The sequence below is a fragment of the Mobula hypostoma genome, chromosome 19, assembly GCF_963921235.1.
Source record: "Mobula hypostoma chromosome 19, sMobHyp1.1, whole genome shotgun sequence".
NCBI classification, from domain to species: domain Eukaryota; kingdom Metazoa; phylum Chordata; class Chondrichthyes; order Myliobatiformes; family Myliobatidae; genus Mobula; species Mobula hypostoma.
In genome coordinates, this window is record NC_086115.1 from 15,264,408 (window position 1) to 15,392,949 (window position 128,542).

The 128,542-nt window shown below is 46.7% G+C and overlaps 2 protein-coding genes and 1 long non-coding RNA gene across 7 annotated transcripts in view; 1 reads left to right on the top strand and 2 right to left on the bottom strand.

Moving 5' to 3' along the window:
- The window catches only part of LOC134358846 (lysyl oxidase homolog 4-like), a 116,979-nt gene extending 96,440 nt beyond the window's left edge, over positions 1-20,539 (bottom strand). For both annotated transcript variants that reach the window (XM_063071405.1, XM_063071406.1), the window contains exons 1-3: positions 20,425-20,539; positions 13,299-13,619; positions 6,717-6,895 (exon numbers count right to left, since the gene is read on the bottom strand). In XM_063071405.1, the coding sequence (XP_062927475.1) occupies positions 6,717-6,895; positions 13,299-13,599 (480 nt within the window). In that variant the 5' untranslated portion in view covers positions 13,600-13,619; positions 20,425-20,539. The remainder of the gene's footprint in view (positions 1-6,716; positions 6,896-13,298; positions 13,620-20,424) is intronic.
- A 25,982-nt stretch (positions 20,540-46,521) lies between these two features.
- On the bottom strand, positions 46,522-115,415 carry pyroxd2 (pyridine nucleotide-disulphide oxidoreductase domain 2). Of its 3 annotated transcripts, none has more exons than XM_063071407.1 (16): positions 115,055-115,415; positions 111,095-111,114; positions 100,721-100,814; positions 94,197-94,270; positions 91,811-91,966; positions 89,245-89,398; positions 87,437-87,498; positions 86,132-86,229; positions 75,714-75,855; positions 72,949-73,083; positions 62,575-62,674; positions 58,063-58,219; positions 55,200-55,354; positions 54,335-54,441; positions 51,445-51,565; positions 46,522-47,922 (listed from the first exon to the last, which is right to left on the bottom strand). In XM_063071407.1, exons 1-16 carry the CDS (start codon positions 115,170-115,172, stop codon positions 47,840-47,842), a joined length of 1,776 nt encoding a protein of 591 aa, XP_062927477.1. In that variant the 5' UTR covers positions 115,173-115,415; the 3' UTR covers positions 46,522-47,839. The 3 variants fall into 3 exon arrangements, with proteins under 3 accessions (XP_062927477.1, XP_062927478.1, XP_062927479.1); XM_063071408.1 differs by having other exon boundaries at positions 62,602-62,674; positions 115,055-115,410; XM_063071409.1 differs by having other exon boundaries at positions 111,060-111,114; positions 115,055-115,113.
- On the top strand, positions 94,181-111,048 carry LOC134358848 (uncharacterized). Of its 2 annotated transcripts, none has more exons than XR_010020966.1 (4): positions 94,181-94,301; positions 95,018-95,977; positions 102,766-102,910; positions 107,650-111,048. It is a non-coding gene; the product is annotated as an uncharacterized LOC134358848 (long non-coding RNA). The 2 variants fall into 2 exon arrangements; XR_010020965.1 differs by having other exon boundaries at positions 94,198-94,301; positions 95,070-95,977.
- Positions 115,416-128,542: the final 13,127 nt, after the last annotated feature.

Consider the following 128,542-nt stretch of genomic DNA (forward strand, 5'->3'; position numbering starts at 1 on the left):
GGAGCAACACACAAAATGCTGGAGGAGCTCAGCGGATCAAACAGCATCTACGGATTGCTGAAGGGGATCAGTCTGAAACCCCCATTGTTCAATTCCCTCCGCAGGTGCTGTCTGGCCTGCTGAGTTCCTCCAGCATTTTGTGCGTTGCGCCCATTCGCCTGTGTTTGCTCCCTATACCCTTTAAAATTTTCTTATCCATGGACCTGTCCAAGTGTCTTTCACATGTTGTTAAATGTGGCAGCTCATTCCACATACACACCACCCTCTACCTGTCCCTCTGCTCCTCTTTAAACCTTGTCTCTCAAACCCATGCCTTCTGGTTTTTGATTCCCTTTCTCTTGGCCTACCCTTATCTTATTTAGAGATACAGCACAGAACGGGCCCTTCTGGCCCAAAGTGCCTGCGCCACCTAGCAACTCACCTAATGACAGGACAATTTACAATCTTACTAACTATTTTAAGAGAGCAGGATTTCCTCAGCTTTACATTGACACCACAAGACAGCTGTCTGATAGAGTGGCAACCCTTCTGTAGCACATTGGGGCAGTGCTCCAGACCAGTGGTCCCCAACCTCCGGGCCGCGGACCAATACCGGGCCACGAAGCATGCAGGGGTGCTGCGGTAGCCGGGACGCACCCAATACATCTTTAAGAAAAAAAGCCGAAATAATTAATTAGGTGCCACCCGGATGAGGATGAGGGAGTTCAGGGACCAGGTGAGATCCTCGGAAATGTGGACACCAAGGAATTTGAAGCTTGATACATGCTCCACTACAGCTCCGTTGATGTAGATGGGGACGTGAGTGTGGCTCCTAGCATGCCTGAAGTCCACAATGATCTCCTTGGTCTTCTGGGTGTTAAGGGCCAGGTTGTTGTCGGCTCACCACGCAGCCAGGTCCCGGACCTCATCCCTGTAGGCTGAATCGTCATCCCCTCTGATCAGGCCAACCACCGTGGTGTCATCTGTGAACTTGAACCCTTTCCAAAGCCTCCATACCCTTCCTGTAACGTGGTGACCAGGACTACCTGAAATACTCCAGTGCAGCCTAACCAAAGCTTTTTCACATTTGCAGTATGACTTCCTGACCCTTATACTCAACATCCCGACTAGTGAGAGGGAACATGCCTCCTTTAGTATCCTATGTGTGTGGCCACCCTCAGGGAGCAAAAAGAGTTAGAGACCAGGCTGGAGTCCTGGCTGTGTTGATTAATGCAGAAGATGCACTTCACTGAATATTTCAATGTACACGTGATAAATAAACTTAAAACTTTATTTCCTGCGGAGCATCAAGAAAGCTCACCTCTGTCCCAGGATACTGATGAACTTTTACCGCTGTACCATTGAGAGCATACTCACCAACTGCATCTCAGTGTGGTATGGCAATTGTCCCGTATCGGACCGCAAAGCACTCCAGTATGTGGTGAAAACTGCCCAGCGGATTATCGACACCCAATTGCCCACCATTGAGAACATCTACCATAAACGCTGCCTGGGCAGGGCGAAAAGCATTATCAAGGATGCATCTTACCCTAACCATGGACTTTTTACTCTCCTCCCATCCGGTAGGCGCTACACTCCCGCACCAGCAGGCACAGGAAGAGCTTCTTCCCTGAGGCTGTGACCCTGCTGAACCTCACATCACGGTGCTAAGCAGTATTGCACCCGTATTGTACTGTCTCAGTACTTTTATATTTGTGTGCTGTAGCACTTACTTCTTATTCGCAGTTATTTTGTAAATAACATTATTCTTTGCATTTCTGGTTAGATGCTAACTGCATTTCATTGGCTTTGTATCTGTACTCGGCACAATGACAATAAAGTTGAATCTAATCTAATCTAATCTAAGAAGACATTTACCAAGGTGCTGGCTGGATTAGAGGATATAAGCTGTAAGGAAAGGCTGGATAAACGTGGGCTGTTTCTTTTTTTCTAGAATACTAGAAGCTAAGGGGAGACCTGATAGAAGTTTAGAAAATTATGAGAGGCAGTGATAGGGTAGACAGGGGGCTTTACCCATGTTAGAATTTTCAGATACTGGACTACATGCATTTGAGGTGAGAGGGTAAGTATAAAGGATGTGTGGGGCAAGATTTTTTTTACACCGAGAGCACTGGGTGCCTCGAGCAAGTTGCCAGGGATGGTGGTGGAGGCAGATATCAAAGTAGTGTTTAAAAGGCTGTTAGATAGGCACATATTTATATATGCAGGGAATAGTAGGATATGGACCATGTGCAGGCAGAAGGAATTTAGTTTCATTTAAAGATTTGCTTTATTTGTCTTATGGACATTGAAACATGCAATGAAATCTGTCTTGTGCATCAAATCAAATCATCAAGGATTGTACAGGGCTTCCGGCGCCAATGTAGCACACCCATAACTCAGCAACCTTCACTCGAACATCTTTAGAGTGCGGGGGGAAACCGGAGAACCCAAAGGGTCACAGGGAGATTGTACAAACTCCTTACAGACAGCAGCGGGAATCGAACACTGACCTTAAAACTGATGCTAACCGCTACACTAGCGTGGCACTGTGTTTGGCATGGACATTGTAGGCCAAAGGGCCGGTTTCTGTTCAACATCCCAAATTCCATCACACTGCTGTTTGTGGGAGCCTGATGCCACAAGATGGCTGCCAGATCTCCTAGCAACCACACACCAGGCTCCAAGTATCCTGAGGTTGTGAGAGGCGCTACAGAAACACAAGACTTTCTAAGGCAAAGCTCAGATTCCTTCCTCCCTCAGTGGCGTGAGTTTGACACTGCTTACTGAGGTCTCTGTGGATATGCGAAGTGCAGGAATGTGCAGACGTCAGAGAGAGCTGGGAGTTCCTGCTGCCCTTATCTGAGGGTAATATCACCACTCAGACGTCAGTTTTTCCAGCTGCCCTGCGTGCATTCCAGCCCCCTTCCCCTCATTATCCTGAATGAATGGGGCTGCTGTTCCTCGAGTTCAGCCCCGATTAGTCACACAGTGTGGACAAATTCCCTGCCACTCATGTCCATCCTCGGTTTATCCCAGCATTTCACAAGGTCACTTGCCAGTCTGTGTTCCCAAATGATCACTAGGAGGCCTGTCTCAACAAGCACTTGCGTTTGCTTGAACACAAGGCGTTTGCCAGGACATTTGACATTGAAACACTTAAGGAGATGTTACATCTGGAATTGTTACTGCACAGCAGGAGTTCATCTGGTCACAGACTCGTACAGTGAAGAACCAGGACCTTCAGCCCATCATGTACCGTGCTGACCTTTTGTCATAAACACCAATCGCAGTTTCCTGCATTAAGATAACTTCCTTATAGGCATCCGTTAGTCTTGTGAGATCATGGATTTGCACCTTGGAAGGTTTCCAGGGAGCAAGCCTGAGCATGATTGTATGGAAGACCGGCAGTTACCCATGCTGCAAGTCTCCCCTCTCCACGCCACCGATGTTGTGCAAGGGCAGGGCACTAGGGCCAATACAGCTTGGCACCAGCGTCGTCGCAGAGCAATGTGTGGTTAAGGGCCTTGCTCAAGCTGAAGCTCGAACCAGCGACCTTCATATCACTAGACCGACACCTTAACCATTTGGCCACGCGCCAACACCTTTCTAACTTCCTTCAATGCCTTGTCTGTTTAAGTGTCTACATTTGGCATCATGTTTAGCACAGACACTGTGGGCTGAAGGGCCTGATCCTGTGCTGTACTATGTTCTACAGTAACTGGAGTCAAAGAGCACAGAAGCAGGCCCTTGGCCCATCTACAAACGTGTAGTTCATGCCAACCTGATCTTCTGCCAAGTCCCATCTACCGACACCTGGACCATGTCCCTCCAAACCCGTCCATGTATTTATCCAAACTTCTCTTAGATGCTAAAATTGAACCTGAATCCAGCACCTCCACACCTGCACCACCCTCTGAGTGAAGAACTGATTGTATCTGAATCCAATATTTCCTCTGACAGTGATTTCCTAATTTCCCAATGATTTTAACCATTATCTGCTAACAAAAACTTACCTCTCAGGTCTTTTTTTTTACCCCCTTTTCTCTCACCTTAAATGTCTTCCCTCTTGTTTTTGATTTTTTGGGATCAGTGGGATAAAGATTCCGACTATCTGTCATATGCTTCTTATCATTTTATTTACCCGCCATCTTCACTCCAGGAAAATCAATCCAAATTGGTTCCTGTTCCTGACAATGTCCTAATGAACCTCCTTGGCACTTTCTCCATCACAACCACATCTTTCTATCTGCAGTTCATGGAGACAGATAGCTGAGGGCTTTGCACAGGCTGACTACCTGCCAATCTTCCAGGGGTATATTCATGCCCAGGTATCCCTGGAGAAAAACCATGCAGTGTCCATGGACACCATAGACATGAGGGCACCGCCTGGGGCAAATGTCATCTAGATAGGGTGGGAAACGTTCTAGTTAGATCATAAGACGAGGATCAAAATTAACTCATTCAACCCTTTGAGCCTGCTCCACCGTTCGATTATTTCTGATATTTTTTACCTCTCAGTCAAGAACCGATCAATCTTCACTTTAAATGCACCAAATAACTTGGCATCCATAACCATCTGTGGCAATGAATTGTACAGATTCACCACCCTCTGATCTAAAAGGATTGTATTCTGAAGTTGTGCCCTCTAGTCCTATTTGACTCTGTCATTATTGGAAATATCCTCTCCACGTAATCTCCGTGTTAGCTTTCCAATATTCAGGATGTTTCAATGAGATTCCCACCCCCCCCCTTATTCTTCTAAACTCCATTGAGTACAAGTCCAGAGCCATCAAACGGTCCTCATAAGTTAACCCCTTCATTCCCAAGATTATTTTTGTCAACGACTTCTGGAGCCTCTCCAATGCCAGCACATTCTTTCTTTCATACAGGGCCCAAAACTACTCACAATACTCCAAGTGCGGGTCTGACCAATGCCATAAGACCACAAGATATAGGAGCAGAATTAGGCCATTTGGCCCGTTGAGTCTATTCTGCTATTTCATCATGGCTAATCCAATTTTCCTCTCAGCCCAAATTCCTGCCTTCTCCCTGTATCCCTTCATGTGCTGACCAATCAAACATGCCTTATAAAGCCTCAGCATCACATCCTTGTTTTTACATTCTAGTCCTCTCAGAATGAAAACTAACATTGGTACAATGTCATATGATTGATTTTGTAGTATTTATGGATAATATTGCAGAATTACCATGTTCAGTTCTGGTCACCTCACTACAGGAAGGATGTGGATACTACAGAGAGGGTGCAGAGGAGATTTACAAGGATGTTGCCTGGTTTGGAGAGCATGCCTTATGAGAATAGGTTGAGTGAACTTGGCCTTTTATCCTTGGAGTTACGGAGGATCAGATCTGATAGAGGTGTATAAGATGATGAGAAGCACTGATCGTGTGGATAGCCAGAGGCTTTTTCCCAGGGCTGAACTGGCTATCATGAGGGGACATAGTTTTAAGGTGCTTGGAAGTAGGTACAAGGGGGATGTCAGAGGACAGTTTTTCACACAGAGAGTGGTTGATGTGTGGAACGCACTGCCAGCAAAGGCGGTAGAGGTGGATACAATAGGGTCTTTTAAGAGACTCTTAGATGGGTACATGGAGCTTAGAAAAATAGAGGGTTATGTGGTAGGGTAATTCTAGGCAGCTTCTAGAGTAGGTTACATGGTCGGCACAACACTGTGGGCTGAAGGGCTTCTAATGTGCTGTAGATTTTCTATGTTTCTAATTGTAAGGCTGTAATACACATACGGAACGGAAAGTAAAAAGGCTGAGTGCCTGGCAACCTTCGTGGAGTTCAACACTTGTGCCCAGGTATCCCTGGTAAAAGAAAACAGGGTTATCATGGAGGCTCCAGGATCATTAGGAACCACAGGCAATAAACTGCAGCTTAGATGAGGATGGGGTCACTTTGATTAAGTTTCTGTTATTTATTGTTTGTCTCTGGTGTTTTTGTTGTATGTTGTCGTAATATAGAAGTTGAAGTAAGTGTACTTCTGTGAGGAAAGGATACATTGCACCCTAGATGAGGATGGAAATATTCCAATTTTGTTGGTGTCAGATACTGAGATGTTTATGATGACTTGTTGTGGTATTGTAATGAAATGGACAATGCGGTAGCCTAGTGGTAGCGTAATGTTATTACAGCGCTAGCAACCCAGCATGTTCCCGATGCTGTCTGTAAGGAGCTTGTACGTTCTCCCCGTGACCGGGTGGGTTTCCTCTGGGTGCCCTGCTTTCCCCACATTCCAGAGACGTACGGGTTAGTAGGTCACATGGGTGTAATTGGGCAGTACGGACTTGCCGGGCTGGAAGCCACTGTTATCGTGACAGATTTCTAAATAAAATGATTTTTGTTTAAGAAGAGGCCACGCCGTGCTAAATCACATGGCATTGGTCAGGCTGGATTTGGAGACCGTGTGCAACTTTGACCCCATATTTAAAAAAGGGTGTTCTGGTATTAGAGAGGTTCCAGAGGAGGTTCACAAGAATTATCCTGGGAAGTGAAGGGTTAATGTATGAGGGGCGTTTGATGACTCTGGATCTGTACTCGCAGGATTTCATAAGACTGAGGGGGATCTCATTGAAGCAGCAAGCAATCACAACATCCATGGAACGCTGGGTCGACCAGTCACCGCTGGACCAGCCTCTGAGGGCGAGAAGTCGGCCTGGAGCGACCCAACAAGGCAGGGAAAAGGACAGGGCTGGAGTGGTTTGTAACTTACCTGCAGGTTGGGATCCTGAAAGGTCTCCCTGTTCTCGAAGCCAGCCCGCCTCTTCTCTGTGCAGACCACCCCCACGTCCTCAGAGTGCTTACAGTCATGGACACCCCAGCCGTTGGAGCTACAGGCAGCGACTGTTGTCTCCTCACCTCGGCAGCTGACGTTATCGAGCCAGATGGGGCCTGTGGACAGACGGGACGTCACTGGTGATCAAACCATCGGGGGGGGGGCACAAATGAACCTCACCCCACTACCTCACAGTCCCTCACACAAAGACAGTGGTGGGATAGACCAGGGAGTGCTGTGGATCAGGTTCAGGGCACCTCGCTGTGCAGCAGTGATGGTCACCAGGGAAGGGCAGTGCCTCCTGTGCCAGTAGGTAAAATGTCCTGTACACCTGAGGCCATGCAAAACAATACATGGTACTGTGTTATTCAAAGTACTGTGTTATTTAGCGTGCTGTTTTGCACGGAGCACTGTAACAGAAGATAGAAGAACTAGTGGAGAACTTTGTTCTTACCCCAGTCCTTCTCCAGCAATACTGAGCAACAGGAGAATCAGCTGTGCTGCCGTCCCAGTCAACCCCATCAACGGTGTGGCTGAGCAGGACCGAGCCCCACGGTCCAGCCCCAGCTCCACCACGGCTCGCCAGGGCTGGAGAGACAGTGGCTGGGGGGTGGGAGGTGGGATCTGAATGGAGAGGAAGGTGGCGCATGGAACCAGGTGAGAGAGGTGGGGAGGGTAGTGGGGGTGCAGGTGACGGGAGTGGAGGGGGTTGAGTGAGGGAAAGAAACAGGGTGATGGGGTTGGCTTGGAAAGAGGGGCAGAAAGCCGGGCTCGAAGAGGCAGATGCTAAATGGTTTTCACCAGGGGCTACGTGTTGATATAAAGTCTTTTATTCCACAAAATGAGACAGAGCAGGCATCATACTGTCCCTTTCAGAGGAAGAGCCCTGCTCGACCCAACATCACATGACATTTTATACACTAAAGATCAAAGGACAATTCTACAGTTACAATGCATCTACAATGCTTCCTGTGAATTACATATAACTTTCACACCTCCTTCGTTGCACTCACACTCCAGGCAAAGTTAATCACAATGGCTGGTCCTTCAATCAACTGCTCTAGGAACCCTTCAAGATGCTCTACCTGGCAATAGCTCACCATGGCTGACCTATTTTCCCGCTCAACCCCAATCTTCTGCCTTCTCCCCATAGCCTATCAATCTCTGATTTTATTATACCCAATGACTTGGCCTCCACCGCCATCTGTAGCAACAGAGTCCACAGATTCGCCATCCTCTGGCTAAAGAAATTCACCCTCTTCTCCGTCTAAAGGGATGTCCTTGTACTCTGAGGACTCCCCTACTATAGCAAACATTCCCTCTCCATCCTCTCTATCTACACCTTTCAATATTCAATAGGTTTCAATTAAATCTCTCCCTTCTTCTAAATTCCAGGCCCACAACCATCAAATGCTGCTCATATCTTAACTCTTTAATTCCCAAGATCATTCTCATAAACCTCCTCTGGACCCTCTCCAATGCCAGCACATCTTTTCTTAGGTAAAGGACCAATGCTGCTCAGGATACTCCAGTCGCATTCTGTCCAATGTCTTACAGAGCCTCAGAATGAAGCCTTTGTTATCTGGATCAACTTTCATCTTCAACATCTTAATTGCCTTTTTTTAATTTTCTCCGTTGATCGGAGGCTGTGAATTGGTTGGTTTTAACTTTTCTGTGCCCTATTTGGGCAGAAAAGTTTACTTTCGATTTCTTAATATGGCTGCTAAACTTTCTTTTTAACTGCGTCATTTCTTTCTTTTCCCAGGGGATTCTGGGTGGTTACTTCCCTTTTGTCATCTTACGTATTTCCTGTGCGGCCTTAAATTTTGTAGTTTTTTTTTAAATTTTATTCTGTTTTGCTTTTTATAATCATTTTATGTTAATAATCCTATTATTTTTGTTGCTGTGTCTATTCATGAGTTTGAGGTTTATTGTGGTTTTTTTTTAATATATACTTTCCGGCTTTTGTTCTGTTCTGTGTGTATTTTAATTGAGTTAACTTTTTTTTACTTATTTTTTTACTGTTTTACAATTAGCTGATCCTTTTCATATTTATACCTTTTTTTTTAGGGAGCGTATACCGGAAGTCATGGGGGTAGTTTTAGCGCTTGCTTCTTTCTGGCGGGTCTGCTTTAGATTTCGCCTTGGGGTCTTGGGGTGGGGGGTGGTGGGAGGGGCTTCACGTTTTAGTTTGTTTCTCTTTGGGCTATATACATTATTGAAGTATTGGTTGCGTCCTTTTCCCCGGTATCTTTTGTATGTTCTGTTTCCTCTCCGGGTTTGTGGGTCGCGCCTATTGTCAATCCTCCTTGTTATGGGTTGACTTTAGGATTTATGGAGTCTATTATTAATTTTGTCTCCTGGAATACTAATGGTCTTAATCATCCTATTAAAAGGAAAAAAGTTTTTAAAGTGTTCCGGAGACTTAAAGCACAAATTTTATTTTTACAAGAGACCCATGTACGGAGGGGGGACAGACTACGTTTTTTCAAATTCTGGAAGGGACAACAATTTCATTCGAACTCCAATGCTAAGATTCGAGGCGTCTCTATTTTTATAGACTCCTCAGTTACTTTTATACAACAGGATATTATCTCTGATCCGAATGGTAGATTTTTATTGGTTAGTGGTTTACTATTTAATAAAAAAGTAGTTTTGGTTAATGTTTATGCTCCTAATATGGATTGTCCGGAATTTTATAAATCATTGTTTGATCAGTTTCCGAATTTGAACGAGTTTTCATTGATTTGGGGCGGAGATCTTAATACCTGTTTATCTCCAGCTTTGGACCGTTCGGCTCCTTTACGGACTTTACCTAATAAATCTGCAAATTTGATTAATTTTTTCCTTTCTGATTCTGGGTCGACGGACATTTGGCGTTTTCGGCATCCTCAGGAAAAAGATTTTTCCTTCTTTTCACATGTTCATCATTCCTATTCAAGAATTGATTATTTTTTCATTGATTCTCGTCTCATTCCTTCAGTGATTAAATGTGATTATGATTCTATAACCATTTCGGATCATGCTCCACTTAAGCTTTCTATTAAAATTATGGCCAATATACCAAACAATAGACAATGGCGTTTTAATTCGCTGTTGCTTCAGGACTCGGACTTTGTTAATTTTATGAATGAACAGATTGAGCTTTTTTTTTACAATTAACCATACAGAAGATATTTCGGTTAACACTCTTTGGGACACTTTTAAAGCCTATATTCGGGGTCAGATTATTTCGTATTCCGTTGCTTTGAGGAAGAAACAGAAGCAGGAGGAGATGGCAATTGTGGACAAGATTAAAGAAATTGATAAGAAATATGTTATGGCTCCTTCTGAGGAGCTATACAAACAAAGAACTGAACTTCAAATGGAACACAGTTTACTACTCTCGTCCTCGATTGTAAACCAATTAAAGAAAACAAGAAGTGATTTTTATGTTCACAGTGATAAAATTGGCAAGCTGCTGGCTAATCAATTGAAATCTAATTATGTTAAATCTCAAATCAATCAGATTTATAACCAAATGATCGATTGATATTGGATCATGTGGGGATTAATCAAACCTTTTGTGATTTTTATTCTTCTTTATATCAATCAGAGTCTCCTCGAGATTCTAAATATATGAATGATTTTTTAGATAAGTTAGACTTCCCTCAGATTTCACAGGATATGTCTTCTTTATTAGATACTTCCATTACAATGGATGAGATTAAGAATGTTATTTTTTCTATGAATCTGGGGAAAGCTCCTGGCCCTGATGGGTTTACCGTTGAATTTTATAAATGTTTTGCTTCTTTATTGATTCCTTGGCTCTATAAGGTTTTTGAGGCTTCTTTGAAACTTGGTAAACTTCCGGAATCTTTTAATAGAGCATCAATTTCTTTAATACTAAAGAAGGATAAAGACCCTGCTCAATGTGCATCTTATAGACCAATATCTTTATTAAATGTTGATTCTAAAGTTTTTTCTAAGTTATTAGCAAATAGACTAGAAAAAGTACTTCCTTCTATTATTTCGGAAGACCAAACGGGTTTTATTAAAGGTCGTTACTCTTTTTATAATATTCGTACATTGTTAAATATCGTTTATACTCCCTCACAAAATGTTCCTGAGTGTGTTATTTCTTTAGATGCCGAGAAAGCTTTTGATAGAGTAGAATGGCCTTATTTATTTAAGGTGCTTGAAATGTTTAATTTTAGCTTGAAATTTATATCCTGGATTAAACTGTTATATCACTCCCCTGTAGCCTCGGTTCGTACTAACTCCTTAAACTCACCTTTTTTTCCTCTCTTTCGTGGTACTCGACAAGGCTGTCCTCTTAGTCCCCTATTATTTGATATTGCATTAGAACCTCTTGCAATTGCTATTCGAGAATCTTCAAATATTACTGGGATAACTCGGGGATTAAAGTCCCATAAATTATCACTCTATGCTGATGATTTACTTTTATATATTTCTAATCCTGAGAGATCCATTCCTGCTGTTTTAGAGTTATTAGCACAATTTGGTCTTTTCTCAGGTTATAAATTAAATCTTAGTAAGAGTGAACTTTTTCCGATTAATAAACATCTTCCCTTATATTATAAATTTCCATTTAAATTGATTAATAATTACTTTTCATATCTTGGGATTAAAATTACTTGTAAACATAAAGATTTATTTAAGACTAACTTTTTACCATTAATAGACCATATTACTCAACTTTCATCTAAATGGTTTCCCTTATATTTAACTTTGATTGGTCGTATTAATGCAGTTAAGATGTTTTTTTTGCCAAAATTTTTATATGTGTTTCAGGCATTACCAATTTTCGTTCCTAAATCTTTTTTTGATAAAGTTGACTCTAAAATTTCTTCATTTATTTGGCAGAATAAGAATCCGAGACTGGGTAAAATACATTTACAGAAAGCTAAGAGAGATGGAGGTTTAGCATTACCTAACTTTAGATTTTATTATTGGGCTATTAATATTCGACATATGAAATTTTGGTTACTTGACCGGGACATACTATCTATTCCTAAATGGGTAGCATTGGAATTACAATCTGTTCAGGGTTATACACTTGGTTCTATTTTAGGTTCCTCTCTTCCTTTTGATTCGAAACGCCTTAAGCAGGTCTCTAACCCGATAGTTAAATATGCTTTGCGCATTTGGTTTCAATTCAGAAAATTTTTTGATCTTAATCAATTCGGGTTAGCGATTCCTATTTTAGGTAACATATTTTTTCCTCCCTCTTTTACGGATCGCGCTTTTCAAACTTGGAAGACTAAGGGTATTTTACGGTTTTTGGATTTATTTTTAGATGGTTCCCTTATGTCTTTTGAACAATTATCTAATAAATATAACTTATCAAGAATACATTTTTTTTAGATATTTACAAGTTAGAAATTTCCTAAGTACTATACTTTCTTCCTTTCCAATGCTTCCTTCTATATATATTTTAGATTCGATAATTAACCTTAATCCATGTCAGAAAGGTGCATCGGCTATGATTTATAATATTATTATGAAACTTAGGAAAGCTCCATTTGATAAGATTAGGGTAGATTGGGAACAGGAATTGGGGCTTACCATTTCTGTGGATGATTGGGGGCAGATTTTACAATTAGTTAATACTTCCTCTATTTGTGCTAAACATTCCCTAATTCAATTTAAAGTGGTTCATAGAGCACATATGTCCAAAGATAAGTTAGCGCGTTTTTACTCGCATATTAATCCTTTCTGTGATAGATGTTCGGGGCAGATAGCCTCTTTAACTCATATGTTTTGGTCTTGCCCTACTTTGGAAACTTTTTGGAGAGATATTTTCAATATTATTTCTAAGGTATTAAATATAGATATCTCTCCTCACCCTATTACTGCTATCTTTGGACTACCTAAAATTTCTAGTAATCTTTCCCCTTCAGCCCGTAGAATGATTGCATTTCTTACTTTAATGGCGAAAAGATGTATTTTACAACATTGGAAAGAGCTTAATGCTCCAACTACCTTTTTTTGGTTTTCTCAGACGATTTTATGTTTGAATCTGGAGAAAATTAGAAGTAACCTTTATGATTCTTCATTTAAATTTGAACAGATTTGGGGACCTTTTATTCGATATTTTCATTTAATGTAATATTTACCCTTCTTGTTTTTTTTTCACTGTTTTAATGGAGGTCGGGATTGAGGACGTGATTTTAAGTTTAACTCTGTTTGGTTTCAAGTTAGCCCATTGCTTTGCTTTGCTTTTAGTTAGTTGCACGGTGGGTTTTTTTTTGGGGTTTTTTTTTTCTTTTTTTTCCATTGATATATATAAAATCTAGTATACTATTATGTTATCTTGGTTTCTTATGCTTAAATTACATTGTTTGTAGTATTTTCTTTTTGGTATTGTTATCTTTTGGAATTTTATTATACTTTAACATTGTATTAATGTTTATATGGCTTACCTTTTTTGTATACTTACTCAATAAAAAGATTTAAAAAGAAAGAAAGAATGAAGCCTTTGTTTTAATGGTGGTGATGGAGGTGGGAGGGTTTTACCTGTCCCTTGTCCGTACTTGGCACTGTGAGCCCAGTTCAGCGCTCCTTCGTAACCCAGCTGCCTGCAAACCACGGTGGCGGAGTGTATGTTGAAGTCGTCGTCGCACACCGTGCCCCACTGCCCCTGGTAGAAGACCTCCAGACGGCCCTCGTGGTGCGTGCGCTTCTCCCCGGCCAGCCGGAGTTGCACCGGCACCGATCCCACCGCTTCTCCTGAGGGAGCCACGCCGCTGCAGGGGACGGGCGAGCTGCACAGGAGCAGTAACGCAGCCAGGAGCAGGCTCTGAGGAGCACCCTCCATCGCAGCAAAGCACTTCTAACCTGGAAGAGCAAAACAGGGAAATGACAGCCAGTTGCACCGGACCATCGACTGAAGCCAATGCTATCTGCATCCAGATTGTAAACGCACAAACTTCTGTAAAAACTCAGCAAGTCAGGCAGCATCTATGGAGGGACATAAGCAGTCGGCATTTCAGACCTCCTCAGCATCAAGGTCATCTCCAAGAGGTAACAACACACATAAAACTTGCTGGTGAACGCAGCAGGCCAGGCAGCACCTCTAGGAAGAGGTACAGTCAACGTTTCCGGTTGAGACCCTTCGTCAGGACCTGGCCTGAAACGTCGACTGTACCTCTTCCTAGAGGTGCTGCCTGGCCTGCTGCGTTCACCAGTAATTTTTATGTGTGTTGCTTGAAATTCCAGCATCTGCAGATTTCCTCGTGTTTGCATCTTCAAGAGGTGACGGCTCAAGAAGGTAGCATCCAACGTGAAGAACCCTCATTATCCAGGACATCCCCTCTTCTCAATACTACCATCCTCAAGCAAGTACAGGAGCCTGAAGACACACACTCACAACTTAATAACAGTTTCTTCCCCTCTCCCACCAGATTTCTGAACAGTCTATGAACTTGTGAAAACTCTTTTGTACCCTACTTATATATTTATATTTTTATTGTAACTTATAGTAATTTGTTATTGTCATAGAAAAGAATAGCACAGAAACAGGCCTGTTGGCCCATCTAGTTTGTGCTGAGCCCTTTAACCTGCCTACTCCCATCAACCTGCATCCGGTCCACAGCCCTCCATATCCCGACCATCCTTGTAACTATCCAAACTTCTCAGTAAACATTGAAATCGAGCTTGCACGCACCACTTGCACTGGCAGCTCATTCCGCACTCTCACCACCCTTCGAAGAATTTTCCCTTCGTGCTCCCCTTAAACTTTTCACCTTTCACCCTTAGAAATGAGTCAGTCCCAAGCGTGCAGGACATGGATTGAGGGGCGGAGGATGTTTGAGTGATTGTGGTCTGTTGGACAGGAAGTCAAGGATCCAGTTGCAGAGGGAGATGTTGATTCCCAGGGTCCAGAGTTCGGTGATGAATAACAGTATTGAAAGCAGAGTTGTAGTGAATAAACAACAGACTGGGGTAGGTGCCTTTACTGTCCAAATGCCCCAGAGATGAGTATAGGGCCAGGCAGACGGAGCTAGACAACAATTAGGTTTATTTGTCATATGTGCTTCAGAACATACAGCAAAATGCATCATTTTGCATCAAATCAAACCGGTGTGAATTGTGTTAGGCAGCCCACAGTGCTGTCACGCTTCTGGTGACAACACAGCGTGCATACTACTCACTAACCCCAACCACATGTCTTTGGAATGTAGGAGGAAACCGGAGCACGAGGAGGAAATCCACATGGTCACGGGAAAATGTTCAAGCTCTTTGCAGACAGCAGCAGGAACTGACCCCCGATCGTACAGCTGGAGCTGGAAAGAGTTAGAGGTCTGGCACCAGACTCCCACAGCTGGCCACCCAAGAGACCCAATAAAGGGAGGAACAAGGATTCCAGATTGTTCAGTATCATTTCCAATACTCGAGTATAAAGGAGAACGCACTATTTTTAGTCCTGGGTCCAGTGCAGCCCAGAAAAAAGGACAGTGAGATTCGAGAGGCCACCCGCTGGTCAGAGTTGACCACGAAGGGTGCTTCTGAGCTGTCTATGTTTAGATGCAGGCCAGGGCAGTACAACATGGAGAGCAAGTCGTTACCCACGCAGCAGGGTCTCCCTCTCCACGGGCCTGAGGAATACTAAAGAACGGCTGAGACCGATACAGCTCGACACCAGAAGAATCACAGGAGTTACCAGTCAGACTGACTTAGGGACTTCATCTTCGTATTTTTCCTCGGGGGTTTATGCCTGAAGCCTTCCCCATGAATGGGTATGGCCACAAGGAGGTGGAGGTTGAGATCAGAGTTTTTCTTCTCCAATAATAGTAAAAAAGCACGATAAATATTAATACATAAGAGACTGATTGTACGTCCATAAAGTGACGCAAGGCACAGAGTGTCTGTATGTGCCTCTGACAGGAAATGATAAAGCAGAGGTGGTGGGAATTGTGGAGGGGTGGGTCAGTGGGTGGAGGTGTTGATCAGCCTTACTGTTTGGGGAAGGTAACTGTTTTTGAGTCTGGTGGTCCTGGCGTGGATGCTACGTAGCCTCCTCCCCGGTGGGAGTGGGACAAACAGTCCATGAGCATGGTGGGTGGGATCCTTCATGATGTTGCTGGCCCTATTCCCCACACCTTTCTGTGTAGAGGCCCTTGATGGCAGGCAGGCTGGTACTGGTGCTGCGCGCGGCAGTTTTGATTACCCGTTGCAGAGCATTCCAGTACCAGGCAGTGAAGCAGCGTGTTAGGATACTCCCTACTGCAGATATGTAGGCGTGGTCAAACTGAGTGACAATGCACATTACAGGTGAATAACCATCAAACAACAATAATTCACAGGTTCTGGGGAAAGACCAGGGTGAATGTGACTGACAGATTCAGTACAGTGAGCTGGCAGAGGCTCAATGGGCTGAATGGCCTCCCACTGCACTATCTGGATGAAGTATATGATTTCTCCTCGTGTGCAGTGTTGGGAGTCACAGTATCAACCCAGACCCCTGCTGATGTGGGGGAGACCAGCAATGGAAGGGCTGGGTGCTGTTGAAGGAGTCGGTTGTGCCCATGGTGACAGAACTCACAACAGGAGGGGTATGGCTGCACAGGAGGGGGTGAAGTGCGGTTTCTCTGATGCCGGTTTAATCCTGACCTACAGCGCTGTCTGTGTGGAGTTTGCATGTCCTCCATTTAGTATCCACCGGGTGCTCCAGTTTCTCCCCGCCCCAAGTATGTGCAAGTCAGTGTGTTAGCTGATAAACACCAAGAGTTTCCACAGATGCTGGAACCCTTGAGCACCACACACACAAAATGCTGGAAAAACTCAGCAGGTCAGGCAGCACCTGTGGAGGGGAATAAGCAGTCAACTTTTTGGGCCGAGACCCTTAATCGGGACTGGAAAGAAAGGGGGCAGAGGCCGGAATAAGAAGATGGGGGGAGGGGAGGAGTACAAGCTGGCAGGTGACAGGTGAGACCAGGTGGTTGGCAGGGAGAGGGAGGACAAAGTAAGAGGCCGGCAGGTGATAGGTGAGCCCAGAGAAAGACCAGGAAACAGCTCATATCAAAGTTATTTATTCAAATATTTAGCAGCTTGAATGTGCAACCATCTCGCCACCAATGGGATCCTACCGTATCCTAGATTTACTATATTCCCTGGGGCATCGACCTTTAGAAGAACATAAAAGAGACCATTCGGTCCCTCAATCCTGTCCCTCATTAACCAGCTGGCCATCCACAGGCAGATCATCCCATACACAAGTCCATCGCGGTAGTAAACAGAAAGCAGAATGCGGAGTATTCCGCTCCTCCACATTCAGATTGGAGCAGCAGCAGCTCATATTCCATCTGGGGAGCTCGTACTCCCCTTTCCCCCAAGAAATTTACCAATGACTGGTTGAATCAGACCCTCACCGCCACCGAGGACATCATTAAAGACCCTCACCAGGCAGGACATTTCTTCTCATCATTATCATCAGGGAGGAGGCACAGGAACCCGAAGACCCACACTCAACATTTTAAAGACAGCTTCTGCATACAGACATCTGAATGGTCTGTGAACCCATGAACAGTATCTCATAATCCCTCTTGTGCACTATATATTTATTTCTGTAACTATATGCTATAATTTTTTTTGATGTATTTCACTGTACTGCTGCTGCAAAACAACAAATTTCATGACATATGTCGGTGATAATAAGCCTGGCTCTGAATTAGGCCGAAGAGTCTCATTCCATGCTGTATGACTCTACGACTCTGAATATCAATTCAAAAGGCAGCGGTGTCTTCCAGCACAGTGGAGTGTGGGTGCAGCAGTGGATCAGTCAAGATCAGACAACAGACAAAATTATGAGGGGTATACACAGTGTAAATGCAAGCAGACTTTATCCACTGATGTTGGGTGAGACTGGAACCAGAGATCATAGGTTAAGAGTGAAAGATGAAATATTTAAGGGGAACCTGAGGGAGAATTTCTTCGCTCAGAGGGTGTTGAGAATGTGGAACAAGCTGCCAGTAGAAGTGGCGGGCAGTTCAATGGAACTAGGCAGAATGATAGTTCAGCACAGACTAGATGGGCTGAAGGGCCTTTTTCAGTGCTGCAGTGCTCTATGACTCTATATAGTTCCCGAGGCTTTTAATTCATTTCCCCACAAAAGATTCTTTTAGGAATACCACCAGCAAATGCTTAGGTGCTCAATCCTTGTCGCAGTCTGACTGGCACCTTGCCAACACTTGCAGGAAGTTCTTCAAAGGCATAGCAATGAGCTGGGCTCTGGTGCCCGACCACATGGCACCAGGCTGTGTCTGAGCATTCCTACAGCTCAGCCTAGCCGCTTGCCTCTGCCTGGTGTAATGGCTCACTTGTTTAGTCTGAGGCCAGTGAGTGGATGAGACCAGCCAATCACTGGCATTCAAGATCAACTCCCATCCTAACTTCATGGGAAGTTATGTTCAAGTTGCAAAAGACAATGGCGAGGCCAAATTTGAAGTATTGTGTGCAACTATGCTCACCTGCCTACAGGAAAGGGAACACAGAACATTTACAAAGCTGTTGTCGGAACTTGAGGACCTGAGTTATAGGGAAAGATTGAATAGGTTAGGACTTTATTCCTTGGAGCGTAGGAGAAAGAGGGGAGATTTGATAGAGGTTTAGGAGGGGTATAGATAGGGTAACTGAGGTCGGGTGAGACTAAAACTAGAGGCATTGATTAAGGGTGAAGTGTGAAATGTTTAAGGGGAACCTGAGGGGAACTTCTTCACTCAGAGGGTGGAATGAGTTGCCAGTTGAAGTGGTGGATGCGGGTTCAGTTGCAACATTGAAGTTTGGACAGGTACGTGGGTGGGAGGGCTACGGAGAGCAGTGGTCCTGGTGCAGCTCGATGGGACGAGGCAGAATAATAGTTTGGCGTGGACTAGATGGGCCAAAAGGCCTGTTTCTGTGCCTCTAGGACTCTACATAGTTAAACCCTCCATTCCAGACTCCCTAGTCACATAAAACCGAGCCCCTCCTAGGATTCACTCCTGTGTCTCCACCATAGGACCCTGCCTCTGACCATGGACCTGCACCGGGGGGTCAGACTGGAGCTTCTGCCCAAACATCGGGCACTTGCAAATGGCCCAGCACAGAGGAACACAGCGAGCAGGAGGTTCAGTACTCTCGGGGAGAGAGGGCAGCAACAGTTCACCAGACAAGCTTCCGCGACGTCGGGGCTGCCACTCAGGACTCGGCAGGCGAGGGTTGCATTCTCCCGAGTTTAAAAGAATGAGAGATGATCTCACTGAAGCAAGCAAATCCCTCCAGGGCTCGGCTGGCTGGGAGCAGGGGAGGATGTTTCCCGCTGGGTGGTGACTGTAGGACCAGGGGTCACGGTCTTAGTGTAAACGGGACAAATCTGCTCGTGGGTTAGGGGCAAGAGTGGTGAACGTTTGAAACTCTCTACCCAAGAGAGAGTTCAGAATACGTGTTGATAGATTTCCCGATATTAGGAGAATCAAAAAACCCACTAATTTTACAGGTGTAACAGCAAGCATTCTATCCACAGGCATCACGCTCTGTGTGGCAACTGCTTTGCCCGTGACCGCAGGGACCTCCAGAGAGTCGTGGATACAGCACAACTTCACGGCCCCAGGAAAGCATCCAGCATAACCAAAGACCCCATCCGACCTGGTCCTCACCTCTCCCCCTCCCACTGGGCTACGAAAGCCACCGCGCTCAAGGGCAGCTTCTACCCCGTTGTCATAAGGCTCTTAGACGGACCCCGCATACCTAAAAAGGATCATCGTGGCCCTGGCACCGTCTGCACTGCACCTCCTCAATAACTAACACCTTATTCTGCATTCTGCCTTCTCGCTACAGTCTTATGCATGGAAAGGTCTGTCTTGAGGGTGACCATCTTATTGAATGGAGGAGTAGGATGGAGGGGCCGAATGGCATCTTTCATACCCTTCTGAAGATCGACGCCTCAAGGGATGGTGGCACATTTCGGGCACAGAAGGACCCCGTTTAGCCCAGCAGTTGGATTATGTAAAATCAAGCTGATAAACTCGGGAATCCCCTCCCCAGATCCGCACTGTTCTCTTCTAATCTTACTTTGCCCAGCCTACTTCACCTGATCCGTGAGGCAGGAGGGGTCGGTAACCGAGGAATAGTGGCTGGGAGATCTGCGGGGGGGGGGAGGGGGGTCCTCGACTGCCTCCTGCCCAGAGGAAGCGAAAGGAGTGAACGTGAAAAGGGAAGGGGTGAGAGTGAGACAGGGGATAAATGATTGTGGAGCGGGAGGGGACAAAGGGGACGAGAGAATGAGGAAGATAGAGTTAGGCAAAGTTGGAGAAACAAAGGGGAGCGGCGGGACGTGAGAGAGGAGAGAGTATATTAAAAAGGGTCATCGAGGTGGGGATAATTCGGAGAGGGGCGGGGGACATTTAAGGACTAAAGGGCTTCCAGGATGCAGCGGTCACCGGCTGACACAGTACGCTCGGGGGCTAGTTTCCGGGCTGGGTAGCCGAGGTTCACTGGAATCAAACTGCCGGAGAAGTTTCAATAACCAAATGACTGAGTTTAAAACTTCTCCCGGGAGTACGGGTACCAGACCAGAGATAAACCTGGGACAAACACACACACACACAAATTTCACAGTGTACGGGTATGAAAAGGGATATTAGTTTGAAAGCGAACTGGTACTTACTCAAAGATGACCCGAGTGAATTTGAGTTCAGAATCCGAACAGTAGCTTCAGTGGACGCGGGTATCCGTGACAGATCGGGACTCTCCCTGCGCGATTCACACGCTGAGCGCATCCGCGAACGCTTTGACTTTATATTCCTACCACGTGATGTTACATCCTGCCCCCCCCCCCCGCACACCCCCTCCCCACCTTCCCTACCCTAATGACTGAGCAGAGAGAAAGATATTCACGCGCGCGTTTGGGAGTGCGTGTCAGACGTGTGAATGGCACTATTCAGTAGGAGAATGTGTGAGTGAGTGTGTAAACATTCCGATAGTGAATGAGTGTGTGAATATTCACTGGGGAAAAGTGTGGATAGTCAGTGTGTGTGAGAGAGCATTATATAAGGGGAGAAAAGTGTGCGTGTGGATGGATGTGTGTGTGTGTGTGTGTGTGTGTGTGTGTGTGTGTGTTGGGATAGATGGGTGTGTGTGTGTGAGTGTGTATGTTGGGATAGATGGGTGTGTGTGTGTTGAGGTAGATGGGTGTGTGTGTGTGAGTGTGTATGTTGGGATAGATGGGTGTATGTGTGTGGATTTATGTATGTATGTATGTTTGTGTGTGTGTATGTGTGTGTGTGTGTGTGTGTGTGTGGATGTGTGTGTGTGTGTGTGTGTGTGTGTGTGTTGGGATAGATGGGTGTGTGTGTGTTGAGGTAGATGGGTGTGTGTGTGTGAGTGTGTATGTTGGGATAGATGGGTGTATGTGTGTGGATGTATGTATGTATGTATGTTTGTGTGTGTGTGTGTGTGCGTGTGTGCATTGGGATAGATGGGTGGGTGTGTGTTGGGGTAGATTGGTGAGTGTGTGAGTGTGTGTTGGGGTAGATGGGCGGGTGAGTGTGTGTGTGTCTGTCTGTTGGGGTAGATTGGTGAGTGTGTGAGTGTGTGTTGGGATAGATGGGTGGGTCTGTGTGTGTGTGTGTGTGTGTGTGTGTGTGTGTGTGTGTGAGTGTGTGTGCATGGGCGTGTGTTGGGGTAGATGGGTGTGTGTGTGTGTGTGTGCGCGCATGGGAGTGTGTTGGGGTAGATGGGTGGGTCTGTGTGTGTGTGTGTGTGTTGGGATAGATGGGTGGGTGAGTGTGAGTGTGTGTTGGGATAGATGGGTGTGTGTGTGCATGGGTGTGTGTTGGGGTAGATGGGTGTGTGTCTGTGTGTGTGTGTGTGTGTGTGCATAGGTGTGTGTTGGGATAGATGGGTGGGTGAGTGTGAGTGTGAGTTGGGGTAGATGGGTGGGTGTGTGTGTGTGAGTGTGTGTGTGTGTGTGAGCGTGTGCATGGGTGTGAGTTGGGGTAGATGGGTGGGTCTGTGTGTGTGTGTGTGTGTGTGTGTGTGAGTGTGTGCATGGGTGTGTGTTGGGATAGATGGGTGGGTGAGTGTGAGTGTGTGTTGGGATAGATGGGTGGGTCTGTGTGTGCATGGGTGTGTGTTGGGGTAGATGGGTGGGTCTGTGTGTGTGTGTGTGTGTGTGTGTGTGTGTGTGTGTATGGGTGGATGGTTGTCTGAGTCATTTGTGTGAGAGAAGGAAAGTGGAAAAAGATAGGGAGAGAGGGAGAAAGTGGGAGATAGAAGGAGAGGGAAAGAGATAAAGAGAAAATGCTGGAGAGAGAGTGACAGAGAGAGAGAGGGGGGAGAGAGAGAGAGAGAGGGGAGAGAGAGAGAGAGGGGAGAGAGAGAGAGGGGGGGGAGAGAGAGAGAGAGAGAGAGAGAGGGGGGGGGAGAGAGAGAGGGGGGGGGAGAGAGAGAGAGAGAGAGAGAGAGAGAGAGAGAGAGAGAGAGAGAGAGAGAGAGAGAGAGAGAGAGAGAGAGAGAGAGAGAGAGAGAGAGAGAGAGAGTGTTAACATCCAATGATGAGTGAACCACCATAGCTTCCACATCTGCTCTGGGAACCTGCGAGGGAGGTTTCCCATTCACCTGCAGCCCTTGCCCAACTTGGTAAGGGAGGTGCCAGGTTTGGGGTGGGTGTAGCCTGCGTCTGTAACTGTCGTGCATTTTGTGCTGATGGTGGTGACAGGAAGTGTGAAGGCTGTTGGATAGGGCACCGATCGAGTGAGCTGTCTTGTCTGGGTAGTGTCCAGGACAAAGCATTATGGCTGCACCATTACAAGAAGCTGTTGGAGGTTTGGAGAAGAAGGTGCAGACACAGTTTAGGAAAACGCTGCCTGGATTAGAGGGCAGGAGCTATAAGGAGAGGCTGAACAAACTTGGGTCATTTTCTCTGGAGCAGTAGAGGCTCAGGGGAGATGTGATGAGAGGTTTACGAGAGTATAAGGTGTATGGGTAGCAAGCTCTGCTCCAGCATCAAAATATTTAATATCAATGGTCATGAATTTTAGTGAGAGGGGGTAAATTAGAAGGATATTTGAGGCACACCTACAGGCACAGAGTGGTGGGTGACTGGAATGTGCTGCCAGGGTTGGACACAGAAGCAATAGACGTGTTTCAGAGACAGTCACATGAATATGCAGAGAATAAGGGATATGGACATTGCATAGGCAGAGGAGATTAGTTTAGTGGGCAAAATATCGTTGCAGAGAAAGTGCTGTGTAGACAAGGTGCAAGAGTATTGCCGAGGTAGACTGGGAGATCAGAAGTTCATAGTTAGTGTTTGAAAGATCCATAAAAGAGTTTGATAACAGTGGGATTAAAGTTGTCCTTGAGGTTGGTGGTGCATCTTCTCAAGATCTTGTCCCTTTGGCCCGGCGGGAGAGGGGAGAAGGAAGAGTGGCCGGGGTGGGAGAGGTCCTTGGTTACGTTGGCTGCTTTACCAAGCCAGCAGGAAATGTAGACAGAGTCAGTGAAGGGAAGCCGGTGCTCATATCTCTCTGCTGTTTCTTCCAGTTTTGGGCAGAGCAGTTTCCATACCAAGCTGCGATACATCTGTAAAAGCCAGCAGAGTTATCAAGGACATAACAAATTTCCTTAGCCTACTGAGGAAGCAGAGATAATGGTGCCTCAGCTTTCTCAGTAGGCTAGGCTAAGGAAATTTTGTGGCTGTAGCATCCACTTGGCTGGACCAGGAGCAGCTAACATTGATACTTACACCTTGAATCTTGAAGCACTCAACCATCTCCAGCTCAGCACCATTATGTGTACTCCACTCCACCTTCTCAGGGTCCATAACCTACACCTTTGAGATGTCAGAGAATGTCCAGATGAATCACTCCATTGGGGCATCTGTACTTCGTGATGTCAGAGAATGCCCAGGTGGATCACTCCGTTGGGGTATCTGGTTTAAGTTCACATTAATTGCCACTCAACCATATACCACCAGACGAAACAATGTTCCTCTGGACCGAAGCGTACAACACAGTGCATATTCCTCACACACAACACTCAAAGTAATATTACTACAAATAAATTAACAAGTAATAAGGTGCATTTATGTCACACATTAATAAGTGAAGAGTATAAAGCAACTGGTGCTTCATACGTGATGAGGCCTGGGTGATCAGGGAGTTCGATAGTCTCATGGCCTGGGGGAAGAAACTGTTTCCCGTCCTGACAGTCCTTGCCCTAATGCGACGACAGTACTGATGGCACGGAGTCAAAGAGATTGTGGGATGGATGGGGGGGATCCCTGAAAATGCCAAGGGCCTTGCATAAGTAGCGCTGCTGATAAATGTCTCTAATGGGTGGAAGAGGGACCAAGATGATGACCCTCTCAGTAGTCCTCGTAATCCATGTAGGGTCATGCGGTCAGATGCCTTTCAATTCCCATACCAGACGGCAATGCAGCTGGTCAGGGCACCTCAAAGGGGCTCCTGTAAAAATAGGTTAGAATGGGAGCCTCTTTCACCTCAGTCTGCTCAGGAAGTGGAGATACTGCTTTACTTTCTTGACTCGAGAGGTGGTGTGGATGACAATCTGGCTCTTATCTTGTAAAGCAGCCTCATGTGCAGTACCTTGTCAAAGCCCTTATGAAAATCCAAGTACACAACATCCACTGACTCTCCTTTGTCCATCCTGCTGGTTATTTCCTCAAAGAGTTCTAACAGATTTGTCAGGCAAGGTTTCCCCTTAAGGAAACCATGCTGACTTTGGCCTATTTTATCATGTGGCTCATGTACTCCAAAATTTCATCCTTAAGAATGACTCCAACATCTTCCAAACCACTGAAGTTATCCTATAATTTCCTTTCTTTTGGCTCCCTCCCTTCTTAGTGTGGAGTAATATTTGCAATTTTCCAGTCTTACAGAATTAGTGATTCATGAAAGACCATTACTAATGCCTCCACCATCACTTTCAGAATCCAAGGGTGTGGTCCATCTGGTCCAGAAGACTTAACTATCTTTCAGCTTCCCAAGCACCTTCTCCATAGTAATAGCAACTACACTCACTTCTGACCCCTGACACACTTGAATTTCTGGCATACTGCTGGTGTCTTCCACAGTGAAGACTGATACAAGATACTTATTAAGTTCATCTTCCATTTCTTTGTCCCCCTTCATTGCCACATCTTCAGTGTCATCTTCCAGCAGCCTGAGTCACCAAAGGAGGAGGGTGCTTGAAGAACGGAGTGCTGAGTGCGAAGCCGTGCAAGATTCTGATCGGGAACCTTTGGTTATGGTGGTTTGAAATATCTGCACGTTATGTGGAGTTCCTCTGGTCCCACAGGCAGTTTCCCTGATTCAGAAACAGCATACAGCCAGGCTTCAGGAGCACAGAGGCTGAATGCTGTCTCTATAGTAATTTCCACAATGTCCTTGGTTTTGTCTCAATCACCCAAACGTCAACCATCCAATTCATGGGAAGCCCCTCAATAGGCAGACTGACTGTTACCCCCAAACACAGCAGGAAGAGTGGCTGTAACCTCCCAACCCCAACAGGTAGAGATCCCACACACCCCCATTTCCTCACTCACTCCAATTTCAGGAGTTCAGACAGACACCTGTCTGTTAGATCTGGAGATGATGCTGTCTAGAAAGTTCTTGGGAAGTCACAAATGAGGCAAAATCTTATGGTTACAGCTGTTTTATCAGCTGTTCATCACGGTACAGGTCAGTCTGCACCATCAAACAAGCCCGAGTACATGGTCTCCCTTTATCCTGAAAACCAGTTTAGAAAAGAAACTTGGGATCAGGTGCTGACTGAGTCTGCAGACAAAGAAAGAACAGAAATATACAACCAACTATGCTATAAATTGTTAAAAGTTTACAAACAGGTGCTTATGCAAACACTTAATTATAAAGAAGGCTAAAACTACAAAGATAAACACAACAAAAGCAACAGTCTGGACCTAGCCCAACAGTCCAATGTCCAGGGATCTGTGCACCGTTCCCAGCAGCCTCATGTGGCAGCTGCAGCAGGGAGCAGGAGTGCGCTCGCTCCTGGGTTATCGCCAGCCGGATCACTGTCACCCACCAAGGCAGAGTTCGAGTCCTGTTCCCCCAGACCCATAACAATAAAGTTTAACACACATCACTCAACTTAATTCATATCCAGAGTTATTTGTTTCTTTTACTGAGAGATACGACAAGGAATAGGTCCCGTTGGCCCTTTGAGCCATGCTGTCTAATGACGACTGACAACCCCAATTTAACCCTAACCTAATCACTGGGCAATTTACAATGACCAGTTAACCTACCCGGTTCACCTTTGGACCGCAGAGAAACCCACGCAATCCACAAGGACGTACAGACCCTCCTTATCACAGGTACGGTACATCCAATCATCCTTAGGTTGTGTTTCTCATTAACACAAACAGTGCATTTCATTGTAAATTTTGATGTATGCATGATAAGTAAATCTGACTACGAATCTGAATTTAAATTCAGGCAGTTCAATAAATCAGGAATTAATGATTTTTCTCAGAAACAACGAGCAGGAAGCTACAGACTGTTGTGAAACCCCACTGAGATGACAGACGTTCTTTAGAGGAGGCAATCTCCCGGTTTTTGCCCAGTCAGTGTGTGACTCCAGGCCATCCTGTAGTGACCCTGGCTTTGACGCTGTCAGACTCCCTCAGCATCTCAATGTCAGCTGTAATTCCCAGGAATAACACGGAGCCCACAGACCTATGACTCAACTCAGGCTGAGTAACACTGACACTACAGTGTAATACAAATGGAATCTAAGCAGGATTCCTGAGATTTCATTAGGTGGATTTAAACATCTCAAGCAACGCCTGAGTTTAGTGGCTATATTTGGAGTATTGTGTGAAGTTGCTGCATTGCAGGAAGGTTGTGGAGGCTCTGGAGTGGGAACAGAAGAGATTCACATGGATGCTGCCTGGATTAGAGAGTATTAGCTACAAGAAGAGGTTGGGCAAAATTGGGTTGTTCTCTCTGGAGTGTCAGAGGATGAGAAGAGACCTGGTAGAAGTTCATAAGATTGTGAGAGGGTAGACAATCAGAGTCAGGGTCTTGGAAATTTCTAGAGGTGAACGGTGGAGAGTGTTCCGACTACATCGCAGCCTGGTAAAGAGGCTCCGATGCTGAGCGTCACAAGAGGCTACAGAGGGTTGCAGATTTAGCCAGCTGCATCACCACTGAGGACATCTCCAAAAGGGGGTGTTTCAATGGGCAGCATCCATCGTTATAGACCCTCACCGTCTGGAACATCTCTTCTCATTTCCACCACCAGGGAAGAGCCCGAAAGCCCACACTCAACAATTCAGAAACAGCTTCTTCCTCTCTGCCATCAGATCTCAGAACAGTCCGTGGACCCATCAACACCCTCATTGTTCCTCTTTTTCTCTATTTATATATTTCTGTGACTTATAGTAATTTTCACGTATTGCACTGTATCACTGCTGCAAACCGACAAAGCTCACAGCATACGCATGTCAGAGATACAAAATCTAATTCTGATATAAAGATATGTATTTAAATCAAGGGGAAAAGTTTCAAGGAGATGTGTGGGGCAAGTATTTTACCTAGAGAGTGGAATGTTTAAGAGGCTTTTAGACAGACATGTGAATAGTCAGGGAACGGAAGGATATCGTCCATGCGAAGGCAGATTGGTTTAGTTTAAATTGGCATCATGTTCAGCACCGACATAATGGGCTGAATGGCCTGTTCCTGTGCTGTACTGTTCTAAGTTCAATGCTTATCGTCCATGCCTCCGAAACCAAAGGGTGGTGAAGTGTCACCCACATTGTCGAGTCTGGAATCACATATTGAGCGGGCTGGATACAGACAATTCCCTCACCTCTGTGAACCAAGTAGGTTTTGTCCAAATGCTGCCCGGCCTGCTGGGTTCCTCTCGCATTTTGTGTGTGTTGCTTTCCGACAGTAGTTTCATAGTCTTGGGAGCATGCATTCTTAGCAGCGTGGAGGAACAGGGGGATATTGGGGTCGAACATCCATGGATCTTTCAAAGTCACTGCACAAGTTGATATGATGGTTAAGAGAGCATGTGATGAGTTGGCCTTCAATAGTCAGGAGATTGAGTTCAAGAGCCATGAGATAACATTGCATCTCAATTAATAAAATTAATAAAAAGATTGAAAAAGAAAGAGATAACATTACACCTCGATAAAACTCTGGTCGGACCACACTTGGAGTATTGTGTTCAGTTCTGGTCGCCTCATTATAGGAAGGATGTGGAAGCTTTAGAGAGGGTGCAGAGGAGGTTTACCAGGATGCTGCCTGGAATAGAGAGCATGTCTTATGATAAACGTTTGAGCGAACTAGGGCTTCTCTCCTTGAAGGCAAGGAGGGTGAGGTGTGACTTGATAGAATCAAATTTAGGATTATCGTCATTTGTCATATGTCATGGCATTTCTAATTTTGTGACAATGCATAAATAATATTATGTTACAATAAAAATATAAAATAAGTGCAAAAGAAGAGCTAAATAGTGAAGTAGTGTTTGTGGAAATTCAGAAATCTGATGGCGGAGTGGATGAAGCTGTTTCTAAGGTGTTGAGGGTGGGTCATCAGACCCCTGTACCTCCTCCCTGGTGGTAGTAATGGGGGGGGGTACAATAAGATTCATAGATTGAGTGGGCAGCCAGAGACATTTTCCCAAGGGTGGAATTGGCTAATACGAGGGTGCATCGTTTTAAGGTGTTTTGGGGAAAGTATGTTGGGGGGGGGCGCGGAATGCCAGAGATAAGTTTTTTTACACAGAGTGGTGGGTGTGTGGAATGTCCTACCAGCATTGGTTATAGGGGCAGATACACTAGGGACTTGTAAAAGGCTGTTAGGTCAGGAGATGGATGGTAGAAAAATGGAGGGCTGTGTAGAAGGGAAGGGTTAGATAGATCTTAAGTAGGTTAAAAGGACGTCTTATATGTTCTTTGTTCTATGTTCTATGCTGGGGCGGCGGGGTAGCACAGTGATTAACACAAAACTTTACAGTACGGGTGTCCCTGGTTCGATTCCCGCCACTGCCTGCAAAGAGTTTGTACCTTTTCCCCATGACTGCGTGGGTTTCCTCCAGGTGCTCTGGTTTCCTCCCACAGTCCAAATACATACCGGTTGGTGGGTTGAATGGTCATTGTAAATTGCCCTGAGATTAGGCTGGGGTAAAATTTCCTTTTCTGTGTTGTATCTGAGTAAACAATAAATGTCCTTCGTTCAATAGTCACTGTTTCCCAGCTGACTTCTCTTTAAATGTAGAATTGATTTAATTACTTTGAATTCAACGGTAAATTGGATTTGAACTCTTGATCACTGATACTGAACCCTGGGTGATTTTTGTGTGCAATGAGCACCACATGACCAAGGGAACTGGACAGAAAGCTGATGTTTCTTTTCTGTTTAGGGCATCCTAGTGACCGAAGATGCATCTGAAGCTGCTCTGTGTGGCCGTTGGAGGGCCTGGAGCAGCTGAGACGACAGAATGAGTGGGAGTCCTGTGCCCGGAGTGGGTGAGGTGGTCGCCTCACGGAGGGGTGGGCACTGGATCCGGTGGGGAGGGGTGAGTGCTGGTCAAAGGGGAGAATGTGTGGGGGGTCACTGCCAGCTCGCTGAAGTAGCAGATAGGCCATCGGGCGAGAGATTGAGGGAGGCCAGTGAGGACTGACCCACACAGAGCTGGTTTTTGTAACGTGCTGAGGGGCGTCTGTAGCCCCCCGTAGTTTTTCTGTGGTCGAGGGCACGGCAGCCAGGCTGTGATGTACCCAGGCAGGATGCTGCTGGGGAGGGGCCAGTCTGTGTGCAAAGCAGACTTCCACCATCGGGGTGTGGGAAGGGGAAGGCAGGACCAGTAGCTGAGGGGGTAAGTCGCCATGCAGGAGGTTCCGTCTTCTTCCCTCCGAGATGGGATACACCCGGGAGAACAGACGTCTGATCGACGTCTCTTCGGAAAGTTCTGCCTCCGTCCATCGTCAGGCCAGATACCCGTGCCGTGGTCTGAGGTTAATCCGTGGGTGATTGCTCCCATCTGACAGCTGGGAAATGTGGCGACTCACGGCAGGCTCGACTGTTCCAGCTCTGATTGTCCCTGTTCGGACAGGGAGGGAGAAGGGCAGCCAGAGAGAGGGCTTGGCGAAACTCAGGGAGTCTCTGAGACAGTCTGCATGGAAACAGGCCCTTCAGCCCGACCGGTCCATTCTGGCCAAGACGGCTGTCTACACTGGTCCCGTTAGCAACGTCAGCGCAGGAAATAGAGAGAGGGGAAGGTAAAGGTGAAAGAGAGAACGGAGGAAAATGAGACAAACAGATAGACAGATAGACAGATGGATGGACGGACAGATGGATAGACAGATGGACATACAGACAGACAGACAGATGGAGAGGCAGACAGACAAACGGGCCGACAGACAGACAGACAGACAGACGAACGGACAGATGGACGGACGGACAGATGGACAGACGGACAGACGGACGGACATATGGATGGACAGACAGACAGATAGACAGATGGACAGCTGGATGGACGGACAGACAGACGGATAGACAGAGAGACAAATGATAGAGGGAGAGCAAGAAAGTAAAAACAAGGTAAAGATTAGCTTTATTTATTACAAGTATCTTAATTAACATCACACGTTAGTCACTCTTTTTCCGGTAAACGACCATCACAAACAGTAGCCAGTAACTTCCCTTTGGACATGGAGGCAATTCGATGCGGCAGAACCAAGGCGAGGTGAGGCAGTGGGCCCGTCAAAAAGAGCAAGGAAGACCGGAAGTTTGATCAATTTAAACGCTGGGCCGAATCAGAAAGGTCGGGTACAGGCCAAAACGAGGTGGCTGGGTCCAGGCCCCAGAGCATATCGAAGCTACAATGACGATATAGGCGCCAGGCCAGATTGAAAAGGTCAGGGTGTAGGGGTCAGAGGCAAGGGGCAGGTCAGTTCAGCTCGCTGCTCTTCTCTGAACTGAACCAAGAGTCTGTGGACTTCAGTTCAGAACACTATTTGCTTGCGTTTATTCTTTGCATGATTTATTTTTTTACTCTGCACATTGAGTGTTTGACAGTGTTATTTCTAATGGGTTCTATTGGGTTCCTTGGTTTTAAGGCTGACTGTAAGGAGCTGAATCTTAAGGTTGTATAATGTATACATTTTTTGATAATAAATGTACTTTGAACTTTGAAACATACAGTGAAATGCATCATTTGTGTCATCGACCGACACAATCCGAGGATGTACTGGGGGCAGCCTGCAAGTGTTGTCACACTTCTGGCGCCAACATCGCATGCCCGCAACTCACCAACCCGAACCGGTACATCTTTGGAATGTGGGAGAAAACTGAGGCAGGCAGAGGAAACCCTCGCAGTCACAGGGAGAACGTGCAAACTCCTCACAGACAGAGGCGGGAGCTGAGTTCCAGTCACTGGTACTGTAAATCATTGCGTTCACCACTGCACAAGGCAGACTGCAGATGCTGGAAGCTGGAGAAACACACAGATCGCTGGAGGATCTCAGAAGGTCAGGCAGATGTGGAGGGAGATGGACAGTTAATGTTTCAGGTCGGGACACCCGCGTCAGTGCTGATGATAATGACATCCGTCTGTCTCAAAGGACAATGGAGTGTGGCACTGCAGTACAAAGGTAGATCACTCCATCTTTCTGCTCCAGAGTGCAAGCCTGGGCTGAGGGTACGGAGATCCTGGGATGCCCAATCATCGATACCACCACCCCATCCTTGCCGCAGTCAAAAGGAAAGGGGAGGATCTATAGGGAGGATGTCGAGGTAAGATTTTTACACGCAGATTGGTGGATGTGTGGAACACCCTGCCAGGGGTGGTTGTAGAGGCAGATCCATTAGGGACATTTAAGAAACTCTTAGATAGGCTCATGGACAATAGAAAAATGGGGGGGCTATGTAGGAGGGAGGTGTGAGATTGATCTTAGAGTAGGTTTAAAGGTCGGCACAATATGGTGGGTGGCAGGGCCCATACCATTCTGTAGTGATCTAGGCCCTCTCAAATTAGCAGTTCTGCCCTGGGAAAAAGTCTCTGGCTGTCCATTCTCTTTGTGCCTCTTATCACTTTGTACACCTCTATCAAGTCACCTTTCATCCTCATTCACTCCCTGGCTCACTCTACCCTCCAGCATCAGATGTGCTCTCTGATCTGATCTGATTCTCAGCGCCTGACCCCTCCCCATCGTCACCAGGTCACTGGGACAGAGTATCCCCAGGTCGAGCAAAGTGAGCGGCAGATGGTTGGGCTCGTGTCTCACCCATGATGAAAACCGTGGGCAGCACGTAGAGTAAAGCTTCGTAGCGCCAGTGATCACCGATCCGGGTCCAATTCCCAGTGCCGCCTGCGCGGAGTTTCTACGTTCCCCTGCATGGGCTTCCTCCCACATTCCGAAGGTGTGTGATTTAGGATTAGGGAGTTGTGGGCACGTTATGTTGGCACCGGAAGTTTGGCGATACTTGCGGGCTGCCCCCAGCACGTCCTCGGACTGCGTTGGTTGCTGCTGCAAATGTTGCATTTCACTGTGTGTTTCAATGTACAAGTGAAGCTGATCTTTAGTCTTTGAAAAAACACTAGGAAACTTGGAGCATCTTTCCTCATGCCCAAGAGTCAAATTCCCATTGCAACAGGGACATGCAGAGTTTCACAGGGCACTGTACAATATCAAAAGACATTAGCTAATCACTGTGTTATGTTGATATCACTAATCTTATTGAAAGGTAGTGTTGTGGTTAGGACAACACTTTACAATACAAGTGAGCCAGGTTCTATTCCTGCCGGTGTTTGTGAAGTGCGTACATATTCTCCCTGTGACCGGGTTTCCTCTGGGTGTTTCAGGTGCCTCCTACAGTCCAAAAATGTGGTCATTGTAAATTGTCCCAGGATTAGCCTAGGGTTAAATAGGTGGGTTGTTGGTCAGCGCCGAAAGAGTCTGTTCTTCACTGTGTGTCAATAACTAAAATAAATATCTCTTCAAGTCTGATCAGTAGCAAGTGGCCACGGTGGATTTCTGACCCATTGGCTCCCTCTGCTGCATGCTGCCAGCATTGCAGCCCGCCCAAACAGAATCAGATCAGATCAGGTTTAAAACCCCAAACACGAGGAAATAATTTCTGCAGATGCTGGAAATTCAAGCAACACACCCAAAATGCTGGTGAACGCAGCAGGCCAGGCAGCATCTGTTGGAAGAGGTACAGTCGACGTTTCGGGCCGAGACCCTTCGTCAGGTTTAGTTTCGTCGACTTAACGCAAAATTTGTTGTTTTGTGACCACAGTACTGTTCAGAAACATAAAATTACTATAAATTACAAATATATAAATGGTGAAAAGAACAATGTGGCATAGAGTAAATGGGCTGAAGGGCCTGTATCTGTGCTGTAATGTCTATGATTTAAGTGGAATAACGAGGTAGTGTTTACAGGTTCATGAACTGTTCAGAAATCTGATGGCAGAATGGAAGCTGTTCTTATATCACTGCGTGTGGCTCCTGTACCTCCTCCCAGATGGTAGTAATAAGAAGTGGCCATGTCTCAGGTCTCAAATACACTCAAAAACTTCTATAGTTGTATCGTGGAGAGCATTCTGACATTCTGCATCACTGTCTGGTATGGGGGTGGGTGGAGGCTACTGCACAGGACCAAAAGAAGCTGCAGAGGGTTGTAAATCTAGTCAGCTCCATCTTGGGTACTAGCCTACAAAGTACCCAGGACATCTTCAGGGAGCAGTGTCTCAGAAAGGCAGCGTCCATTATTAAGGCCCTCCAGCACCCAGGGCATGCCCTTTTCTCACTGTTACCATCAGGTGGGAGGTACAGAAGCCTGAAGGCACACACTCAGCGATTCAGGAACAGCTTCTTCCCCTCTGCCATCCATTCCTAAATGGACATTGAATCAATGGACACTACCTCAGTTTTTAAATATATATTATCTCTGTTTTTGCACTAGTTTTAATCTATTCAATATACCAATACCATAATTGATTTACTTACTTACTTATTTACTTATTTGTTTCTTTGTTTGTTTATTTATTTATTTTCCTTCAATATTATGTGTTGCATTGAACTGCTGCTGCTAAGTTAACAAACTTCACGACACGTGCCAGTGATAATAAACCTGATTCTGATCCTGACTTTACAGAAGCAAGGAGAATTCATGCTCTACACAGACCTTCTTCCCCTTATCTTCATTTTTAAAACACTAATGGAGGCTATTTGGCCCATCCAGTGCCCAGGGGAACAATCCTATCAGTCCCTTTAAACCTTATTATTTCCCTGGTTGTCGATTGTCCATCATATCTGACATTGACAGGAAATCTGTGCGGACGAGTTTCTAAAGTGGAGGAGTAATTCCGCTGTCTCGACCTCAGAAGCCCAGGACCAGTGGTCCAAGTAGTCGTTACAACTGGGGTCTTCCTTGGTTGCAGTGGATGACCATGATGTCTTCTGTGCTTCTGCATGGAGTGTTACAGAGCTGCCTTCCTGGCCGTTGGACCTCACTGTAAATCTGATCTGTCTGGTCCACCCGGAGCTGACTTCACGTGCTAGGATGGGCGTGTCCCCATCTCACCGGGAAACAAGGCCTTCGGCTACCCTCACCTGATTTAGCCACCTGTCAAAGCGGTGTATCAGGGTGTGGCTGCAGTCACATGCAGACAGCTACTTGGAGCCGCAGGTGAGAGCTGGGGACCAAAGGTGAGTGAGCTGCCCCAGAATGGACATGACAAACCCCTTCACCAGAGCTGCTACCCCCTCCCTGGACACCCCATACACCCCAATCCCCTGAAATGCTGTAAAGTTCCCTCTCACACACGCATCCATCAATTTTCCTTTGATTCTTTTTGCTACTTAATTATTCAAAGGAGCAATTTACAGAGGCCAATCAAGTTAGCTTTTTTAAAAATTTATTTTACAAAAGAATATTTACCAGCATAAACATTATACAATAATCAGGGCTTCAGGAACTATCCACAGTTTCAAGTTATAATACAGCCAGTGGCCACTGTATAAGTAACTCTGTTCCTAATAAAGTGGCCACTGAGTTTATGTTCATGGTCCTCAGCTGCTGCCGCCCATCCAGTTCAAGGTTCGAGGTGTTGTCTGTTCATAGGTGCTCCTCTGTTGTAACACGTGTTTACTTGAGTTACTGATGTTTGAACCAGTCTGGCCATTCTCCTCTGACCTCTCTCATTAATAGGGCATTTTCACCAATAGAACTGCTGCTCACAGGATGTTTTTGCTTCTCACGCCACTCTCTGTAAACTCCAGAGACCGTCATGCGTAAAAATCCCAGATCAGCAGTTTCTGAGATACTCACATCACATCTGGCACCAGCAATCATTCCACGGTCAAAGTCACTTAGATCACATTTCTCCCCCATTCTGATGTTTGGTCTGAACGACAACTGAACCTCTTGACCATATCTGCATTGAGTTGCTGCCTCGTGGTTGACTGATTAGATGTTTGTACTAATGACTGGTGGACAGGTGTACCCAATAAAGTGGCCACAAAGTGTATGACTATCAATAGCGATGACACTTTCGAGCCCTGAGTAGCCCACCATTCCCAGAAATCCCCTACTGTCCCTGAGAACACTGTGCACTCCTTCTCCAGGAACACCTGGGCATGGACTTAACCGCAGAAGAGGGACAGGCAGTCAACTTGGGCACAGCCCTCAACATCCCATTGCCTGGAGCCATGAATGTGCAGACCCAGGAGATTTCCCAGTAGTCCTCCCACCTCCAAACCAGCTGACCGTAGATCAGGAGCATGGGGCTGAAGCGTAACCCAGCACATCTTTACGATATGGGAGGAAAGCAATGTGATCGCAGGGAGAACATGCAAACTCCACACAGACAGCACACATAGTGAGGATCGAACTCGAGTAGTTTGGGTAGCCCAGTCTCCAGTGGAGCTTCGCAGCTGGTTTGAACACAACAGCAACATGACAAAGACCACATAAACCTCTCTTTCGTAAAGTCCTAATGAATGGCCTTTGACCTGACATGCACCAGATGGGCTGAAGGGCCTGTTTCTATACTATTATGCTCTATGATTCTATGACTTAGAAACCCAACCTGCCGGGAAAACCTGAGTTACTGGGAAAAGTTGAACTAAAACTAAAACTATTAACATTATTAAATCTAAACTAAAAAATGAATTAGATCTTCAGTAACAGAAATCACTGCGAACACTCGGGTCAGGCAGCTGGGGTGGAGGCAGAAATAATGTTAATACTTCAGGTCAAAGACCTTTTATCAGCACCACTCCCAGAAATAAAACTTCAACTGTTCCTCTCTCCGCAGACACTGCCCGATCTGCTGAGTGTTTCTGGATCAGAGTCAGGTTTGATGTCACTGGAAATCTGCTGCTTTGTGGCAGCAATACAGAGTGATACATGAAAAATTGCTATAAGAAATATAAAATGTAAGTAGGTGGTACAAGTAGAGAGGTAATGTTCATGGATACTCAGTCCATTCAGAAATCTGATGATGGAGCAGAAGGAACTGCTCCTAAAATGTTGAGTGTGTGCCTTTTGTCTCCTGTACCCCCTCCCTGAGGCCATGAAGAGGCCATGTGTGTGTGTGTGTGTGAAAGAGGGAGAGGAAGAGGGCAGAGACGGACTCATACTCATACCTTATTGATCCCAGGGCAAATTGGTTTTCATTACAGTTGCACCATAAATAATTAAATAGTAATAAAACCATAAATAGTTAAATAGTAATATGTAAATTATGCCAGGAAATAAGTCCAGGACCAGCCTATTGTCTCAGGGTGTCTGACCCTCCAAGGGAGGAGTTGTATAGTTTGATGGCCACAGGCAGGAATGACTTCCTATGACGCTCTGTGCTGCATCTCGGTGGAATGAGTCTCTGGCTGAATGTACTCCTGTGCCCACCCAGTACATTATGTAGTGGATGGGAGACATTGTCCAAGATGGCATGCAACTTGGACAGCATCCTCTTTTCAGACACCACTGTCAGAGAGTCCAGTTCCATCCCCACAACATCACTGGCCTTACGAATGAGTTTGTTGATTCTGTTGGTGTCTGCTACCCTCAGCCTGCTGCCCCAGCACACAACAACAAACATGATCGCACTGGCCACCACAGACTCGTAGAACATCCTCAGCATCGTCCGGCAGATGTTAAAGGACCTTAGTCTTCTCAGGAAATAGAGATGGCTCTGACCCTTCTTGTAGACAGCCTCAGTGTTCTTTGACCCAACCCATCAGAACAGCACATTCTCATATGTTAAAGAACAAAGGTAACATGACAATTTCTATTGTTACAATGCTGTCCTATAAAGGATACCAGAAGTTTCTTTTTTTCCCAGTTATATAAAGAGTAAAAGGGAGGTGAGAGTTGACATTGGACCACTGGAAAATGATGCTGGTGAGGTAGTAATGGGGGACAAAAAAATGGCAGATGAAGTCAGTGAGTATTTTACATCTGTCTTCACTGTGGAAGACACTAGCAGTGTGCCAGAGGTCCATGCGTGTCAGGGAGCAGGAGTGAGTGCCATTGCTATTACCAAGGAAAAAGTGCTAGGCAAACTGAAAGGTCTTAAGGTGGATAATTCACCTGGGTCAAATGGACTACATTCCAGAATTCTGAGAGAAGTTATTGAAGAGATAACAGGTGCATTGGTCATGATCTTTCAAGGATCACTTGATTCTGGCATGGTTCAGAGGACTGGAAAATTGCAGATGTCACTCCACTCTTTAAGAAGGGAGGAAGGCAAAAGAAAGGAAATTATAGGCCATTTAGACTAACCTCAGTGGTTGGGGAAGTGCTGGAGTCTATTATTAAGGATGAGGTTTTGAGGTACTGTACTTGGAGACTAATGATAACATAAGTCAAAGTCAGCATGGTTTATGTAAAGGGAAATCTTGCCTGACGAATCTGTTAGAGGCTGGATGGACAAAGGAGAGGCAGTGGGTGTCATTTACTTGGATTTTCAGAAGGCAATTGATAAGGTGCAACACATGAGGCTGCTTAACAAGATAAAATCCTATAGCGTTACAGGAAAGTTACCGGCATGGATAGAGGAATGGCTGACAGGCAGGAGGCAGCAAGTGGGAATAAAAGGGGCCTTTTCTGGTTGGCTGCTGATGACTAGAGGTGTTCCTCAGGGGTCATTACTGGGACTGCTACTTTTCACATTGTTTGTCAATGATTTAGGTAATAGAATTGATGGCTTTGTGGCAAAGTTTGTGAATGATACGAACATAGGTGGAGAGGTAGGTAGTGCTGAGGAAGCAATGTGATTGCAGCAGGACTTAGACAAATTGGAAGAATGGGCAAAAAAGTGGCAGATGGAATAGTGTTGGGAAATGTACGATAATGCATTTTGATAAAAGGAACAATAGTGTAGACTATTATCTAAATGGGGAGAAGGTTCAAACATCAGAGGTGCAGAGGGATTTAGGAGTCCTCGTGCAAGACTACCAGAAGGTTAATTTACAGGTCGAGTCTGTGGTAAAGGCAAATGCAATGTTGCCTTTTATTTCAAGGGGAATAGAATATAAAAGCAAGGAGATAATGCTGAGGCGTTATCAGTCCCCATATCCTAGAAAGGAAGTGTTGTCATTGGAGATAGTCCGGAGGAGGTTTACAAGGATAATTCCGGGAATGAAGGGATTAACATAAGAGGAACATTTGGCAGTTTTGGGCCTGTACTCACTGGAATTTAGAAGAATGCAGGAGGATTTCATTGAAACCTACCGAATGTTTAAAGGACTAGATAGAGTGGATGTGGAGAAGATGTTTCCTGTGGTGGGTGTATCCAGGACTAGTGAGCATGGCCCCAAAATTTATAGGAGGAATTTATTTTTAGCCAAAGAGTAGTGAATCTGTGGAATGCTCTGCCACAGACTGCAGTGGAGGCCAAGTCCATGGGTATATTTGAGGTGGAAGTTGATCACTTCCTGATCGGTCAGGGCATTAAAGGATATGATGGAAGGGGTGTGGGATCCGGGATAAACCACGATGGAATGGCGAGGCAGACTCGATGGGCTGAATGGCCTAATTCTGCTCCTATGTTTTACGGATCTAATTGAGTTACATGTAGTTTTCAAATTCCAGGGTCTTCCCACCAAAGCACCCAAAATGACTGTTAATTACTGTGGAATTTGAGTCCTACTCATGCAATGGGGTGTTGATGGCATTCATGCATATGCAGACTTCTATCAGTCATTGGGTGTTTCCTGGTCTGCAATTTACTGTTCAAAGCTGCATTTTAAATTCAATCTACAATCCATATTCAGCATCTGAAGGCTGGTTGCATTCGAACTGATATTTGCTCCATTGCATCCGCAACATACTTGTTACTGTAATAGTTTTTATTATCGCGTACTGCATTGTACTGCCACTGCAGAACAACAAATTTCATGACATTTGCCAGTGATATTAAACCTGATTCTGATTCTAATTCAAGTGAATCAGCTCAAAACTTAATTAATTAATAGCATTTGCCACATTTTGATCATAAAAACGGCAAGGCTATTGATTCTCTCCATCTGTTTCTGTTAATTAGTTACGTTGGGATGTAATTAATTTCTCATATTTCACACTTACAAACACTGGGATAGTACATAGAAATGTGTGTGTTGTCATAGCAACGGCAGCCTGATAGCGCGTCCATTTGCAGAGTCTGAGAAGATCCTCTGATAAACCAGGTACAACTTTGGGAGTTCTCTGAGTTTAATGCACTTCGCTCTTATTTGTGTTACCCTGCACTACCTGCGTATGATCCCCGGGCAGTAACTGTCACCACCAAACAAATTCACCAAAGGGGCTCTGAGTATTTGCTTGGATCACAATGGGTAACATATATTCACGCAGCGGGCATAGGGACCCCGGAGAGCAGCAGCCAAGTTTCAACGCCGCTCACTCCCCGTATTCATTCATCCTCGGAAGGATCGCCGCTTTATAGGGGCGGAGCTACAGCTTGACACCGCCCCCTGCCCTAGCCAAGGTAGATAGGGCCTTTTCTAAGCCGCGTGGTGACCTGGGAATCTGCATCCGCCATTGCTACTTCCAATACATATCATCATGATCAACCCGGAACGTCGACAATTTCTGTAACTTACGGTAATTTTTCCTTCTCTCCTTCTCTCTGTTCTCATTCCCCATTCTGGCTCCCATCTTATCCCTTCTCCTTATATTCCTTGTTCGCTTCCATGCTCCACTCTCCTCTCCTATCAGATTCCTTCTTCTTTAGTCCTTTACCATTTCCATCTGTCCCCCTCCCAGCTTCCTACTTCAGCCTCCCACCCACTTCCAAATACCTTCCTCCTCATCTGATTTCACCGGTCACTGGCCAGCTTGTTCTCCTCTCCCTTCCCCCGCCTTCTTATTCTGGCTTCTGTCCCTTTCGTTTCAGTCCTGATGAAAGGTCGACTATTTATTCCTCTCCATAGATGCTGCCTGACATGTTGAGTTCCTCTAGTGTGTGTTGATAATTCCTTCCCCCCCCCCCTTCTTTAAGGTAAGTCTGGGTAAGTACATGAAGTATGGAGGGTTATAAGACTATAAGATGTAGGAGCAGAAGTAGGCCATTTGGCCTATCGAGTCTGCTCTGCCATTCAATCATGGGCTGATCCAATCCTCCCAGTCATCCTCACTCCCCCGCTTTCACCCCATACCCTTTGATGCCCAGGCTAATCAAGAACCTATCTATCTCTGCCTTAAATACACCCAATGACCCGGCCTCCACAGCCGCTCGTATCAACAGATTCCACAGATTTACCACCCTCTGACTAAAGTAATTTCTCCGCATCTCAGTTCTAAAAGGATGTCCTTCAACCCTGAAGTTGTGCCCTCTTGTCCTACAAACATGGGAAATAACTTTGCCATATCTAATCTGTTCAGACCTTTTGACATTGGGAATGTTTCTATGACTTCCACCCCCCCCCCCCATTCTCCTGAACTCCAGGGAATACAACCCAATAGCTGCCAGACATTCCTCATATGGTAAACTTTTCATTCCGGGAATCATTCTTGTGAATCTTCTCTGAACCCTCTCCAATGTCAGTTTATCCTTTCTAAATTAAGGAGCCCAAAACTGCACACAATACTCTAAGTATGATCTCACCAGTGCCTTATAGAGCCTCAACATCACATCCCTGCTCTTGTATTCTATACCTGTAGAAATGAATGCCAACATTGCATTTGCCTTCTTCACAACCGACTCAACCTGGAGGTTAACCTTTTGGCTATCTTGCACAAGGACTCCCAAGTCCCTCTTTTGCATCTCTGCATTTTGAATTCTCTTCCCATCTACATAATATTCTGCCTGTTTATTTCTTCCAACAAAGTGCATGACCATACCCTTTCCAACATTGTATTTCATTTGCCACTTCTTTGCCCATTCCCTAAACTACCTAATTCTCTGCAGGCTCTCTGCTTCCTCAACACTACCCGCTCCTCCACCTATATTTGTGTTATCGGCAAATTTAGCCACAAAGCCATTAATACCATAGTCCAAATCATTGACATGCATCATAAAAAGTAGCGGTCCCAACACTGACCCCTGTGGAACTCCACTGGTAACCAGCAGCCAGCCAGAATAGGATCCCTTTATTCCCACTCTGTTTTCTGCCAACCAGCCAATGTTCCACCCATGCTAGTAACTCCCCTGTAATTCGGTGGGCTCTTATCTTACTAAGCAGCCTCATGTGCGGAACCTTGTCAAAGGCTTTCTGAAAATCCAAGTACACCACATCTACTGCATTTCCTTTGTCTACCCTGCTTGTAATTTCCTCAAAGAATTGCAGTAGGTTAGTCAGACAGGATTTTCCTTTCAGGAAACCATGCTGGCTTTGGCTTATCTTGTCATGTGCCTCCAGGTACTCCATAATCTCATTCCTAACAATCTATTTCAACAACTTCCCAACCACTGATGTCAGACTATCAGGTCTATAGTTTCCTCTCTGCTGCCTTCCACCCTTCTTAAATAGCAGAGTAACATTTGTAATTTTCCAGTCATCCTGTACAATGCCAGAATCTATCGATTCTTGAAAGATCATCGTTAATGCCTCCACAATCTCTCCAGCTACTTCCTTCAGAACCCGAGGGTGTATTCCATCAGGTCCAGGAGATTTATCCACCCTCAGACCATTAAACTTCCTGAGCACCTTCTCAGTCGTAATTTTCACTGCACGTTCTTCACTTCCCTGATACTCTTGAATGCCCGGTATATTGTAGACATCTTCCACTGTGAAGACTGATGCAAAATGTGCATTCATTTCCTCTGCCATGTCTGCATCTCTCATTACAATATCTCCAGTGTCATTTTGTATTGGCCCTATATCTACCATTGACTCTCTTTTACCCTTTATATACTTAAAGAAGCTTTTAGTATCTTCTTTGATATTAGGCACTAGCTTCCTTTCATAATTCATCTTTTCCTTCCTAATGCCCTTCTCAGTTTCCCTCTGCAAGTTTTTAAATGCTCCCCAATCCTCTATCTTCCCACTAGCTCTGGCTTCCTTGTATCCCTCTCTTTTGCTTTGACTTTGGCTCTGACTTCACTTGTCAGCCACGTTAGTGTCCTTCTTTCCTTTGAAAATTTCTTCTTATTTGGAATATATCTGTCTTGCGCTTCCCTCATTTTTCTCGGAAACTCCAGCCATTGCTGCTCTGCTGTTCTTCCTGCAAAGGCCCTTTCCAGTCAACTTCGGCCAGTTCCCCTCTCATGCCATTGTAATTTCTTTTATTCCACTGAAATACCAACACACTGGATTCTATTTTTTCCCTCTCAAATTTCAATGTGAACTCGATCATATTGTGATTAGGGAATCACTGTTCCCTAAGGGTTTCTTAACTTTAAGCTCTCTTATCACCTCCAGATCATTACAGGAGCAGGGAGGTACTACTGCAGTTGTACAAGGCCTTGGTGAGACCACACCTGGAGTATTGTGTGCAGTTTTGGTCCCCTAATCTGAGGAAAGACATTCTTGCCATAGAGGGAGTACAAAGAAGGTTCACCAGATTGATTCCTGGGATGGCAGGACTTTCATATGATGAAAGACTGGATGAACTAGGCTTGTACTGGTTGGAATTTAGAAGATTGAGGGGGGATCTGATTGAAATGTATAAAATCCTAAAGGGATTGGACAGGCTAGATGCAGGAAGATTGTTCCCGATGTTGGGGAAGTCCAGAACGAGGGGTCACAGTTTGAGGATAGAGGGGAAGCCTTTTAGGACTGAGATTAGGAAAAACTTCTTCACACAGAGAGTGGTGAATCTGTGGAATTCTCTGCCACAGGAAACAGTTGAGGCCAGTTCATTGGCTATATTTAAGAGGGAGTTAGATATGGCCCTTGTAGCTATGGGGATCAGGGGGTATGGAGGGAAGACTGGTGCAGGGTTCTGAGTTGGATGATCAGCCATGATCATAATAAATGGCGGTGCAGGCTCGAAGGGCCGAATGGCCTACTCCTGCACCTATTTTCTATGTTTCTATGTTTCTATTGCACAACACCCAATCCAGCACAGCCGATCCCCTAGTGGGCTCAACAACAAGCTGTTCTAAAAATCCATCCCTTAGACGTTCTACAAATTCTTTCTCTTGAGGTCCAGTACTGGCCTGGTTTTCCCAATCCACTTTCATATTAAAATCCCCAATGATTATCATGACATTGCCTTTCTGATACGCCTTTTCTATCTCCTGCTGTAATTTGTAATCCACATCCCGGCTGCTGTTTGGAGGCCTATATACAACTGTCATTAGGGTCCTTTTACCTTTGCCATTTCTTAACTCAATCCATAGAGACTCTACACCTTCCAATCCTATGTCATCTATTTCTAATAATTTAATATTATTTCTTATACACAGGGCCACACCACCTCCTCTGCCTGCTAACCTATCTTTCCGATACACCATATATCCTTGGGCGTTCAGCTCCCAATGGCAGCCATCCTTTAGCCAAGTTTCAGAGATGGCCACAATGTTATATTTGCCAGTCTGTAGCTGAATTTCAAGATCATATCCACTTTATTCTTTATGCTGCGTGCATTCAAATGTAACACTTTCAGTCCAGTATTTGTTGCTTTCTGTTTTAACTGCAGCATTCCTCTATTGCCCTGTAACTCATCCCACTGGCTGTGATTATGCCTCATCTCCAGTCTGTTCTTTCTATAACCTCTGTTGCACGCTATCTTTGATTTACCTCTGTTTTCGCAGCCCTATCACTCCGGTTCCCATTCCCCTGCCAAGTTAGCTTAAACCTACCCTAACAGCTCTATTAAACCTGCCTGCTAGGATGTTGGACCCCTTTGGGTCCAGGTGCATCCCATCCTTTTTGTACAGGTGGTACCTTGCCCAGAAGAGGTCCCAATGAACCAGGAATCTGAAGCCCTGCCCCCTACACCAGTCTCTCAGCCACACATTAATACGTCTGATCATGGTATTCTTGCACTCGCTGGCACACGGCACGGGCAGCAATCCTGAGATTATGGTCCGGGTGCGGGTCAGCATAGTCTAAATGGGCCGAATGGTTTGTTTCCGTGCCGTATGACTTAAATGTTGCAAAATCCGCTGAGCTCCTCCAGCAGACTGTTCGTTGTTCAGAATTTATTACAATTCTTTCCTCGTTCGGACGGAATGAGGAATGAAGTTTCCTCTCTGTAGATCAGAGTGTGAGTGAGAGAATCATGACGGCCAGCATCGTAACAATAATCAACAACCTGTATTCAGGTTCCATTATCCACCCCGTCCAGTTTTACAAGCCGCTGAAGGAACTCCACGGGTGAGGGAAACGGACAGTCGATATCTGGGGTCCTCTGAGCTCTAATTATATGCTGGTTTGATCTAATTCTGATGTACCAGTGAATCTGGTCTTATTGTAGAAACATAGAAACATAGAAAATAGGTGCAGGAGTAGGCAATTCGGCCCTTCGAGCCTGCACCGCCATTTATTATGATCATGGCTGATCACCCAACTCAGAACCCTGCACCAGCCTTCCCTCCATACCCCCTGATCCCCGTAGCCACAAGGGCCATATCTAACTCCCTCTTAAATATAGCCAATGAACTGGCCTCAACTGTTTCCTGTGGCAGAGAATTCCATAGATTCACCACTCTCTGTGTGAAGAAGTTTTTCCTAATCTCAGTCCTAAAAGGCTTCCCCTTTATCCTCAAACTGTGACCCCTCGTTCTGGACTTCCCCAACATCGGGAACAATCTTCCTGTATCTAGCCTGTCCAATCCCTTTAGGGGTTTATACGTTTCAATCAGATCCCCCCTCAATCTTCTAAATTCCAACGAGTACAAGCCCAGTTCATCCAGTCTTTCATCATATGAAAGTCCTGCCATCCCAGGAATCAATCTGGTGAACCTTCTTTGTACTCCCTCTATGGCAAGGATGTCTTTCCTCAGATTAGGGGACCAAAACTGCACACAATACTCCAGGTGTGGTCTCACCAAGGCCTTGTACAACTGCAGTAGTACCTCCCTGCTCCTGTACTCGAATCCTCTCGCTATAAATGCCAGCATACCATTCACCTTTTTCACCGCCTGCTGTACCTGCATGCCCACTTTCAATGACCGGTGTATAATGACACCCAGGTCTCGTTGCACCTCCCCTTTTCCTAATCGGCCACCATTCAGATAATAATCTGTTTTCCTATTTTTGCCACCAAAGTGGATAACTTCACATTTATCCACATTAAATTGTCTGCCATGAATTTGCCCACTCAGCCAACCTATCCAAGTCACCCTGCATCCTCTTAGCATCCTCCTCACAACTAACACTGCCACCCAGCTTTGTGTCATCCACAAACTTGGAGATGCTGCATTTAATTCCCTCATCCAAGTCATTAATATATATTGTAAACAACTGGGGTCCCAGCACTGAGCCTTGCGGTACCCCACTAGTCACTGCCTGCCATTCTGAAAAGGTCCCGTTTATTCCCACTCTTTGCTTCCTGTCTGCCAACTAATTCTCCATCCACATCAATACCTTACCGCTTTCTGCCCAGTTTCAGCCCCCAGTGGGCAGTTCCACTCGCCCTGTCCATTGACATCATGAACAGGCTAGGGCCTGGCTAAGATAACTATCAGTGGGCCCTGGAGACGGGCAGCGGAGAGTTCCAGCCTGGGCCAATTGCTGGGCGATGTTCAGGGTGTATGTCCGTGCCCGGGTCCCGCGTAGCCGTGAATAAAGAACTGCGGTGACCGTGGATAACATAGAGTTGTTTTGAGATGGTTGGACACCGAGCGGATAAATACCATCCTCAATGAAGACAGAAATGTGTTAGTAATAATTTATCTGCTCTTTGTATGTTTGTATGATCGTATTACTGTGGTTTGAATTTATAATAAATGTGTTTTCATAAAAGAAAAAGGGAGTTTGTGATTCCAACACTCAGCACTTTAAATCCATAAGACATAGGAGAACAATTTGGTCATTCAGCCCATCGAGTCTGCTCCACCATTCCATCATGGCTGATTTATTATCCCCCTCAACCCCATTCTCCTGCCTTCTCCCTTTAGCCTTTGACACCCTTACTAATCAAGAACCTATCAATCTCCGCTTTAAATATACCCACTAACTTGGCCTCCACAATGAATTCCACAGATTCACCACCCTCTGGCTAAAGAAATTCCTCCTCATCTCTGTTTTAAGTGGACATCACCTGAGGCTGTGCCCTCTGGTCCTAGACTGGCCCACTATAGAGAACATCCTCTCCACATCCACTCTATCTGGGCCTTTCAATGATCAATAATTTTCAATGAGATCTTCCTCATTCTTCTAAACTCTAGCAGGTACAGGCCCAGAGCAATCAAACACTCTTCAAACATTAATCCATGAATCCTTCTCGTGAACCTCTTCTAGACCCTCTCTAACACCAACACATCTTTTCTTAGATGAGCGGCTCAAATTACTCAAAATGCTCCAAGTATGGTCTGGCCAATGACTCATCAGGGCCTCAGCACCACATCCTTGCTCTTATATTCTAGTCCTCTCGAAATGAATGCTAACATTGCATTTACCTTCCTTCCCAGCAACTCAGTCTGCAAGGTAACCTCGAGGAAATCCTGTACAAGGACTCCCACGTCTCTCTGCATTTTCACTCCCTTTAGAAAATCGTTTGCACATTTATTCCTTCTACTGAAGTGCATGACCATACCTACACTTCCTTACACTATATTACGCAGGTCACTTTTTTTGCACTTTCCCCAGATCTCAGTCGATCAGCAGACTCCCTGATTCCTCAACCCTACCTACCCCTCCACCTATCTTTGCCCGCAAAGCCAAGTCGTCATCCAAATCGTTGGCATGTAATGTGAAGGAAGCAATCCCAACACCGCTCGGCACCGGCAGCCAAACAGAATAGGCCACTCTGCTTCCAGCCAGTCAGCCAGTCTTGTATCCAAGCTACAAACGGACACAACTCCAACACGGACGGTCCCAAGCCCGGCTGCGAAAGGAGGAGGGGCGGGCACGGGGGCAGCAACCCTGTCCCATACATAACAGAGCTACAGAAATCCCAACACAAGCCCGAAAGACCTCACCCCCGGGAGAGGAAAGCACTTCGAAGATGGGTTATGCCTGGGGACTATTTGAAAACTGGTGAGTGGCCGATACCTCCGTTGGAGGTGATGTTCCAAGAAGATAAACAGACACAAGCGCCACAATCAGGGATTTCCCAGTTTTATTGGGAATTCTAATTATACTACCAAATGTTTAATTTTAATTTGGAGCTTTTATCAATTAAGGCAGCGTAACAGGATGTGTTTATCCACCGACGGTCCTGTTCAAAGGCACACATGAGCTTTGTGCAGGTCTCGGGCGGAAATGCGGTCCATGGCAGGAAGGCGAGGGCGGGTTAAAAATTGGCCACAGGAAGAAGCCCTCAAGGGAGGAATAAACTCGTGGGATTGGTTTGAAAGAGCTGGCACAGACTCGATGGCTCGAATGGACTCCCCCCGGTGCGATCATATTCCGTGAGCAGCCTGTTAAATTACATAAAGTGCTTCCCGATTCAACAGTGATTCCTGTGCATGTGAGAGCCCGTGAGTCCGGGAGGGGAGCTGCGAGCCAGCGTTCCTGGGAGTCAGCGGGACCACCGTGATCTCCTCAGGTCGGACAGAACGACGTGGGCTGCGTTACGACCAGCCGATCCCATGACACCACCACCTGGCACAGAGAGAGAGAGAGAGAGAGGGGGGTGTCAGTTGCCAATCATGGAACAGGAGGCCTTGACCTTCACTGGGCATACAGCGGGTGGGGATTGGAGACCCTCACACAGGAAAGGCGGTCAGACCTCCTAAAGAGACAGTAAGCATTCTGAATGCAACCGAATCAGAAATAGAAGGGATTCTGCAGACGTTTTAACACACACAAAACGCTGGAGGAACTCAGCAGGTCAGGCGGCATCTATGGAGGAGAATAAACAGTCGGTGTTCTGGGCTGAGATCCTTCCTCAGGACTGAATCAGAATCTGGTTTATCACCACTGTCACACACAATGCTGGAGGAACTCAACACGTCAGGCAGCATCTATAGAGGGAAATGTCAACGTCTCAACCCGAATCATTGATTGTCCATTTCCCCCCACAGATGCTGCCCGACCTGCTGAGTTCCTCCAGCATTTTGTGCATGTGGCTCTGATTTTCCAACATCTGCAACACCTCTTGTGTCTCTGTTATCACTGACATGTTGTGACCTGCCAGCAGTTCAGTGCAAAGCACAAAAGTTACAATAAGTTACAAAGCATAAATAAAATAATAGTTCAAAAGAGGAATAATGAGTTAGTGTTCATGGGCTCAGAAATCTGATGTCAGACAGGAAGAGACTATTGTTAGAGCGTGTGTGTCTTCAGGCTCCGCGATGGTAGTAACGAGAAGAGGGCAGGTCCCAGATGTGAGGGTCCTTGATGATGGACACTGCCTTCTTGAGGCTCTGTCTCCTTGGGTATCCTCAAAGACGGGGAGGGTGGAGAGAGAACGATCCGCAGGGCTCTGGGGACTGAGTGGGGCATGGAACCAACTGGGGCCATATTAAGAGCTGGCACCAACTAGATGGGCCTTGTGGCTGTCTTGTAACAAGTCCTCTGCAGATGCTGGAAATCCGGCAGAAGGTCGTGGACCTACATCACCACATCCCACGTCCACAAACCACCCCCCCGCCACATCTCCTCTTCCCACCTCCCCCCACCCTAGTTCAATACTGATCACCAGCACTGTCTGTGTGGAGTTTGCACGCTCTCCCTGTGGCCGCTTGGATTCGCCCCAGATGCTCTGCTTTCCTCCCACATCCCAAAGACGCCAGGTGTTTCTGGGTTAATCGGCTGCTATTAATTTCACTCGCCCTTCCCCCAGACCCGTGTGTGTGTGCGGGTCAGGGACAGAAGCTGGGAGTTGAGGAGGGAAAACTGGAATTAGTGTGGGTGGGTGGCTGATGGTCAGCATGGAGAGGACTGCCCGAAGGGCCTGGTTTCATGCCCGAAGACCCACCATCATTCTCATCACCGATCCTCCCTCACCCTCCCCTCACCTCTCCATCAAAACACCCGATATCAACTCCATCACTTCCTCTTCCCCTCCACCTCCACTCTCTCTCCGTGGACCCTCTACCCCTCCCCCCTGCCCTCACTGACCCTCCCTCCACCAACCCAGGTGGGGGGGGGTGTAACACGGTAGCATGGCGGTCAGCATAACGCTTTACGGTGCCGGCTATTTGGGTTTAATTGCCACTGCTGCCTGTAAGGAGTTTGCACGTTCTCCCTATGCTGCACGGGTTTCTTCCGGGTGCTCCGGTTTCCTCCCACATTCCGGTTTGGCTTAGTAAGTTGTGCTGGTGTCAGAAGCGCGGCGACTCTTGTGCACTGCTCCCAGAACATCCGCAGACTGTCACGGATCCGACCATTAATTCCCCATTTTCTCCTAATTCCCTTTGATGGCAGCATACCTGGTTCTCATCAAGACCTGCAGCATAAAAACCCCAGCTTTGCATCCACTCGTTGCCAGATCGTTGTTTAGCCAGTGTGGTGATTAACGTACCCGGCCACTTAGGATTGTTTATTCTAAGTTTTACTTCAGTACCGAGATTTACTTGTGTAACTCTGTATCTCCGTGTCAAGAAAAGTACTGTCTACCGCTTGCCTTTCTACGCTCCGTGTCAAGATAAGTTCTGCCTGCCTCCTGTTTTCCTGTTCACCCTCCTGTTTGCCGTTCAGCTCCAGCCTCGCCCACACCCTCATCTGCATCCTAGCTCGATCTCCGTGCCGGTGTCCTGCGTTTGGGTTCGCACGTTCCTTGCAACCCAGATTGTGTTAGTCGTTGACACAAGATGATGCATTTCACTGTGTGTTTCAGTGTTTCTGTGTGACAAATAACACTAATCTTACCTTATCTCAAATTCCAAATTTCAGGTTCCTGGAGGTCAATATCTCTGCGGATCTAACCTGGACCCAACATATCGATGCAGCTACAAAGAAGACACGGCAGCGGCTGTATTTCATTAGAAGATATAGTTTGTCTCCAAAACCACTCGCAAACTTCTACAGATGTACTGTGGAGAGCATTCTAACTGGCTGCGTCACTGTCTGGTATGGGGGGTGGTGGGAACTACTGCACAGGATCGAAGTAAGCTGCAGAGAGTTGTAAACTTAGCTCCATCATGGGCACTGGCCTCCACAGTATCCAGGACATTTTCAAGGAGCGATGCCTCAAAAAGGTGGCATTCATCAATTAAGAACCTCCATCACCCAGATCATGTATTGTTCTCACTGCTACCATCAGGAAGGAGGTACAGAAGCCTGAAGGCGCACAATCAATGATTCAAGAATTGCTTCTTCCCCTCTGCCATCTGATTTCTGAATGGACGTTGAACCCATGAACACTACCTCATTATTTTTTAACATTTCTATTGTTTGCATTACCTACTTAATTTAACTATGATATATATCTTTATAGATGTACTGTAGAAAGCATTCTTCTAGGGTGCATCACAACCTGGTATGGAAGTTGTCCTGTCCAAGACCGGAAGAAGCTGCAGAAGATTGTGAACACGGCGCAGCACATCACACAAACCAATCTTCCATCCTTGGACTCACTTTACACCGCAGGCTGTCGGAGCAGTGCTGCCAGGATAATCAAGGACACGACCCACCCAGCCAACACACTTTTCATCCCTCCTCCCTCCAGGAGAAGGCTCAGGAGCTTGAAGACTCATATGGCCAGACTTGGGAACAGCTTCTTTCCAACTGTGATAAGACTGCTGAACGGATCCTGACCCGGATCTGGGCCGTACCCTCCAAATATCCGGACCTGCCTCTCGGTTTTTTTGCACTACCTTACTTTCCATTTTTCTATTTTCTATTTATGATTTATAATTTAAATTTTTAATATTTACTATCGATTTGTAATCCAGGGAGCGGGAAGCACAGAATCAAATATCGCTGTGATGATTGTACGTTCTAGTATCAATTGTTTGGCGACAATAAAGTATAAAGTATTTACTGTAATTCATGTTTTTTCACTATTACCATGTATTGCAGTGTACTGCTGTCACAAAGATAACAAATTTCACAACATATGCAGGTGATATTAAACCTGATTCCCATTCTAACTTGCCGTCCCTCCATCCCTGTCTAACACTTCTGGCTGTTGCCTCACTCCGGGAACCCCAGGGTGCATACTTCCCAAGCGGCTCTTACCTGGGTGAGCTCCGCTCCCGCACAGGTACAGGCCCTTGACGGGCGACCTGTATCCCGAATACAGGGCCGAGGGCCGTGCCAGGTATAGGCGGTCGAGCGACATCGCCCCGTGGAAGATGTTCTGCAAAGACCAACGCACAATTTGCCTGCGGTTACTCCTCGTGATGCCAAACCAGGTGAGAAAGTGCAACGAAGATGTGGTAAACGCAGCAGGAATATAAGAAATGCACAGGTAACCCTGCCCCAGATATTTGTCCTTGTGTCTGCTCAATATTCAACCAAGCCCGACCTCAAAAGTCAAATATACCCACAAACTGCTGGGGAAACTCAGGGGGTCAGGCAGCTTCTGTGAAGGCAAAGCCATGGTGAATATTTTAATCCTGACCATTGACCATCTCTTTGACTCCACAGATGCTGCCTGACCCACTGAGTTTCCCAGCTCTTTGTTGTTTTGTATCAGTTGGGCAGAAGGTAGACAAGACTGAACACATGTATCGTCATGCTTAAGGACAGCTTCCAACCCATGCTCTTCCTATAAGACCATAAGACACAGGAATAGAATTCGACCAGTTAGCCTATTGATTCTGCTTTGTGCCTGTATCAAGGCTGATTTATTTTCCCTTCCAACCCTGCCTTCTTCACATAACCTTTGATGCCCTTCCTAATTAAGAACCTATTAATCACCGCTTTAAATACACCCAATGACTTGGCCTCCACAGTCGTCTGTGGCAATGAATTCTACAGATTCTCCACCCAATGGCTAAAGAACTTCTTCCTCCTCTCTGCTCATTTCTGATCTAAGACACACCGATGCACCCCTGGCAGCAAACAAAACTACCAACTACTCCATTAATCACACTTTTTCTGTCACTGTAATCAATAGCCTGTAACTTCCCTTTCGAAGCTGTGCTTTTGAACCATCTGTACGACTGGCATTTTGGGGGATTCTGTGAACTGGAGTGTCGAAGGTGCGGTGAGGTGGCGGGGCGGGTACGGGTCAAATCGAGGTGGCAGGGCCAGGGTCCGAGAGCGAGGAACCGGCTGATATTTGGCCATTGTGGAAGTGGACTCGGGGCCAAATCGAAGCAGCAAGGCCCAGGCCCGGGAGTGAGAAAGGAGCCGACGTTTGGTTGATTTAAGCACCGGGCAAGATTGAAAAGTTTGGGTACAGGCTGAATGGAGGGAGCGGAGCCCGTGCCCGAGAGTGTCGGGATGCCCCAGGGATTTAGCAGGCGTACAGAAACCCAGGTCTATTAAAAAAAAGAACATTTTCATGCTCCCAGGCCAGACTGAAAAGGTTGCGGTGTCAGGGTTGGAGGCGCGGGAGGGGCTGATGTTCAGTTAGCTGCTCTGCGAGGTTTACTTGTGTCTGCATTGAACTGAGGCTGCGGCCTGCAACTGACAGACTCCTAGGCCCGATGCAGCTTCGTGGCTGTCAACTCACTTTCACGAACTTCAGTTCCGAGTGTTACTTGTTTACTTTCTATTGCTCGCACGGCTTGTTCTTTTCTTCGCACATTTGGTGCCGGACGGTCATTGTTCCTGAATTCTATTGGGTTTCTTTATTTTTGTGGGGGACTGTGAGAACACAAATTTCAAGGTTGCACGAGGTACTTTGGTAATAAATGTACTTTGGACTTTAATGGACACGTTTATGTCCACTTGAGAGGATAAACATTTCACCTGTAAGAAGGTATTCCTTGCCTGACAGCACTTCCCCTGTATTTCTGCACTGAGGTCAGTGCAGCTGGATCTGAACCCTCACCAGAAGGGGAGCTGCTTGGTGAATATCTTCTCACCTCCTGCTACACCTATCCCAGCTGGAATGAATGGAAAGAGCATCCCTGTATAATTATTCCCAGTCTGAAGCCCAGGAGCTTGAAAACGTTCTTTATTTAATAGACCTGGCTTTCTGTATGGCTGTTAAATCCCTGGGACATCCCGAAACACTTCTCAACCAATGGTGCTCACCAGGAAACACTGCTATGGGTGTGGATAGGAAAATGACCCCTCAGCACATAGGAAGATCCCACAGTCTGAGACACGCGCTGTTAACACAAGCGCCAAGAAGGAGGAGAGGCTGGAGAGATCTGGACCCCTCCAAACTTTTTAACCCTGTCAATGAGGTCGAGAGGGTTGGGAGGTTCAGGAGGTTGAGAGCTTCAGGCTCCTAGGAGTTAGCATCACCAATACACTCTGCTGGTCCAACCGAGTAGATGCACAGCCAAGAAAGCTCCCCATACCTCCACTTCCTCAGGAGGCTAAGGAAATTTGGCACGTCCCCTGTCGACCCTCGCCAATTTTTATCGATGCCCCAAGTGGTGAATGCGCCACCACTGGTTACAGCAACTGCTCTGCCCTTGACTGCAAGAACCCGCACAGAGTCGTGGACTCTGTCTATATTTCTCACTGCCATTAGTAACACAGCCAACATAACCAAAGACCCAACCCACCCCAGACATCTCCCTTCTCCCATCAGGCAGAAGATACAAAAGCCTAAAGGCATGTACCACCAGGTTCAAGGACAGCTTCTATCCCACTCTTAGAAGACAACTGAATGGTTCCCCAGTATGATAAGGTGCACTCTTGACCTGACAATCTAGTTTATCATGGCCTTGCAGCTTATTGTCTACCTGCACTGCACTTTCTCTGTAACACACCATTCTGCATTCTGTTATAGTCTTATCTTCTCTTGCCTGCATGCACTGATGAGATTAAATGATCCATATGGATGGCCTGCATGACAAAGTTTTTCACTGACAACCACAAACCAATTTACCAATGCCCCCAGAAGAAATATAAACCCTCCAAAGTGTTAGCATCCACTTTATTTTCAGCATTGGACTCGTAATTTCAGGTGAGCTTGGTCACAGAACTAGTTAATACTTACCCCACCTGTCAAACCAAACACCTTCTCCAGATCTGGAGGCGTCAGGATGTCACGTCCAACCACTGAACTCTTAAACCCTGGAGCGTACTGCTCGATGCCGTCAAACACTGGGGAGAGAGAGGAGCGGAAGTCGCTTACTTCTCTAAGGAGGGCAGGTCGGATTTACCATGAACTGCCATTGTCCTTGTGCCTTGCCCACTGTCTGGAAGGTGTCCCCTCTTTGGCTTGACCACCCAGCGATACTCAAGTGGATGCGATTTGGAATTCAGTTGTGGAAGAACTAGGTCACTCCCAATGAAGTACATCACAGGCCCTTTGGCCCAAGAGGTTCATGCCAACCAAGACATCCTGGCCCATCTCCCTCTAAACCAGGGGTTCCGAATCTTTCTTTATGCCATGGACCAATACCATTAAGCAAGGGACCTGTGGACACCGGGTTGGGAACCCCTGATCTAAACCTTTCCCATCCACGTCTTTACAATGTTGTCAATGTACCTGCCTCAACTCCTCCTCTGGCAGCTCATTCCATATAGAAAGAAATTTCTCCTCATGCAAGTCAATGATAGTAATCTGACTCTGATTCTAACAGCAAGACGACCAGATTGCCTTTGGGAGAAAACTGGAGCACCCAGCAGAGACTGGGGCACCGGGAGAACATGCGAACTCCACACAGACAGGGATTGAACCTGGGTCTCTGGTGCTGTGAGACGGCAGCTCTATCCACTGTGGCACTCCGGTCCGGCATGCAGTTTGGTTCGATTGAAGTCAAGAGCACTAAGCTTTGGAAGCGACGGTAGGCGCATGCCCTTTGCCGCGTCACCTCTTTGGGGACTTCCCCTCCTTTGATTTGGGGTGTGTGGTTTACCTCGGTCAGCGTAGAGGTTCCTCTGCTCCTCGTCCCACTCCTTTCCCCCTTGGAGACGGTAGGGAGTGTACTGGGTGAAGATGGAGAGCACGTGGCAGCCTGGTGGGGCAAGGGTTGAATCCAGAACTGAGGGGATACATAACTCAATCATCGGCCTGGTGGGCAGAAAGCAAACAAGAAATTCATCGGTAAATGGAAAGCCAAAGCTGCAAACACTAGATACCTGAAATAAAAGCTGCTGGAGTCATAAGGCACAGGAGCAGAATTGGGCCATTCAGCCAATCGGGCCTTCTCCGCCATTCCATCATGGCTGATTTATTCTCCCTTCCGTTTTCCCATTCTCCCACCTTCTCCCCGTAACCTCTGACGCCCTTACTAGTCAAGAACCTATCAACCGCCACTTTTAATACACCCAGGGGTTTGGCCTCCACAGTCATCTGTGGCAATGATTCACCACCCACTGGCCATGAGGATGAATGCACACAGTTTCTTCCCCAGGGAAGGGGAGTCACAAACTAAAGGGCACGGGTTTAACGTGAGAGGGGCGGGATTTTAAAGGGACCCCCGGGGGGCAACGTCTTCATACAGAGGGTGATCGCTTTATGGAATAGGCTGCCATTGGAAGTGGTGGAGGCAGCTCCAGACTTCTGAATGAATTTCTTGTCTGATAAGATAGACTCTTGGCCTCACAATCTACCTCGTTATGATTTTGTACCTTATTGCTACCTCCACCGCACTTTTTTCCTGTAGTTCTTACACTTTATTCTCCATTGTTGCTGCTTTAGCTTACCCTAGCTCAATGCACTGTGTAACTACTTGGTCTGTGTAAACAGTGTGTAAGACAGTCTCAGTACATGTGATAACAATAAGCTGATTAATTAACAGCATTTCAAAGACACTTGGAGAAGTCCATGAATAGGAAAGGCTGCAAGGGTTCCTAACCTGGACTCCATGGACCCTTCGGTTAAAGGTGGGGTCCATGGCATTAAAAAGGTTGGGAACCCCTGGTTTATGGGTGAAACTCAGGCTAATGGGACTAGATTAGATGGACAGATGGTCAGCATGGACCCTTTTGGCTGAAGGGCCTGTTCCTGACCTGTATCACTCTATAATTTTAACACCCAGTAGGTCAAACGCCATCTCTGTTTCTCTCCCCACCAGCCAAATGCCTCTAGCATTGTCTGTTTCGGAACTCCAACGTGCACAGTTCTCCTTGAACAGTGGGTCAGTAATGTCTTCGGGGAAATGCCGAGGCCAGTTTCTGCGCCGCAAGAAGGTGCAGCGTTACCCTCATTTGCCCCCTCCACTGCTTCTGAACCATCTGTCTGTGTGTCCTGGAAAGCTTTGGCCCAGTTATCGAGTAACACGGTGGTGTAACCCAGGCTACAACACCAGCGACTGGGGTTCAATTCCGCCGCTACCGGTAAGGAGATTGTACGTCCTCCCTGTGGCATCAGGCGTTTCCTTTGGGTGCCCTGGTTTCCTCCCACATTCCAAAGTCATACGGGTTAGGGTTAATAAGTTGTGGGCATGCAATGCTGGTGCAGGATAGGTGGCGACATTTACGGGACATCCTTGGACTGTGTGGTCCGTTGACGTGAACAACATATTTTACTGCATGTTTCAATATTTTGACAAGTAAAGCTCATCCTATTTTCTAACACAAGGAATAATATTTGACTCGGTCTCCCCCGCTCATCATCCCCGGTACCACGTATCACCCGCCAGCCCATCTGCACAGCGTCACCTCCAGGACAAGGGTGTCAGAGGCCAAAACCACTTCCCGACCTCAGATTCTTCACCTTCCTGTAAACGTGACCCATGATCTCACTCCTCGCAGGGTCTGTGACCTCCTCCAGCCCTCCAAGACTCTGTGATCTCTAATCAAGTCTAGCCTCTATCCCTCTGACTGCCATGTCTTAGCTCGGCAGTTTCCACTTTCCACCCTTGCAGGCCATCCAACATCTGCCGGCCCTCTCTTCGTTTAAAAAAACTTTATTAAAACCCATTGGCCAGGGCATTTGCCATGAAAGCTCTCATAAATTTTCATTTTATAATGTCATAGAGCCATACAGCATGAAAAAGTCCCTTCAGCCCAATTCATCTGTGCTATCCAACCTAGCTGGTCCCAGCTGCCCAAGTTTGCTCCATATCCCACTATCTATGTATCTCTAACTCAGCTTCATCTGTATTGGCATACTGGCCATTCAGCCCATCAGCACTGTCCCAACATTCCACCATGATTTATTATCTCTCTCAACCCCATTCTCCTGCCTTCCCGAAACACACAGCGAAATGCATCATTTGCGTCAAAAGCCAACACACTAAAGGTCGTGCTGGGGGCAGCCCACACATGTCGCCACACATTCCGGCACCAACAGAGTATGCCCATCATGTTCAACACAGCAACAGCAGAGCAAACAGGACAACAGCAGCTAAACAGGTCATTTACCGACCCTCCCACACACAACAGACCACCTGCTCCAGCACAAGCCACCTCTGAGCCTCCAGTCCTTGGCCACGGACTCTCAAACTCATCGACCTGCAGCAGCTGTACACGTGTCTTTTCGAAGTTGCTGGCGTACCCACCTCAACCACATCCTCTGGCGACTTGTTCCATATATGGATTACCTTCTGGGTTTAAAAAAAAAAGGTCCCCTTCACATTCCTATCAGGACTTGCCCCTCTCTCCTCATGCCCTCGAGCCCTGGGAAACAGAGACGTGGAAAATATGCAGGTATCTCGTCGTGTTGAAGGTGCTACTTAGATGCAAGTTGTTGTGGGGAGTCTGATCTCCTGGGCCCCGTCGATGGAGGAAGTTGTGGGGAGTGGCGGATCTAAAACAAAGCCCTTTGGGACGTACCTCGTGGAAGGAAGCCCTCGGTAAGCCTCGTCATACGCCTCTGTGATGTAGGCCATGTCCTCGCAGTTCAGGTGGATGGTGCCAGCCAAGCAGCGGGCAGGGGGCATCCCGTCAGCCTTGGGCACTGCCAGGAATCCTGGCAACTGATCCACGGCAACTGGTGACGGAGAGAGACAATGTTTTAGTGCTTCTCCTCTGCACCATTCTGATCAGAGTCCTGTTTATTAACGACAGCCTGTGTTGTGAAACTTGTTGTTTTGTGGCAAGTGCAAGACATAAAAAAAACTACTATAAATTACAATTTAAAAATACACATACCTACAGCATTATTTATAATAAATGAGGAGTGCAAAAAGTGAGGTAATGTTGCCAGGTTTCTAGGGCGTAAAAAGTTACTGTAAATCACAATAATAACATAATGTACAAAAATAAATAAATAATGCGAAATGGTGAGGTGGTTTTCATGGACCATTCAAAAATCTAATGATGGAAGAAAGGAAGCTGGTCCTAAAATGCTGAGAGTGGGTCTTTGGGCTCTTGTCCTTCCACCCTGACAGTAGAGATGAGAGGAGGGTATGCCACGGATGGTGATGCCTCCCTCCTGAGAAACTACCTCTTGCAGATGTCCAGCCAGAGTGTGGCACTCAGCTCCTCCCTCTTTGAGGTGCCTCCAAGTGGTTTGGACCTACACGGAGGACCTAGCGAAGAGTGGCCCCTTGGTTGACGGTGAGGAGGGAAGCTTTAGGCTTCAGGAAGACACAAGCGGGCTATTCCGAGTTGACAATAAACTGGACTGGTCAAAGAACACTGAGGCTGTCTACAAGAAGGGTCAGAGCCATCTCTATTTCCTGAGGAGACTGAGGTCCTTTAACATCTGCCAGACGATGCTGAGGATGTTCTACGAGTCTGTGGTGGCCAGTGTTATCATGTTTGCTGTTGTGTGCTGGGGCAGCAGGCTGAGGGTAGCAGACACCAACAGAATCAACAAACTCATTTGTAAGGCCAGTGATGTTGTGGGGATGGAACTGGACTCTCTCACGGGGGTGTCTGAAAAAAAGATGCTGTCCAAGTTGCATGCCATCTTGGACAATGTCTCCCATCGACTACATAATGTACTGGTTGGGCACAGGAGTACATTCAGCCAGAGACTCATTCCACCGAGATGCAGCACAGAGCGTCATAGGAAGTCATTCCTGCCTGTGGCCATCAAACTTTACAACTCCTCCCTTGGAGGGTCAGACAGCCCGAGCCAATAGGCTGGTCCTGGACTTATTTCATAATTTACTGGCCTAATTTACATATTACTATTTAACTATTTATGGTTTGATTACTACTTATTATTTATGGTGCAACTGTAACGAAAACCAATTTCCCCCGGGATCAATAAAGTATGACTATGACTATTCGTTTGGGCAGCTGTGTGACAAATGGTGTGTGATACAGAGAAGTGCGGGGTTGTGCAGCTGGGGAAGTGGAACAAAGCACGAGTCAGGATGGATAATGATCCCAGAAACGAAAGGGTTAACTTATGAGGGGCACCTGATGGCTCTGGGCCTGTACTGAGGAGGGATCCCATTAAAATCTATCGAATATTGGAAGGCCCAGACAGATTGGGCATGGAGAGGGTGTTTCTATAGTGCGAAGGTCTAGGACCAGAGGGCCCAGCCTCAGAATCAGGTTCAATATCACTGGCATATGTCAGGAAATTTGTTGTTATGCAGCTGCAGTACATTGTAATACACAGTAATAAAAACTGTAAATTACAGATTATATATATATATAAATTAAATAAGTGGTGCAAAAGGAGTTGTGAGGTAGTGTTCATGGGTTTGATACCCATTCAGAAATCCGATGGTGCAGGGGAAGAAGCTGTTCCTGAATCATTGAGTGTGGGTCTTCAGGCTCCTGTACCTCCACCCTGATGGCAGCAATGAGAAGAGGGCACGTCCTGGGTGATGGGGGTCCGTTAGGATGGACACTGCCATTTTGAGGCGCCGCTCCTTAAAGATGTCCTGGACACTACGGAGGCTGGCACCCATGATGGAGCCTGCTGAGGTCCCAACTTTTAGCAGCTTGTTATGATCCTGTGCAGTGGACCCCCCACCCCACACCCCGCCACACCGGACAGTGTTTCAGCCAGTTAGATCACTCTAAATGATACATCTGTATAAACTGATGTGAGTTTTTGGTGACATACCAAATCTCCTCAAACTCCGAATGAAATATAGCCACTGGTGTGTCCTTTTTGTATCTGCATCAGTATGTTGGGTCTAGGATCCAATATACAGATCCTCAGGGATGTTTACACCCTGTAACTCGAATCCCTTCCACTTCTGATCCCTCTACGAGGACAGGCGTGTGTGTGCCCCCGTCTCGCCCTTCCTGAAGTCCACAATCAATCAATACGAGGACATCCCTTTAGAACAGAGATGAGGAGGAATTTCTATAGCCAGAGGGTGGTGAATTTGTGGAATTCATTGCCGCAGACTGACATGGAGGCCAAATCACTGGGAATATTTAAAGTGGAGGTTGATAGTTTTTTTTTGATTAGTAAGAGTATCAAATGATAGGGGTGAAGGCAGGGAGATAGGGTTGAAAGGGAGAACAAACCAGCCATGATAGAATGGCAGAGAAGACCCGATGGGCTGAATGGCTAATTCTGACCCTATGTCTTACGGACGTGGTGGAATGAAGAACCCATATCTGTCCTGTTTGACTCCAACACTCTGGTGTACAATAAACGGGAGGGTATTGAGTGGAGGAACAGAAAGTCCTGGGGTACGCATCTACGCAACCTCAAAGGTGAGCGGATAAGAGAATGTGGTGATTGGAAAGGTAACTGGGTGCTTTATTGGCCAAGGCGAGGAATGGAGGTGTAGGGAGGTTACAGACCGTATAACATAAACACAAGAGATTCTACAGGTGCTAGAAATCCAGAGCAACACACACAAAATGCTGGAGGAACTCAGCAGGCCAGGCAGCAGCTATGGAGGGGAATAAACAGTCCTCACTTTGGGCCGAGACACTTCTCGTCTTCCCTCAAAGCTTCCCTCCTCACTGCAGACCACAGGGCCACTCTTTGCTAAATCTTGCCACCTCTCTGTAGGCCCCGATGAACAGATGGCTGAGGAAGCCAAGTCATTGGGTATATTCAAAGCGGAGGTTAATAGGTTTTTGACCAGTAAGGGCATTACAGGGAGAAGGCAGGAGAATAGGACTGAGTGGGAAAATAAACCATCCATGATGAAATGATGGAACAGACTTGATGGGCCAAATGGCCTAATTCTGCTCCTATGTCTTGTGATCTAACCAGAATCATCAACTGAGCCTTTCTCTCTATGATGTTGCCTGACTCGTCTTGAAAGTTTGTCGTCTTTGGAACACAGGAGAGTTTGCGGAGGTGCCTAAAAGGAAATAGAAAGGACCTAATTCCCTTAGCAACCAGGTCAAAGAACAGGGCATAGATTCAAAGGAGCTGATAAAGGATTTAGAGGGAAGATGAAGAATAGGGTTTTCACCCAGAGTCTGATGGAGTCCACAACTCACTGACGAGAGAAACATGAAGAGCTCGGGGCTGCAGGGTTACAGACCCAGTGTGGGAAGGAGGGGTTCTTAATTTCTAACATGGAGAGGCAGATATGAACAGAATGGCCCTCCCTCGGCATCAGAAACTATTGCCATTTTGTCATTCAGTTTTGAGTGTGGTGGCAGGGCAGAGGTGGCCATTATTTATGCTCTGGCCACCTGCTCGTTAATGCAAGTATCTAATCAGCCAATCATGTGGCAGCAACTCAATGCTAAAAGCATGTAGACATGGTCAAGAGGTTCAGTTGTTGTTTAGAACAAATACCAGAATGGGGGAAGAAATGTGATCTAAGTGACTTTGACCATGGAATGTTTGAGTGTCTCAGAAGCTGCCAATCTCCTGGGATTTTCACACACGACATTCTCTAGAGTTTACAGAGAACGGCGTGAAAATCAAAAAATATCCGGTGGGCAGCAGTTCTGTGGGCAAAAACATTGTGTTAATGACAGAGGTCAGAGGAGAATGCCCAGACTTGTTCAAGCTGACAGGAAGGTGACAGTAACTCAAATAACCACACGTTACAACGGTGGTGTGCAGAAGAGCATCTCTGAATGCACAGCACATCGAAACTTGAAGTGGACGGGCTACAGCAGCAGAAGACCAGGAACTACACTGAGTGGCCACTTTATTAGGTACAGGAGGTACAGAACAATGTAGCCATTGTCTCCAAATGTAGAATCCTCATCCTTCTCCCACTGCAGTGACTGCTGTCAGCACTAGAAGCCGTTGGCAGCTCTGTGGGCCTCCCAGTTGGACCAGTGGGTCATCTCATATTCCTTGGCTGGTGGCCTTGCCTTCAGCCGGTGGACCCTAGAATCCATCCCCCCCCCCTCAAAGCTCTCCACCCCTCCACTGTTGCATTAACAGTGGGTGAGATTTGGGGAAGAGTCCCTGGGGCACCAGAGGTCACTCCCCCCATATCTCACTCGCTGCCTCGCGGAGGGCCAGTGTACCGTTGATCTTTGTCACCGGTGATGTATAGTCAATGGATGAAACTTCCTTAATAAACTCTTTGGGCATCGACTTCTGAAACAGACGGAAAACAAACCCGAGTTAAAGACTTGCATTTGCGTTACACCTTTCAGAGCTTCCAGTGACCACAAGCAGAGACATCGCAAGGGTTAGTCAAATTGCTGTTACCAGAAGAGAGATAAATATCATTCCCAGGTAGCAGGGGAGAACTTCTCATTGCCCTTCAGACCAAGGAGACCATGCATTCAGCTACCAAAGCCCAGAGACCCCAGATTCAATTCTGACATCCAGCGTTGTCTGTAAGGAATATGTACGTTCTCCCATTCTCAATGTGGATTTCCCCTTCTGCTCTGATTCCTCCCATATCCCACAGCATGTGGGCCATTTGGTTAATTGCTCACTGTCAATTTTCCTAAATTTGTGGATTCTGGGGATATTTGGGAAAAATTGATGGGGATTTAGTTGTGGGGGGCGGCGGAAGCAGAATAAAATAGATTAGTCATTGTTCTTCCATTTCTGATACTTTGATCACACCTATGTTTAATCATTATCCCACAGACTGCCACACCTTCGCACTGGAATTTCATCCCCCAAACCTCCACTGCCTCTCTGTTCTTCAAAATAAAATATTATTAAAACCCATCAGCCAAAGTATCTGACATTCGTTCATTTATTACATGCCCTGTCATTTGACGTGGGTGACCACGATTGCTCTTGGCAAATTTTTCAACAGAAGTGGTTTGCCATTGCCTGCTTCTGGGCAGGGTCTTTTCAAGATGAGTGAGCCCAATCATTACCAATACTCTTCAGAGGCTGTCTGCCTGGTCGCATAACCGGGACTTGTGATCTGCACCAGTTGTCATACAAGCAGCCACTACCTGCTCCCATGGTTTCAAATGACCCTGATCGGCGGGGGGCTAAGCAGGTGCTACACCTTGCCCAAGGGTAGCAGAGGGAAGGAGCACCTTGTATCACCTTTGGTAGAGACGTATCTCCAACCCGCCCACTCATCATCTGCCATTAAGGCCATCATTAATTTTTATTCACTAACAGAGTCATACAGATTGGAAAGAGGCCCTTCGGCCCAACTCATTCATGCCAACCAACATTCCCATCCAAATCTCCTCAAACCCCTAATGAAGTTGAGCCACTGATGTGCTTTCTTCATGATTGAATCAATGTTGAGGATCCCCTGAGATGTTGACAGTGAGATCAGAATCAGGTTTATTAGCACTGACATATGCCATGAAATTTCTTGTTTTTCAGCAGTGCTACAGATCAATATCTAAGAAGCTATAATAAGAAATATACAAAATGGTTCAGTAGTGTAAGAAGTAAAGCAAAGCAGTGAGGTAGGGTTCATGGACTGTTGAGAAATCCGACAGCAGAGGGGAAGAAGCTGTTTCTGAGAAGTTGAGTGTGGATGTTCAGACTCCTGTCCCACCTCCTTGATGGTGGTAATGAGAAGAAGGGATGCCCTGAATGGTCGGGGTCCTCAGTGATGGATGCTGCCTTCCTGACGCATCGTCTGTTGAAGATGTCGTCGACAGTGGGGAGGTGAGCACCCGTGATGGAGCCGGCTGAATCGACAGCCCTCTGAAGCTGCTTGCGACCCGGGGCATCGGACGCTCCATATGATGCAAGCCCTCAGGCCAACAGGCCAAACCCAACATCACGAGTGGTAGTGATGCTTCATTCCCAAAATGCGCTCAACCCCCGTTACGCTGGCGTTGAAAGGGAGGGTAAAACCACAGCCAGCCGTGAGGATCCCTGCTGCACCCGGTGACCCGCTGATCCCTGCAGCACCCGGTGAACCTGCGATCCCTGCTGCACCCGGTGACCCTGTGATCCCTGCTGCACCCGGTGAACCTGCGATCCCTGCTGCACCCGGTGACCCGGTGACCCTGCGATCCCTGCAGCACCCGGTGACCCGGTGATCTCTGCTGCACCCGGTGACCCTGTGATCCCTGCAGCACCCGGTGACCCTGTGATCCCTGCTGCACCCGGTGACCCTGTGATCTCTGCAGCACCCGGTGACCCGGTGATCCCTGCTGCACCCGGTGACCCTGCGATCTCTGCCGCACCCGGTGACCTGGTGATCCCTGCTGCACCCGGTGACCCTGTGATCCCTGCTGCACCCGGTGACCCTGCGATCCCTGCTGCACCCGGTGACCCGGTGATCCCTGCAGCACCCGGTGACCCGGTGATCTCTGCTGCACCCGGTGATCCCTGCTGCACCCGGTGACCCTGTGATCCCTGCAGCACCCGGTGACCCTGTGATCTCTGCAGCACCCGGTGACCCTGTGATCCCTGCTGCACCCGGTGACCCTGTGATCTCTGCAGCACCCGGTGACCCTGTGATCCCTGCCGCACCCGGTGACCCTGTGATCTCTGCAGCACCCGGTGACCCGGTGATCCCTGCTGCACCCGGTGACCCTGTGATCCCTGCTGCACCCGGTGACCATGCGATCTCTGCTGCACCCGGTGACCCGGTGATCCGGTGATCCCTGCTGCACCCGGTGACCCTGTGATCCCTGCTGCACCCGGTGACCCTGCGATCCTTGCTGCACCCGGTGACCCGGTGATCCCTGCAGCACCCGGTGACCCGGTGATCTCTGCTGCACCCGGTGACCCTGTGATCCCTGCTGCACCCGGTGACCCTGTGATCATACAAGCAGCCACTACCTGCTCCCATGGTTTCAAATGACCCTGATCGGCGGGGGGCTAAGCAGGTGCTACACCTTGCCCAAGGGTAGCAGAGGGAAGGAGCACCTTGTATCACCTTTGGTAGAGACGTATCTCCAACCCGCCCACTCATCATCTGCCATTAAGGCCATCATTAATTTTTATTCACTAACAGAGTCATACAGATTGGAAAGAGGCCCTTCGGCCCAACTCATTCATGCCAACCAACATTCCCATCCAAATCTCCTCAAACCCCTAATGAAGTTGAGCCACTGATGTGCTTTCTTCATGATTGAATCAATGTTGAGGATCCCCTGAGATGTTGACAGTGAGATCAGAATCAGGTTTATTAGCACTGACATATGCCATGAAATTTCTTGTTTTTCAGCAGTGCTACAGATCAATATCTAAGAAGCTATAATAAGAAATATACAAAATGGTTCAGTAGTGTAAGAAGTAAAGCAAAGCAGTGAGGTAGGGTTCATGGACTGTTGAGAAATCCGACAGCAGAGGGGAAGAAGCTGTTTCTGAGAAGTTGAGTGTGGATGTTCAGACTCCTGTCCCACCTCCTTGATGGTGGTAATGAGAAGAAGGGATGCCCTGAATGGTCGGGGTCCTCAGTGATGGATGCTGCCTTCCTGACGCATCGTCTGTTGAAGATGTCGTCGACAGTGGGGAGGTGAGCACCCGTGATGGAGCCGGCTGAATCGACAGCCCTCTGAAGCTGCTTGCGACCCGGGGCATCGGACGCTCCATATGATGCAAGCCCTCAGGCCAACAGGCCAAACCCAACATCACGAGTGGTAGTGATGCTTCATTCTCAAAATGCGCTCAACCCCCGTTACGCTGGCGTTGAAAGGGAGGGTAAAACCACAGCCAGCCGTGAGGATCCCTGCTGCACCCGGTGACCCGCTGATCCCTGCAGCACCCGGTGAACCTGCGATCCCTGCTGCACCCGGTGACCCTGTGATCCCTGCTGCACCCGGTGACCCTGTGATCCCTGCTGCACCCGGTGACCCTGTGATCCCTGCTGCACCCGGTGAACCTGCGATCCCTGCTGCACCCGGTGACCCGGTGACCCTGCGATCCCTGCAGCACCCGGTGACCCGGTGATCTCTGCTGCACCCGGTGACCCTGTGATCCCTGCAGCACCCGGTGACCCTGTGATCCCTGCTGCACCCGGTGACCCTGTGATCTCTGCAGCACCCGGTGACCCGGTGATCCCTGCTGCACCCGGTGACCCTGCGATCTCTGCCGCACCCGGTGACCTGGTGATCCCTGCTGCACCCGGTGACCCTGTGATCCCTGCTGCACCCGGTGACCCTGCGATCCCTGCTGCACCCGGTGACCCGGTGATCCCTGCAGCACCCGGTGACCCGGTGATCTCTGCTGCACCCGGTGATCCCTGCTGCACCCGGTGACCCTGTGATCCCTGCAGCACCCGGTGACCCTGTGATCTCTGCAGCACCCGGTGACCCTGTGATCCCTGCTGCACCCGGTGACCCTGTGATCTCTGCAGCACCCGGTGACCCTGTGATCCCTGCCGCACCCGGTGACCCTGTGATCTCTGCAGCACCCGGTGACCCGGTGATCCCTGCTGCACCCGGTGACCCTGTGATCCCTGCTGCACCCGGTGACCATGCGATCTCTGCTGCACCCGGTGACCCGGTGATCCGGTGATCCCTGCTGCACCCGGTGACCCTGTGATCCCTGCTGCACCCGGTGACCCTGCGATCCTTGCTGCACCCGGTGACCCGGTGATCCCTGCAGCACCCGGTGACCCGGTGATCTCTGCTGCACCCGGTGACCCTGTGATCCCTGCTGCACCCGGTGACCCTGTGATCTCTGCAGCACCCGGTGACCCGGTGATCCCTGCTGCACCCGGTGACCCTGTGATGCCTGCTGCACCCGGTGACCCTGCGATCTCTGCCGCACCCGGTGACCTGGTGATCCCTGCTGCACCCGGTGACCCTGTGATCCCTGCTGCACCCGGTGACCCTGCGATCCCTGCTGCACCCGGTGACCCGGTGATCCCTGCAGCACCCGGTGACCCGGTGATCTCTACTGCACCCGGTGATCCCTGCTGCACCCGGTGACCCTGTGATCCCTGCAGCACCCGGTGACCCTGTGATCTCTGCAGCACCCGGTGACCCGGTGATCCCTGCTGCACCCGGTGACCCTGTGATCTCTGCAGCACCCGGTGACCCTGTGATCCCTGCCGCACCCGGTGACCCTGTGATCTCTGCAGCACCCGGTGACCCGGTGATCCCTGCTGCACCCGGTGACCCTGTGATCCCTGCTGCACCCGGTGACCATGCGATCTCTGCTGCACCCGGTGACCCGGTGATCCCTGCTGCACCCGGTGACCCTGTGATCCCTGCTGCACCCGGTGACCCTGCGATCCCTGCTGCACCCGGTGACCCGGTGATCCCTGCAGCACCCGGTGACCCGGTGATCTCTGCTGCACCCGGTGATCCCTGCTGCACCCAGTGACCCTGTGATCCCTGCAGCACCCGGTGACCCTGTGATCACTGCAGCACCCGGTGACCCTGTGATCCCTGCTGCACCCGGAGACCCTCTGATCCCTGCAGCACCCGGTGACCCAGTGATCTCTGCTGCACCCGGTGATCCCTGCAGCACCCGGTGACCCTGTGATCCCTGCTGCACCCGGTGACCCTGTGATCTCCGCAGCACCCGGTGACCCTGTGATCCCTGCAGCACCCGGTGACCCGGTGATCCCTGCTGCACCCGGTGACCCGGTGATCCCTGCTGCACCCGGTGATCCCTGCTGCACCCGGTGACCCGGTGATCCCTGCGGCACCCGGTGACCCGGTGATCCCTGCTGCACCCGGTAACCCTGTGATCCCTGCAGCACCCGGTGACCCTGCGATCCCTGCAGCACCCGGTGACCCTGTGACCCCTGCTGCACCCGGTGACCCTGTGATCCCTGCTGCACCCGGTGACCCGGTGACCCTGCGATCCCTGCAGCACCCGGTGACCCGGTGATCCCTGCAGCACCCGGTGACGCTGTGATCCCTGCAGCATCCAGTGACCCGGTGATCCCTGCTGCACCCGGTGACCCTGTGATCCCTGCTGCACCCGGTGACCCTGTGATCTCTGCAGCACCCGGTGATCCGGTGATCCCTGCTGCACCCGGTGACCCTGTGATCCCTGCTGCACCCGGTGACCCTGCGATCCCTGCTGCACCCAGTGACCCTGTGATCCCTGCTGCACCCGGTGACCCTGCGATCCCTGCTGCACCCGGTGACCCGGTGATCCCTGCAGCACCCGGTGACCCAGTGATCTCTGCTGCACCCGGTGACCCTGTGATCCCTGCTGCACCCGGTGACCCGGTGATCCCTGCTGCACCCGGTGACCCGGTGATCCCTGCTGCACCCGGTGACCCTGTGATCCCTGCAGCACCCGGTGACTGCGTGATCCCTGCTGCACCCGGTGACCCTAAGATCTCTGCAGCACCCAGTGACCCTGTGATCCCTGCTGCACCCGGTGACCCTGTGATCTCTGCAGCACCCGGTGACCCGGTGATCCCTGCTGCACCCGGTGACCCGGTGATCCCTGCTGCACCCGGTGACCCTGTGATCCCTGCTGCACCCGGTGACCCTGTGATCCCTGCTGCACCCGGTGACCCTGCGATCTCTGCAGCACCCGGTGACCCTGCGATCCCTGCAGCACCCGGTGACCCTGCGATCCCTGCAGCACCCGGTGACCTTGTGATCCCTGCTGCACCCGGTGACCCTGTGATCCCTGCTGCACCCGGTGACCCTGTGATCCCTGCTGCACCCGGTGACCCTGTGATCTCTGCAGCACCCGGTGACCCTGTGATCCCTGCTGCACCCGGTGACCCTGTGATCCCTGCCGCACCCGGTGACCCTGTGATCTCTGCAGCACCCGGTGACCCTGTGATCCCTGCTGCACCCGGTGACCCTGCGATCCCTGCAGCACTCGGTGACCCTGCGATCTCTGCAGCACCCGGTGACCCTGTGATCCCTGCTGCACCCGGTGACCTTAGATCCCTGCAGCACCCGGTGACCCTGCGATCCCTGCAGCACCCGGTGACCCTGCGATCTCTGCAGCACCCGGTGACCCTGTGACCCCTGCAGCACCCGGTGACCCTGTGATCCCTGCTGCACCCGGTGACCCTGCGATCTCTGCTGCACCGGGTGACCCTGTGATCCCTGCTGCACCCGGTGACCCTGTGATCCCTGCAGCACCCGGTGACCCTGTGATCCCTGCTGCACCCGGTGACCCTGTGATCCCTGCTGCACCCGGTGACCCTGCGATCTCTGCAGCACCCGGTGACCCTGCGATCCCTGCAGCACCCGGTGACCCTGCGATCCCTGCAGCACCCGGTGACCCTGTGACCCCTGCAGCACCCGGTGACCCGGTGATCCCTGCAGCACCCGGTGACCCAGTGATCTCTGCTGCACCCGGTGACCCTGCGATCTCTGCAGCACCCGGTGACCCTGCGATCCCTGCTGCACCCGGTGACCCTGTGATCCCTGCTGCACCCGGTGACCCTGTGATCCCTGCTGCACCCGGTGACCCTGCGATCTCTGCAGCACCCGGTGACCCTGCGATCCCTGCTGCACCCGGTGACCCTGTGATCCCTGCAGCACCCGGTGACCGTGTGATCCCTGCTGCACCCGGTGACCCTAAGATCTCTGCAGCACCCGGTGACCCGGTGATCCCTGCTGCACCCGGTGACCCTGTGATCCCTGCTGCACCCGGTGACCCGGTGATCCCTGCTGCACCCGGTGACCCGGTGATCCCTGCTGCACCCGGTGACCCTGCGATCCCTGCTGCACCCAGTGACCCTGTGATCCCTGCTGCACCCGGTGACCCTGCGATCCCTGCTGCACCCGGTGACCCGGTGATCCCTGCAGCACCCGGTGACCCAGTGATCTCTGCTGCACCCGGTGACCCTGTGATCCCTGCTGCACCCGGTGACCCGGTGATCCCTGCTGCACCCGGTGACCCTGTGATCCCTGCAGCACCCGGTGACCGTGTGATCCCTGCTGCACCCGGTGACCCTAAGATCTCTGCAGCACCCAGTGACCCTGTGATCCCTGCTGCACCCAGTGACCCTGTGATCTCTGCAGCACCCGGTGACCCGGTGATCCCTGCTGCACCCGGTGACCCGGTGATCCCTGCTGCACCCGGTGACCCTGCGATCCCTGCAGCACCCGGTGACCCTGTGATCCCTGCTGCACCCGGTGACCCTGCGATCCCTGCTGCACCCGGTGACCCAGTGATCCCTGCAGCACCCAGTGACCCGGTGATCTCTGCTGCACCCGGTGATCCCTGCTGCACCCGGTGACCCGGTGATCCCTGCTGCACCCGGTGACCCTGTGATCCCTGCAGCACCCGGTGATCCTGCGATCTCTGCAGCACCCGGTGACCCTGCGATCCCTGCTGCACCCGGTGACCCTGCGATCTCTGCAGCACCCGGTGACCCTGCGATCCCTGATGCACCCTGTGACCCTGCGATCTCTGCAGCACCCGGTGACCCTGTGATCCCTGCAGCACCCGGTGACCCTGCGATCCCTGCAGCACCCGGTGACCCTGTGACCCCTGCAGCACCCGGTGACCCTGTGACCCCTGCAGCACCCGGTGACCCTGCTATCCCTGCTGCATCCGGTGACCCTGTGATCTCTGCAGCACCCGGTGACCTAGTGATCCTTGCTGCACCCAGTGACCCTGTGATCCCTGCAGCACCTGGTGACCCTGTGATCTCTGTCTCGGAGACCGAGGTCAGGCCGTCTTTCAGGGGGGTGAACCCTCGCAAGGCAGCAGGTCCCGATGGACTACCTGGTAAGGCTCTGAAAACCCGTGCCAACCAATTGGCGGGGGTGTTCGAAGGCATTTTCAATGTCTCACTGCTTCAAAAGGGCAACAATTATACCAGTGCCCAAAAAGAGTAGTGCGAGCTGCCTTAATGACTATCATCTACAGTGATGAAATGTTTTGAGAGGTTGCTCATGGCTAGAATGAACTCCTGCCTCAGCAAGGACCTGGAACCATTGCAATTTGCCTATCATCATAATAGGTCTATGGTGGACGCGATCTCAGTGGCTCTCCATGCAGCCTTGGATCACCTGGACAATGCAAATACCTATGTCAGAATGCTATTTATTGACCATAGCTCACCATTTCACACCATCATTCCCACAGTCCTGATCAAAAACCTACAGAACCTCGGCCTCCGTACTTCCCTCTGCAACCGGATTCTTGACTTCCTAACTGGAAGACCACAATCTGTGTGGATTGGTGGTAACACCTCAACCTCACTGACAATCAACACTGGCAAGCCGCAGGATGTGTGCTTAGCCCACTGTTCTACCATCCCTACACCCATGACTGTGTGGCAAGGCACAGCTCAGATGCCATCTATAAATCTGCTGATGATACAACCATCTTCAGCAGAATCTCAGATGGAGACCAGAGCGTATGCAGGAGCAACGTACATATCACAGCAACAACCTGGCACTCAGTGTCAGTAAGACCAAAGAGCTGATTGTGGACTTCAGGAAGAGGAAGACGAAGAACACACACCAGTCCTCATCGAGGGATCAGAAGTGGAGAGAGGAGGCAATTTCAAGTTTCTGAGTGTCAATATCTCTGAGGACCTAACCAGGTCTGAGCATATCGATGCAGCCATAAAGAAGGCAAGACAGTGGTTATATTTCATTAGGAGTTTGAGGAGATTTGGTATGTCAACTAAAAACACTTGAAAATTTCTACAGGTGTACTGTGGAGAGCATTCTGACAGGCTGCATCACCGTCTGGCAGGAAGTGGGGGGGGGGCTACTGCACAGGATCAAGGTAAGCTGCAGAGAGTTGTAAACTTAGTCAGCTCCGTCATGGGTACTAGCCTCTGTAGTATCCAGGACACCTTCAAGGAGCGATGCCTCAAAAGTGTGGCATCCATCATTAAGGATTGCCATCACCCAGGGCATGCCCTCTTCTCATTGCTACCATCAGGGAGGAGGTACAGGAGCCTGAAGCCACACACTCAATGATTCATGAACAGCTTCTTCCCCTCTGCCATCTGATTTCTGAATGGACATTGAAACCATGAACACTATCTCACTACTTTTTATTTCTGTTTTTGCACTACTTACCTAATTTAACTATTTAATATACTTGCTGTAATTTACAGTTTTTTCTTCTATATTATATATTCTATTGTGTTGCTGCCATAAAGTTAACAAATTTCATGACATATGCTGGTGATATTAAACCTGATTCTGAATCAGAGTACTCTCCACAGTACAGCTGTAGAAACCTGCTAAAACTTTGGTGACTGATACTGGCATGGCCATGATGGGCTGAATGGCCGTTACCCATGCTGTATCTCCCTTTGGCAGAACTTGGATTTGAGAGACTAACTGATTGTGCAGCACTCCCTCTGTGCTGGAAATGGAGGCCCACAGCCGGGATAACAGATACTACAGGTGTAGGTCCAAAAAATATACTAAAATCCATTCCCCTGTCTCACGTGTGGAGTCAAGGAAGAAGGACATTCCCCCACCTCACTAGTGTGATGTTAAAGAGGGAGACGGACATTTCCCCATCTCAGTGGTATGGTGTTAAGGAGGGAGAGGGACATTCCCCAATCTCACCTGTGGCGTCAGCTTGAGGAAGGTCACATGGGGAGTGGCGTTGGATAAAACCACTTTGCTTCTGATCTCTGTCCCGTCCTGTAGTACCACACCCTGGGCAGTCCCACTCTGGTCCACCAGAATCGAGTTCACCGGCTAATCACCAAAGGGGGGGGTGCAGAGGAGAGAGGGGAGAGAGAGAGAGAGGGGTGGGGAGAGGGAGAGGAGGCAAGAGACAGAGGAGAGATGGGGTGGAGAGAGAGGAGAGGAAGAGAGGAGTGAGGGGGAGGGGGAGAGGAGAGAGGGGGCAGAGAGAGAGGGAGACAAGAGGAAGAGAAGGAGGGGAAAGGAGGAGGGGAGAGAGAGGAAGAGGGGGAGAGAGAGGAAGAGGGGAAGAGAGAGGGAGAAGAGGGAGGGAGGGAGAGAGGAGGAAAGAGACAGGGGAGAGATGGGGTGGAGAGAGAGGAGGGGGGAGGGAGAGAGAGGAGGGGGGAAGGGGAGAGGAGAGAGAGGGAGCGAGACAAGGGGAAGAGAAGGAGGGGAAAGGAGGAGGGGAGAGAGAGGAAGAGGGGAAGAGAGATGGAGTAGAGGGGGAGGGAGGGAGATGGGGAGAGAGGGAGGGAGAGAGAGACAGAGATCAAGTGAACAGAACAACATAAGTTCGTCATCCTGCCTGCCTCACCATTCATGCAAAAGATAAATTATGCAAATATAAAAATACAATATTAAATAAAAGAATTATTTTAAAATAAATTAAATACTATAGTAACATAATTATAATCATTCTTTTATCTATTACAATTGTTACATTGTTTTTGTTTATGTATAATTTTTCATAAATTCTACTGTATTGTGTTTATTTAAATGCCTGCAGGAAAATAAATCTCAATGCAGAAGATGGCAACATATATGTATTTTGATAATAAATTTTACTTTGTCTTTTGACATTGATATTAACCGTGTCTTCTTCAAATTCCCTCCCCTTGCTTCCCTGCTCTGCTTACAAACCCAGAGGCACTTGTTTCAGTTTAGAGGCAGCAGGTCACAAGGCTCAGAGTGACAGGTGACCATCCCTCCCACAGCACCGCGAATCTGCCCAGTGTTGCAAGAAGTCAACAGGCCCAGTCTGCCAGACCACTCATACCCGGTGACAAAAGCAATTTCTCCGGAGAGCGACCAAAATAAAGTTAGCATAGAGGGGCTGAAGCTCTTTTCTCATTATTTATTTATTTATTAACTTTTTCTTTTACTCTAAGCATGATTTGTCTTCTTTTGCACCTTGCTTATTTGTCATCCTCTGTTTATATACAGTTTACCATAAATTATATTTTTTTATTTTCCTGTAAATCCCTGCAAAAAATGAACATCAAGGTAAAGCAGTATATAGTAACATAAACTTACGTACTTTGATAATAAATTTAATTTGACTTTGACTTCCTGGTCTGTTACCTCAGCCCTATTTTCCTGCACTGTCCCCATTCCCTTGATCCCCTTAATATTCACAAATCTATCGCTCCTCAGGCCCACATTTGGACTCATCAGGCTACCATCACCTTGCCAGCTGGTGACTCCCCGACGCCACAGGAATAAAGCAGTTCAGCTCCAGTGGGGAGACTGTCGCTCAGAGGACGGGGAACCTGTTTAACCAGACGTGACGGGATTTAACTCTGTGGTTGCTGCACTATAATGTTTCATTAAGTCACCAGAGGCAGCTGGAAGCCAAGACAAGGTGGACTACCCAAATTCTGTCTCCCATCCCCACCACCTCCCACCAGCACAGAGGGAGGCTATTTGGCCCAGTGTGTCTGTGCTAGCTCTTTGAAAAGGTGCTCCAGACAGTTATCCCTCACGTAACCTGATAGGCACCGCATTCACTCATTTCCCCACTGATGAACATTAACTACATGATGCATTGCCACAACCCACCAGACAGCACCTTCCAGCCCCACCATCACCACCAGCTGGAAGGACAAGGACAGCAAAAGCACCACCATCTGGAGGTTGCTCTCCAAACCACGCACCATCTTGACATGGAAATATATCGTCATTTCTTCACCCTCACTGTTTGAAACCCTGTCACTCTCTCCCTGACAACACCGTGGGTGTACCCACATCTCAAGGTTCAAGGAGGCAGCTCACTACCGCCCTCTCAAGGGCAACGAGGGAAAGGCAGCTCACTACCGCCCTATCAAGGGCAATGAGGGAAAGGCAGCTCACTACCGCCCTCTCAAGGGCAACGAAGGAAAGGCAGCTCACTACCGCCCTCTCAAGGGCAACGAGGGAAAGGCAGCTCACTACCGCCCTCTCAAGGGCAACGAGGGAAAGGCAGCTCACTACCGCCCTCTCAAGGGCAACCTGGTCTCACCTGCCAGCTCGCCCTCCTTCCCCTCACCCCCACCTTCTTATTCTGGCTTCTTCCCCCTTCCTTTCCAGTCCTGATAAAGAGTCTCAGCCTGAAACATTAACTGTTTATTCCTCTCCATAGATGCTGCCTGACCTGCAGAGTTCCTCCTGCACTTTGTGTCTCCCCAATATTTTTCTTTAAGCATTCATCCAATTCTCTGTGGAAAGTTGACTCTGCTTCACCGCCAATGTCGTTCTGCGTGAATACATTCTCACCGCCCCTTCTTGCCCAGCTCCTTTGGTTGGTTTTCCAAGCCTGTGTCGGCTGCTCCCAGAATCTCTCTCATCATCCTCTCCCTTCTCTAGACCCACCCCCCCCGACTCCACATTCCCTACCGAGAGGACATGAGCAGAACCCGTCCATGGGTGGCAGAGACTCCTACCTTTTCCGTAAAGATGGAGGCTCCGTGAACTTCAGCTGCGCGGGCGATGGAGTTGGAGAGGGAACCCATCCCACCTTCCACGTAACCCCAGGCCCCCTTCACACCCTCCAGCTCCCCCATCACGTGATGGAGCAGGACATACCTACACTCGATAAGAGAGAACACCTCATCAGTGTAAACTGTGACCGGTCACCCCCTCCCCACCACCACCACCTCGCCCTCACCACCACCCAGAACATACCCTCTTCTCACCACCGCCACTGGGGGGAGGTACAGGAGCCTGAAGGTCGGTGGAGTTGTGGATAGTGTGGAAGGTCGCATAGGTTACAATGGGACATGAAGGGGGTGCAGAGCTGGGCTGAGAAGTGGCAGATGGAGTTCAATCTGCCAAAATGCAAAGTAAGACACTTCGGAAAGCCAAGCCTGAAGGCAGAATACAGAGTTAATGGCAGGACTCTCAATAGTGTGTATGAACGGGGACCTTGGGACCCACAGATCCTTCAAAGCTGCCACACAAGTTGGCAGAGTTGTTAAGGAGGCATACGGGTGTGTTGGCCTTTACTTGTTGAGGGATTTAAAATTGTTTAATGTCATTTTCTGTACACAAGTATAAAGGAGAATGGAATAATTGTTACTCCAACACAAAAAAGAACACAATAAATATAAAACATAATAGATACATAGATTGATTGTACGTCCATAAAGTGACTTTAGGCTGCAAATAAGGCAACTGACAGGACATGATCAAGTAGTGGAGGAATTAGTGGGTGGAGGTGTTGATCAGCCTTACTGCTTGGGGAAAACACATCCTTTTGAGGCTGGTGGTCCTGGTGTGGATGTTACGTAGCCTCCTCCCTGACGGGTGCGGGATAAACAGTCCCTGATCAGGGTGGTGGGATCTTTCATGACGTTATTGGCTCTTTTCCAGCACTTTTCTGCAAATACTCTATGTCCTTGAAGGCGGGCAGGCTGGTGCCAGTGGTGCACTGGGCAGTTTTGACTGCTCGCTGTAGAGCGTGCCTGTCCGCCGCAGTGCGGTTTCCGTACCAGGCAGTGATGCAGCTCGTCAGGATGCTCTCTACTGCAGGTCTGCAGAACGATGTGCAACATTCAGCCCTCTTCAGGCTCCTCAGTAAATGGAGGCATTGACTGTGTAGGATGTGTTCTGGGACCATGAGAGGGTGCGCGTGATGTGCACTCTCAGGAGTTTGAAACTGCTTGCAGTGCTGTGCTGCTGATGTACAGGGGTGTGGTGTGAGGGGTACAAGATCTCCTGAAGTCAATCATCATCTTCTTTGTCTTGTCGACATTAAGGAGAAAGTTTTCTGCCTGACACCGGACCTCGAGCTCTATTTGGCAAAAAGATAGTGGCTATGTTGCCTAATGAAAATAGAGATACTAGGCGTATTATAATGGGTGTTCTGGTGGAGATTTCGATAGAGGAAGTTAAATCTCATTTATTGGGGGTAAAGAGATTGGGGGTAAGGGGGTAAAGAGATTGCAAGTAGTAGAAAAGGGAGAAAGGATGGTCGGTTTATCTATATTGATACATTTTGATGAAGTGAAGCTTCCTGATAAAGTTAGTTTGGGGTATGTTAGTTATAAAGTACAAGCTTATATTCCACCATCATGCCCCCCACCCCCGCTCCCTGCTTAGATGTTACAAAAGTCAGAGATATGGGCATGTTGCGGCAATATGTTGTGGGAAACTAAGATGTAGTAAGTGTGCTGGGGAACGTAAGTATGAAGATTGTGGAGAAGGCGTTAAGTTTAAATGTTGCAATCGCAGTGGAGAACATAGTACGGCTTATAGTGGATGTGAAGTGCTTAAGAAGGCAGCTGAAGTTCAACAGGTTAAAGTACAGTTAGGTGTGTCTTCTGCAGAGGCCTTAAACCAAATACTGATAAAGTGTTACCAGTCAGGGAACAGAATGTGAAGTCAGTATCATACTTCTATTACTACAGATTCTTTACTAATGATAAAATGGAGTTTGTGATGTTTACAACAGATGTGGTGAATTGTACTGCTCAGACATCTAGTCGTACTGAGAAAATTAAAATAATTGTGAAAGCTGCTGAGAAGTATCTGGGTATAGCTGGTGTTATGTGGGACGCTGTAAATGAAGCTCTGATGGGTGGTGTATCTATATTTCAGTCTCTTTGTGAAGGTACATAATGGGATTAAGTATGTTGCACTGGAATGCGAGAGGCCTGATTTCTGATGGTCAAGACTTTAAGAAGTTTATTTCTGATTTATCAAATCCACCTGATGTTGTAAGTACTCAGGAAACCTGGTTGTTACCACATTTAAGTTTTTCCTTGCAGGATTCTATTGTAATTAAGTGCGATAGGTTAGTTGGTAGAGGGGGTGGTGTTGCGAGTTTTATAAGGAAAGGGATAGGACAGAGACTTGTGGATGTGAATGGAGTGTATGAGGCACTTGTAGTATAGGTCTTTGATTCAACAGGTAGGGGCATTAAAGTGGTAAATTATTACAACCCTCGAGAAAAGGTTTCGACTGATTGTTGTATCTCACTAAGCGTTGTATGGTGTGGGAATTTTAATGCACATAGTTCACTGTGGGTTGTTCGCAGAATGATGGCAATGGTTTGATTGTAGAAGAATTTTTAGATATTTCACGTCTTGTGTGTCTTAATGATGGGTGGGTATGATATTTAATGTTCATAATAGTTCTGAAACTGCTATAGATATAACTCTAGTTTTGAACATTCTGGCTGGAGTGAGTGAGTGGGATGTCAGGGAGATGAAACATTGGGGAGCCATCATTTTCCTATATAAGCTTGGGTTTGGATTTGTATAGGGGACAGGAGGTCACTTTTAGGAGGTGGAACTTTGGTAAAGCAAATCGGGAGAAGTTTAAGGTTTTCTGGGCTGCATGTTGAGGATGATGTGGATTTCTGCAATGAAAGATTATGTCACATTATGCTGCAGTGGAAGTGATTCCTAGTAAAAAAGGGCATTAATAGGAGAAAGGCTGTACCGTTGTGGACAGGCAATTGAGGAAAGAAATAAGGTGTTTAGGAAAGTTAAGAAGTATCACTGTCCAAGTGACCTTATTAAGTGTAAGGGGTTTCTTCTTTTACGTTACTGCGAAGGCTAACAAAATGGCTTCTTTGTTATGTTACAATTAAAATGGCTTTCCTGTAATAATAACTGTGATGTAAGGAGTTCTCTCTCTCTCTCTCTCAGCTTGTTTGGGTTATACTATTGATAAGAGAAAGAACGAACTAATTGGGATAGATGTTATTTTTTCTTGTGTGTCTGAAAGCTATTGTTTTCACGGGCGTTGGGGGCAGAAGGCGGATGGGGGCAGAGAGTGGAGACGCGATGCTGTAAGCTGGCCAAGGGGATGGACCCCGGGCGGGAGTCCGAGGCCCAGGGTCTTCAGCGAGGAGAGGAGACGAAGACAGACTCGTGTGGAGCGTCTGGTCAACCACCGTGGTTGGTCCCAGGCGGCGGGTCGAGGGGGTCGGAGGGGATCGAATGGTGGAGAGAGGACCCCGTTAACTGAGCTCCAACTGTTGTGCACGAAGAGGTTGAACTTTGATAGGCTTGGCGCCTTTTACTTTCCTTCTATATTTTATCTCTATTAATTACATAGTTCCTGTAATATCTATAAAGTGTAATCATTTAATTGTATATGGTGTACTGTCTGTTATTTGGCGGGGTGGGGTACATCACACAGCATCCACACAAACTTGATTACCCAGTCTGGCGGGGCTGAAGGCTGCTCCCTGTAGACGACAGCGAGCTGAGCGAGCCTGGGGCTTACCGGGGGCTACATAAGTTTAAAAGGGCACAAGCCGTGGTGAGGAAACTGGCGAAGATTGGGAAATGGGTTTACTGGAGGTCATATTGTGATAGAATTGGAAGGGGTATATTAAACTTGGAGATGTCTGGGGAATGATTAACAAAAATGGCGGGGGGGGGGAGATTCATTGGGCTAATAACATTCCAGTATTGATTAAAGAAGGTAATATGATTGTTACTGCAATAGAGAAGGTTGAGTTACCAGCTCAGTCATTTGATGCAATTCATAATCAGGATAATGTAAGCGAAGAGGCGGAACAATAAGGTTCTAAGTGAATGCCCTGATGTGTTGGAAGCCAGCTGTAGCAATGATAGTATTAGTGATGCAGAGCTTTCTTTGTGTGAATTTAAGAAAGCTATTAATAGTACAGATCAGACAGTTCCAGGAAAGGATGATAAATGTTATTGTGTGTTTAGCATATGGCCGACAACTCTCAAGATAATACTAACATTTTTGAATCGTGTTTGGAGCTGAGGCCATCTTCCTCCCCATGGTTAATGGCAGTAATAGTGCCTATTCTTACATCTGGAAAATCCCCATCGGATTTTACCAGTTATAGACCAATATCATTAACATCCCATTTGTGTAAACTCATGGAACGTTTGGTAATAGGGCAGTTGAATTATATTTTGGAAAAAAGAGGTGATGTAGCATTTTATCAGAGTGTATTTCAGAAGGGTAGAAAGACTTTGGATTCAGTTTTGTGTTTGGAAGATGATATTAGGATAGCACAGGTAAAAAAGGATGTAATAGCAGTACTTTGAAACAAAAAGTATATGATATGTTATGGAGGGAGGGTCTTCTAATTAAATTATGGAAATTAGGAGTGAGAGGAAGGCTATATAATTTTTTTCAGCTTTTTATTTGGACGATCTATGCAGTTGAGGGTAGGTAAGGTATATTCGAGCTTCTATGAGAGAGAGGGAGAATGGGACCCCACAAGACAGTAATTGCAGCCATTTGTTATTTAATATGATTAATGATATTTTCTCTGAGATAGGTACTGGGGCGGGTAAATCACTTTTTGCAGGTGATAGAGCTTTGTGGATCAGAGGTAGAAATTCCAATTTAACTGTATATAGGATGCAATTAGCAGTTAAGGTCAAACAACGGGCAAATAGATGGGGTTTTAAGCTTTCAGTAACTAAAACACAAGGTGTACGTTTTACAAAGAGGATCAATAGACCTGTACTTAATTTGAAATTATAGTCAAACTCCTGAAGAAGTGTCAGTGGTAAGATTTCTTGGCATGCGGCTGAATAATAAGCTGACATGGAAGCACCATATCAGTAAGATAATTGACAAACGTAAAGGGGCATTAACTATTCTTGGGTGTCTCTGTCGTTATTCTTGGGGTGCTGCATGTAAATCTCGGTTGACCATTTACATTTGTTTAATTAGATCTGTACTTGATTGTGGCTGTGTGGCTGATGGATCAGCTTCATCTTCAAATTGAAAATGTTTGGATGTGATACAAGCCCGGGTTTTAAGATTGTGTTGTGGTGCAGTAAGATCGTCCCCTGTTTCAGCTTTACTGGTTGAAGTGGGACAATTACCCTTACAGCTGCGGAGGTTGAACTTGTTGTTAACATACTGGGTTAACTTGAGGGGGCAGAGGAATGATCACCCTGTTAAAACCACGTTGGAAGACTATTGGGAACATCACAGAGGAGTGTTTTTAGTTTTGGGTGGCTGGAATATCATGCTAGGAATATGGGTTTGCTGGATTATACAATATGTCCCACTGCAGCTTTTTCAGTAACCCCACTGTGGTTTTTTCCAATGGCTTTAGTTGATTTTAGGATTCACGATTTAATGAAGTCCAAGGATCGTGATCTGCCTGAGAGTCTGTTGGTTCATCAATATGTTAAAGAAAATTATTGTGATATATTAACTTTTTACTGATGGATCAAAAGATAATTTAACAGGGAATATCAGTGTGGCTGTTTTTGTCCCTGAATTACAGGTAAAAATAAAGAAATGTCTTTCTAACCATGTATCAGTGTATACTGCAGAACTGGCTGCCATCATTTCGGGCTTACAGTGGGTGGAGGAAATCTGTCCTTGCAAAGTTGTAATTTGTTCGGGTTCTTTTTCGGTTTTGACTCGTCGTAAAACAGGTCATTCTAGCAGGAGGTCAGATTTAATGCAAGAAGCTCTTCAAACTTCATTTCATATCCGAAGTCTTGGCCTTCACATCTGCCTCTTATGGGTTCCTACACATACAGGTGTTGAGGGGAATGAGCAGGTTGATTGTTTGGCCAATGAAGCTGTTAAAAGTTCATCTGTGGATATAGATCTTCCACCTAGAAGCTAAGAGGTTAGTGGGGGGGAAAATTAGGGGATTATGACAAGACTTGTGGGATAATGGGCATAAAGGGAGACACCTTTACAGAATACATAAAACTGTTGGATTGTTGGGAGAAGGGGTAAGACAAGAAGGGAAGGAATTAAATTGATTCGACTTAAAATTGGGCAAACTATGCTTAATTATTCCTCATATCTTGTTGGAAAACATCACTCTGGGGTGAGTAGATTTTGCCATCATTATGAAACAGCCGAACATATTCTTTTACAATGTGAAGCATACAAGGTTGAAAGAAAGCAAATGCAGGTTGCAGGACTATATTCGGGGGTTGACAGTTTTCATTTAAAAACTTTACTATGTTATGGAAGTGATTTTAATTTAATTCACAATATTATCTTCCATCATTTACAATCTACAGGGATTTGGGGGAGGGTGTAATTTAGTTTTCACTTGATGAAGAACTAGTGGGGGTTTTGTTTCCCAATTCTTTACACCACACTCCAGTCCAGTAGGTGGCGCTAATGCACCTTTACGTTGGACCGCCAATTGCCATTAAAAGTCAGAAGAAGGTGGTCAACTACTGGTGAGTCAGTATCCCTGGCCAAAACTACACTCCAAGCAACTCTGCAAAAAGGTTATTGAAAAGCACAAGTCAGGAGATGGATACAAGAAAATTTTCAAGTCACTGAGTGTCCCTTGGAGTACAGTTAAGTCGATCATCAAGAAATGGAAAGAATATGGCACTGCTGTAAATCTGCCTACAACAGGCTGTCCTCAAAAACTGAGTGACTGTGCAAGAAGGGGACTAGTGAGGGAGGCCACCAAGAGACCTATGACAACTCTGGAGGGGTTACAAGCTTCAGTGGCTGAGATGGGAGAGACGGTGCATACAACAACTGTTGCCTGGGTGCTTCACCAATTGCAGCTTTATGGGAGAATGGCAAAGAGAAAGCCACTGCTGGAAAAAAACCTCAAATGAAATATCGTAAACACAAAATACTCTGCAGACGCTGGGGTCAAAGCAACACTCACAACAGGCTGGAGGAACTCAGCAGGTCGGGCAGCATCCGTGGAAAAGATCGGTCGACGTTACAGGCCGGAACCTTTCGTCAGGACTGCCCCTTCCCCCTACAGTCCTGACGAAGGGTTCCGGCCCGAAATGTCGACCGATCTTTTCCACGGATGCTGCCCAACCTGCTGAGTTCCTCCAGCCTAGTGTGAGTGTTGCAAATGAAATATCGGCTAGGGATTGCCAGAAGGCGTGTGAGAGACTCTGAAGTCATCCGGAAGAAGATTCAATAGTCAGATGAAACCAAAATTGAGCTTTTTGACCATCAGACTTAATCAAAAACATCATCAAAAACACACCATCCCTACAGTGAAGCATGTTGCTGGCTGCATCATGCTGTGGGGATGCTTCACTGCAACAGGCTCTGGAAGGCTTGTGAAGGTAGAGGGTAAAATGAATGCAGAGAAATACTGCAGGAAATCCTGATGCCGTCTGCAAGAGAACTGTGACTTGGGAGAAGATTTGTTTTCCAGCAAGACAATGACCCCAAGCATAAAGCCAAAGCTACACAGGAATAGCTTAAAAACAGCAAAGTTAATGTCCTGGAGTGGCCAAGCCACAGTCCAGACTGCAATCCAATTGAGAATTTGTGGCTGGACTTGAAAAGGGCTGTTCACTCATGATCCCCGTGCAATCTGACAGATCTTGAGCAGTTTTGTAAAGAAGAATGGGGAAAAACTGCAGTGTCCAGATGTGCAAAGCTGGCAGAGACTTATCCACACAGACTCAAGGCTGTAATTGCTGCCAAAGGTGCATCTACTAAATACTGACTTGAAGGGGGTGATTAATTATGCGATCAAGTATTTTGTTTAATAATTGTAATAAATTTTGAGCAATTTGTAGAAATTTGTTTTCACTTTGATATGAAAGTCTTTTCTGTTGGTCAGTGTCAAAAAAAGCCAAATTAAATTCACTGTGATTCAGTATGGTGAAACAATAAAACATGAAAACTTCCGGGGGGGGGGTGAATACTTCTTATAGGCACTGTCTATCAGTGATAATAAACCTGATTCCAATTCTGAAATAGGAGGCGGCTAATGGCCCAGAGCCTTTGGCCTAACTCATCCATGCCAACTGTGTTGCCCAGTTAGTTCAATCTGTCTGTCTTTGACCCATAGCTCTCTGAAGCTCTCCTAACTATGGCCTTATCAAGATAGCTTTTAAACATTGATAATGTGCCCACCTCAACCATTGTTTCTGGCAACTTGTTCCAAATACACACCATCCTTTGCATGAAGAAGCTGCCCCTGATGTCCTTTTGAAATCTCTTGCCGCTGATCTTTGTCAAACCTATGCCTCTTGGTTTTAGCACCCCCTTATGATTATATACTTTCACCTTGTCTATGTCTCTCAAAAACATATACCCCCCTCTCATGTCACCCCTCAATCTCTTACGTTCAGGGGAAGGGAATATAGTCTACACAACCTCTCCTTGCAACTTGGGTCCAAGTCCGACCAACATGCTGGCAAATCCTTTCTGAACTCTTTCTAATTTAATAACATTTTCCTACAACAGAGTGAACAAAACCAGACACAATAGTCCAACGTTCTGTATAACCGCAACATAATTTCCCAACTGCTCTGCTCAATCCTGACAAAATGTTGACTCTTTATTCCTCTTCATAGATGCTCTCTGACCTGCTGAGTTCCTCCAGCACTTTGTTTGTGTTACTCCTATACTCACTGATGAAGGGCAGCGTGTGCCAAACACCTTCACTGCCCTGTCTCCCTGCGATGCTGCTTTCAGCAAACTATGCAGTTGCGCTCCTTGGTCATTCTGTTCTGTCCCCTCCCCAGGGTCCTGCCACTGTACCTGCTCACGACTAGTATCAGAATACAAGTCCTACGCTGGGTTCGATCTCCCAGGACGCATGGTGTCGGGAGCATTGTCAGAACCTTGGCCGATAGCACCACCTGCTGACCAGAGCCGCAAACTGCACCACACTGAAACTGACACCCATTAGTGACGGTCAGTGTTAAAAGGAAGAACGGGGACAAAAGGAGCCGCAGCAAATTGAATAGCCCAGCCTCCTCTCCTGTGCCAGTTCCCTCAATCCTTCAATTCCTTCATCTTTCAAAAGTTTATCTTCTTCCTCATTAAATCCCCCCCCCCTCCACTGCCATGCTCCAGCTTCCACACCCTCTGCGGTAGAGAATTCTGGAGGTTCACACCTTCTGCCAGAAGTTCCCTTGCACCTCAGCTTCAGATGTAACTCTGTCCTCTCGCTCAAGAGTCTCTCTCCTGTTGGAAGCATCCTCACGTCTCTCCTGTCACGTCCCCTCTTATTTCAGTAGACCTGTGGGGCAGTTTCTTCACACAAGGTGGGACGCAGTGGAATTGTGGAACTAGATGGAGCTGGGTACAATATCAGTGTTTAAAAAGACATTTGGCCTGGTACATGGATAGGGAAGGTTTGAAGACGGGCCAAATGCAGGCAAACAAGGCTAGCTCAGGGAGACACCTTGGTCAGCAGCATCCAGATGGGCCGAAGGGCCTGTATCCTTGCTGTACAACTCTAAGACTTCCAAGTGAGCCGGAAGAAACGTGCGCTGAACATTATGACCCTAATTTCTTTAGCTGCTCCTGACGGTTCAACCTTCTCATCCCAGGGATTAGTCTAGAGCAGCACCACTGCCTCTCCTGCAGTCCTATGCATGGTATTCCAACCCCGTACCATCATAAAGCGCCTTTCAAACAGCAGGAAATTCTGACAAGTTTCGCAGTCAGCGCCGGACAAGTGAAGTGCGTCATTATCGTAATGAAACTCGTGTGAATTCCCATTTGAACACAGCAAGCTCCCGTGAAAACTGCAACGTGTTAATGACTAATGATCATTCGGAGCTGGGGGAAGGAGGGAATCTCCTGTCTCAGCATGGTAGTGTAGCAGTTAGCGTCACGCTTTACACTGACAGCGACCCGGGTTCATCTTTGTCGGGAGCCTGTTTGTCCTAGGTTTCCTGCCCCGTTCCAAAAACATACAGGCTAGCGTTAGTACGTTGTGGGCGTGCTATGTTGGCACTGGAAGCGTGGCGACACTTGTGGGCTGCCCCCAGCACAGCCTTGGACTGTGTTGGTCATTGACACAAATAATTTATTTCACTCTATGTTACGATGTAAGTGTGACAGATAAAACTGGTTATATTTATCTTTACAAAGTGAAGCAGCTTTCGTTAGCGGGTGTGATTCAGAGCAAGGGGGAAGGTCCTACCCGCTCCCCGGGGCCTCGGGGCTGACCATGGCGCCAATCACTCCATCCGTGGCCAGGGTGGCCTTGAGAGGCTCCGATTCAAACCACTGGTTTAGAACCTGCCAGAAAGAGCATAGAATGACTGACAGCGAGTCAGCAACACAGAAACAGCTGAGGCTGAGTCGTAGCCCGTCCCCTGCCCGCCGGTCCCAGACAGACCTCTCCTCAGGGATTTCTGCTGGAGTTTCACCATCCCCTCCCCACTGACAAGAGAATAGCAGATGGCACTAATCCCTTCCTTACCACTGGCCGGTGTCCTGTTGAATGTCAGGGCCACGTCCAAAAGGGGGCTGTGAGGTCAAAACTTTCCTTGTGGGGAACAAACACACAACGCTGGAGAACTCGGCAGGTCAGGCAGCATCTATGGAGATGAAGGGTCTTGACCTGAAACGCGAACCGTTTATTCCCCTTGCTGCCTGACCTGCTGAGTTCCTCCAGCATTTTGTGTGTGTTGCTCTGGATTTCCAGCATATGTGCAGAATCTCTCGTGTTTACGCTTCCCTGGTCGGGAGCTGGAGAAGCCACGCCCGTCCTTCCTGAGCCTCCCAAGGACTTCTGGTGAACAGCGCGCTAGCGATCACTTTACACCGTCCCGTCACCTGCCATCCGCACCAAGAGATACAGGAGAACTGGCTGATTCAAATCAAAACTCATCCGGTCCCACTGAGCTCCGGAGTTAGCCAGTGTGAGCCCAGCCAACTCCTTGTCCTGGGCTCAGCTCGGATGGGATTCTCCCTGCTCATTTGTTCCTCAAGGCCCAGCCCTGATGCCAATAAAAGCAGAAAGCATTGGAAACACTCAGCAAAACATGCAGCATCTGTGGAGAGAGAAATATCTTTTTTGTCTCATATTTGGGTCCCTTTGTACTGGATGACACATTTTCTCCCCTCCCCTCCTTCCCCCCTCCCCTCTCCACAGGTGCTGCCTGTGTCCAACATTTCCAGTTTTTGTTTAAGGCCATTCAGCCCATCAAGGCTGCTTTGCCACTCAATCACAGTGATTCATGATTCATCCCAACCCAGTTGTCCTGCTGGATTTCCAGATGCTGCTGCACTTTCCTAATTCCCAATCCCTGCTCTCCCGGGGAAGGTGCTGCTGTGAGTGGCAGGCGAGGGGTGGGGGGCTGGGGGGAGTGGGGAGATAGACGCCTGCCTGGCACCAGCAAGCTGCTCTGGTCACATGAAGGACTGCGGAGCACGGAATGGGCCTCTGGGGCTCTCACACCAACGCCAGCTTCAAGAACGAAAGACGATCTGTGGTGCTTACTCGGGATATCGGAGCAGTCAGAAGTTCGTAGAATTGTGGAATATCTTTCCCCAGTTTCAGTCCTGCAAGACAGCAACACAGGAGTGGATATTGTGTTCAACACATTTGGACAACTTACTGAGCTAAGCAAGCTCTGGGCTTTGGCCTGTGGCATTCCGGGACTGCTACACCCACCAGTCCACAGAGAAACCATCTTGTTACCCCCTCATCATCACAATCCGGGATCGCTACACCCACCAGTCCACAGAGAAACCATCTCGTTACCCCCTCATCATCACAATCCGGGATCGCTACACCCACCAGTCCACAGAGAAACCATTTTGTTACCCCCTCATCATCACAATCCTGTTTATAGGATCTTGCTCTCCCTTGACCAGCTGTTGGATTTAGAAATTACGACGGTGACCATACATGGAGGGCCATGTGTTTGGAATGGGTTAGAACATAGAACAGTACAGTGCAAGAACAGGCCCTTTATCTGCACTGAACACAATTCTGGCTGAACTAAATCCCTCCACGTGCACATGATCCAGCTCCCTCCATTCCCTGTAATCCATGAGTCCATCTGACAGCCTCTTAAACATGTATATCATATCTCCCTTCCTATTAAAACATGGGTTCCTATTAAATCCCTCCCCCTCCATCCCCTTAAGCCTCTAGACCTTGGCTCTCCAACGCCTAGCTATGCCCCTCATGGTTTTATACACATTTATAAGGAGAAATATTTAAGGGGAACACGAGGGGGAGCTTCTTCACTCAGAGTGTGGTGTGAGTGTGGAACGAGCTGCCAGCAGAAGTGGGGGATGTGGTTTCGATTGCAATAATCAAGAGACATTTGGATAAGTACATGGATGGAAGGGGTATGGAGTGCCCTGGTCCAGGTGCAGGTTGGTGGGACCAGGCAGAATAACTAGAAGGGACCAGATGGACCCAAGAGCCTGTTTCTATGCTGTAGTGCTCTGTGACTCTATAATCTGGCTGGCATGTCCCTGGATGGTGAGAGGGGGAGGACAGAAGCTACAAGGGAAGGTCATATCAAAAGGGAGAAGGAACAAGTCTAGATGGAAGGGTGTACAGGGACTGCAGAGGGGAGAGCTCCTTCAGAATGCTGAAAGGGGAGGGGGAGTTGTGGCTGGCGGCAGGATCACATTGAAGGTGATGGAACTCAGAAAGGATGGACTACTGAGTGGGAGGCTGGTTTTTGGAAACTGAGGGGAGGAGAGGGCTGTTGGAAATCAGGGGAGATCTGGCCAATTGGCCTGTCAACCACGATTCAAGGAACAGGAGACGTCCATCGCGCAGGGCGTGGGATGTTGGGGAAAGTGGGAGTAGCGGTTGGCGCATCACTTTACTGCACCAGCTGGAAAATCAGGGCTCAGTTCCCCCCCCCCCCCCGCCGCTGTCTGCGAGGAGTTTGTCTATTCTCCCTGTGACCATGTGGATTTCCACCAGGTGCTCCGGGTCACTCCCACGTTCCAAAGACGTACGAGTTCAGGTTGGTAACCATGGTGACACTTGCGGGCACATCCCCGGACTGCGGTGGTCATGGATGTCTACGATGCATTTCAGTGTCCGTGTGACAAATAGACCTAATCTGTAGAAAGCGTGGTGGGAGGAAGATGTCTGAGGAGATAGCAGGTTCGGTGTGGAGGAACAGGCTGCCCGTTCACGCCCCTGTGTGGGGCTGTCTGTCCACCACGTTTCCTCTCCAGTGTTGACCGTGTTTCAGAACCAATTGGTCAGGAGGAATACGGGGGCCCCTCGTGGAGTGTGGGAGCTCAGCACGGGGCACGAGTTCGGCCACCTACCTGCCTGCACCAGAGGCTTCACGGTGTGCAGTGACTGGAGCCTCTGCCTCAGGGAGCTGCCAGTCAGCGATGGGATGTCCACTGGTACCGAGTCCAGGAGAGGCTGGATAGCTGCGGCTATGCGACTCGTCAAGGCTTCGTATGCAGCGTAAGCCTGCGAAGTAGGAAAGAGAAACACGCACAAACTTTGGAGGGACTCGGCAGGTCGGGCAGAACCCATGGAGGGGAATAAACAGTCGACGGCTGGGGAGGGGACCCCCTCATCGGGACTGGAAAGGAAGGGGGATGAAGCCAGAATAAGAAGGTGGGGAAGGGAGACGAGTACAGGCTGGCAGGTGATAGGTGAGACCAGGTGAGGAGGCAGGCGGGTGGGTGAGGGAGTAGGGATGAGGTAAGAAGCCAGGAGGTGATAGGTGGAAAAGATAGAGAGCTGAAGAAGAATGAATCTGATAGGAGAGGAGTGTGGACCATGGGAGAAAGGGAAGGAGGAGGGAAACCAGAGGGAGGTGATGCGCAGGTGAGGAGGAGAAGGGATGAGGGAGGAACTAGAATGGGGAATGGCAAAAAAGAGAAGTTTGGCGGGGGGGAGAAATTACCAGGAGTTAGAGCAATCAATTTCATGCCATCAGGTTGGAAGTGTTGCTCCTCAAACCTGAGAGTGGCCTCATCATGCCCTTCAAAAATGAGAGTGTTGTAGGAAGGAGACACCAGAGCAACGAAGCTATCTGCAGGAGGAACTCAGCGGGTCAAGTAGCAACTGTGGGGGTAGGGGGGAGTGACTGTAGAGAAGAATGAGATGAAATTATTCAGTTCCTCCCCAGCATTCCTATTAAACCCCTTCGCCCTGCCTGGTGGCTCTCAGGCAGACTCATGGTCATAGGGTCATAGCACTCCACACTGCCATCTCTGTGAAGAGGGCCAGCAGGAAAAATCTTGCATTTATGACCCTGGATTCCTGTAATAGATACAGATAGATAGACAGACGTACTTTATTGAACCCGAGGGAAATTGGGTTTCCTTACAGTTGCACCAACCAAGAATAGAGTATAAATATAGCAATATAAACCCATAAATAATTAAATAATAATATGCAAATTATGCCAGGAAATAACTCCAGGACCAGCCTATTGGCTCAGGGTGTCTGACCCTCCAAGGGAGGAGTTGTAAAGTTTGATGGCCACAGGCAGGAATGACTTCCTATGACGCTCTGTGTTGCATCTCAGTGGAATGAGTCTCTGGCTGAATGTACTCCTGTGCCCACCCAGTACGTTATGTAGCGGGTGGGAGACATTGTCCTAGATGGATGTTTTGTTCTGAGTACTGTACTGTCATGGGGCATAATTTAAAGGTGATTGGAGGAAAGCATAGAGGAGATGTCAGAAGCACAGTAGGTTTCTTTTACAGAGAGTGGTGGGTGTGTGGAACACACTGCTGGGGTGGTGGTAAAGGCAGATACATCCAAGAGGCATTTAGAGACTCTTAAATAGGACAGTCGATGGATGGCAGAAAAATGGAAAGCTATGTGGGAAGGAAGTGTTAAATTGACAGTCATAGAAAAGTACAGCACAGAAACAGGCCCTTTGGCCCATCTAGTCCTTACTGAACCATTTATACAGCCTACACCCATAACCTGCACCCAGACCATAGCCTTCCATACCCCTACTGTCCGTGTACCTATCCAAACTTCTCTTACACATTGAAATCTAGCTTGCCTGCACCACTTGCACTGGCAGCTCATTCCACACTCTCATGACCCTCTGAGTGAAGGAGTTTCTCTTCGTGTTCTCCTTAAACTTTTCACCATCCACCCTGAAACCACGGCCTCTAGTTGTAGTCCCACCCGACCTCAGTGCGAAAGGCCTGTTCGCATTCATCCTATCTATAACCCTCCCATCAAATCTCCCCTCAGTCTTCTGCTTTCCTAGGAATAAAGTCCTCAGCTATTCAATCTTTCCTTGTAACTCAGGTCCTCCAGAGCTGGCTACATCCTTGTACATTTTCTCTGTACTCTTTCAACCTTGTTTACATACTTCTTGGTGACCAAAACTGCACTCAATATTCCAAATTAGGCCTCACCAACATCTTATAGAACTTCAACACAACATGCCCACTCCTGTACTCCATAGAGAAGGTGTAAGATCAACAGAGATGTCAGAGAAAGTTAGAGGGCAGCACAACATTATAGGTCAAAGGGCCTTTACTGTGCTATAATATTCTGTGTTCTACGGGATGAATCTTCTTGATAATCACAACATCCTCACCAATTCCTGGGAGTCGCTGGCTCGTACTTGGTTAGAATGGAAAAGGAGCATCTGGAATGTATCCTGAGAATATGGAATCCATGCTTTGGAAGCAGACACAAGCCCAAGAAAGGAAATGACAGCAGCACAGTTCCTCACAAATTATCCCCATCTCACATCTCTTGCGTCATCCATGCAGTTCCACATCGACTTCATCCATTACCTCAGAACCGGAGTGAAATCGGATCATCCTCGGTCCCGAGAGACCCCCCCCCCCCTCAGCAGATCACCAAACCCAAAGGTGCCTCACCCCCAGCTCTACTCACCCGAGCGTCGTTCAGCGAGAACCGGGCGATTTGCTTCTGGGTCTCCTTCGTGTCGCTGCCCAGGAGGAGCGAGCGGGGCGGGTTTCCTCCCACGCCGTCCTCCAGCATCGGAGTGAAGGATGAGGGGTCGCGGATGTGCACCCTCAGTCCGTGTCTCTGGCACAGAGGGAAGAGTACAAGTTCTCCCTTACAGAGCGGACTTCACCCCCAAGTGCATCATCGGGCTACCCCACGCAAGGCATTCCGCAAACCAGCCTCCCCTCCACTGACTCCGAGTACACTTCCCACTGCCTCAGTACACCATCAAAGTCTCCCATCCACCATGCTCATTCTCTCTTCTCCCCCCGCCGCCGCCCCATCAAGTAGAAGATATGAGATCATGAACCACCAGGCCCAAAGAGAGTTCCAGACTCGCCAATAGACCTCTCAGTAAATCGATTTTATTATTGCCGCGTGTGCTGAGCTGACCTCTCTTGCATACTGTTCATACAGATCAATTCATTACACAGTGGATGGAGATTGGCAAAAGGTAAAACAATAATGGAATGCACAATAAAGTGCTACAGTTACAGAGAAAGCGCAGTGCAGGCAGACAATGTGGTGCAAGGCCATAACAAGTAGATTGTGAGGTCAAGAGTCCATTTTGTGTACTAAGCACAATGGTTCCAGAACATGGCTATTCATTGCAGGCTGCTCTCTATAGACCCAATCATTACTGTCACTATAATCATTCTACTCTTAAATCTACACTCAGAGGTCACTTTATTAGATACAGGAGGTCCGTAATAAAATAGTCACTCAGTGTATGTTTGAGGTTTTCTGCTGCTGTAACTGATCCACTTCAAGGTCCAACATGTTTTGCATTCAGAGATGCTCTTCTCCACACCACTGTTGAAACACGTGGTTATTTGAGTTACCGTCACCTTCCTGTCAGTTTGAACCAGCCTGCCCATTCTCCTCTGACCTCTCTCACTAACAAGGCATTTTCACCCACAGAACTGCTACACACTGAATGTATTTTTGTTTTTCGCACCACTCTCTGTAAACTCCAGCGAGTGTTGTGCATGACAAACCCCAGGAGATCAGCAATTTCTGAGATACTCAAACCACCCTGTCTGGCACCAACAATCATTTCACGGTCAAAATCACAGATCACATTCCTTCCCCATTCCAATGTTTGATCTGAACAACAGCTGAACCTCTTGACCGTGTCTGCGTGCTTTTACACACTGAGCTGTCTAGGCTTACACATGTTTGGCACAGCTTTGTGGGCCGAAGGGCCTGTATTGTGCTGTAGGTTTTCTATGTTTCTACGGGACAGTTTACAAAGACCAATTAATCTACCCATCACGTCTTTGGACTGTAGGAGGAAACCAGAGCGCCCGGGGTAAACAGAGACTCCTTACAGAGGGCGCCGGAATTGAACTCCAAATTCCGACACTCCGAGCTGTAATATCATCGTGCTGACTGCTGTGCTACATTGGTGGACTCCCGATCTCACAATCTACCTCGCCATGGCCACATTAACCTGCACCACACTTTCTCTGTAGCTGCTACACTTTAACCTGCATCTGTCATTCATCGAGCTGCTGCCATATGACTGGCTGATCAGGTGTGCTTTGTTCTACCTCAGTGCACTGTGTAAGGGCTTGATCTGTATGAACAATATGCAGGACCAGCTTTCCACTGGATCTTGATACTTGTAACAATAATAAACCAATAGGTTTGGACTAGAAACATTTAGTCATCTGAGCCTGTATCTCCAATTCCATCATTGTCTAAACATCCATTTTTCTCAGCCTCGATCAACCGAGCCATTAACTTCGGAGCTCTGCGTGAAGGAACCACTCCCCACCCCCACTGCAAATGGCCCACCCTAATCCTCAGATGGTTCCCCCACACAGGGTTCCTGACCCTTCAGCATCCTCCCTCTCACCTGTTGTGGAAGGAGGGAAGATGTTTTATTATTTTGTACTAACCACTGATGAAGGTGATCTCAGCCTACACAGGCTAATCCCGATCAGTCCCAGCCCAGCCAATCCCAGTCTGAACCAGGCTCAGCCAATCCTAGCTCAGCCCAGCCACGGCCAGTCTCACCCCAGCCAATCCAGCCTGAGTAAAACTCAGCCAATTCCAGCCCAACCCAACCCAAGCCTGGCCAATCACAGCCCAGTCAGGTCAATTCCAGCCAATCCCAGATCAACCCTACAAACCCTGGGAAAGCGGAACCAGTTGGGGTAAACTTGCGGGAGACAGACAGGACCCACCAGGGGTATATCTGTGAGAGGCTGGGCCCAGCTTGGATTAGCCACCCAGTAGAGAGCAGGAGCCAGGTCATTAGGAGATCCACTTGCCCCCCGGACCACGTCTGTAACCGCGGCCTCACCTTCAGTTCCAGTTCTCGGTAGATCTGTGGCCGCAGTAGACTCAGCACGTAGGACGCCCGAGAAAACTTAAAACCTGTGGCGGAAGAGGAACAGGACTGAGAGCTGTGAGTCTGGTTAACTAGAGCAGTCAGTGAAATGTACAGCTCAGGACACAGTTCAACTTGAGTAACACACACACACACACACACACACACGAAATGCTGGAGGAACCCAGCAGGTCAGGCAGTATCTATGAGAGGAATAAACAGTTGATGTTTCCAGTTGAAACCCTTCATCAGGACTGGGAAGGAAGGGGACAGAAACCAGAATAAGAAGGTGGGGGAGAGGAGGAGTACGAACCGCCAGATAATAAGCGAAGCCGGGTCAGGGGGAAGGTGGGTGGGTGGGTGGGAGAGGGGAATAAATTGAGAAGCTGAAAGGTGATAGGTGGAAGAGGTAAAGGAGGGATCTGATACTAGAGAACAGTGGACAATGGTTGAAAGGAAAAGAGTAGAGTGATGGGCAGATGAGGAGAAGAAAAGGAGCGAGAGGTGAAAAATATGCTGTCACCTTATCATGTTCTCCACATTAAAATTGCACCCTGCATTAAAATTATCTCCTTACCTGCCCATCACCCATCTTCCCTTTCTCCCATGACCTTCCGTCCTCTTCTATATCAGGCTCCCCCTTCTCCAGCCCTTTATCTCTTTCACCAATCGACTTGCCAGCTCTTTACTTCACGCCTCCCCCTCTCCCCGTTTCACCTATCACCTACCACCCTGTACCTCTCCCTCTCCTCCCCCCCACATTCTTACTCTGAATTCTAATCTCTATTCTCCAGTCCTGGCGAAGCGTCTCGGTGCGAAACTTCGACAGTTCACTCTTTTCCACAGATGCTGCCTGGCCTGCTGAGTTCCTCCAGTGTCTTGTGTGTGTTACCCATCCCATTAAAAACCCAGCACTACAGAAACACCAACGGAATCTCCAAAGACCTTATCCCTGGGAGAGGAAGGATCTTCACCTCGAAGGCGTATGAAGTCATGCGATGACAGCAGATGCTGATCAACCTTGTGTTGGCCCAGTACAGCGGACCCCGGTAAGCTGCTGTGGGCAGCCCACACCCCAACAGGGGTTATGGGCTTAAGAAGAGGAAGAGATGCAGATGCAAGAAAAATGGAGGGTCCTGGATGGAGTAGGAGGAAAAGTACGACTGATGATGGAGTAGGTTTGTATAACATTGTTGTCCATAGAGCCTGTTCTGTGCTGTACCATTTGAAGTCCTATTCACACCATCTCCACTTCCCTATCACCACCCGCCACACACTAGGGGGAATTTATAGTGGGCAATTAACCTACAGACATGTACGTCTTTGGGATGTGCGAGGGAATTGGAGCACCCGGGGGGGGGGCATGCAGTGTTACATATCCGGTAAGGATGATGTAATTGTCTCGTGATAATGGGGTATTGTGATGTCACGTGATGGCATGGTATCAAAGAAAAAGCCCACCACAGTGACGCAGTTCTCATTTTTATTTTGAGTGTAACGTTGTTGCTGGCAGTTTCCCAAATCGCTGCCAGTTTTTGTTTGTTGCACCTTTGTTTTGCTTCACAGTCCAGTATCGGAGAGGAAAGACATTACCAGAGTAAGCCAAGTGAAGGATTGGGTAAAGTTAATATCGTTCAGCTTCTTGGGAATGATCAACCTTTTTAATTTTCATTTGGGAATTGTGGCATGCACATTTGAGTAAAACCCCTGTCAGGGCAGGAAGGTTTCTGCAGTGAGCACCCTCCAGTCAGAAGGTCAGTTCCTTTATTTCTTCGTGATTCCTTTGGACAAGGCATCTCTCGGCTGAGATCGACAGATTCCTCATTGCTTCGAAGAAATCGTTTTTTCAGGGAAGTCTCTCCTTAATGACTGTATAAATCCCATGGACTTTTGAATTTACCACTTTAAGTCTATGCTTGGATGAGAATTCTTTAAGAACAGTTTAAAAGTGTGACTGTTTGTTCGATATAGTCGCCTAACTGTTAACTTCCGCTTAAGTTAGTCGTTCGTTTACTTTTCGATGTTTTGAGCAAGGGTTAATAAATATTGTTGTTTGTTTATGTCACCTGACTCAATTTCATATTCATTGTTGCTGGACAGGTGACTGCGGTCACAGAGGGAACGTGCGACAGACAGTACCCGAGCTCAGGACTGAACCCAGGTCACTGGAGGTGTGAGGTCACGGCTCTGCCAACGTGCCTGCGGTAGCCATGCCCTGTGACTCATGGACAGAACATGGTTACTCCCGCTACCACAGATGCGTCAGTTCAGAGGGTGACATACTGCCATCTGTTTATATCAAAATAAACTTCATTCATAATAAAGAATAAGCCAGGGAACACTTTTTCATTGTCATTCAATGTGTTAACAAGTGTCGGACTGTTGCCCACTAGAGTGCTACATGACTCTTCTCCATGGATTGTCACCTTGTCGTGGTGGAGAAGCTTGTGTGGTCCTGTGATCCTGAGAGCAATGCCGTCTGGGGCTATGCTCCTGGTAGGGTCACCCATGGCGGTAAGGTCGAGGGTGAGGTCCCTGACAAAGAACAATCCAACCAAGACCTCAATGGTGGAACAGGCGGACGAAGTTACATTGAACTCAACGGCTGTGAAGGCGGATGAAGGCTGCAACAAATCCATCAGCTCCAATCGTCGTGGTTTCCATGCCATTGGAATCAGTTGGTTTATTTGTGAAGTATCGTGTGCTTCTTGGAGGGCAACATCAAGTACACGTTAAACAAATACACACACAGGGGTCTTCGCTCTGTGGGCCCCTTCTTCAGAATGAAGACCATCATCCTCGACCTCGAGGGATAGCCACGATGGCTACACGACGACAATAATTGAGGAGCTTCCTCCCCCAACCCAGCCCCTTCCTCCCCAGCAGAAGAGCCCTACGCCGCGGTCCTTATAGTGTCTGCACCAAGCTTCAGGGCGTCCCTCAGCCCGTACTCCTGCAGCCTGGAATGGGGCAGTCGGCAGCGTTCCTCCGCGGACATCTCGGTGACTGCTATCTTTTTGTGGGATTGCTGGTCCTGGAGTTCGACAGCAAAAGCCCGAGTTGTAGGCCGGTGACGTACTGTCAGAGGTCTCACATTTTGTAGGGCATGGGAAATGAAGTCCTCCTCAGTGGTAGCAACTGACCTCATCATAAGGCAGGGGAATTCTCCCAGTGTCCCGTCCAATGTTTCCCCTCCCATCCACACTGTCACCATGCAGGGTTCCAGATTTCAGAGATCATGTTAAGATGGTAGGAGGAAAGTGTAGGAGGCACGTCAGGGGTAGGTTTTTTACAGAGTGGTGAATGCCTGGAACGTGCTTCGAGGGTTGAGGGGGTAGAGGCACTTTAGGGACATTTAAGAGATTCTGAGGCACATGGATAATAAAAAACAGAGGGTTATGTGGGAGAGAAGAACTAGGTTGATCTTAGGTTAAAGGGTCATCATAACATTGTGGGCTGAAGGATTTGTACTGTGTTCTATGATGGAGGTTATTCGCTTGTTATCACTTGCAATTTGTTGGATCTTGCCATGTCCTAACACTGCAACAGAACATTCATGGCTCTGTGTTGGGATATCTATCCTATTACTGACCACAGAAACCCACTAACCTGCTGGCTACTTTATGAGTTACTTATTACTGTATCTTTTACCAAACACAGTTAATCATTGCTTTGTCCTAACTCCTGGTCCTTGGACTGGATGGAATCTTCTCCCACTGACAGAGTCACACGTAGTCACGATGTAAAGGGCTGTGCATTTTTAAAGCATCTTTCACCATCTTTCACATCCCAAACCAATCCAGAGCTCACAAAGGACTTCTTAAAGTGTATCACTCTTGTGATGTTGGAAACACAGCACAGAATCTGTGCAGAGGAAGATCCCATAAGCAAGGTACTGATGGCCCAATATCAAGACACACAAAATACTGGTCAGGCAGCATCTATGGAAAAGAGTAAACAGTCAATCTTTCAGGCCGGAACCCTCCTTCAGGACCCAATAACTCAAGGGGTAGATATTAACCCCGGGAGAACATTAGCTTCCAACTTCCATACGACACAAGGTCACACCTCTGTGACCACTTTGTTTAATCCGAGCAGTCAATAACGTTTCTTCATTAGTGTCGGTGCTTAGGAGTGTGGCCAGGCAGAGATTGTTTAAATCAAAGTTCAAAGTAAAATTTATCAAAGTACGCTTACGTTATCATGTACAACCTTCAGATTCATTTTCCTGCAGACATTCATCGCAAAATAAAGAAATACAATAGAATTTACAAATAAGACCATAAGACATAGGAGCAGAATTGGTCCATTCAGCCCATCGTTTCCATGCCCACTCTATCTTCGCCTTTCAATATTCAATGTTTCAATGAGATCTCCCCCTCATTCTTCTAAACTTTAACGAGTGCAGGCCCAGAACCATCAAATGCTCCTCATACATTAACCCTTTCATTCCCAGGATCATTCTCGTGAACCTCCTCTGGACCCTCTCCAAGGCCAGCACATCCTTTTTTCAAAAAGGAGCCCAGAATGGCTCACAGTACCCCAAATGCGGTCTGGCCAATGCATTACAAAGCCTCGGACTTACAATGCTTTCCGTAAGCATTGACAAACAACCGATATGCCAAAGAAGAAAAATTGTGTTAGTAAAAAGTAAGACTGAGGATACAAGTGACTCCTTCACTTTCAAACTCTTTGCTAGATGTGTGTCCATGTGGGAAAAATGATGGCTTCCAGGCCCCTGTCACATTAGTTCCCATATCCCAGTCTGGACCTCTGTGATCTTTGTTTCATCACTGTTCCAACAAAGTTCAACACAAACTTCAGGAACAGCACCTCGCCTTCTGAGTGAACACATCCATGCCTTCCAAACTCAACTCTGAGTTCAGCAATTTTGGATAATAATTCTCCTTCGCCCACTTCTCCTCCACTGGGACTCAAGCCTACAACCAAGGGACAGTGCTTCACTCTCTGTACTATTGCCAACATCTGACGAGTCTGTCCTAATGAAAGGACGTGTCTCAAACCACTGGCAGCTTATTCCTCTCCATAGATGCTACCGAGCTGCTGCGTTCCTCCAGCACATTTGCGTTGCTCTGGATTTCCAGCATCTGCAGAATCTCTTATGCTTCTGATTAACCCCTGGTGGCAGGAAAGAGACACAGTGAAAAACTTTTGTGTACTGTTGATACAAGTCAGCTCAAAACACAAGTGCATCGAGGTAGTAGCAATGCAATCTCTTGAGTCGAGTATGACATTCTCACAAGGAGTTGTCTACTGGTGGGTCCTCGGGTGGCTGTAGAGGCTGATCCGGGATCCACCTATTCTAGTAAGAGTAAGTGGTGGCTGTGGTTAGCAGTTGGGTCTTTTGGTTCATGCTCTCCTTTCACAGCCACCACGTGTTCTCTACAGCACAGCGGAGGTCGACCTCGTGTTGGACAGCTCCATCTGGAACTGACCTCCTCCAGGTGTGTCCGTGTCTCCCCAGTTTATAAATGTAGTGCTGAAATCCTTCAGGCTAATTTTAATGTCACCTTTGAAACGTCTGCTTTGCTGAAGGCAACAGTGAGGTAGTACAAAGGGAAAAGCAATAACAGAGCGCAGAGTAAAAGCGTTGCAGTTACAGAGAAAGTGCAGACAGACAATAAGGTGCAAGGTCATAACCAAAGAGACTATAAAAATCAAGATTTCATCTTTATTAGACAAGTTGATAAAAGTTGGATAGAATTTGTCGTGGAGCTTGGTGTTATACGTACCCTCTGACTGACATGGGGGACAAGGGAGAATAGCCAAGCTGGGTGGAGTCTTTGATGACGTTGATAGCTTTCTTGAGGCAGTGGGAAGTACAGGCAGAGTTGATGGAGGGAAGGTTTATTTTCTTGATAGACTGGTACTGTTCATGGACCACAGCGCAAGGAAAGGGCAGGCATCTGCAGTAATCCATCATCCATTCATTTTGTTACTTGCTGTATTAGAGCCCCCCCATCCCTCCTTCCCAATCTCAGACCTTCCTTTTCATTCCTTTTCCTCCCCATCATCGTCCCCCTCCCCTGCCCTCCCCTCCACTCCCCAGCGTCCTCCCCCTCACCAATTCTAAAACGGATTTCAATTTTAACCACTCCTAGTTCAGAGGATTAGCCGGCTGGTGGTGTAGCGGCATCAGCACTGGACTTTGGAGCGAAGGCTCCCGAGTTCGAATCCCAGCCAGCTCCTCTGGCACGCTTCCCATCCATGCTGGGTTGAACGATGAGCTAGCAACTCGAGCTCGTAAAAAAAGAAATTGTCTGCTACAGAAACATCAACAGCAAAAAGTTGATGGCCTGTGCTCCCCATGAGTTTAAAAGACAATTTCCTTTTAGTTCAGAGGAAAGGTCATTGATCTGAAACGTTCACTCCCATTCTCTCTCCATGGACACTGCCTGACCTGATGAGGACTTCTGGCATGCCACACTTTTAATTCTGGCTGACACAGCAAAAGCCAAAGCAGTGGCCACACTCACCTGGAATGAGTTCCTCCGTGACAGCCGCCCCACCAATGACGTGCCGCCTCTCTAACACGGCGGTGTCCACTCCAGACTTTTGGAGGTAGGCAGCCTGCAAGAGACACTGGAGTTCAGAAGAGCGAGAGAGCAAGGGGACCTGGCCATGAGGATGTCTTTTATTGTGGGGTATTCTGGAACCAAGGGCCACTGTTGTAAAATAAGGGAGCACCTACTTAAGGCAGGGGATAGTCGAGCTTATAGCATTTGCGCCTGTACACAGAGATGCAATAGTAAACTTACTTGCAGCAGCATCACAGGCACATAGCATTATTGACAAAAAAAACATAAATTAAACATAATAATGAACTATTGGCCAAGTGGTTAAGGCGTCGGTCTAGTGATCTGAAGGTCGCCAGTTCGAGCCTCAGCTGAGGCAGCGTGTTGTGTCCTTGAGCAAGGCACTTAACCACACATTGCTCTGCGATGCCGGTGCCAAGCTGTATGGGTCCTAATGCCCTTCCCTTGGACAACATCGGTGTCGTGGAGAGGGGAGACACAGCATGGGCAACTGCCGGTCTTCCATACAACCTTGTCCAGGCCTGCGCCCTGGAAACCTTCCAAGGTGCAAATCCATGGTCTCATGAGACTAACGGATGCCTATAAAGATTTTAACAAGAAAGAACATAATTTGAATTTAAAAATACCAATTCTATTTAACACTCAGGGCATTGTGAACATGGAACAGTACAGCATGGGACAGGCCATTCAGCCCATTACATTGTGCTGCTTTTGAGGCCAATTTATACTAAATATCCTCCTTTGTATCATCCATATCCATCCATTCCCTTCATGCTTATGTCTCATAAACTCCACCAAATTGGCTGCTTCCACCACAACTCCTGGCAACCCATTCCAGGCAGCTACCAATCTGTGTTTAAAAAAAAAACTTGCCCTCACATCACCTTAAAACATTCTCCCTTCTAACCTTAAAAGCACGTCCTCTGGTGTCTGACACACTTCTACCCTCTGAAGAAGATTCTGTCTGCCTATCTTATCTATGTATCTCACAATTAACTTCAAAAACCTTTATCAGGTCTCTCCTCAGCCTCCAGTACTCCAGGGAGAACAACCCAGGTTTGTCCAACCTATCATACCTTCTAATCCAGGCAGCTTCCTGATAAACCTCCTCTGCATCCTCTCCACATCCTTCCTATATGAACTGCATGCAATACTCCAAGTGCATTCTGACTGAAGTTTTACACGGCTTCACTACGACTTCCTTTTTCCTTGCAGCCTACTGGACTCAAGATCTGCAACTCTCCTCAGGCAGGAGGTACAGAAGCCAGAATCACCACATCACCAGCTTCAAGAACACCTACATCCCTTCAACCATTCGGTTCTTGAACTCAATTAGCAAGACCCAAATCAATACCTCAGTATAGCCACATAAAATCACTTCATATTATAATGGACTTAGTTTGTTTTAATTGAATTATTTCTTGTAAAAATTGTGTATAATTTATATTCAATTTGTTTTTCTTGTAAATGCTACTTATCTGAAACAATGTGCCAGAATCAGGTTTCTGGGAGTTGTTGGAAACCACTATTTTTAAAATATTTTTTATAAGATGAATTAATGTAAGACTAAAGTTGTAGTATAATTATTTGTACTTTTTAACAAACTCATTGTATCATTTTAATGCATGCAATGACAATTGTCTAAATGACAATAAACGAGGACTGAGTGTCCTCATAATCTAATCTAATGTATTTTTCACACTTTCTGCCTTACGGGCAGGAAACAATATAGCAGTTAAACTAATGGGTTTTCAGCTTTCTTGTGTTTCATTGGCTAAGTTCTAGCACATTACCCTTGTGATATAATTGTGCATAGTTATATTTTATCTGTGGAATTTTCTTATCTCGATTATAAAGATGATGGATTTTTTCAGAGGCGCCATCTTTATTTTATCTTCGATTTCTGACTTCTTTTCATTCACTTTAGCTTTATTTCTCAGTTCTTTAGTTTGCTTAGTATTTGTATGTTTTGTTTGTACTTTAAGAATTAAGACTGCCCTTCATTCTTGAGTCCTGGAAGAAACCCAAGGACTACAAAATAGATGGAGATCCAACAATATGGCGCCCGAACACAGGACAATTTCTTGAAGGAAAACCGGACAAAGAAAGGAAGTTTTAAACGTGCAGCTGGTAGGTAAAACATTCCTCTGTTCCTTAATTGTCCGGGAATAAATATCTTCAGTACACCATTTAAAGGGTGTTTAAGAGTGGGTGGATTCTGTATTTTATTTGTGGCGGATTCAATAAAAAATTTTATGGTTGTACAACTTGTGTAGGGCCTGTATAAAATATCAGGACCCCAGAGTTTAATATTACAATCACAACAGAACTAGAGGGTACAGCCTCAAAATTGAGGGGCGACCTTTTAGAACAGAGGTAAGGAGGATTTTCTTTTAGCCAGTGTGTAGTGAATCTGTGGAATGCTCTGCCACAGACTGCAGTGGGATATATTTAATGTGGAAATGAATCATTTCCTGATTGGTCAGGGCATCAATGGATATTGATGCAGGTGTATGGGGTTGAGTGGGATCCGGGATCAGCCACGATGAAATCACGGAGCAGACTCGATGGTCTGAATGGCCTGATTCCGCAGTAATGTCTTATGGTCTAACAGGGTTGTGAGATTTTTGACATCTAAAAATGAAGAGAACTTAAGATCGAGTCTAATACAATGGCCAAAGCTTTGAAACAAACCGGCAAATCCCTCAGGTCCCAGCTGAGAGGGACTGAAATCTTAAGCGCTTACTTAAGTGACGCATATAAACTTGTTACCATTGGTAAGGAAATACGAAAGATGAACAAGTTGGGTCTTTATTCTTTGGAGCATAGAAGGTTGAGGGGGGGACTTGATAGAGGTATTTAAAATTATGAGGGGGATAGATAGAGTTGACGTGGATAGGCTTTTTCCATTGAGAGTAGGGGAGATTCAAACAAGAGGACATGAGTTGAGAGTTAAGGGGCAAAAGTTTAGGGGTAACATGAGGGGGAACTTCTTTACTCAGAGAGTGGCAGCTGTGTGGAACGAACTTCCAGCAGAAGTGGTTGAGGCAGGTTCGATGTTGACATTTAAAGTTACATTGGACAGCTATATGGACAGGAAAGGAATGGAGGGTTATGGGCTGAGTGCAGGTCGGTGGGACTAGGTGAGAGTAAGAGTTCGGCACGGACTAGAAGGGCCGAGATGGCCTGTTTCCGTGCTGTAATTGTTATATGGTTAAATGTGCTATCGAAGCTATGTCTAGCGAGGACCGGCTTATAAGCGATATTGAAACAAAACATCATTGAATCAGAAAGATCAGAAAGATGGTGGGGAACTACGAAAATAGCTTGCACACTAGTGACCTTAACGTTGCGAAAGCGCAAGCGTGCTGAGATATAAGCACAAATGGGTGCGTTAAAACACAAAAACACTGATTTTTGAGTATCAACGTGTGAACTGCAAGTAAATGATTTACAGAGTCAAATCTGTGGACTGTATCGGCAAGTAAATTATTTAGAACATCAAGATAGTAAGTTGCGCCAGCAAATAGGTGATTTGACTGACCAATTGGGAGAAAATGAAAAGATATATAATATGCTAAAGGAGCAGTATGAAAAAGACAATAAAAAAAATTCTGAAAAGCAGATCTCTGAGTTACTGGAACGGGTGAAGGAACAGAGTGCACAATATGTCCGTGGTTAGGAGCTCAGAAGTGAAATCAGGTAAATCTACGCGGCATCGGTGGGCAGTGTGAACAGTGACGTCAGTCACGTTGGAAGGCTGCCAACACCGACGAGTTCCCCAAGTACAGCGCCACCTTCAGAACTCCAAGGAACTGCAAGGTGTTAACAGTCACTTTTGTTGGAACAACACGGACTAGACCGAGAAAAATACACTTTGGGAACTGTAAATGGATACTGACTCAGAGACCTCTAGTGGCTGATGATGACAGTAGTTAGGTCTTTGGTCTGGCTGCCATGAAATATCTGTCCCAGTGAAACACGCAAGACTAATGGTGGAGATTTTGTAAAGAGACAGGAGGTTTCCAATCACCAGCAACAATAAAAACTGGCAAATTGGACCATTTGTCCAAGGAAGTTCCACATCCCAAAAGAAAAGGAAGCTTAAAGACTTCGGTTGAACTTCAACGTATTAGGAATATACTGTATACCAACTGCATTCAAATTTTAGCTGCTCTGCTAACAACTCAGCAAATAGATCAGTTGGCACGGTGAATTGAAGATTGTATAGGAGAGGATAAGTGGAATTTACCAGATGATTGAGATGTAATTTTTTTAATTGGTTGGAATGACAACCCCCAACACAAGGTGACTGCAAACAAAAAGCTGCAGGTGATGTTTCTGAATATGAAACCCGCTTCAAGACAGTTTAGATCAGCTACTCAGGAGTTCAAGAAACAACTGAAGATAATATGGAAGAATCCACAGATAGCTCTCTGAAGTCAACTTTCATGGATGGTTTGAAATCAGATGTTGCCAAAACAGTGAAGCTAACAAAAGCAAATTGGAGTGAAACTGCCCATTTCCTACCACAATCTGGTGCAAACTGCCAAACAATACAGCAGATATCGAAGTACAAATAAGATCTGAACAGATGAGCTAACTGCCTACACCTGCTAACCAACAGAAGAAGTGGAACTGGAATTCACAGCAATATACTAATCTACTCGTTGGAAATGAATGCGATGTACTTTATTTGCTTGAATATCTACCCCTCAAGGGACACAAAGCAAATTTGGACGAGGCACATTAAAACATGAGGAAGTGGCTTATATGGGTTGGGCAAATGGGAAATCACTGAAGATCATAGAAAGGCTGTTCAATCAGCAAAACCACCTACAACAGTCCAGCAACTTCGATCATTTCTGGGTTTGTGCAACTACAACAGCACATGGTTCGATTCACATGTGGAAATTGCTTAAACCCCTCACTAGTCTGTTGAAAGGCAGCAAGCACTCTGATGACCCTGAGTACTTAGTATCACCTTTAAAGCTTTCCAAACTTTAAAGGTGATACTAAGTACTGCACCTGCGATGGGAATCCCTGATACGGAAAGACCATTTACCCTGTTTGTTAAGAAGAAGCATGGCTACATGACACCAGTTTTAACTCAAGAACATGGATTCCAACAGCATCCTGTTGGTTATCACTCTGCCAAACTGAGCAATGTAGCGTTAGGATGGGGTTAGCGTCTACGAGTAGTGCAGGCAACCTACCTGTTTCAAACAGTGTGCTGGATCAGACGTTAAACGTTTGATGCCCACCCTCAGTGCATACTTTACTGACTATGAACAGAGCATCTCAAGTGACCACTCCTCAGTAGTCCAAGTGGCCCACTGTTCTTGAGGTACCTGATATCATCATCCAATCAGCAAGTCCAGCCACACTGTTGCCAGTGGACATGGAAGATTATGATGATCATGGCCATGTTAGAATAAAAACATGCCAAGAAGATGCAAATTACCATAAAGGAGTCCCTTTGTTGAGCCCAGATCTGGTTCTGTACACTGACAGCTCCTCAGTCACTGAGGAAGGAGTTCAAATGTCTGGTTGGGCTGTTGTCAGAGAAAATGAAAATGAAGTTATGCTGCAACTGTCCAGGGTACTGGTGAGGCTGCATCTGGAGTACTGCGTGCAGTTCTGGTCTCTTACTTGAAGGATATACTGGCTTTGGAGGCAGTGCAGAGGATGTTCACCAGGTTGATTCCAGAGGTGAGGGGGATAGACTATGAGGAGAGATTAAGTCGCCTGGGACTGTACTCGCTGGAATTCAGAAGAATGAGAGTAGGTCTCATGCTGTTGTTCAGTCGTTAAGTCAAGTCCGACTCGTCATGGTCTCATGGACTCCTACACACCAAGCCTTCTTGTTGGAAACTGCCTAAGATCCCCCAAGGTCATACATATTGTCTGAGTAACATTATCTATCCATTGTAGCCTTTGCCGCCCTCTCCTCCTTTTACCTTCTGTTTTACCTAACATGAGAGTCTTCTGCAAGGAATCCTGTCTTCTCACGGTGTGGCCAAAATATTTGAGTTTTGGAGATCTTATAGAAACATATAAAATTATGAAAGGGATGGATAAGATAGAGCCAGGAAAGTTGTTTCCACTTGTAGGTGAGACGAGAACTAGGGGACATAGTCTCAAGATTCGGGGGAGTAGATTTAGGATGGAGATGAGGAGGAACTGCTTTTCCCAAAGAGTGGTGAATCTGTGGAATTCTCTACCCAATGAAGCAGTGGGGGCTATATTTATATTTAAGACAAGGTTGGATAGATTTTTGCATAGTAGGGGAATTAAGGATTATGGGGAAAAGGCAGGTAGGTGGAGATGAGTTCATGGCCAGATCAGTCATGATCTTATTGAATGGTGGAGCAGGCTCGATGGGCCAGATGGCTGACTCCTGCTCCTATTTAACCATATAGCCATGTAACAATTACAGCACAGAAACATGCCATCCTGGCCCTTCTAGTCTGTGCTGAACTCTTACTCTCACCTAGTCCCACCGACCCACACTCAGCCCATAACCCTCCGTTCCTTTCCTGTCCATATATCTGTCCAATTTAACTTTAAACGACAACATCGAACCTGCCTCAACCACTTCTGCTGGAAGCTCATTCTACACAGCTACCACTCATGAGTGAAGAAGTTTTCCCCCTTATGTTACCCCTAAACTTTTGCCCTTTAACTCTCAACTCATGTCCTCTTGTTTGAATCTCCCCCACTCTCAATGGAAAAAGCCTTTCTTATGTTCTTATATAGTGATGGCCTTGGGAAACATGGCTCCTGATACCTCTGCACAACAGGCAGGACTGAAAGCTAGCAGAAGGAAAATCAGCTAATATCTACACAAATTCTTGATATGCTTTCAGAGTCGTTCATGACTTCAGGAATTTATGGAGACAAAGAGGATTTCTTACAACCATGGGAACTCCAATCAAGAATGGCCAACTACTACGAGAACTTATCAAATTCACGCAAATACCATCAGAAGTTGCAATATTAAAATGTAAAGGTCACTCTAATATGACCACATTGGAAAGCTGTGGAATCGCATGAAACTGCAAAAGGGGCAGCGGAGCAGGAATAAAGAAATAAAAGAAAGCCCAATAACTGAAACCAAGTTAAACACTGTGTCACAGATGAACATGCAAGATCAGTGATCGAATGAAGAAGTGATACTGGATGGAAAATGGTAGGTTACTAAATGACGATGGAGTATGGAGATATGGCACTAGTCATACACTGGTGGCCCCAGCTGAGCTGCTTCCTTACCTGGCACAGCAGATACACTCCTTAGAACACATTGGAGTGCAAAAGATGGTCAACAGGTTCTCTCAGGGGTGGTGGAATCAAAAGTTCAGGATGCAAGCTCGACAAACAGTTGAGAGATGTATGACATGGCAGAAAACAAGCCCTGCATCAGTGGAGAAACTACCTCAACTAAGTACTCCTGCCCCACCTGGTCCATTTTTACATCTACGTTTCTTTACCGAAGGGTCAAGGATATTCAGATGTGTCAGTAATGGTGGACAAATTTTCAAGATGGGTGGAAGCCATCCCAGCAAGAAAAGTTCTTGCCACACACACACAGCCAAAACTCTGATTAGGGATGATATTCCTAGATGGGGATTTCCATGTCACATTGACTCCGACAAAGGAACACATTTCACTGGGAGTGTTTGTCAAGAATTATGTTGACGGATAAACATTGAATGGTCTTTTTATTGTCCACATCATCCAGAGTCATCAAGTTAAAAGAATGAATGGCGTCACCAAACAACAGTTGACTAAGTGTCACGAGGAAGGTGTACCATGACCTACATCTCTGTTTGGTTTGATGCAGCATCAGAGCAACCCCGACAAGAGAACAAAATTGAGTCCAGTTGAAGAGGTGACAGGAGTGACCTATATCACTACTGGGAGCTCTCAGTCTCGGACAGGCTGATATACACATTATGGCAGACAGCTTAACTGATTATTGCGTGAAACTAACCCCAGCTGTTCAGTCTGTTTCCCAGCAGATTACTCCTCACTGAAGTAGTCCATCAGAGGAGGACGGACCATAAGTGGAAACACACCAGCCACTGCAATTGATCCAAAATGACTCCAGACAAAGACAAGTACTGTGAGATGACTTCAAGTACAAATATAATTATTGGACATCTTTATTGAACATTATGGACTTTATTTTGATGCTTGTTGTTATTATATTTTTTTGCCTATTTCCCTTATTCATGACACACTGGTTGAAATGACTGACAATAAATATGCAGTACTATAAATGATTTTGAATAGTTTTTGATTACTCTGTAACGTAGATACTTAAAGTTTTATTTTCGTCCCTGAATTTTCAGATGTGATTCTGCCAGTGTCCCTTATAGAATCAAAGGGGGGACTGTTGGAAACCATTGTTTTTAATACTTTTTATAAGATGAATTAATGTAAGACTAAAGTTGTACTTTAACCATTTGTACTTTTTAACAAACTCATCTATTTTTCACAGTATGTGGTGGTTCATCCCCAGCAAACAGTATAGCAGTGAAACTAATGGTTTATCAGCTTTCTCATTTTTCATTGGCTAAGTATTAGCACATTACCCATGTGACATAATTGTGCAACCAGTGATTGGTTTATTTTATCTGCAGAATTTTCTTATCTCGATTATAAAGGTGATGGGATTTTTCAGAGGCACCATCATTATTTTCTTTTATCTTCAACTTACGGTAACACGAGGAATTCTGCAGATGCTGGAAATTCAAGCAACACATATCAAAGTTGCTGGTGAACACAGCAGGCCAGGCAGCATCTCTAGGAAGCGGTACAGTCGACGTTTCAGGCCGAGACCCTTCGTCAGGACTCAATATACGGTGTTGCTCCTCTGAGTGTGGCCTCATCGTGGCAGTAAAGGAAGCCATGAACTGACGTGTTGGAATGGAAATGGGAAGTCGGATTGAAATGGGTGGCCACTGGGAGATCCCACTTTTTCTGGTGCTTGGCAAAGCGGTCTCCCAATCTACATTGAGTCTCACCGATATACAGGAGGCCACACCTGGAACACCGGACACAGTAAATGACCCCACAGACTCACAGGTAAAGTGTCACCTCAATGTGAGGGACTGTTTGGGGCCCTGAATGGTAGTGAGGGAGGAGGTGCTGGGCAGGTGTTTCTCCATTACTTCCACCATCCCCAGCAGGATCCCACCACACCCCCACTTTCCACATGTGACTCCCTTGTCCCTTCATCTCTCCCCACTGATCTCCCTGCTGGTACTTATCCTTGCAAGCGTAACATGTGCCACACCAATCGATTTCCCAGCTCGTTACTTCACCCTCCCTCTCTCCCAGTTTCACCTATCATCTACTACTTTGTACTTCTTCCTCCCCTCCTCCCACCTTCTAACTCTGACTTCTCATCTCTTTTCTCCCCAGTGCTGATGAAGGATTTTCCCTAAAACATTAACCATTTACCCTTTCCCACCGATGCTGCCTGGCCTGCTGTGTTCCTCCAGTTTTCTGTGTGTGGCCAGTGATAATAACCAGGATTCGGATTCTGAACAAGATTCAGTTTTGAGATTAAACCAGGGTGACCATGATGGTGGGACAGGTTTGAGGGGCCGAGTGGCCTAGGCCTGCTAGTAATTCATATGTTTGTACATTCAGCAAAGGCCAGATTTCGAGCTTCCTGTAATCCTGTTCCAGCAGAACACATTTGAATACACTCTGAATGACAGCACCTTGTGATGAGATAACACTGTTATATAACATCCCCAAACGTCCCACAGTATGTCACAGGAGCACTTTCAACTAAAACCTGACACCAAGCAATGCTGGGAGGTACCTGGGGAAGGGATCCAGACCAGGATCCCTGGCCCACCGTGCCCGCACTGACCATGTCATCCATCCAACTGATCTCATCTGTCTGCAGAATGAATGAACTGAGATGGGCCAGCTTGCTCCCACCTCCAATTGTCCTGTCACCTCTGAGCCCCTTCAGTTATTTCAGAGTCTCTCTGATTATATCTCCTTGTGTGCATCCAGGATGCCTTGATCCACCCTCAAAAACAATCCCCCCCCCCCAACCCTTCTCTCGCTATCCAAGACCAAGTCTACAGCCTTTCCCAACACCGTTCCAAACCAAGCAGCGGGAACTGGGGAGTCAGCCTGGCTTCTTCTCCCTTCTCTCCTGAGGACCATTTGCCGTGGGTACACGGTGCAGGGAACAGACAGTCTGGGCTGTGCCTGGTGCTAATAACTCCCCCAGTTCAAGCAGGAACAATACCTCAATTAGAGTGGAAGTCAAGAAGGTGTACGTACGGCAATGAGACCATTGTGTCCTAGAGAAACGAAGAAAACATGTCAGTGTCCTGTTGTTCACAGTGAGATTGCACTCAGCATAAGCAAAGTAACCTGGTGATGGCGTCAATGAACAACAAATACACTTATATAGACACAAGAGATTCTGCAGATGCTGGAAATCCATACAAACAAACTCAAACACACTTCTCTTCTCCTCACTTACCCATCATCTCCCTCCAGTGGCCCACCTCCTTCCCTCTCTCCCATAGTCCACTCCCCTCTCCTAAGATTCCTCCTTCTTCAGCCTTTTACTACTTCCACCTATCACCTGCCAGCTTCTGACTTTACTCCCCTCCCCCACACACCCACCACCGTTCCCTCTAAGCTGCACAGGCGCACGGCGCACAATAGCTGAAATGCTCCCGTGCGCATAGCCTTTGTTGCCGCACAGCTGGAATTGGATGTGGCTATAAGTTTATGAAATGTTAATAATTTCCTTTGTTGTACTGCATTTTATTATAACCTTTGATCAATAAATGTGTGATTTTTCATTTTCATTCTAAATATTCATAGTAGAATATTACAGAAAAAAACATTTAGAGTGCTGGTCAGTTTTCAGGTGACAAACGTTTTCAGCTCAGAGCAATGTTTGGTCCGCACAGTTGTAAAAACAAAATAGGGGGAATGTTGCCCATCTTTCCTCATTCCAGCTGCCCTCTCACCTCTTCTGTTCTCGTTACCCACCCATTGCCTGTGATGCCCCTTCTCCCATGGTCCACTGCCCTCTCCAATCAGATTCTCCTCTTCTTTTAACTTTTAATGGTGGTTGACAGTCAAACTTAAAGGTGCATTAGCACCACCTGACTGGAGTGTGGTGTAGGGAAATAGGGGGAAAATCCTGCTACTTCTCTTTTCAAATGAAAATCACCCCAAAAAGCCCTATAGAGTGTAAACAATGCAAGACGATGCTGTGAATTAAAGTCACTCCCATAACTTTACAAAGTTTTAAAATGAAAACTATCAACCCCCAAAGATTGTAATGAAGCCTGCATTTGATTTTTTTAACCTTATGCTTCACGCTGTAACAGTATATGTCCAAATGTTTCATAATGAAGACAAAACTTGCACAATCCAGAATGATGCTTTCCAACAAGATACAAGAAAAAATTAAGCCTAGTTTGCCCAATTCTAAGTCATGTCAAAACAATTTGAACCATCGACTGTACCTCTTCCTAGAGATGCTGCCTGGCCTGCTGCGTTCACCAGCAACTTTTATGTGTGTTGCTTGAAATTCCAGCATCTGCAGATCTCCTCGTGTTTGCGTTTTTAAATTCCTTTCCTTCTTGTTTTACCCCCTTCTCCCATAAACCCAACAGTTATGTGTATTCTATAAAGGTGTGTGATTTTTCAATTTGCATTTTAAATATTCATATTACATAAAAATTAAAATGTCGCACATTTTTCAGGCTGTAAAAATTTCCTGCTTAGAGTAATGGTTGGGCTATGCAGCTGAAAAAAGAATTAGAACATTGCCCCCACCTTCCCCCTCACCTGACCACCTGACCTGCTAAGTTCCCCAGCATTTTGTTTTTGTTTCTCTACATTCATATAGCACCTGTACAACAGTTAGGGCTAGGAATTGAATGCAAAAAAAAATTGGACATCATTCACAAAGTTTGTCAGGGCATATTTTCTGAAAATCAGAGTAAAATGTTATAAAATTACGCTAGTGGCAGTGGTGAAAGCAGATACAACAGAGGTGTTTAGGAGGCTCTTGGAATATGTGGGTAATGCTGAGATACAGACATTATGTAAGCAGAAGGGATGAGTTTAGTTAGGCATTTAATTTCTAGTTTAGCACAAACATTGTGGATCAAAGGTTCTGTTCCTGTGACCTATGTTCTAATACTCGAGAGAAAATAAAGACATGGGAGATGACACCAAAACAAAATTGTTCTGATGCCCATCTCAGTGCTGGCAAAGGGTAGACTCTGGGACAGAGAGTTCAGAATCAGAATTAGTATCACCAATATATACTGTGAAATTTGTTAACTTAGCAGCAGCAGTACAATGCAATACATGATAAATGTAGAATAACTAAATAAATTAAAGTATATGCATGTATATTAAACAGTTAAATTAAAAATAGTGCAAAAACAGAAATTTAAAAAAAGTGAGGGAGTGTTCACAGGATCAATGTCCATTTAGGAATCGGATGGCAGAGGGGAAGAAGCTGTTCCTGAATCATTGATATGTGCCTTCAGGTTCCTGTACCTCCTGCAGTTACACTGAACGCTGACCAATGCACAGCCTCAAAGTCAGGGTGAGGCCTCTCCTGTAGTGTAGGGTAGCCGGGTGAGATCAACACACACAAAAATGTGCTTTTCTCAAATGGCACAGAGATCAAAAGTCACGGGCATTAACAGCATCGATGGAAATCATAAAGAAAGCACACCAGTGGCTCTACTTTGTCTGGAGTTCGAGGAGATTCAGAAGGTCACCAAAGACTCTTACATATCTCTATAGACGCACAATGGAGAGCATTCTGACTGATTGCATCAGTGCCCATCATAGAGGCTCTAAGAGACAGGATCGCAAGAGGCTGCAAAGGGAAGAAGACTCCCCCAGCTCTCCCCACCATCAAGGCCACCTTCTCGGGCAAGAAGTTGGCATCCATTACCAAGGACCTCACCACGTTCTCCGCTCGTTACTACCATCAGGGCAGAAGTACAGGAGCCTGAAGACACACACTCAGGAACAGCATCTCTCCTCCACCACCAGATTTCTGAACAGTCTATGAACCCATGAAGACCATCTCATTATTCCTTTCTCCCCCCCCCACTGTTTTTTGATATTTATAGTAATTTTATGTTTTTGCACTATACTGCGACTGCCAGACAACACACTTTATGCCACATTAGACAGTAATAACAAACAATTCAATCTACCCTGACATACGTGCTCTCCAAATCCCAGCATAGAGGCAAAAGGAAAAGAGCGCGTGGGAGAGTTTTACAGGAGCAGAGCTCCAGCCTCGATGGAGTGACAGAGTCAAAATCAGGATCAGGTTTATCATCCTTCAACAGGACCGGAAAGGAAGGGAGAAGATGCCAGAATAAGAAGGTGGGGAGGGAGACTTCATGAAGTGTCTCAGCCCGAAACATCAACTCTCCGTAGACGCTGCCTGACCTGCTCAGTTCCTCCAGCATTTTGTCGTGTCTAAGCCTGTTCTATCACTGTCTCCAAAGAGCGTTTAGGTGAGGGGAGGGCATGTGGCCGGAGACAGACAAGGCCAGACACTTGGTTCTCCAAGTATGCCACCAGCTTCAGTTGGTATCTGGAGAAGGTAAAACTCCATCATCGCCCCCACCGGTGACAGTTTGTGCCCGTGGGGTGAGCAAGCAGCAGAACACAGAGTGCTCTCATTGAGGAGGGGGACGAGTTACAGATGGTGGCTAGAGTAATGCTTTATAGTGCCAGAGATTGGAAGATCAGGGTTCAATTCCCACCTGTTGCCTGTAGGAAACATGTACATACTCCCCCGTGATCACGTGGGGTTTCCTCCGGGTGTTCCGGTTTCCTCCCACTTGCCAAAGTACAAGTTAGGACGAGTAAATTATGGTCATGCTACGTTGCCCCTGGAAGTATTGCGACACTTGCAGGCTGCCTCCGACTGTGTTGGCCATTGATGCAAAACCATGGATTTCAGTGTATGTTTCAATGCACCTGAGAAATAAGTATTTTCACCGCCCCCCCCCAGAGACAGACACTATCTCTCTCTCCGCCTCCGCCCTTCGCAGACCTACACACATTCACTAAACAGCCACACGCAATACATTCACCCGCACACTCGGAGCAGAGAGCAGTGTAGTTACGGTGTTGCCCTTTTCTCCGCGAACTCCGTTTACAGTGTTGTAGACCCTCTCTCTCCCCACTTCCCCTCCGACGTTTGACAGGGGTTGTTCAGCGAACGCTCACCTCCCCCGATGACCACGGCGTCATACTGCGCCCGCAGTCCGGTTCCGGCGCTGCCCCGCGTCCCGGGAACCCTCGGCAGGATTCGGCGGAGGCAGACCCGGTCCCAACCGATCGCCATGATCCTGAAGAACGGAGCTCAGGCCCGCCTACAACAACAGAGGGGGTGGCTCCAGCCCTAACCAGTCGGCCCTTGGGCTCGGCACAATTTATACTCGGCTCATCACCTCCAAACTAGCTCCTGGAGCGACACACAATCTGCTCGAGGATCTCTTGGCCGAATTTAAGGTGGTGACGAATCTGCTTATAGGAGAGAAGTTGAAAAGTTGGCTGAATGTTGCTAGAACAACGTCAGAAAAACTATACAGCTGATTATCGACTACAGGAGGAGGAAGCCGAAGTAGAAATCGGAGGGGGAGTGGGTCTGCAGGTTTTAATTCCTTGTCGGTATCACGAGTCACCATAAGGGAAAGCACGGCAGCGCCTCTACTTTCTTAAAGTTTGCATGTCATCTAAAACTTTGGCAAACTTTTATAGATGCACAGAGGAGAGTATAGTAACTGGTCGCATTCTGACCGAGTATGGAAACACAAGTGCTCAGGAATGGAAGAGACTAAATAATTTTAATTTTGAGTTATTAACTTCAAACTTTCTGCATAATCACTCAAAGAGTTGAAGTGCACATGCATGTAACGAGAGCTGTATAACTCCTCTCCTACCTCGGGCCAGGAACTTATCAATCACCCCTGCTGTGGACCACTTTCTGGAGGTCCAAGACGCCAACTTCTGCAAAGAAGGGATCCGTATGCTCCACAACCGCTGGACTAAGTGTGTAAATGTAGGAGGGGACTATGTTGAAAAATAGATGTGCTAGTTTTCTAAAATTGACTCCTTCTACCTTAGGCCACGAACATATCAATCACCTCTGGTATTACAAAAAAATTAGAGTGCCCTTCAGTTTCCAGGCTGTGTAAACTTTTCCTGCTCAGAGCAATGTTTGGTTCGCACAGTTGTAAAAATAATAGAGGGAATGGTACCCATCTATTTTCTTCCATTCCAGCTGCCCTCTCACCTCTTCTCTTCTCCTGACCCACCCATCACCCCTCTGATGCCCTTCCTCCTTCCCTTTCTCCCATGGTCCACTGTCCTCTCCTATCAGAATCTTCTCTCTCTCTCTGTCTTGTTTTACGGTGGTTGGCACCCAGCTTAATGGTGCATTACCGCCACCTTCTGCTCCAGAGTGTGCAATAGACTTACATTCTAAATCCCTTCACCCAATCACACACACGCCCTAACCTACACTCTATCCTCCACTCTTTGGCCGTCCTAGTACTCTATTCCTGTTTATCTGTCATAGCCTATAAAAAAAACCCTGTACCCCCCTAAGAAAGCTAAAAATACCCTAACCTCTGCTCTCTCACCCATGCCCAACAACCCTTTTAATGTGAATTTCTGCACCCCCAATTCCCTTAGATTAATTCTCATCATTTCTCTCTGTATCCCATACTTCCTGCAATTCAGAACTACATGTTCTACTGACTCCTCTTCCTGACATTCCTCACACAATCCTGTCTGGTATTTCCTTATCCTTTTCAATGTTTTGTTTAATGCACAGTGTCTCAGCCTTAACCTAGTCCACACAGTTTCCTCTCTTCTGTATGTATCCACCACCTACCCTACTACCTGCAACACTTTTTTGTATTTGATATAAATGCCTCTCTTTCCCCTCCCTGTCCCATCTTTCTTGCCACATTTGGTTGATTTTTTCCCAGATTACACACTTAACCTCTGTTTTACTGATACCAATGTGCATTTCTACATTTTCTTTCTTTAACATCCTCTTTGCCAACTCATCCACCCTCTCATTCCCCTTCACCCCTACATGGCTGGAACCCATAGAAATTTTACCTGACCACCTTGATTTGCAATTCTTGCGACTAACTGAAGGACTTCATAAAGTATATCTTGCCGACTGTTTGAGTGAAAAGACCTTAAACTTGCTAGAACTGAGGATGAATCTGAGCATATCAATGCTTTGACTTGTCTGGCTTTCTGCGCCCATTGCAACGCAACCAACACTGCCAGCATCTCCACTGTAAACACCCCTAACTTATTAGATGTTCTTCTGCTGGTATAGCCACCCCAAACCCTATCACTCCTGTTTCAGGTTCCTTCGCACCATCCGTATAAATGTGAGTATAATCACTATACTTTTCCATCACATGACAGTTAAATGCATTTACCAAATCAGTTTTATATTTTCCTTTCATAGAAACATAGAAACATAGAAAATAGGTGCAGGAGTAGGCCATTCGGCCCTTCGAGCCTGCACCGCCATTTATTATGATCATGGCTGATCATCCAACTCAGAACCCAGCCTTCCCTCCATACCCCCTGACCCCTGTAGCCACAAGGGCCATATCTAACTTCCTTTTAAACATAGCTAATGAACTGGCCTCAACAGTTTGCTGTGGCAGAGAATTCCACAGATTCACCACTCTCTGTGTGAAGAAGTTTTTCCTAACCTCGGTCCTAAAAGGCTTCCCCTCTATCCTCAAACTGTGACCCCTCGTTCTAGACCTCCCCAACATCGGGAACAATCTTCCTGCATCTAGCCTGTCCAATCCCTTTAGGATCTTATACGTTTCAATCAGATCCCCCCTCAATCTTCTAAATTCCAACGAGTACAAGCCCAGTTCATCCAGTCTTTCTTCATATGAAAGACCTGCCATCCCAGGAATCAATCTGGTGAACCTTCTTTGTACTCCCTCTATGGCAAAGATGTCTTTCCTCAGATTAGGGGACCAAAACTGCACACAATACTCCAGGTGTGGTCTCACCAAGGCCTTGTACAACTGCAGTAGTACCTCCCTGCTCCTGTACTCGAATCCTCTCGCTATAAATGCCAGCATACCGTTCGCCTTTTTCACCGCCTGCTGTACCTGCATGCCCACTTTCAATGACTGGTGTATAATGACACCCAGGTCTCGTTGCACCTCCCCTTTTCCTAATCGGCCACCATTCAGATAATAATCTGTTTTCCTATTTTTGCCACCAAAGTGGATAACTTCACATTTATCCACATTAAATTGCATCTGCCATGAGTTTGCCCACTCACCCAACCTATCCAAGTCACCCTGCATCCTCTTAGCATCCTCCTCACTGCTAACACTGCCACCCAGCTTCGTGTCATCCGCAAACTTGGAGATGCTGCATTTAATTCCCTCATCCAAGTCATTAATATATATTGTAAACAACTGGGGTCCCAGCACTGAGCCTTGCGGTACCCCACTAGTCACCGCCTGCCATTCTGAAAAGGTCCCGTTTATTCCCACTCTTTGCTTCCTGTCTGCTAACCAATTCTCCACCCACACCAATACCTTACCCCCAATACCGTGTGCTTTAAGTTTGCACACTAATCTCCTATGTGGGACCTTGTCAAAAGCCTTTTGAAAATCCAAATATACCACATCCACTGGTTCTCCCCTATCCACTCTACTAGTTACATCCTCAAAAAATTCTATGAGATTCGTCAGACATGATTTTCCTTTCACAAATCCATGCTGACTTTGTCCGATCATTTCACCGCTTTCCAAATGTGCTGTTATCACATCCTTGATAACTGACTCCAGCAGTTTCCCCACCACCGACGTTAGGCTAACCGGCCTATAATTCCCCGGTTTCTCTCTCCCTCCTTTTTTAAAAAGTGGGGTTACATTAGCCACCCTCCAATCCTCAGGAACTAGTCCAGAATCTAACGAGTTTTGAAAAATTATCACTAATGCATCCACTATTTCTTGGGCCACTTCCTTAAGCACTCTGGGATGCAGGCCATCTGGCCCTGGGGATTTATCTGCCTTCAATCCCTTCAATTTACCTAACACCACTTCCCTACTAACATGTATTTCGCTCAGTTCCTCCATCTCACTGGACCCTCTGTCCCTTACTATTTCTGGAAGATTATTTATGTCCTCCTTAGTGAAGACAGAACCAAAGTAATTATTCAATTGGTCTGCCATGTCCTTGCTCCCCATAATCAATTCACCTGTTTCTGTTTGCAGGGGACCTACATTTGTCTTTATCAGTCTTTTCCTTTTTACATATCTATAAAAGCTTTTACAGTCCGTTTTTATGTTCTCTGCCAGTTTTCTCTCATAATCTTTTTTCCCCTTCCTAATTAAGCCCTTTGTCCTCCTCTGCTGAACTCTGAATTTCTCCCAGTCCTCAGGTGAGCCACTTTCTCTGGCTAATTTGTATGCTACTTCTTTGGAATTGATGCTATCCCTAATTTCTCTTGTCAGCCACGGGTGCACTACCTTCCTTGATTTATTCTTTTGCCAAACTGGGATGAACAATTGTTGTAGTTCATCCATGCAACCTTTAAATGCCTGCCATTGCATATCCACCGTCAATCCTTGAAGTGTCATTTGCCAGTCTATCTTAGCTAATTCATGTCTCATACCTTCAAAGTTACCCCTCTTTAAGTTCAGAACCTTTGTTTCTGAATTAACTACGTCACTCTCCATGTTAATGAAGAATTCCACCATATTATGGTCACTCTTACCCAAGGGGCCTCTCACGACAAGATCGCTAATTAACCCTTCCTCATTGCTCAAAACCCAGTCCAGAATAGCCTGCTCTCTAGTCGGTTCCTCGACATGTTGGTTCAAAAAACCATCCCGCATACATTCCAAGAAATCCTCTTCCTCAGCACCTTTACCAATTTGGTTCACCCAGTCTACATGTAGATTGAAGTCACCCATTATAACTGCTGTTCCTTTTTACTTCTAACAAATGCCAGTCTATGTCAGGCCATACAAGCTTCCATGGAGCTACAACTGGATAAACTACTGAAGGACTTATCCTTAGATCAAACACTCCACATTCTTTAGCAATATCATTCCCTACCCGACTAAAGTTATCCCTCTGAAACCTCCCATTTTCCCAGCACTCCTGCAACACTCCTTTAGTAGGGTGAGAATCATTGTGCCCCTGCAAGTTAGCCCAGTAGTTTGCCATCAATTGCATCATTCTTAGTTCCAAAGGCATTACTCTCATTTCTACCTGTAGGGCTGACACTGGTGATGTTTTAAAAGCCCCACTGCACGCTCTCAAAGCCTGAGCCTGAATCACGTCCAGTTTCCTTATAAGAGACCTAGCTGCTGATCCATATACTATATTTCCATAATCCAATACAGATCTCACTAAAGCCACATACATTCTCTTCAACGCTGAATAACTTGCTCCCCATTCCCTACCAGTCAAACATCTCATCACATTTATTACTTTTTTACATTTCTCCTCAACTTTCCTGATATGAACTGCCCATGTTAATCGTGAATCAAATATAACTCCCAGAAATTTAAATGATCTAACCCTTTCTAATTCAATCCCTAGATTTTTAAGCATCACAGAGCATATCAGATCTTTCCCTGGGGAGATTGGTCTGGATCTCTTTATTGCTCTCACCATTTCTGCTAACGTAAATGGGTCATCAATTATATCATCTGTTCCTTCCCTCCTGTTTAACACACCTGGGTGTTGACTCATTGTTCTTTCCCTTCTCCTTCTTCCTTCTTCCTTCTTCAGACAAATTTTCTGAACTGTGTATCTGCACAAATGACTTGGCCATGATCTCAGCCTTATCCCTACTGGAGACTGCTGTTTCCTCTTCAGATATCATTACTGGATATTCCCATTCCCTTCCATCTCCTCCCATCCTCTTAATCATTCCCCATACCTCTCCCACAGGTGTTGTTCTTCCTATTTTGTTGCAAAAGCTCCTCCAACTTGCCCTTTTAGCTTGACGTATAGTTCTTCTCACCACTGCCTGTGCTTTCTTATATTGAACCAAATGCTGCATATTATGGGTTCTTTTAACTAGCCTGAATGCTCTATTTCTAATTGCTGAAGTCACCTGACTGTTTAATTCATCTATATTTCCAGAAATATCAATCTTTGTCTATGCTTCTTCACTCAACTTCTGGAACTTACCCTAATCTGCTTTTCCAAACACCCACTTTGGGATTCTGCCACCTGGTCTTACTTCAACTCTTTCACCCACTGAATTACCTTTCCATTTGGATCTGTAATCTGATCCCCCCATTTTGTGCTATGAGCATTAAAATCTGCACACCACACTACTTTATGTCTGTTTTGTCCTTTTATCCTTAACAGGCTGTCCAAATCCAACCTTTTACATGGATTGTAGTAGTTAATTATAACCACTCCCTCCCCTCTCTCCCACACTTCCACCACTATGTATTCCTGATCATCTCTTTTTTCCAGTACCCTAGATGGTATACCTTGCTTAATTAACATAGCACAACCCCCTCCTCCCCCTAGATTTCTATCTTTCCTTATCATTGTATACCCATATACCACAAAGTCTAAAGTTGGTTTCAACCAAGTTTCCTGAATACACACTACATCCAGTTTTACAACCATTTCTTTAATAAAGTGCTTGAATTCCTGGCTATTGGCCAGTAAGCTCCTTGCATTCCATTGTAAAAGAATCACCATAATTAGTATTAACCAACCCATGACACTTCCTGGCTTGACTGATTAGTGAGGTTCTCCCTCACTTCCTCCCATGTCAGTCCTACTAACCCTAAATGGTTTACTGCTGCTTTGACCACCAGCTGAATTTTGTCACTTTTTGACTTTACCTCAGCCGTACTATTAATCACTCCTGCAATGAATGTTACTAGAGCCTTTTTGTCTACATAAATCCTGTCATTTGTTCTTTGTTGCATCTCTCGCATCCCTATTGCTCCCTGTTCATTAGGAGCATTATTCTGTTCTCTTGACATTCTTACAGCTTCTGCATAAGTGATCTTTCTTTTCACTCTTATTTCTTGAATTTTATTCTCCCGTCTCACAACCTCACACCCACTATATGCAACATTATGAGCTCCTCCACAATTGCAGCATTTTGGTTGAACTCCTGTTCCGCACTTTCCATATTCATGATCACCCCCACATCTAGCACATCTCCTCTGCCTTTTACAGTTTTTAGCTATGTGTCCAAACCTTTGACAATTATAGCACCTCAGTGGCTTTGGCACATACACCCTTACTGGGTAACTCATGAAACCCAGGAACACCTTCCTTGGCACTCTTTCTTCTTCAAATTCAGTCAATACTGATTCACTTTCCTTTTTCACTCCCTCCTTTGTTGTTTTCAGTCTTTGAACATTCATTACTTTCCCTCCTTTGATATTCCTCTTTAACTCCTCCATATTTATATTCATTGGTACCCCCGTGATCACTCCTTTAAAACAAATATTTTGTGCTCCCACCCTCCCTGTGTATTCCACCTTGCATTTTCCTATCTCTTTTAGCTTGAGTGCTTTCTCAAGTTGTTCCTCATTCGCACATCTTACCAATAAGTTGCCATCATTAAGGACTTTTGCAAATACTATTTCCCCTATCTTATTTGCCGGAGTTGTTGTTAGCACAGACGGGTTAATTTTCTTCATATGTCCCTGAGCCTTCTCATTAAACCTAATTATGACAACACCTCCTCTCTGAACTTGTTCTTCTTCCTCACTTTCAGAGCTCTCTCCACTGTCATTTCTTATTATTCATTTATTCCCTTTGTCTCGGTTTTCTTTCATCCGTCCCTTCACTATCTCCTCATTCCCTTTATTTCTCCCTTCACTATCTCCTCATTCCCTTTATTTCTCCCTTCACAATAATCCATCTCTCCCCAGCTTCTGATCCCAAATCCCTATCCCGCTCCTTCTCCACTTTCTTTCCCTCAACCCCCCCCTCACCTTGTCTGCCATTACTGGACCCACACAACCCCCTCCCAGCAATTCCCGCTCCTTCCCCACTCTCTTTCCCTCAACAAGTTCCAAACCACATTCACGCATGCCAGGAATCGAACCATTCAGCCAGCAGTTCATCAGAATCTTCTCTTCCTCTTTTGACTTTTTATGGCGCTTGGCAGTCAGACTTAAAGGTTCATTACCAGCACCAACTGGCTGGAATGTGGTGTAGAGAATTGGGAAAAACAATTCAAACAAAAGCTTAATCACCCCCAAAAGCCATATAGATTGTAAGTAATGAAAGACAATACTGTGAATTAAATCAAGGTCACTCCCATAACTTTACAAAGTTTTAAAATGAAAACTATCAACTCCTAAAGATTGTAATGAAGCCTGCATTTGATTTCTTTGAAATGTATGTGCTTCACACCGTAACAGTATATGTCCAAATGTTTTGTAATGATGATAAAACCTACACAATCCAGAATGATGCTTTCCAACAAGATATAAGGAATAGTTAGGCCTGGTTTGCCCAATTCTAGGTCATGTTAAAATAATTCCTTCTCTTTTTTTGTTTTCCCCCTTCTTCCTTAAAGCCAAGTTTTGCGTATTCTGTAAAGGGGTCTCCCCTTATGCCCGTTATCTCATAAGTCATACCATCACCCCCAACTTCTTAACCCTACCAACCCCTTAGCTTCTGATTTGCTGTGTCTATATCTACTATTGAACTTTTAACAGCATTTTTAGTGAAACTATCATCCCACTCATTCCCCTCAACACCCTATACAGAGACCCACAAGAAGAGAACATGTAGTCCAATACTTTGTAGATGAAATAATGTTCGATGAGCTTCCAACAGTAAATCTGCCCTGCTGCTGGAATGACCTGCTTTAAGACTCATCAAAACTGCAAAGGTCTCTGAACAAATTACAACTTTACATGGACAAATTTCCTCCACCCACTGTAAGCCTAAAATGATGGCAACAATTCTGTATATACTGATAAATTGTTTCTTTATTGTTACCTGTAATTCAGACACAAAACAGCCACACCAACGTTCCAATTAAATTTTCTTTTGATCCATCTGTAAAAATGATTAACATATCATAATAATTTTCCTTAATATATTGATGAACCAACTGACTGTCAGGCATAACAGAATCCTTAGACTTTATTAAATCATGTAACCTAAAGCCATTGAAAAAAACCAAGGTGGGAGATACGGAAAAGGCAACAGTGGGACATAGTACATTATCAAACAAACCCATATTCCTAGCATGACAAGAATCCACACACCCAAAACTAAAAACACTCTTCTTGTGATGTTCCCAACAGTCTTCCAACACAGTTTTAACAGCGTGATAATTCCTCTTACCCCAGCCCTCAAATGAATCCAGTATGTTAACAACTCCAACCTATGGGTAAGTTGTATGGGTATGGGGAGAAGGCAGGGGAGTGGGGATGACTGGAAGAATTGGATCAGCCCATGACTGAATGGCAGAGCAGACTCGATGGGCTGAATGGCCTACTTCTGCTCCTATATCTTATGGTCTTAATTGTCCCATTTCAAAAAGTAAAAGCCAAAAAAGGAAATAACCTTACTGCACCACAACACAATCTTAAAGCCTGTGCTTGTATCACATCCAAACATTTTAAAGTTGAACATGAAGCTGATCCATTAGCCACCCAGTCATAATCAAGAACAGATCTAATTAAATAAATATTAAAGGTCAACAAAGATTTTTGTGTGGCACCCCAAGAATAACCGCATAGACACCTGAGAATATTTATTGCTCCTTCACATTTATCAATTATTTTACTAACCTGGTGCTTCTATGTCAGCATATTAATCACCTACACTTCTTCAAGAGCTTGACCACATCATTTCGAATCAAGTGCAGGTCTATTAATCCTCTTTGTAAAACACATAACTTGAGTTTTAGCTACTGAAAGCTTAAATCCCCATCTATTTGCCCACTGTTTGACTTATTAATCACTAATTTCATCCTACATACAGTAAAATGGACATTTCTACTTCTACATAAAGCTCCATCATCTGCTTATAGTGTTTTACTCACCCCAGTACCTATCTCAGAGAAAACACTAAGCATAATATTAAATAATAAAGGGTTACAAACAACATCTCTATCTCATAGAAACACAAACCTACCTCGCCCACCCTTAGCTGCATAGACTATCCAAATAAAACTCAGAAAAAATTATACTATCTCCCCCTCATTCCTAATTTCCATAGTTTAATCAGGTTTAACATAGAAACATAGAAACATAGAAAATAGGTGCAGGAGTAGGCCATTCGGCCCTTCGAGCCTGCACCGCCATTTATTATGATCATGGCTGATCATCTAACTCAGAACCCTGTACCAGCCTTCCCTCCATACCCCCTGATCCCTTTAGCCACAAGGGCCTTATCTAACTCCCTCTTAAATATAGCCAATGAACTGGCCTCAACTGTTTCCTGTGGCAGAGAATTCCACAGATTCACCACTCTCTGTGTGAAGAAGTTTTTCCTAATCTCGGTCCTAAAAGGCTTCCCCTTTATCCTCAAGCTGTGACCCCTCGTTCTGGACTTCCCCAACATCGGGAACAATCTTCCTGCATCTAGCCTGTCCAATCCCTTTAGAATTTTATACGTTTCAATCAGATCCCCCCTCAATCTTCTAAATTCCAACGAGTATAAGCCTAGTTTGTCCAATCTTTCATCATATGAAAGTCCTGCCATCCCAGGAATCAATCTGGTGAACCTTCTTTGTACTCCCTCTATGGCAAGGATGTCTTTCCTCAGATTAGGGGACCAAAACTGTACACAATACTCCAGGTGTGGTCTCACCAAGGCCTTGTACAACTGCAGTAGTACCTCCCTGCTCCTGTACTTGAATCCTTTTGCTATAAATGCCAGCATACCATTCGCCTTTTTCACCACCTGCTGTACCTGCATGCCCACTTTCAATGACTGGTGTACAATGACACCCAGGTCTCGTTGCACCTCCCCTTTTCCTAATCGGCCACCATTCAGATAATAATCTGTTTTCCTGTTTTTGCCACCAAAGTGGATAACTTCACATTTATCCACATTAAATTTCATCACTGGCATATGTTGTGAAATTTGTTAAATCAAGCAACCTTCCTTCCATAACATATCATATGTCTTTTCAATATCAAAGTTACTAATGCAACTTCATTATTTACCTGGGCTTTCCTAATATCATCTTCCAAACATAAAACTGAATCCAGTGTCATTCTACCCTTCCAAAATCTGCTGATAAAACAATACATCACCTCTCTTTTCTGAAATATAATTCAAACGCTGTATTACCGTAAGCTTACATGAATGAGATGATAACAATATAGGCCTATAACTAGGAAGATCTGACAAGTGTTTCCCAGGTTTTAGAATCAATACTACTACTGCCATTTTCCATTAGGAAGGAAGATGGCCTAACCTCCAAATATGATTCAAAAATGTTAATATTATATCGAGAGAACTGTCAGCCATACATCTAATCATACAATAACATATATCATCCTTTCCTGGAGACATTTGGCCTGTATTAATAATAGCCTTCTTAAGTTCATACAAAGAAAACTCTACATCAATAATACTGTCATTGCAAAAGCTGACTTCCAGCAAACCGAGGGTACTCACTTGGAACATTACCCCGACATTGTTTAACCTCTTCACTTAAATCATCTTCATTATGAATTGTAGCAAATAGTTAGTAACTCAACCTTCCATATTTCAATAACAATCATTTTACCCTCATCAATCAGTACTGGAATATTATTATCCCTACAAATCCCCACATTTTCTTAATCATTCCCCAAACATCTCCAAGTTTAATATCCCTTCCAATTCTATCACAATATGACCTCCAGTAAACCCATTTTACAATCTTTGCCAGTTTCCTCACCACGGCCTGTGTCCATTTAAACTTAATAAGGTTACTTGGACAGTGATGCTTCTTATCTTTCCTAAACGCCTTATTTCTCACCCTAATTGCCTTTACACACTCCTCTGTCCACCATGGTACTGTACAGCCTTTCTCCTAGTAATGCCCTTTTTAATAGGAATCACTTCCAACACAGTTTGATGAATAATGTGACAGAACCTTTCATTGCAGAAATCCACACCATCCTCAACATTCAGCCCTGACAGGCGTTCATCAGATAAAAACCTTAAACTTCTCCCGATTTGCTTTACCAAAACTTCACCTTCTAAAAGGTCACTTGGAAAGTGACACGTCTAAAAGTGACCTCCCATCCCCTATATAAATCCAAGTCCAAGCTTATAAAGATAGGAAAATGATCACTCCCCAATGCTTCATCTCCCCTGACATCCCACACGCACTCCAGCCAGTATGTTCGAAACTAAAGTTAAATCTATAGCTATTTCAGAACTAATATGAATAGTGTCACATACCCTTCCTGTTATTATGACACACAAGATGAGAAATATCTAAAAATTCTTCTGCAGTCAAACCAATACAATCAATCTGCAAACAACTCCACAATGTTACATATACTTTCTGACAAATCAATAGAAAGTTTTCCACTAGGGTTGTAAAAATTAACCACTTTGTTACCCCCAACCGGTGAATCAAATATTTTGACAAGTACCTCATACGCTCACTTACATCCACAACTCTATACCCTGCCCCTTTCCTTATAAAACTGGAAACACCACCCCCTCTACCACCAAACTATCACACTTAATAACAATATAATCCTGCAAAGAAAAACTTGTGATAACAACCAACTTTCCTGAATACATATAACGTCCGGAGGATTTGTCAAATCAGATATAAACTTCTTAAAACCTTCACCATTGTAACTCAGGCTTCTTACATTCAACTGCAATATACTTAATCCTATTATGTACCTTCACAAGTAGACTAGGATATAGACACCCCACCCACTAGAGCTTCATTTACAGCTTCCAGTTATACCAAGATACATCTCTGCAGCTTTCACAATAATTTTAATTTTCTCAGTACGACTAGGTGTCTGAGCAGAACAATTCACCACATCTGTTATGAACATCACAAACCATTTTATCCACTAGTGAAGTATCTTTAGTAAGAAAACAGTCTTCCTTCTTTTTTTTCAAAAAAAATCCCGCCCTTCCTCTCCATCACTAGAAATCACTCCCAATATTATGTTTCTTTTTCATTCCACGTCCCATTCCCATTCTGATACGTCTATCCACGGCCTCCTCTACTGTCAAGATAAGGCCACACTCAGGTTGGAGGAACAATACCTTATATTCCGTCTGGGTAGCCTTCAACCTGATGGCATGAACATTGACTTCTCGAACTTCTGCTAATGCCCCACCTCCCCCTCGTACCCCATCCGTTATTTATTTATATACACACATTCTTTCTCTCACTCTCCTTTTTCTCCCTCTGTCCCTCTGACTATACCCCTTGCCCATCCTCTGGGTTCCTCCCACTCCCCCTTTTCCTTCTCCCTGGGCCTCCTGTCCCATGATCCTCTCATATCCCTTTTGACAATCACTTGTCCAGCTCTTGGCTCCATCCCTCCCCCTCTTGTCTTCTCCTATCATTTTGGATCTCCCCCTCCCACTTTCAAATCTCTTACTAGCTCTTCCTTCAGTTAGTCCTGACGAAGGGTCTCGGCCCGAAACGTCGACTGTACCTCTTCCTAGAGATGCTGCCTGGCCTGCTGCGTTCACCAGCAACTT

Bases quoted from the DNA above. Each gene is read 5' to 3' on its own strand.
- pyroxd2 (XM_063071407.1), bottom strand. From the start codon at position 115,172: ATGGCGATCGGTTGGGACCGGGTCTGCCTCCGCCGAATCCTGCCGAGG. The intron at 75,856-86,131 runs GTAGGACCTTCC...TATCGAGTGTAG, and splicing joins CCCGAGGCCCCGGGGAGCGG to GTATGTCCTGCTCCATCACG. The intron at 54,442-55,199 runs GTAAACCACACA...CTCTCTCCCCAG, and splicing joins GAACCTCTACGCTGACCGAG to TGTTTGACGGCATCGAGCAG.